The sequence below is a fragment of the Leptodactylus fuscus genome, chromosome 6 (assembly GCF_031893055.1).
Source record: "Leptodactylus fuscus isolate aLepFus1 chromosome 6, aLepFus1.hap2, whole genome shotgun sequence".
NCBI classification, from domain to species: Eukaryota; Metazoa; Chordata; class Amphibia; order Anura; family Leptodactylidae; genus Leptodactylus; species Leptodactylus fuscus.
The window spans coordinates 162,889,626-163,033,804 of NC_134270.1; the positions used below are offsets into that span (position 1 = coordinate 162,889,626).

Consider the following 144,179-nt stretch of genomic DNA (forward strand, 5'->3'; position numbering starts at 1 on the left):
ATAAATAAAGCCCAAGAATACTCCTTTCCTAAATAAAATGAATTATATAAAAAAAAAAACCTAAAAATTAGTAAAAACATATTTGGCACCACCGCGTCTGTATGAGGAAAATGGCGCTGAATTTGGTGTGGAATCCGCGTCAGATTCAGCGCTGGAAAAAAGCCTCCCATGGCAGCAGAAAAAGGAACCCATTGAAGTCAATGGGAGGCTTTTTTTTTCAGTGCTGAATCTGACGCGGATTCCACACCAAATTCAGCACCATTTTCCTCCGTGTGAATGCACCCTAACAACCCATACAATAAAACTGCAACATTATTTAACTTTTACGATGAAAGTGATCAAAAAGTCATATGTATCCCGAGACAACACCAATAAAAAGCACAACCCGTGCAGTTATTAAGCCCTCAATTAACTCTGTCAATTGAAAAATAAAAAAGTCACTCATCTCATAAAATGCAGAAATAATTGATTTATGATTTTTGCAAAACTAGTAACGCATAAAAAACAATATAAATTAGGTATTGACCATAATCGTACCGACTTGCAGAATACATGTAACATGTTACTAATGCTGTATACTGCACAGCAAAAAAATTAGAAAGTAAAAAGCTATGCCAGAAATGTATGGGTTTTTTTTTGCTAATACGTTATAGGCACCCAAAAATGGTGTCATTACAAAATACATCTCATATCGGGAAAAAAACATCCCTCATATGGCTACATCACCAGAAAAATAATTTAAAAAATATAGCTTGAACAATGCCCAGACAAAAAAAAAAAAAAATCGCCAAATTATTAGAAAACAACTGGCTGCGGCAGGAATGGAATGTATAAGCCATGCAATCCTATATTCAAGTACACCCAAAATTTAGAGCCTACAATGGAAAAGACAACAGAAGAGACCTCCAGAGTGACCCCACCAATCATAGGAGCTTCTGGGGAAATAGTAGGAAATTTTTTGTGTACCCAATGTACTCCGTACAGCTTACATAATCAATCAATTTTCACCAACCACTTTGCATTCATGTCTGGGATACTAATGCTCACTACACCTTGATACATTGTTTGAGGGGTTCACCTTTCAAATTGGGGTTACTCCCTTGGAGGTTCAACGTTACGGGTACTTTAGAGGTTCTGCAAACGTGACATGGCGTCTAGATACCAGACATCTAAATTTGTGTTCCAAAAGGCGCATATCACTCCTTCCCTTCTGTGCCCTGCTGTGTGCCCAAACTGTAGTTTATGCCACTTGTATGACACTGGTGCACCCCAGATAAGGTACATAATTCCATATGTAAATATAAACTGCTGTTTCGACACAGTCAGGCACAGAAGGGTAGGAACTATTTGGTTTTTGGAATACAGATTTATATGGTTTGTTTTTGGATGCCGTGACACTTTTGCTGAACCCTGATATGCTGGTAAAGTGTAATCCCCTGAGATGTGAGCCCATTTTGGTAACTACAACCCTGACGGATTGCAATGAGCATGTTTAACACCCAAGTGTTGCATTAAGTAATTTTCAGAAATGAATACGCAGCTGATGGTGAAAAGTGAAAATGGAAATTTTTCCAGGAATACGTAATTTCAGTATGTAATATTGTCTAATATGTGCATGCATAATTAAGGCCCCTTCACACGGAGGATACACTGGCTGATTCTGAACGTGGAAACATTCCAAATCAGCGGCGTTTAAAACAGATCCCATTGCTTTCTATAGCTGGAGTGCCGAATATTGCTGACCCCCTGTCCTAGAGAATAAAGATTTTTTTTTAAAGCAGTTATACTGTATGGGGACTAGGAAAGGGGGCCAAGTCAAAAGTTAGGTATATCCAACCTTATCTGCTATGTTACCATCATACATCTAATGATAATATTGATGATGAATCATTGTGACAGTAGGTGCTGATAGCTGCCGGGAATGCAGGGACCATACAGTGATTTATATCTTAGAAATAGTACCACATGGCATGGTAGACATATGTACTACATGAAGGAGTTAGTGGATACCACTGGTTATGGAAACTATCACAATGAATTATTTCCTACTCCTATCATCCTATCATGCTTAACCTTGCCAAGTAGAGAACATGGTAGTAAGAGGAAGGGTCAGTGAGGCCTGTGATGGATCTAGGAAGTGAGGTAGATTGAGGTCGGATTATAGACTAGGAGATGTGTCCTACTAGGAGACATAGAAAGAGGTTTCCTAATCCAGAGAAGTCCCATAATCCAAAGCTGTAAGAAGATGAAGATGATTTACATAGTCAATTTACCCAAGAATACATTGGACACATCTGTGCAAGAAAGTACGTGTGAACAAGGCACCAATTTTGGTGTACACCAGTTTTTGCACAAAAATTTCTTTAAAAGTTGTTGAGACGTAGGCAGAGCCAGTTGCCTTCATGGCCCAACAAAATAATGAATACTTATGTCAGAAACCTGTTGTACCTAACACTTGAAATCTTCTCCAAATTGTTGCTTGAGTAGACTTCAATTTCTGGTGTACAAAGCACCTGAGATGTGAAAGCGGGCCTCATATGAAGACTATCATGGAAAATCCGGTCGTGAATGTGCCCGTTGTGTTGTTTCCCTGACTCTGGGTAATTTATCACTTATGTAGAATAGAACTGAATCTGACGGATTTGATTTCTCTTCTACAGAACCCAACAAAGAAAAAGAAAGAAACACCAGAAAGGAAAATCACAAAGAAAGCAAAGCAAGGCCTTCTGAAAGTAAGTGTAGAGAAAAGAAATTAGAATAATATTACTACCAATGATAATGATGAATAATATATATGGTGGTCAAGAGCCTGAGCAATGCTATGAGCAAGTAACTGTCAGGGTGCATGCACACTGAGTAACGCCGGGCGTGTATGAGAGCCGTACACGCCGGCATTACAGCAGACTGCCGAACACTTCCCATTCACTTCAATGGGAGCGCTCGTAACAGCGGCGTTTACGAGCGCTCCCATTGAAGTGAATGGGAAGTGTTCGGCAGCCCTGCTGTAACGCCGGCGTGTACGGCTCTCATACACGCCCGGCGTTACGTAGTGTGCATGCACCCTTAGGTTGTTAATAGTGAAACTACCATCGTGTGGGATATGGCAGTACAAACATATGACACTTGGCATTATACGTTACACCACTCCATCTGACACTTGGCTTTGTACTTTACTTCACTCCTTCATAAATCTGGCATTGTGATTTACACAGCTCCTTTTAACACTTTGCATGGTGCTTCATGCCCCTCCATCATATACTTGAAAGTCTGTAAGTGGATTGTACTGTATAAGGCCACTGGGGAGCATTTTATACCATTGGGGGACGGTGTGGAGCATTATACTGGGGGGGGGGCACAGGGGAGTATTATATGTACTGTGTGGTGGTCACAGGGGCATTATACTGTGTGGTGGTCTCAACACAAAAAACTGTAATATATAAGATGTTTTTATATTTTTGTGCTGATGTTAAAACCAGAAGAGGTTTGGGCTCTGCATTTATTGAGTCAGCAGAGTGTTGGTGCACTCTACTCCACAGCACTTGGTGGCGCCCCTGCTCTGTTACTTTACATGGTCTGCACTTCATGGCTGAATTGCTGCTATTTCTTTTAATTTTCATGAATACGCTACAGTTTTTTATAAAGCAAATTTAATCTATTCTCGTGATATGTCAGTAAGATCCCTAACAGGCTACACACAGCATACAGAGTAACTCAGTGTAAGTCATTTTTGCATATGTCCCATTGTGTTATAAAGAAAAGTTTAGTATGTTGTTAGCCTGTGCACAATGTAGCAATGCTATCAATAAGACAAAGATAAGAGCAGTCCTGCAGTTCTGATACCTTGTAATGGATAACTGAAATAAAAGCTGTTACAAGGCGAGATCTGCAGATCGCTCAGGTCTCTTCATCAGCACTTATGTGGAATAGAACAGAATCTTACAGAACTGATTTCTCTTCTACAGGAACCTACAAAGGAAAAGAAAGATACATAAGGAAGGAAAATCACAGACGAAGAAGATCAAGATCTACTGAGAGTAAGTGCAGAGAAAAGTAATGGAGAGGTGGTGAGTTGTTAAGCCATAAACCGGGCCTGCCCTGTATTACCTCAAAAAGCATGCTGCCAGACTGGGTCATAATACGGCAGGATCCCCAGGAGAAAATACCTCACTTTTGACTAGTCCAAGGCATTGATAATAACACATACATTGTACTATACTGATGGCACATCCATAAAAACTATATTCAGTAATGATAGACACATGAACAATATAATTCAGTAATGATGCCTATACAAGTGGCTTTCCTTTTTCACATATGTACTTTATGCTGTTTGCCCTTATGGATGGTATGTAATCTTAAAATAGACCGTGCTATTGTGGCTTGAAAAAGATGGATGGAACACCCCTTTGACTTTGGGACATTTGGGTGGGAGGAGATGCTCAGTTTTTCTTCCTCCTGGGTTAGGAGAGGAATTAGTTACATGATATAGTCATTTAGTACACCCTGGCCTGGTAGCTACAAGTCATTAAAGTTCCTCCAAATGGTTAGGATCAGAGATAAGCTTCAGAGCTCTGCTCACTTTCTTTGGTAGTGAAGAGGACTTCTGACTGGATTCATAGCCATACATAAAACTTATGAACTTTTAGCAAACTTGTTAAAATCTAAGCCCTGCAGTTGGACAATAGTCACAGGTAGTATTTTTGTGATAAACAGAAAGAAATAAAGAGCAAACTTTTGAGAGAGAGGGAGTGCCAGAGGAAAACGCTAGCTGACTTGGGGAAAAACATTTTTAAGCCTGTATTATAACCTAAACTGTTTCTCCATTTTGTGGAAGATTGTTTGTCTGCTGTTTCAGAAAGTGATATAAATTACTATATATTAATCCTGCACCTACACCATCAAGGGCACCCAAACCACCATCGGGCAGTAGACCTAACCACAGGATGTGCCCTAAGAAACCAACAGCACTAACATTTACTGATCATTGCACCACACCCAAAAGTGCCAGAGGTCCTGGTAGAGACTACAGACAACCCTGCTGGAACAAAACCACTTCTCTCATCCTCATTGCACTCCCCCACAGCCTACTGCACATTCATGATGTTGTTCCCCTGCTCTCACATAGACTGCTCTCCATGCTCCTTCCTCACCCACACTGCTCCCTGCCTACAAACAGAATGCTCCTGATGTCTCTCCTATTGCAGACTGCCCCTGATGTCTCTCCTCTTACAGACTGCCCCTGATGTCTCTCCTCTTACAGACTGCCCGATGCCTCTCCTCTTACATACTGCTCCTGATGTCTCTCCTCTTACAGACTGCTCCTGATGTCTCTCCTCTTACAGACTGCCCCTGATGCCTCTCTTCTTACAGACTGCTCCTGATGTCTCTCCTCTTACAGACTGCTCCTGATGTCTCTCCTCTTATAGACTGCTCCTGATGTCTCTCCTCTTACAGACTGCTCCTGATGTCTCTCCTCATACAGACTGCTCCTGATGTCTCTCCTCTTACAGACTGCTCCTGATGTCTCTCCTCTTACAGACTGCCCCTGATGCCTCTCCTCTTACAGACTGCTCCTGATGTCTCTCCTCTCACAGACTGCTCCTGATGCCTCTCCTCTTACAGACTGCTCCTGATGTCTCTCCTCTCACAGACTGCTCCTGATGTCTCTCCTCTTACAGACTGCTCCTGATGTCTCTCCTCTTACAGACTGCTCCTGATGTCTCTCCTCTTACAGACTGCTCCTGATGTCTCTCACCTTACAGACTGCTCCTGATGTCTCTCCTCTCACAGACTGCTCCTGATGTCTCTCCTCTCACAGACTGCTCCTGATGTCTCTCCTCTCACAGACTGCTCCTGATATCTTTCCTCTCACAGACTGCTCCTGATGTCTCTCCTCTCACAGACTGCTCCTGATGGCTCTCCTCTCACAGACTGCTCCTGATGTCTCTCCTCTTACAGACTGCTCCTGATGTCTCTCTCTTACAGACTGCTCCTGATGTCTCTCCTCTTACAGACTGCTCCTGATGTCTCTCCTCTCACAGACTGCTCCTGATGGCTCTCCTCTCACAGACTGCTCCTGATATCTTTCCTCTCACAGACTGCTCCTGATGTCTCTCCTCTTACAGTCTGCTCCTGATGTCTCTCCTCTTACAGACTGCTCCTGATGTCTCTCCTCTTACAGACTGCTCCTGATGTCTCTCCTCTCACAGACTGCTCCTGATGTCTCTCCTCTCACAGACTGCTCCTGATGTCTCTCCTATTACAGACTGCTCCTGATGCCTCTCCTCTTACAGACTGCTCCTGATGTCTCTCCTCTTACAGACTGCTCCTGATGTCTCTCCTCTTACAGACTGCTCCTGATGCCTCTCCTCTTACAGACTGCTCCTGATGTCTCTCCTATTACAGACTGCTCCTGATGTCTCTCTTCTTACAGACTGCTCCTGATGTCTCTCCTCTTACAGACTGCTCCTGATGTCTCTCCTCTTACAGACTGCTCCTGATGTCTCTCCTCTTACAGACTGCTCCTGATGTCTCTCCTCTTACAGACTGCTCCTGATGTCTCTCCTCTTACAGACTGCTCCTGATGTCTCTCCTCTTACAGACTGCTTCTAATGTCTCTGCTCTTACAGACTGCTCCCCACACATATTGTGAGATAACTGATCAGTGGAGAGAGTGTACTCTGTGTTACATAAAGCTGGAGCTGTCCATGTCTGCAGTGTAAAGTTTCAGTTTAAGCCATTGTTGGTTCTTAGTGTATCATATGCTTTATGTAGTTTTTATTATCTTCTAGTTATGTAATTGTTTGTGTCATTTTTTTTTAGTTTTTTACAGTGTAAGAAGTAACAATGTAATAGTTATATGTATTACTGTTTATGTGGTACCTCTAGAATATGAAGAACCGGAAAGCTATGACGATGAAGAAAAGGAATATTCTTCCACTGTTACAACTTACCATGAAGGTAATAGAGCTATGACACCGTGGAGAGTGATGTTCATGGTATTATAAGTAGAGATGAGCGAACACCGTTCGATCAAATAGTTATTCGATTGAATATCAGGCCGTTCGAGGTATTCGATTACAATCGAATACCACAAGGCAAATGCACTAGAAATTTGTATCCCCTCCCACCTTCCCTGACGCTTTTTTTGCACCAATAACTGTGCAGGGGAGGTGGGACAGGAACTACGACAACGGAGGCACTGAAAAAAAATCGGAAAAAGTAATTGGCTGACTAAATCAGGTGACCTCCAATTTATAGGAATGATGTATTTAACATTCGGTTAATTTGAGACTGTGAACTATGTGACTGTAAGACAGGGACAGATGTACAGGCAGGGTGAGCTAGGGATTACCTTTATTTAGGTGGGAATGTCACTCACACTGCTCTTTGGAGCTCTATCTGGTCGGGATCCCTGTCAGCTTGCCATATGCGCGAGCGGACTTTTTCCCATAGGAATGCATTGACCAGCGTTGATTGGCCGAATGCCATACAGAGTACAGCATTCAACCAATCAACGCTGGTTCTGCCGGAGGAGGCGGAGTCTAAGATCGGTCCACAGCAGTTTCCATTGTGGTCCGATCTCATGTAGCATAGCTGACACAGCTTTGCTACACCGGAGAAGCAGCAGAGCTCAGCAAACACACCAGAGATGCAGCAGAGCTGAGTGTGCAGCAGGGTTCAGCTCACACTCAGCTCTGCTACATCTGAGGTGCAGCAGGGTTCAGCGCACACTCAGCTCTGCTACATCTGAGATACAGCAGAGCTGAGTGTGCAGCAGGGTTCAGCGCACACTCAGCTCTGCTACATCTGAGATGCAGCAGAGCTCAGCAAATACACCAGAGATGCAGCAGAGCTGAGTGTGCAGCAGGGTTCAGCTCACACTCAGCTCTGCTACATCTGAGATGCAGCAGAGCTGAGTATGCAGCAGGGTTCAGTGCACACTCAGCTCTGCTGCATCTGAGATACAGCAGAGCTGAGTGTGCAGCAGGGTTCAGCTCACACTCAGCTCTGCTACATCTGAGATGCAGCAGAGCTGAGTATGCAGCAGGGTTCAGTGCACACTCAGCTCTGCTGCATCTGAGATACAGCAGAGCTGAGTGTACAGCAGGGTTCAGCGCACACTCAGCTCTGCTACATCTGAGATGCAGCAGGGTTCAGTACTCACTCAGCTCTGCTACATCTTGGGTGTAGAAGAGCTCAGCGCACACTCAGCTCTGCTACATATCGGGTGTAGCAGAGCTCAGCGCAAGGCCAGCTCTGCTGCATCTCTGGTGTAGTTGAGCTGAGCGCATGGCCAGCTCTGCTTTATCTCCGATGTAGCAGCGCTGGCCATGTGCTGAGCTCGGCTGCATCTCCGGTGTAGGCGAACTGACCGCACGGCCAGCTTTGCTTCATTTCCGATGTAGCAGCGCTGGCCATGCGCTGAGCTCGGCTACATCTCCGGTGTAGTCAAGCTCAGCGCACGGCCAGCTCTGCTACATCTCAGCATAGGAATGCATTGACCAGCGTTGATTGGCCGAATGCCATACAGAGTACAGCATTCGGCCAATCAATTTTGGTTCTGCCAGAGGAGGTGGAGTCTAAGATCGGTCCACAGCAGTCTCCATTCTGGTCCGATATTAGACTCTGCCTCCTCACAGACGAGCCTCCGGCAGAACCAGTGTTGATTGGCCGAATGCTGTACTCTGTATGGCATTCGGCCAATCAACGCTGGTCAATGCATTCTTATGGGAAAAAGTCAGCTCCCGTATATCGCAAACTGACAGGGATCCCGACGTATTACAGTGACTTGGGCATGTTATATGCCCCCAGGCATGCTTCCCCTGCTGTCCCAGTTGCATTCCAGGGTGTTGGCATCATTTCCTGGGGTGTCATAGTGGACTTGGTGACTCTCCTGAGTCGAAGAGTGGAATCTCCTGAAACGAGCATTTTTTCCCCATAAACTATAATGGGGTTTGATATTCATTCAAATAGTCGAATATTGAGGTTCTATTCGAAACAAATATCGAATCTCGAATATTTGCTCATCTCTAATTATAATGGCTGGAATGACATTGGGGATAAGAGGGTTGGATTTCTTCACAGAGGATCCCACCAGTAGTGCTGCCATCATACAACTGATGATAACACTGATGATGGATCATTCTAACATCAAGTACTGATGCCGCAAATGCTAAATAGATATGTCAGGGTTGGTACCATATGGCACAGTAAGAGATGTACTACGTGCATGCGTCATTGGATATCACTGGTTATGGAAACTGTCACAATTCATTTTTCCCTTCTCTTCCTCTACCTAAGTCCAATCATACTCCACCATGCAGCAAATGTCATGACACATCGCCATGCACCTCTGGAAGTCATTGAACAATGGGTATATATCAGAACATGATATATAACAGGGCTCCCCATCCAGTGAGCTATTACATAATTTGTAACCCCAGCTAGGTATTATCTCTTTTCATGTAATAAACACTTATTGTTTTATCATATTTTGGTGTGATTAGAGTATTTCTTTGACCATTTTTGATTTAACTTGTTAAAAGAAAACTTTTTTAAATACACCGGGTAATTTAGCAATTATCTAGAATAGAACTGAATCTCGCAGGTGTGATTTCTCTTCTACAGAACCCAACAATGAAAAAGAAAGAAACACAAAGAAGAAAAATCACAAGGAAAGCAAAGCAAAGTTTCCTGAAAGTAAGTGTAGAGAAAAGAAATATAATAATATTACTACCAATGATCATAAATATGACTTTCAAGAGCCTGAGCAATGCTATGAGCAAGTAACTGTAAGGTTGTCAATATTAGTGAAACTACCATCATGTAGGACATGGCAATGCAAACAGATCAGACCATATCTGAAAATTCTCCTGACATTGTATTCAATGAAAAACCTTGCTTGGTCAAATAAGTTGCGGTTCCAGTTGATCAAATTATCACAATGAAATATGGGAAGAATATGCAAATATGTTTCCCAAGATGTAAATAGGGAAATAGTGCCTCAGTATTCTTCCCTCTATGGGAAGCTTCCTTGAACATCATGCCCAACTTTCCAACAAGCCTTTATTGCAATGATGCAGGATGTTGTCAAGTCACTATCATCACAACTGTGGACGGCTGTTTCGATCTGATTGGGTCTCATCAGCACAGTCTAGGTAGAACTGACTTGGCAGAGGTGAAAGACTTCTAGACCAGATTATAGAGATATTGTCATTCCTTAGGAAGAGACCACCTTGTAGGTGTGTGGAGTCTTACAAAGCCCTTTTCGCTCCACTGTGGGCGATTATGGGAAGATTATGCAAATATGTTTCCCAAGATGTAAGAGGAGGAAACAGTGCCTCTGTATGCTACCCTCTCCCTAAGGAGTGACAATATCCCCATAATCTGGTCTAGAAGTCTCTCACCTCTGCCAAGCCAGTTCTCCCTAGACTGTGCTGATGAGATCCAATCAGATCGAAATGGTGCTGTCCACAGTTGGGATGATACTGACTTGGCAAAATCCCGCATCATTGCAATAAAGGCTTGTTGGAAAGTCGGGCATGATGTTCAAGGGAGCTTCCCATAGAGGGCAGCATACAGAGGCGCCCCCGTTCTGTAACTCTACATGGTTTCCTGAATTTCCTCATTAAGTTACTTTAGTACCTTCCATTTCTCAATAATCCTGCTCACAGGTGATGGTGGAATATCTAGGAGGAGAAATATCCAGCAGTGACTTCTTGCAGTGGTGACTCCTATTACAAGACCTGGCTGGGATTCAGTGAGCTCCAGAGAACCGGCCATTATTACTAATATTTGTAAATCCATGTTCAGGACTAATGGTTTTATTATATACACTGGGGGGTAATGCCAGTGAATGAAACACTTGGATTCAAGGATTAAGAGCTCTGGAACAATATGTCTCTCCATATGCTATATCTTCACCATTACGTTTCTGTGACATTTGTTTAGGACTGCAGTTTCTTATAAAACAATCCTCACAGGCTACAAAGCACATACAAGCTTTGGCTACACACAGCATATAAAGAAACACAAAGTCATTTTCGCTTTTTCGTTGGTCATGTGACCCATTGTGTTCAAAAGAAAATTTTAGTACGGTATTGGCCTGTGAACAATGTAATCTTGTTGTCATTGAGAGAAAGATAAGAGCAGTCCTGCAGTTGTGATACCTTGTAATGGATAACTGAAATAAAAGCTGTTACAAGGCGAAATCTGCAGATCGCTCAGGTCTCTTCATCAGCACTTATGTAGAATAGAACAGAATCTTACAGAAATGATTTCTCTTCTATAGGAACCTACAGAGAAAAAGAAAGATACATAAGGAAGGAAAATCACAGACGAAGATCAAAATCTACTGACAGTAAGTGCAGTAAAAGAAATTATGATATTAAAATAATAATAATATTCTGAGCTTACACAATATGTCCACCATTATTAGAATAGACATATCCTGACCGAGTAATTGGGTAATGTGTGGATAAAGGAATGAGGATCTGAGGAATAATTAGTCAGGCTTAATAAAAGTATATGCAAAGAAGAAAAATTTGTCTCAGCCCGTATTACAAAAATGATAAATGTCTCTTACTGTTTATGTAGGAATAGTAGGTGCTTGTAGTCATCCGGATGCCTGGGACGTCATGTCCGGTACAGACACAATAGAAACAGCAAATTGAAGTAGTCTCAGCATGCCGGATGATTCGTTTTTTTAAAAAAAAATCTAAAATTTTATTGTGGAGACATGCTCCAAGTTATATATATATATATATATATATATATATATATATATATATATATATATATATATATAGTTCTTGGAAAAGCATGTCTGCATAATAAAATTTTGGAATTTATAAAAAAACCAAAAAACGAATTATCCGGCGTGCTGAGACTACTTCAATTTGCTGCTGTTAATAAAAGTATACTTCGGACACTAAACTACCAGCACATAAGAGCCTGTTGTTCATTTAATGCCCCAAATGTAAGTGATAAGATTCCCTGGGGCTACACGGTGGCTCAGTGGTTAGCACTGCAGCCTTGCAGCGCTGGAATCCTGGTGTTCAAATCCCGCCATGGGCAAAAAACCATCTGCAAGGAGTTTGTATGTTCTCCCCGTGTTTGCATGGATTTCCATCCCATATTCCATAAAAAGACATACTGATAGGGAAAAATGTACATTGTGAGCTCTATGTGGGGCTCACAATCTACATTTAAAAAAAAAAAAAAAAAGATTCCCTATAAATAGTAACAGTGTTTTAGAAAGCAAGGCAGCTTTTGCAATAAATCCTGACCTGCCTGCTATTCCCTATGATAATTCTGTACAGGGAGCTGGTGTAGATATCTCTTGATCTTGCTTCTCTCCATTAAAGGCGTATTCCCATGAACATAATCATATCTATATTTGTAAATAATTAAAAGTTAAACATTTCTGCAGTTATAAGTACTTGAAAATTCTGCAAATTTTTAAAGATTTTCTCTGACTTATCTTAGTGATGACAGTCTGTTGTCTTGATCGGTTGCCAATGTTTACGACCACTAATGCAGAAACTTTCTATGATCTGGGACTTGTCAGGAACCAGCTATGATTTTCTTATTGTCGCTGAGTCATCAGGCAGGGACACTACAAGTATGAGAAGATACCCCAGCCACAATAAGGAAATCATGATGGATTTTCTGACCTTAAAAGTTTGTGCATTCACGGTCGTATCCACTGGCAACCGATCAAGACAACAAGACTGTGACCACAAGATATTTAGAGGAAATCTTTAAAACTCTGCAAAATGTGTAATTACTCATATTTGCAAAAATGTTTAACTTTTGGTTATCTACAAATTAAAAAATAGTTATGTACATGGGAATACCCCTTTAAGGCCAGATCCATATGCTCTGTATGGAGGGAGGCGATGTGAGTGTTAACTAAGTGATCTAACTCTCAGTTAGATTATTGTACTTGTGTAGGGTAACAACAGCTATGGTCCTCAATCCAGACATACCACACAATGTGTCCCATGGAATAATAAGCGTGGCAAGCTGTATGCCAAAATGTCCCTAACCTCCTCCTGGTGTGAAATGCTTGATAATGTCCTGACTCATTTCCAGTGTTCCAGGGGAACAAGAAAAGGTTTACTGGTAGTCACTTGTGAATCCTGTAATTTATATGTTTTATGCTGTTTCCCTTTATGGATGGTATGTACCTTAACATGGACTGTAGTAGTGTGGCTAGAAAAAGATAAATGGAACAGCCCGCTGACTTCTGGTGGGAGAAAGAGCTCCTCAGTTTCACCTTTCTCCAGGGTTAGGAGAGGAATTACCGTAGTTAGCTGAAGTACTTCGTGCATGCAGGAAGATAATGTCCATTATGTTGTTTACATTGATGTCAATGGGAACAGACACAGACTCAATCTGTGTTTGTTGCTCTGCCACAGCCAGTATCCATTTCTGTTAGCCTATGACGGATCACCCTTAGGCCTGGTTCACATCTACGTTCGGTAATCCGTTTGGCAAGTCCATATGGTGACCCCCTCCGAATGGACTATCGAACGCATTGGAAAGCGGTATGCAGTGAAAGCACATGGACCCCACAGACTATAATGGGGTCCATTTGCTTTCCGCGCGGTGACAAACAAACCATATGGACAGGAAAGCAGATCGTGAAGTACTTTTTGGATTCCTGAACGCAGATGTGATCTAAGCCTTAGTTAGGCCACCCAAGCCTGGTGGCCTCAATTCAGTTAAGCACCTCCAAGGTGTAAGAAACAAAGAAGAACTTCAGAGCTATGCTGTCTAGCATTCTTGTTGAAATTTAAATCCTGCAGTTGGAATATAGTAGCAGGTAGTTTTTTGGGAAAACATAAAGAGATAAATTACAAACATTGGAGAGAATACCAAAGGATTTGGGGTCTCAATGTAGGGCCCATTGTACGAAAGCTGGGTTGGCATTCTAGGTAATGGGTCATCCAGCAAACATGACCCAAAACATACTTAAAAAAAAAGCACCAAAAATGGTTGGAAACAAAGGGCTGCAGAGTTCTGAAGTGATTAACAATGAGTCCAAATCTAAATCTCGTTGATCACCAGTGTAGAGATCTTAATATTGCTGTTGGGAGAAGAGAAGGCGCCCCCCAAATATGAGAGATCTAGAGCAGTCTGCAAAATAAGAGTAAAGAAGTGAAGAATTTAAGCAGACAGGTGTAAGAAACTTGATGGTTATAGGAACTGATTGATTTAAGTTATTTTTTCCAAAGACTGTGCAAACAAATATTAACCCCTTCCCGACATGCACCGTAATAGTACGGCGCATGTCGGGTCTGTAACTATGGGGACCGCCCGGGAGCCGGGCGGCCGTCATAGCCGCCGGGTGTCTACTGCTTTAAGCAGTAGACAACCGGCTCTAATGCCTCCGATCGGTCCCCGCCGCCATTTTGCCCGGGATCGCCGGCTCCTGGAGCATGCTCCAGGGCCGACGTCATGTTGCCATGACAGCCGGGAGCCTGTACAAGGCTCCCAGGCTTGTCTGCAAATTCTCTCTTTTGCAGGCTGGTCTATGCAGCCTGTAAAAGAGAGGATGATTTTTTGCAATGCATTGCAATGCATTAGCATTGTAATGCATTGCATTAGTGATCAGACCCCCTGGGTTCAACACCCCTAGGGGGTCTAATAAATGCAAAAAAAAAAAAAATAAATAAAAAAATATAAAAAAATATAAAAAGTATTAAAAGTTCAAATCACCCCCCTTTCCCTAGAACACATATAAAAGTAGTTAAAAACTGTGAAACATATACATGTTAGGTATCCCCGCGTCCGAAATCACCCGCTCTACAAATCTATAAAAATATTTTTCCTGTTCGGTAAACGCCGTAGCGGGAAAAATAGTCAAAAGTGCCAAACCGCCGTTTTTTCACTGTTTTGATTCTGATAAAAATTTGAATAAAAAGTGATCAAAGCAATAACATTTCCCGAAAATTGTAGAACTAAAAAGTACACCCGGCCCCGCAAAAAAAAGACGCCCTATGCATCCCCATACACTTACGTATAAAAAAGTTACGGCGACTTTTAGAAAAAAATTTTTTTAACACAGATTTGGATTTTTTTTAAGGGGTCAAAATGTAAATAAAACCATATAAATTTGGTATCCCCGGAATCGTAACAAAACACAGAATACAGGGGACATGTCATTTTGGTTGCACAGTGAACGCCGTAAAACCAAAGCCCGTAAGAAAGTCGCAGAAATGCATTTTTTCTTCAAATCCACCCCATTCTGAATTTTTTTCCTGCTTCCCAGTACATTATATAGAATAATTAATGGTGGCATCATGAAGAAAAATTTGTCCCGCAAAAATTAAGACCTCATATGGCTCTGGGAGCGGAGAAATAAAAAAGTTATGGGGTTTAGAAGGAGGGGAGTCAAAAACGAAAATCAAAAAATGCCATCGGCGGGAAGAGGTTAAGTTGAGAGTGACAGTTAGTTTCTTTGGCCTATTTTTGGAGTTTTGTGTGAAATTATATCATTGTTGGCTTTTTTCTTTTTTTGTTGTTCCAATACACACAAGTGAAATAAATATGTTTATAACAAAACACATGTAATTGCAATAAATTTCTGGAAGAGATACTTTATTTTCTGGAAAAATTTCAGGAGTGCCAACATTTACAGCCATGACTGTAGATTATTGAATCTCCAGTAAAGAACTCTGTGTCATTCGCATTGTTAGTTACTGACTCCTGAATCTTAATCCTGCACCTACACCATCAGGGGTCATTCACACGGAGTAATGAGGCGCTGATTCTGGCACAATAACTCACATAAGAATCAGCGCTGTAAAACAGAATCCCATTTACTTCAATGGGTTCCGTTTAACGTGTGTGACACATTGAAATCAATGGGTTAAAAAGCCTCCCATTGATTTCAATGTGTTACGCGCGTTAAACGGAACCCATTAAAGTCAAGGGGATTCTGTTTTGCAGCGCTGATTCTTATGTGAGTTATCGTGCCAGAATCAGCGCCGTGTTACCCCGTGTGAATGCCCCCTCAAGGGCACCCAAAGCACCATCAAGCTGTAAAAAAATACCATGGGATGTGCCCCGGGAACCAACTGCACTAACATTCACTATGCAGAACCTCTCATTACTGCACCACCCAGGAGAATGCCAGAGGTCCTGGTAGAGACTATAGAATCTGTGAACCCTGCTGGGACAAACTACTAATCCCATCCTCTTTGCACTTTTTCACTGGGTTTCTGCATATTATTATTATTTTTATTATTATTGTTTATTTATTTATATAGCACCATTAATTCCATGGTGCTGTACATTATTATATTAATCCCATGGTGCTTTACATTTGGGGGTTTACATACAATACACAAAATATACAGGTAGATATAATACTAACAATGACTGGCTGGCACAGTGGGGTAGAGGGCCCTGCCCGCGAGGGCTTACAATCTATGGGGGATGGGGGGAGAGACAAAAGGAGAGGGGGAGACTGTACAGATGGCAGTGCGGTGATAGTGTTATTGGGGGGTGTAGGCCTTCCTGAATAGGTGAGTCTTCAGGGCCTTCTTGAATCCTGTGATTGTGGGGATCAGTCTTATGTGTCTTGGTAGGGAGTTCCAGAGTATGGGAGATGCACGGGAGAAATCTTGGAGGCGGTTGTGTGAGAAGCGGATGAGAGCAGAGCGGAGTAGGAGGTCATTGGGGGATCGGAGGTTACGTGTGGGCAGGTAGTGGGAGATTAGGTCCGAGATATATGGAGGGGCCAGGTTGTGGATGGCTTTGTATGTTAGTGTTAGTAGCTTGAACTCAATTCGCTGGGCTATAGGTAGCCAGTGGAGGGACTGGCAGAGGGGAGCAGCTGATGAAGATCGGGGGGAGAGGTGAATTAAACGAGCAGCACAGTTTAAGGTGGACTGGAGGGGGGCGAGGGTGTTAGCTGGGAGTCCATGGAGAAGGGTGTTGCAGTAATCTAATCGGGAGATTATGAGGGATTGGACGAGCATCTTGGTAGTTTCAGCGGTGAGGAATGAGCGGATTCGATGGATGTTCTTGAGCTGGAGGCGGCAGGAGGTGGTGAGGGTTTGAACGTGTGACTTGAAGGATAGGTCAGAGTCCAGGGTTATCCCAAGACATCGGGCGTGTGAGACAGGGATAAATGTGGTTCTGTTAACTTTGATAGATGGGTCAGGTGGAGGGGCCACATTGGGTGGGGTGAAAATGATGAACTCCATTTTCTCCATGTTCAGTTTGAGAAAGCGGGAGGAGAGGAAGGAGGCTACGGCCGCTAAACAATCTGGAACTCTGGCCAGCAGGGAGGTAATGTCTGGTTCAGAGATTTGGGTGTCGTCGGCATAGCAGTGGTACTGAAAACGATGAGATTCTATGAGTTGGCCTAGGCCAAGGGTGTAGATGAACAGGAGGGGTCCTAGGACGGAGCCTTGGGGGACACCTACAGAGAGAGGGCGAGGTGAGGAGGTGGTGTGCGAGTGGGAGACGCTGAATGTGCGGTCAGTGAGGTATGAGGAGATCCAGGAGAGGGCCAGGTCTGAGATACCAAGGGATGAGAGAATTTCTAACAGGAGGGAGTGGTCAACTGTGTCAAAGGCAGAGGAGAGGTCAAGGAGGACAGAGTAATGGCGCTTGGCTTTGGTGGTTAGAAGGTCATTGGTCAGTTTCAGTGGAGTGCCGGGGTCTGAAGCCTGACTGAAGTCTGTCAAAGAGCAGACTTCACATTTATGCTATTGTTTCCCTGCCCCCCATATTCCTCTCTCTTACAGACTGCTCCAGATGTGTTGCCTTTTACAGACTGCTCCTGATGTCTCTTCTCTTACAGACTGCTCCTGATGTTTCTCCTCTTACAGACTGCCCCTGATGCCTCTCCTCTTACAGACTGCTTCTGATGTCTCTCCTATTACAGACTGCTCCTGATATCTCTCCTCTTATAGACTGCTCCTGATGTCTCTCTTACAGACTGCTCCTGATGTCTCTCTTCTTACAGACTGCTCCTGATGCCTCTCCTCTTACAGACTGCTCCTGATGTCTCTCCTCTTACAGACTGCTCCTGATGTCTCTCCTCTTACAGACTGCTCCTGATGTCTCTTCTCTTACAGACTGCTCCTGATGTCTCTCCTCTTACAGACTGCTCCTGATGTCTCTCCTCTTATAGACTGCTCCTAATGTCTCTCTTCTTATAGACTGCTCCTGATGCCTCTTCTCTTACAGACTGCTCCTGATGTCTCTTCTCTTACAGACTGCTCCTGATGTCTCTCCTCTTACAGACTGCTCCTGATGTCTCTCCTCTTATAGACTGCTCCTAATGTCTCTCTTCTTATAGACTGCTCCTGATGCCTCTTCTCTTACAGACTGCTCCTGATGTCTCTCCTCATACAGACTGCTCCTGATGTCTCTCCTCTTACAGACTGCTCCTGATGTCTCTTCTCTTACAGACTGCTCCTGATGTCTCTTCTCTTACAGACTGCTCCTGATGTCTCTCCTCATACAGACTGCTCCTGACGTCTCTTCTCTTACAGACTGCTCCTGATGTCTCTTCTCTTACAGACTGCTCCTGATGTCTCTCCTCTTACAGACTGCTCCTGATGTCTCTTCTCTTACAGACTGCTCCTGATGTCTCTCCTCTTACAGACTGCTCCTGATGTCTCTCCTTTTACAGACTGCTCCTGATGTCTCTCCTCATACAGACTGCTCCTGATGTCTCTTCTCTTACAGACTGCTCCTAATGTCTCTCTTCTTATAGACTGCTCCTGATGTCTCTCCTCTTATAGACTGCTCCTGATGTCTCTCCTCTTACAGACTGCTCCTGATGTCTGTCCTATAACAGACTGTTGCCCCCACATATTGTGAGATAACTGATCAGTGGAGAGTGTGTACTGTGTGTTACATAAAGTTGGAGCCATCCCTGCCTGGAGTGTAAAGTTTATTTTTAAACCATTGTTGATTCTCATTTTCTCGAATGTTTTATGTAGTTTTAATTTAGTTTAAGTTATAATTGTTTGTCTTCTTTTTTAATCTTTTCCTGTGTAAGAGATGACAATGTACTAGTCATATGTATTACTGTTTATGTGAAACCTCTAGGATCTGAAGACGTCACCACAGAAAGCAATGATGATGAAGAAAAGGAATATTCTTCCTCTCCTAGAGCTTCCTATAAAGGTAATTGAGCTATGACACCTGGGAGTGACGGTATTACAATGGAAGGAATACAATTGGGGATAATAGGGTTGGATTATCTCAGAGAGGATCCTACCCAGTTAGTGGATATCATGAGTTATAGAAAATGTCAGTATGAAATATTTTCTACTGTGTCTCTACCTAACATTACACATGGTCTGCTTGAGCTTACCAAGTATACTCAAAAGAGGACATGGTAGTAAGAGGAAGGGTCAGTGAAACAGAGGGTCTTGAGGTGGATCGATGAGGTTAGGTAGACTGAGTCTGATTAGGGACTAGGAGACATGTTTTAGGACACAGCAAGAGGCTCCCTGATCTAGACAAGCCCCATAATGTTCATCTGTAAGAAGATGAAGATGATTTACATTGTCAATTTACCCAAGAATACATTGGACACATCTGTGCAACAAAATACATGTGGACAAGGCACCATTTTTGGCACACACCAGTTTTGCACAAAAATTGCAACAACCCATTTCCATTGCTCATGCTACTCTTAAAATACCTTGGACACACATCTGACACCAGTGAGCCACACATTAGAACCTGCTCATAATAATCCAGTCTTATTGAATACACGAGTTGTGTTGACTCCCTGACTCCGGGTCATTCAGCACTTATGTGGAAAAGAACTGTATCTGACAGATGTGATTTCTCTTCTACAGAACCCAACAAAGAAAAAGAAAGAAACAAAAGGAAGGAAAATCCCAAAGAAAGAAAAGCAATGTCTCCTGAGAGTAAGTGTAGAGAAAATTATTTAGAATAATATTACTACCGATGATAATGGCTTATAATAAAAATGGCGTCAAGGGCATGAGCAATGCTATGAGAACGCCATTTTTAAGTTGTTAATAATTGTGAAAATACAATTGTGTGGGACATGGCAGAGCAAACTGATCATACCGTATCTGAAAATTGACAGTGTTCTATAATAAAATTGATAAACGCTGCTTGGTCATAGATATTGAGGTTCTAGATGTTCAAATTATCACAATGAAATAAGTCAAGACAATCAAATGCAAAGATCTCAAGATGGAAGTGAGCAGAATGTGGAGCACTAAAGTCAGAACTGTGTCTGCAGTGATTGTAGGTCTCATTACCACCAGAAAAGCTTTCAAATAGATTCTTTGAGAGTTTCCCAAGTAAAATTGCCCATGAGGATCACTCTTATGGCAAACGGATATATCCTTAGAAACGTATTGAGTGAATCGAGTCGTTACTAGCTGGGTTTCATTGAAATATTATAAATTGTGTGGATTTTAAAAACAAACAAATGGCGATTTGTCATGGACAAACTAAAATGGACACCTCCACATTGCGCAGAAAAAAATACAGGAGATTCATGTGTTTTGTGAGTCACAGTGACATTCTAGCAGTACCTTATATCACCTGACAATCCCTTAGCCAATAAAAATTGGTAGGTAGACACCTTACAATGCTAATGTCATAGACTATTGTGACAGGACCAGGGGCAAAGTGGTAGAAGGAGTGTACAATTCTCCCAGGGTCCCGTCATATACGTTCTAGATGCAGCTGAGAATGGCTTGTTGTGGCTTAGGAGAGTGTGGGAAGGTAATGGGAGGGGAAACGTGAGTGATGCACTCAAATCTCCCTGCCCTGTACCCGCCCACACTCTCTTAAGCCACAACAAGCCCTGCCTTCTCCCAGCATCAGTAACACTAGCCTAGGGAGGCGGGGGTGCCTACGGCACTCTGCGGCATGTGAATAACAGAGGAGAAGACAGATAACGACCGCTGTTGGCGGAATAGGATTGTTTTTAAAATCGGATTTTTGATCATTAAAAAATCCCATTGACTTGCATTAGGATCAGAATTGGGATCGGATGGAAAATGATCGGAAATCGGATTTTAAAAACGATCCTGAAATCTCAAGATCGGCTCAACCCTAGTCAAAAACCCTCTTTGTTGCTCTGATTCTCTCGTCTTCACTATTGCGATTTTCTTCTACGGTAGTTGGGCTTCCTATTACTAAACACTCCTCACTACAATCTGTCCTGAATGCAGCCGCCAGACTCATCTTTCTGTCAAACCAGTACACAGACGCATCTACCTTGTGTTAGTCGATGTCTCATCACTGTCTACAACCTTAATACATTTAGACTTGCATCCTCTGTTATCCAAACATTCCACTCCCATCTCCAAGACTTTTCTCAAGCTGCACCAGTGCTCTGGAATGCTTTACCCTGCACAATTCAATTAATCCCCAAATACAGCAGCTTCAAAACTGCCCTAAAATCACATCTGTTTGGTCAGGCTTTTCACATGACCTGATCACCGTGTAGTGTGCAGAGATGTAGAGCAATAACACTTTTTATCCCTCCTCCCCTGTTCCTCTATATAGAAGTTACACTGTACTCCTTGCATTTAGTATCTGTATATTCCCAGACCCTGGCTGGTGATGGCTCATACAGCTTCAGATACATAACTTTTTCTATTAAAAGATTGCTGGACCATTGTAGCAAACAAGCCCTCTGACCTCTTGTGTCCCCCTACCTCCTCATAGAATTTAAGCTCTTGTGAGCAGGGCCCTCACTCCTATTGTTCAATATGTTTATTTCTTTGTCACATTGTACGGAATACGTTGGCACTATATAAATAAAGTTTTTTACTATTATTATTATTAGACCAAGAGTAAAAGCCCTCACATGTGTGTGTCTGTTATATCTAATAAGGAAATTGTTTGTTTTTGTACCATGTTAGCCAGTGGGTTGGAAATATAAAAACAAAAAACTTTAGAGTCTTCAGTAGTTGGTACCTTTTTTAATGACTAACTAATAATGATGACAGATTACAACGTTTCGAAGCTCTGGGCTTCTTCTTCAGGTATATCTAAAAACAATTTCTGAAGGCTGCATATTTATGTACAAAAGGACACTTGGGAATGTAATTCTAGGAGGAAGGGTGGAAGAAGGTTATTGGTTATGCAACTAAACAATTCATCAGTATGTAATGTTCTTATCAATTCAGAGAGTGCCTTTTATGGCTGTCTCAGTTCAGTGATTTCTGTAGGATGCCATGAACACATGTGACAGATTCATCCCTTTCTGCAATGTTTGAAGCAGGGTCATAAACTTGTACTCATAAATCCGTCTCTCTTTCCTGGATTTAAAGTTCCCCCTTAAAACCAAAATTTTCATGTCATTGGTGATATTATGATCTTCATTGCTGAAATGTTTTGACACGGGAAGGTCCATTCTTTGTTCTCTAATTGTATGGCGATGTGAATTCATCCGAATTCTAAGCTTTTGACCTGTCTCTCCAACATACATCTTTTCAGTGGAACATTTGGTCCATATTATTAAATACACTACATTAGGTGTGTTACAGGTGAACGTACCTGGGATTTTATATTCCCTGTTAGAGTTTGGTATCTCTATCCTGTCAGTGATCAATATGTGAGGGCAGGTTTTGCACCTTTTCTGTCCGCATGGAAATGTTTCCGTGTTAGTTGGAGATGACAGTGAGCTGCTAATAACCATATTCCAGAGGTTTGGTGACTGTCTATAGCACAGCAGAGGGGGGTCTGGAAATATGGATGTTAGACGGTGGTCTTTTTGCAGTAGTGGATGTAATATGCATGTGATTCCTCTCAGCATCTCCAGGTGTGGGTTATATGTGACGACCAGGGGCAGATTGTTTTCTTGTTTGGTATTGTATTTTAATAACTCTGATCTTGGTATTCTGGTGGCCCTGGTGATTTGGTTTTCAATTGTTCTTGGATGGTAACCCTGCCTCAAGAATGTGTTTTTGAGGCCTCCAAGGTGTTTGTCTCTATCTGCAGGGTCTGAACATATGCGATGATATCGGATGGCCTGACTGTAGGCAATGGAGTTCTTTATGTGTTTAGGATGAAAGCTATCCCATCTTAGGTAGGTAGGGCGGTCAATTGGTTTCCTATACAGTGATGTTTCAATTTTGTTGCTCTGTATCTTGATGACAGTGTGCAGGAAATTTATTTCAGAGAAGGAGTAATTGAGCGTCAGGTTGATGGTGGGATGTAACTGGTTGAATTGTTCATGGAAAGTTTTCAGCTGATGTTCAGACCCAGTCCAAATGATTAGGATATCGTCAATGAAGCGATAGTAGGCCCAGGGCCTAGTGGTGCAAATGGATAAGAAGTCACTCTCAAGCTTGGCCATGAAAAGATTAGCGTACTGTGGCACCATTTTACTCCCCATTGCGGTGCCAGTCTGCTGTAGATAGATGCAGTCACCAAAAGAAAAGTAATTGTGGGTGAGGATGAATTTTGTGAGTTTCACCACCGATTCAGCGTTCATACCTCGCTTTTCCATGAAAAACTAGCAGGCATATACACGTCCTGGTGTGGGATGTTGAAGTACAAGGATTCTACATCCATGGTGGCCAGGATGGTTCCCTCTGGGAGAGGACCTATAGTGGATAGTTTATTTAATAGGTCTGTGGTGTCCTGAAGGTAGCTGGATGTATCCTTCACTAAGGGTTTAAGAGTACCCTCCACCCATCCAGAAATCTGTTCAGTCAGGCGGCCAACACATGAAATGATCGGTCTCCCTGGGTTCCTAGATTTGTGCAGTTTTGGAAGCATATAAAAGGTTCCTGTCCTTGCTAGTATGAGGCCGCTTAGACTTTCTGCTCCATCTCTGAACTGATAAGAACATTACAAACTGATGAATTGTTTATTTGTATGTACCAATAACCTTCTTCCACCCTTCCTCCTAGAATTCTATTCCTGAGTGTCTTTTTGCACATAAATATGCATCCTTCAGAAATTGTTTTCAGATATACCTGAAGAAAAAGCCCAGAGCTTCGAAACGTTGTAATCTATCATCATTATTAGTTAGCCATTAAAAAAGGTATCAACTACTGAAGACTCAAGTTTTTTGTTTTTATGTTATATCTTATAAAACAAGTTTAATACAGTTTTGTGATGTCAATAAGATCCTCTACAGGCTACAAAGCACATCACATTCACTGGCTACACACAGTATACAGAGTAACACAGTCATGTTTGCTTTTTTGTTGGTCATGTGTCCCACTGTGTTATAAAGAATAGTTTAGTACGGTGGTAGCCTGTGTAAAATGTAGTAAATGTTCTCAATAAAAGAAAGATATGAGCAGTCCTGCAGTTCTGATACCTTGTAATGGATAACTGAAATAAAAGCTGTTACAAGGCGAGATCTGCAGATCACTCAGGTCTCTTCATCAGCACTTATGTGGAGTAGAACAGAATCTTACAGAACTGATTTCTCTTCTTCAGAAACCTACAAAGAAAAAGAAAGAAACACAAGGAAGGAAAATCACAGACGAAGATCAAGATCTACTGACAGTAAGTGCAGAGATAATATTACATTACATAATAATAACATTCTGAGCTTCCACAATGTATCCTGTGGAAAGTGAGAATTAATCTGAGTGATTAATGTAGCTCAATCTAGGGAATTGATGCAACTTGAGAAATGTCTTGGAGATGACAGTAGAACAATTAGATAATGAAGAATGTTAGAGTTATTTCTCTGCTAGGATGTAGAACCTACTATAGAGATACTGAGAAAAGCCAAGCTCATGTGTGTACTGTGTTATAATTCGGTTCTTGTTAAGTGACACTGATCATACAGTATGAGGAGGTGAAGATTACGAAGATCTACTGAAAATAAGTGCAGAGAAAGGAAATGATGATAAAATAATAATAAGCTTGTGTGTGTACTGTGTATTATAATGCAGTTCCTATTATGTGAAATTGATCATACAGTGTAGGGAAGTGGAGATAATGATGAATGTGTAGGGAGAGGATAATGATGAATTTGCATTACAAGGGATGCCAATCTGAGTCTCATCATACTACAGAGTTTGCGAAAAAAGACTAGTAGCTATTTCCTCAGGATTTCCAAGTCAACTCATGAAGTTTCTGCAGTTTTCAGGGCTCCTATACAGATCTAATCAACGGCTGAGGAGGGATATTTAGACCCTGTTCCTACTCACCCAGCTGCCTGTTATTAGTTTGTACTTCTGTGTGGCTCCTTTACCCTTTGTGTTGGATAACTGGGTTTCTGATCTTTGGCTTTTTACTGAATATTCACTTGTCTTCTGATTTTGGCCCTGACTTTACCTCTCACATTGAATTTTTGGCTTGTAAATATTCACTCTTCAGCTTCATTCCTCTGCTTTGATCCGCTTTTTGAGTTTGTTGAGCGTTCTAGTTTTACTAGTTTTATTGGTGATAACCAGTGTCCAAATTAAGCACAAGTTCATCTGGCTTTGTGGTTTATGCAGGGCATCTAGTTTTCAGTTCTGTGTGAGATTTAAATACCCTGTTCTACCACTCTCTGTTGTCAGCCAGTTGTTGCAAATTTTTAAATTTGCTCCAGTGACAATATTATAACCCCTGTTTTATTACTGTTTATGTGGTACTTCTAGGATATAAAGATGTCACCATGGAAGGCTATGATGATGAAGAACAGAGATATTCTTCCTCTGCTAAATCTTACAATGAAGGTAATGGAGCTATGACACCCGGGAGTGATATGCCCGGTATTATAATGGATGGAATATCATTGGGGATAAGTGGGTTGGATTTCTTTATAGAGGATCACACCAGTAGTGCTGCCATCATACATCAGATGATAATACTGATGACATATATGACATCAGGTGCTGATGGCTGCCATGACTGAGAGGACAATAGACTGATATATAGTGATAGATACACACCACATACTAGGAGATGTATTACATGAACAATTAGTTATTACCTAATCTGCACCTACCTCAATATTTTTCACCACACATCAAATGTCATGACACATCACCTGCTTAACCTTACCAAGTATAATTATAAGAGGACATGGTAGTAAGAGGCAGGGTCAGTGAGTCAGAGGGTCCTGGGATGGATCGATGAGGTGAGATAGACTGAAGTCTGATTAGGGACTAGGAGACGTGTCCTACTAGGAGACATAGAAAGAGGTTTCCTAATCGAGGCAAGCTCCGTAATACTCAGATGTAAGAAGATGAAGATGATTTGCATTGAAAATTTACCCAAGAATACATTGCATACATCTATGCCACAAAAAAATGTGTCAACAAGGCACCATTTTTGGTATACAGCAGTTTTGCACAAAAATTGCAACAACCAATTTCCATTGTTCACAATGCTATAAAAAATTTTTGGACACACATCTGGCACCAGTGGACCTGAATATAAAAATCCGGAATTGATATCTAGAGTTAATAATACTATTAGGCTGGAGAGGGGCGTATATATACAAAGACAGGCCCAAACTAAATTTGAAAAAATTTGGGGAGCATGGTTGGACACACCTGGCCTTCCCTCCCTGTCTCTGATTAGGAACAGATCTCTCACTTCAACTTTCTCTGTTTCCTTGATCCCCTGAGTGCTATTCTTTACATGGAAATCAAAGGAGGTTCAGGAGATTTAGCGGGGGGTCCTAATGGACTCCCCCCCTCCCTCTTTATATGTCGGATTGTGTCTCCATATTTACTTTGAATTGTTATTGTGTTGCTGTTGTGTTTGATTTTATGTAAAGAAAAATTTGTTAATAAAAATTATCTGATTAAAAAAAAATAAAATCCAGTCTTATTGAATGTAACAGATGTGATTTCTATTCTACAGAATCCAACATAAGAAAAGAAGTAAACACAAGGGAAGAAAATCACAAAAAAAGAAAAGAAAATTCTCCTGGAAGTAAGTGTAGAGAAAAGAAATATAATAATGTTACTACTAATGATAATGGTGTATAATATAGCGGTCAAGAGCCTGAGCAATACTATGAGCATGTCATTGTTAGGTTGTTAATATGAATGAAACTACCCAAGAATACATTGAACACATCTATGAAAGAAAAAATGTGTGGACAAGGCACCATTTTTGGTATACAGCAGTTTTGCACAAACATTGCAACAACCCATTTCCATTGTTCACAATACTCTAAAAATTATTTGGACACACATCTGACACTAGCGGACCTACATATAAATATCCAGTATTATTGAATGTAACAGATGTGATTTCTTTTCTACAGAACCCAACAAAGAAAAAGAAAGAAACACCAGAAAGGAAAATCACAAAGATAGAAAAGCAAATTCTCCTAAAAGTAAGTGGAGAGAAAAGAAATTATAATAATATTACTACCAATGACAATGTTGTCTAATAAATATGGCGGTTAAGATCCTGAGCAATGCTATGAGCATGTCATTGTTAGGTTGTTGAATGAATGAAACTACCATCGTGTGAGATATGGCAGTGCAAACAGATCATATCTGAAAATTATCCTGACATTGTGTTCAGTGATAAAACTGTAAACGTTGCTTGGTCAAAGAAATTGCAAATCTAGATGATCAAATCATCACAATGAAAGAAGCAGAGACAATCAGGTGCAAAGCTCTCAAGATGGAAGTGAGCAGAATGTGGAACACTAAAGTCAGAATTGTGACCGCGGTGGTCGGAGTTCTCATTACTTTCAGAAAAGGTTTTGGAAAGAATCTCTGAGAATTTACCATCCATAAAATTGCCCATGAGGTGCAGAAGATCACTGTTATGGCAACCAGACACATCCTTAGAAAAGTATTGGGCTAAGGTCCTCTGTCTCTGGTCAGGTTAAGGCTCTATATCTCAGAAAGATTTGCATCTATAAGCCACCAGCAGAAGGTAATAATAATATTTCAGTGCTGTACAATTTACACCATATGAGAACAGTATTAAAATCCCTTCATTAAGGAGCTTTTCTAGGTCTAATGGCAAGAATATAAAGTTTCTCCTCCCTTCTTCCGTTCTTATGTAAAGGCTTTTTACAATATTTTGGAAGTGTCTGAAGAAATTTTTCCCCATTCATCCAGAAGAGCATTTGTGATGTTAGATGCTGATGTTAGATATTGAAAGCATCCAACTTAACATCACTGTTGTCAATTGGTGATTAATGGGGGTTGAGGTCAGGGATCTGGGAAGTCACTCATGTTTTTCCTCATCAAACTCCCCCAACCATACCTTTATGCCACTTGCACTAGGGGTACAATCATCCTTGAACAGGAAATAAATGTTACTCAAAGTTCTCATAAAATTGGAAAAATTGGAGGTAATAATTGTCTAAAGAGTCGTGGTCTGTTTAAACATTAAGAGTCCCATTCAATGGAATAAAGGTGCTTGGGTTGAATGCTGAAATACACCCCATAGCATTTCTTCTCCTCCACCAAACTTTACAGCTAGCAGGTAACATTCTCCTAGCATTCACCGAACCCAGGCTGTTCCATCAGACCACCAGATAGTGAATTTTGATTGGTCAATGAACAGAACATGTTTCCACTGCTCCAGAGTCCACTGGTGGCATTGTGCTTTACATGGCTCCATCTGAAACATGGCATTGCACACTACACGGCTCCATCTGACAATGGTGGAATATCTAGGAGTAGACATATCTGGCAGTGACTTTTAGCAGTGGTGACTCCAATTATATGTCTAGACTGGATTCAGTGAGCTCCAGAGAACCGGCCACTAATGTCTGTAAAGGCATCTGCAGGGTGAGGTGCTGGATTATATACACTGGGGGGTAATGGCGTGAATGAAACACACTCTAGAACAATACATCTCTCAATATAGCCATATAGTATATTGCCACCATTACATTTCTGTGACTTTTGCTTAGGACTTCAGTTTCTTATAAAACAAGTTTAATACATTCTCATGATATGTCAGTAAGATCCTCAACAGGCTACAAAGCACTCCACATCCACTGGCTACACACATACATACACAGCATACAAAGTCATTTTTGCTTTTTACGCTAAGGCCCCACGTTGCAGAATGGTTGTGTCTTAGGTTGCAGATTTTGCTGTAATTTTTAGAGCCAAAATCAGGAGAGGCTTGAAAATGAATGGAAAATATAAAGGAAGCTCTTATACTTTTTTGTTCTGTTAAATCCACTATTGACTTTCGCTTAAAAAAACACACCAAAATGTGCAACAAAAACGCTACGTTTCCGCAACATGAGGCCTTACCCTTAGTTGGTAATTTGTGCTATTGTGTTATAAAGAAAAGTTTAGTACAGTGTTGGCCTGTGCACAATGTAATATTGTTGTCATTGAGAGAAAGATAAGAGCAGTCCTGCAGTTCTGATACCTTGTAATGGATAACTGAAATAAAAGCTGCTACAAGGCGAGATCTGCAGATCGCTCAAGTCTCTTCATCAGCACTTATGTAGAATAGAACAGAATCTTACAGAACTGATTTTTCTTCTACAGAAACCTACAATGAAGAAGAAAGATACACAAGCAGGGAAAATCACAGACGAAGAAGATCACCATCTACTGAAAGTAAGTGCAGGGAAAGGAAATAATGATAAAATAATAATAACATTCTGAACAATTTGTCCTGTGGATGTCGGGAATTAATCTGATTGATAAGGGTGGCGCAATCCAGAGAACTGGTGCAGCGTGAGAAATTATTTTGAGATGACAGTGGAACAATTACATAATGAAGAATGTTAGACTTAGTTGACTGCTAGGATTGTTTTTGGTCAAACTCTAGAGCAGAAAAGCTTTGTATAGGGGTATTTGGGGCACTAAACTACTTGTCCCTTAGGGCCTGTTAATAGGTTCCCTATAAATAGTAGCAGTGATGTGAAAAGCAAGGCAGCCTTTCCAATAAATCCTGACTTGCCTGCTATTATCTATGATAGTTCTGTACAGAGAGCTGACCTGGATATCTCTTGATCTTACTTCTCGCTAGTAAAAACCAGATCCATAAGCTCTGTATGGAGGGAGACGATGTGTGTTTGTGTGTTTACTAAACGATCTCCCTTTCAGAAAACTGTATCTGTGTAGGGTAACAGCATTTCTGCTGTGCAGAGGATAATGATGAATGTGCACTACAGGGGACACCAATCTGAGTCTCATCATACTCCATTGCTCCCAAGCTTTTTCCTTTAATCCCTGGCACAGACAGATGTAATATTAAGAAAGATATTTGGGACACTTAACCTGCTGTTAGGAATCCCAGTGTGCTAAAAAAGACTAGCTGCTGTTTCCTTAAGGTTTCCAGGCCAACTCATGAAGATCCTACAGTTTTCAGGGCTCTTCTATGCAGATCCACTCAGCAGTTGTGGAGGGATATTTAAACCCTGTTCCTACTGACCTAGCTGCCTGCTATTAGTTTGTACCTCTGTGTGGCTCCTTTACCGTTTGTGTTGGATAACTGGGTTTCTGACCTTTGGTTATTTCCACCATGCATCAAATGTAATGATACATCGCTTGCTCAGCCTTGTCAAGTATAATCAAAAGAGGACCTGGTAGTAAGAGGAAGGGTCATTGAGTCAGAGAGTCTTGGGATGGATCGAGGAGGTGATGTAGACTGAGGTCTGATTAGGGACCAGGAGACGTGTCCTACTAGGAGACATAGAAGAGGAATCCTAAGGGGGCAACACAGTGGCTCAGTGGTTAGCCTTGCAGCGCTGGAGTCCTGAGCCCTGCCAGGAACAACATCTGCAAGGAGTTTGTATGTTCTCCCCGTGTTTGCATGGATTTCCTCCCATTCTACAAAAAGACATACTGATAGGAGGAAAAAAAAAGGACATTGTGATCCCTATATGGGGCTCAAAATCTACATTTAAAAAAAAAAAGAAAAAAAAAGAAAGAGGATTCCTAAATCCAGACAACCCCAATCATACTCAGCTGTATGAAATAGTGATCATGGGAGACTTCAATTACCCTGACATTCATTGGGAAACCCACACAGCCAAGAGTAAAGGCTCCATCAAATTTTTTATCCTCTCTAGCAGACAACTTCATTGCCCAGCTAGTAGAAGAAAACACGAGAGGAACATCCATTTTGGACCTAGTCCTAACCAACAAAGAGCACATGGTTAAGGGACTACAGGTAGCAGGGACACTGGGATTCAGCGATCATGCTATACTTGAGTTTGGGGTTGCAAGAAGAAGAAGACCTGAGAAGACACAGACTTCAAGGCTCGACTTTAGCAGGGCAGACTTCAAGAGCCTGAAGGCAAGGGTTAGCAGAATTCCATGGTGCAAAATTCTTAAGCACAAAAATGCACATGAAGGGTGGGAAATCTTCCGTAGGGAAATCATTAAAGCACAGGAACTAACAATACCTAGAAGGAAGAGAAATGGGAAGCACCTAAAAATATCAGGATGGATGACCAAAAAATTACATAACCTGCTAAAAAGGAAACATACAAAAAGTGTAAGATGGGAACTATACCTAAGGAAGAGTACACAGCAGTCTGCAGACTCTGCAAGACAAGCATCAAAGGAGCTAAGGCTGAACACCAATTGAAGCTTGCAAAAGAGGCAAAGAGTAAGGTAAAAGGATTTTGGGGATATGTTAAAAGCAAAAGAAAAGTGAAGGAGACCATTGGAGTCCTGAAGAATGACAAAGGAGAAACAGTTAACATGGTGGAACAGCAGGTGGAGCTACTAAATTCATATTTTGTATCCGTCTTCTCCCAAGAAACTAATGGAAATATCGACATTAATGGTGATGAAGATGAGGGGAAGGAGGACTCCAAGCTGACTATAAGCGACGGTCTGGTAAGAGAGCACTTAGCCAAGTTACAGGAAACCAAGTCCCCAGGACAAGATGATTTACACCCTAGAGTCCTGAAAGAGATAGCAGAGGAAATAACAGAACCCCTTGCTATAATCTTCAGTAAGTCATGGGAAACAGGAGTGGTCCCTTTAGATTGGAAAAGGGCAAATGTTGTCCCCATCTACAAAAAGGGGAAAAGGGACGATCCAGGAAATTACAGGCCGGTAAGTCTGACCTCGATAGCAGGAAAAATCTTTGAGCAAATTGTCAAGGAACATTTACTTCGGTACCTGGATGGGAAGGCATTAATTAACCAGAGCCGGCACGGCTTTATGACCAATAAATCTTGTCAGACTAACCTGATTTCCTTCTACAACAAAATCACTGAATGGTTGGACCAAGGGAATGTCGTGGACATAGTATATCTTGACTTCAGTAATGCATTTGATAAAGTATCACATAACCTTCTTATTGAAAAAATGATTAAGTATGGCTTTGACAAAAAATCAGTTAGGTGGATTCACAACTGGCTTAATGATCGGGCACAACGAGTAATACTAAATGGCTACACATCGAACTGGAAGAAAGTCAAAAGCGGGGTGCCGCAGGGCTCTGTTCTGGGCCCAGTACTTTTTAATATCTTTATAAATGATCTGGACGATGGAATTATTGGGGAACTCATAAAATTTGCAGATGATACGAAGATAGGAGGAATAGCCAACACTAGAGAGGAGAGAGAATGTATTCAAAAGGACTTAGACACACTGGAACAATGGGCTGAGGCGAACAAAATGGTATTTAACAGGGACAAATGCAAAGTTCTACATCTGGGTAACAGAAATGTAAAAAACATATATAGTATGGGAGGAATAGAACTAAGCATAGGGGAAAAGGACTTGGGCATAATAGTAGATCACAAAGTCAACATGAGCCAACAGTGTGGTGCTGCTGCAAAAAAGGCTAATAAAATTCTGGGATGTATTAAGACAAGCATTGAATCTAGATCAAGAGAGGTCATTATTCCGCTGTACTCTTCCCTGGTCAGACCACACCTGGAATACTGTGTACAGTTCTGGGCGCCTCAATTCAAGAAAGACATCGATATATTGGAGCAAGTCCAGAGAAGAGCAACCAAAATGGTGGAAGGTCTGCAAACCATGTCCTATGAGGAGCGGCTAAAAGAACTGGGATTGTTTAGTTTGCAGAAGAGAAGGCTGAGGGGAGATTTAATAGCAGTCTACAAATATCTGAAAGGTAGTCACAGTGCAGAGGGATCTACCCTATTCTCATTAGCACAAGGAAGTACAAGAAGCAATGGGATGAAACTAAAGGGAAAGAGATACAGATTAGACATTAGGAAAAACTTTCTGACAGTGAGGGTAGTGAGAGAGTGGAATAGGCTGCCACGGGAGGTGGTGGGCGCTCCATCAATGGAAATCTTCAAGCGGAATCTGGATAAACATATAGCTGGGATGATTTAGGAAAACCTGCACTCGCAGGGGGTTGGACCCGATGGCCCTTGAGGTCCCTTCCAACTCTACCATAAGAAAAAAAAAAAAAGATGGGGATCATTTTCGATTACATTTTACCCAAGAATACATTGGACACATCTATACATCAAAAAATGTGTGAACAAGTCACCATTTTTGATACACACCAGTTTTGCCCAAAATTTGAAACAACCCATTTCCATTGTTCACAATACTCTAAAAATTTGGAAACACATCTGACACTTATGAATGGCACTGACTCTTATTGAATGTAACAGATTTGATTTCTCTTCTACAGAACCCAACAAAGAAAAAGAAAGAAACACAAGGAAGGAAAATCACAAAGATAGAAAAGCAAATTCTACTGAAAGTAAGTGTAGAGAAAAAAATATAATAACATTAATACTAATGGCAATGGTGTATAATAAATATGGTGTTCAAGAGCCTGAGCAATACTATGAGCATGTCATTAGGTTGAAAATGTCCCACTACCATCGTGTGGGACATGGCAGTGCAAACAGATCAGACCATATGTGAAAATTGTCCTGACATTGTGTTCAGTGATAAAGTTGGAAAACGCTGCTTGGTCATAGATGTTGCAGTTCTAGATGATCAAATCATCTCAATGATAGAAAAAGAGATGATCAGATGCAAAGACCTGGTGATGGAAGTGAGTAGAATGTGGAGCACTAAAGTCAGAATTGTGTCTGCAGTGGTCGGAGTTCTCATTACCATTAGAAAACTTTTCAAAAAGAATCTCTGAGATCTTGCCCATGAGGTGCAAAAGATCACTGTTATGGCAAACAAACATATCCTTAGAAAAGTATTGGACTGAGCTCCTCTGTCTTTGGTCAGGCCATGGTCCTATATCTCAATATGATATGTATCTATAAGCCACCAGCAGAAGGTAATAATAATATTTCAGTGCTGTACAGTTTACACCATATGAGAACAGTATTGAAATCCCTTCATTAAGGAGCTTTTCTAAATCTAATGACAAAAATATAAAGGAAGCTCTTATACTTCTGCCTTCTGTTAAATCCATTATTGACTTTTGCTTAAAAAAATGCAGCAAAATGTGCAACAAAAAACGCAGCATTTCCACAACATGCGATTTTAGTTGGTAATGTGTGCTATTGTGTTATAAAGAAAACTTTAGTACGGTGTTGGACTGTACACAATATAATATTGTTGTCATTGAGAGAAAGATAAGAGCAGTCCTGCAGTTCTGATACCTTGTAATGGATAACTGAAATAAAAGCTGCTACAAGGCGAGATCTGCAGATCGCTTCATCAGCACTTATGTGGAATAGAACAGAATCTTACAGAACTGATTTCTCTTCTACAGAAACCTACAGAGAAAAAGAAAGAAACACAAGCAGGGAAAATTACAGACAAAGAGGATCACCATATACTGAAAGTAAGTGCATAGAAAAGAAATTATGATAACATTCTGAACAATATGTCCTGTGGATGGCAGGAATTAATCTGATTGATAAGGGTGGTGCAATCCAGAGAACTGGTGCAGCATGAGAAATGTCTTGGAGATGACAGTGGAACAATTAGATCATGAAGAATGTTAGACTTAGTTCACTGCTAGGATGTAAAACCTACTATAGAGATACAGCAGAACCAAGCTCTGTATGAACGAAGGTGATGTGTCATCTCCCTCTCATTTAGAGGACTGTACCTGTGTAGGGTAACAGCACTTATGCTGTGCAGAGGATAATGATAAATGTGCACTACAAGGAGCATCAATCTGAGTGTCATCGTACTGCATCGCTCCCAAGCTTTTTCTTTTTATTCCTGGCACAGACAGATGTAATATTAAGAAAAATATTTGAGACACTTAACCTGCTGTTAGGAATTCCAGTATGCTAAAAAAGACTAGCTGCTGTTTCCTCGAGGCTTCCAGGCCAACTCATGAAGTTTCTGCAGTTTTCAAGGCTCTCCTATGCAGATCCAATCATCAGCTGAGGAGGGATATTTAGACCCTGTTCCTGCTCACCCAGCTGCCTGCTATTAGTTTGTACTTCTGTGTGGCTCTTTTACCCTTTGTGTTGGATAACTGGTTTTCTCACCTTTGGCTTTTTACTGAATATTCACTTGTCTACTGATTTTGGCTCTGACATCACCACTCAGATTTTGGCTTGTAGACATTCACTCTTCAGATTCATCCCTCTGCTTTGACCTGTCTTGTGAGTTTGTTGAGTAGTCTAGTTTGGTTTAAGTAATTAGAGCATTTATTTCTTATACTAGTTTCATTGGTCATAATTAGTGTCCAAACTCATTACAAGTGCATCTGGATTTGTGTTTGGTGCACGGGATCTATTTTTCAGTTCTGTGTGAGATTTAAATACCTTGTTCTACTACTCTCTGTTGTCAGCCAGTTGTTGCAAATTTTTAAATTTGCTCCAATATTATAATCCCCATTTTATTACTGTTTATGTGGTACTTCTAGGATATGAAGATGGTCCCATGGAAGGCTATGATGATGGGGAACAGGGATATTCTTCCTCTGATAAATCTTACTATGAAGGTAATGGAGCTACGACACTCGGGAGTGATGTGCCCGGTATTCCAATGGATAAAATAACATTACAGAGGATCCCACCAGTAGTGCTGCCATCATACATCAGACGACAATACTGATGACATATATGACATCAGGTGCTGATGGCTGCCAGGACTGGGAGGACAATAGTCTAATATATAGTGGTAGTGCCACACTACATAGTAGGAGATGTACTACATGCACCAGATAGTGGATATGAATGATTATGGAAACTGTAGCAATAAGTTATTTCCTACTTTGCCACTACCTCATTATCATCTTCCACCACACATCACCTGCTCATCCTTGCCAAGTACTACCATGTCCTTTTTTGATTATGAGAGGAGGGGTCAGTGAGTCAGAGAGTCTTGGGATGGATCGATGAGGTGAGATAGACTGAGGTCTAATTAGGGACTAGGAGACGTGTACTACTAGGAGATGTAGAAAAAGGTTTCCTAATCCAGGCAAGCTCCATAATACTCAAATGTAAGAAAATGAAGATGATTTGCATTGAAAATTTACCCAAGAATACATTGCATACATCTATGCAACAAAAATGTGTGGACAAGGCACCATTTTTGGTATACAGCAGTTTTGCATAAAAATTGCAACAACCAAACGGACATATCCTTAGAAAATATTGGGCTAAGTTCCTCACACCATATTTACACCATATGAGAACAGTATTGAAATCCCTTCATTAAGGAGCTTTTCTAAATCTAATGGCAAGAATATAAAGTTTCTCCTCCCTTCTTCCACTGTTATGGGAAAGCTTTTTACAATATTTTGGGGGGTGTCTGAAGACATTTTTCCCCATTCATCCAGAAGGCTATTTGTGATATTAGATGCTGATGTTAGATATCGAGAGGATCCAACTCAACATCTTTGTTCTCATTTGGTGTTGGATGGGGTTGAGGTCAGGAATCTGGGAAGTCACCCATGTTTTTCCTCATCAAACTCCCCCAACCATACTGTAATGGAACTTGCAGGGGTACAATCATCCTGGAACAGAAAACAAATGTTACCCAAGTTGTTCTCATAAAGTTGGAAGTAATAATTGTCTAGAATCTTGGTCTGCTAAAATATTTATTCCCCTTCAATGCAATAAAGATGCTGACGAAGACCCCTGAAATACACCCCCATAACATTTCCTCTTGTCCACCAAACTCTACAGATGGCAGGTAAAGTTCTCCTGTCATTCACCAAACCCAAGCTGGTTCATCAGACTTCCAGATAGATAAGTTTGATTGATCAATGAACATCACATGTTCCCACGGCTAAATAGTTCAGTGGTGGCATTATGCTTCTTATCCCTTCATCTGACACTTAGCATTGTGCTTTACACTGTTCCATATAATACTTGGAATTGTATTTTACACCACTAAAGCTGAAGCTTTACCTGGTGTCCTCCTATATGTATACTTTCCCTATATATCGGGAGGGCACCATGTACCACTTCTGCATCAGCTAATGGGGGCTCCTGTGTGTTGAGGCAAATGCATTGCTCAGGATCCCGTTCGGGCCCCTGAACAATGCATCTGCAGTGGCTAAATGAGGAATTAACAGTCGGGGCCCACCGGGGGATTCACCGGTTCCCTGGTGGGCCAGTCCGACCCTGTGTGTGCTATTATGTTATAAACAAAAGTTTAGTACGGTGTTGGCCTGTGCACAATGTAATATTGTTGTCATTGAGCAAAAGATAAGAGCAGTCCTGCAGTTCTGATACTTTGTAATTGAAATAAAACCCATTACAAGGCGAGATCTGCAGATCACTCAGGTCTCTTCATCAGCACTTATGTGGAATAGAACAGAATCTTACAGAACTGATTTCTCTTCTACAGAAACCTACAGAGAAAAAGAAACAAACAGAAGGAAGAAAAATCACAAACAAATAAGATCACGATCTACTGAAAGTAAGCGCAAAGAAAAGAAATGATAATAACAGTCTGAACAATTTGTCCTGTGGATGGCAGGAATTAATCTGATTGATAAGGGTAGTGCAATCCAGAGAACTGGTGCAGCATGAGAAATGTCTTGGAGATGATAGTGGAACAATTAGATAATGAAGAATTTTAGACTTAGTTCACTGCTAGGATGTAAAACTTACTATAGAGATACTGAGAAAAACCAAGCTCACGTTTGTGTACTGTGTGTTATAATGCCGTTCCTGTTATGTGACACTGATCATACAGGATGGGGAGGTGGAGATTTTGTAATGGTTCCCACAATGTAGCCAACATTATAAACAAGGGATCAGGTCAGAGAATCAGTTAAATAGAGATTCTCTATTCCTTTAATTCTTGCATTAGGACAGAGGTGGAGTACAGATGTTGCACAATTAGAGAGGGGGTGCCGTCAGTAACACATAATGGACTTAACTCAAGAATGGGATACTTGAGGCACTAAACCAATTGTCCTTTAGGCTCCCTGAAAATAGTAGCAGTGATGTAGAAAGCAAGGCAGCTTTTCCAATAAATCCTGACCTGCCTGCTATTCGCTATGATGGCTCTGTACATAGAGCTGGTCTAGATATCTCGTGATCTTGCGCCTTGCTATTTAAACCAGATCCATAAGCTATATATTGAGAGAGTTGATGTGTGCATGTGTTTACTAACCAATCTCCCTCTCAGTTAGATGACTGTACCTGTGTAAGGTAACAACAGCTATGCTGTGCAGAGGATAATGATGAATGTGCACTACAAGGGAAGCCAGTCTGAGTCTCATTGCTTCCAGGGTTTCTTTTATTCCTGGCATACAGATGTAATATTAAGAAAGATATTTGGGACTCTTAACCCACTGTTAGGAATCCCAGGGTGCTAAAAAAGATTAGCTGCTGTTTTCTCAAGGTTTCCAGGTGAACTCATGAAGCTTCTGCAGTTTTCAGGGCTCTCCTATGCAGCTCCAACCAGCAGCTGAGGAAGGATATTCAGACCCTGTTCCTGCTCACCCAGCTGCCTGTTATTAGGTTGTATATCTGGGTGGCTCATTTACTCTTTATGCTGGATAAGTTGGTTTCTCACCTTTGGTTTTTTACTGAATACTCACTTGTCTACTGATTTTGGCTTTGACGTTACCACTCATATTTTGGCTTGTAGATATTCACTCTTCAGATTCATCCTGCTGTTTTGATCTGCCTTGTGAGTTTGTTGAGGGTTCTAGTTTGGTTTACGTAATCAGAGCATTTATTTCTTATACTAGTTTCTGTGGTGATAACCTGGGTTCAAATTCAGCACAAGTTCATCTGGCTTTGTGATTGGTGCTGGTGAGGGTGTTTGGGTGCCTGGGATCTATCTCTAGGTGCTGTGTGAGATTTCAATAGCTTGTTCTACTACTCACTGAAGTCTGTCAGTTTTTAAAGTTTTTAAAATTTGCTCCAGTGACAATAGTATAACCTCGGCTTTTTACACCTTGGACATACAGGATAGCTTAAATCTTGTTTTTAGTCATTTTATTTTATAAGATGTGATCTTACATTGCCCTATGAGTAAGAATTCCACCACAACGATACTAGGGAATAAAATAACTTGCTCCACACTGTGTCTATAAATATCCATATGCCTGACCATGTCTGCTTGAGTAAAAATATAACACAAAATGCACCCACTAATAAAGTACCTTATAGCATGGAACTGAATACAGCCATACCCAACAATGTGACCATGAAGAGTGTTGCAAACTGTATTTCTAAATTTCATAAACCCCCTAACTATGATAAATACCTGTTAATGTACCGATACATTTGCAGTGCTCCAGGGAGCAAGAAAGGGTTAACTGGCCTTTATGGATGTTATGTAACCTGATGGAGTTTACCAGACTGGCTGTAAAAAGGTAGATGGAACATCCCTTCAACTTTGGGATATTGAAGTGGGAGAAGAAGCTGCTCAATTCTATTTCCTCCACGATTAGGAGAGTTAGTTAGATAATGTAATCACTAATAGAGATGAGCGAATAGTATTCGCTCGTGTAGGTATTCGATCGACTAGTTGAATATTGAGGTCTACTCGAATCGAATTTTCAAATATTTCACTATTCGCTCATCTCTACTGTATAGGTTTTTTTTAATGCCTACGTTGTCCTAGTTCCTGTCCCACCTCCCCTGCATAGATATTGGTGTAAAAAAAGCGCCAGGGAAGGTGGAAGGGGAATCAAATTTTTACTGCAATTACTGCGTGTTATTCGACCGAGTACGAGTTACTGTAGTATTCAATCGAATACCTACTCGATCGAATACTACTCATTCATCTCTAGTCAGTAACACTAGTACCCTCCTCTCTGCACTCCTCCAACACATTAATGCTATTGTTGATATACATTGATCTTAGATACATGTTCTTCCTCATACAGACTGCTCCTGATGTATCTCTTCTTACAGACTGCTCCTGATGTCTCTCCTCTTACAGACTGCTCCTGATGTCTCTCCTCTTACAGACTGCTCCTGATGTATCTCCTCTTACAGACTGCTCCTGATGTCTCTCCTCTTACAGACTGCTCCTGATGTCTCTCCTCTTACAGACTGCTCCTGATGTCTCTCCTCTTACAGACTGCTCCTGATGTCTCTTCTCTTACAGACTGCTCCTGATGTCTCTCCTCTTACAGACTGCTCCTGATGTCTCTCCTCTTACAGACTGCTCCTGATGTCTCTCCTCTTACAGACTGCTCCTGATGTCTCTCTTCTTACAGACTGCTCCTGATGTCTCTCTTACAGACTGCTCCTGATGTCTCTCCTCTTACAGACTGCTCCTGATGTCTCTCTTCTTACAGACTGCTCCTGATGTCTCTCTCTTACAGACTGCTCCTGATGTCTCTCCTCTTACAGACTGCTCCTGATGTCTCTCCTTACAGACTGCTCCTGATGTCTCTCTTCTTACAGACTGCTCCTGATGCCTCTCCTCTTACAGACTGCTCCTAATGTATCTCCTCTTACAGACTGCTCCTGATGTCTCTCCTCTTACAGACTGCTCCTGATGTCTCTCCTCTTACAGACTGCTCCTGATGGCTCTCCTCTTACAGACTAATCCTCATGTCTCTCCTCTAACAGACTGCTCCTGATGTCTCTCCTCTTACAGACTGCTCCTGATGTCTCTCCTCTTACAGACTGCTCCTGATGTCTCTCCTCTTACAGACTGCTCCTGATGTATCTCCTCTTACAGACTGCTCCTGATGTCTCTCTCCTCTTACAGACTGCTCCTCATGTCTCTCCTCTAACAGACTGCTCCTGATGTCTCTCCTCTTACAGACTGCTCCTGATGTCTCTCCTCTTACAGACTGCTCCTGATGGCTCTCCTCTTAAAGACTACTCCTCATGTCTCTCCTCTAACAGACTGCTCCTGATGTCTCTCCTCTTACAGACTGCTCCTGATGTCTCTCCTCTAACAGACTGCTCCTGATGTCTCTCCTCTTACAGACTGCTCCTGATGTCTCTCTTCTTACAGACTGCTCCTGATGTCTCTCTTACAGACTGCTCCTGATGTCTCTCCTCTTACAGACTGCTCCTGATGTCTCTCTTCTTACAGACTGCTCCTGATGTCTCTCTCTTACAGACTGCTCCTGATGTCTCTCCTCTTACAGACTGCTCCTGATGTCTCTCCTTACAGACTGCTCCTGATGTCTCTCTTCTTACAGACTGCTCCTGATGCCTCTCCTCTTACAGACTGCTCCTAATGTATCTCCTCTTACAGACTGCTCCTGATGTCTCTCCTCTTACAGACTGCTCCTGATGTCTCTCCTCTTACAGACTGCTCCTGATGGCTCTCCTCTTACAGACTAATCCTCATGTCTCTCCTCTAACAGACTGCTCCTGATGTCTCTCCTCTTACAGACTGCTCCTGATGTCTCTCCTCTTACAGACTGCTCCTGATGTCTCTCCTCTTACAGACTGCTCCTGATGTATCTCCTCTTACAGACTGCTCCTGATGTCTCTCTCCTCTTACAGACTGCTCCTCATGTCTCTCCTCTAACAGACTGCTCCTGATGTCTCTCCTCTTACAGACTGCTCCTGATGTCTCTCCTCTTACAGACTGCTCCTGATGGCTCTCCTCTTAAAGACTACTCCTCATGTCTCTCCTCTAACAGACTGCTCCTGATGTCTCTCCTCTTACAGACTGCTCCTGATGTCTCTCCTCTAACAGACTGCTCCTGATGTCTCTCCTCTTACAGACTGCTCCTGATGTCTCTCCTCTTACAGACTGCCCCTGATGGCTCTCCTCTTAGAGACTGCTCCTGATGTCTCTGCTCTTACAGACTGCTCCTGATGTCTCTCCTCTTACAGACTGCTCCTGATGTCTCTCCTCTAACAGACTGCTCCTGATGTCTCTCCTCTTACAGACTGCTCCTGATGTCTCTCCTCTTACAGACTGCTCCTGATTAGAGATGAGCGAACAGTGTTCTATCGAACTCATGTTCGATCGGATATTAGGCTGTTCGGCATGTTCGAATCGAATCGAACACCGCGTGGTAAAGTGCGCCATTACTCGATTCCCCTCCCACCTTCCCTGGCGCCTTTTTTGCTCCAATAACAGCGCAGGGTAGGTGGGACAGGAACTACGACACCGGTGACGTTGAAAAAAGTAGGCAAAACCCATTGGCTGCCGAAAACATGTGACCTCTAATTTAAAAGAACAGCGACGCCCAGGTTCGCGTCATTCTGAGCTTGCAATTCACCGGGGACGGAGGTTTCCATCCAGTTAGCTAGGGCTTAGATTCTGGGTAGGCAGGGACAGGCTAGGATAGGAAGGAGAAGACAACCACAACAGCTCTTGTAAGAGCTAAATTCCAGGGAGAAGCTTGTCAGTGTAACGTGGCACTGACGGGCTCAATCGCCGCAACCCAGCTTTCCCAGGATCCTGAATGGAATACACTGACAGTGTATTCCCGTATACCCCATATATACACCCCAAATCCCCGTTCCAACGGTGTGCCCCCCCACCTTCACCCCAGAAATACCCTGCAAGTCCCCTAGCAATAGAATTGGGGCTATATACACCCACTATTTTTGCTACTGCCATATAGTGCCATTGTCTGACTAGGAATTCAAAGAATATATTGGGGTTATAAATACCCAAATTTCTTGCTACTGGTATATAGTGCCATTGTCTGACTGGGAATTCAAAGAATATATTGGGGTTATAAATACCCTCATTTCTTGCTACTGGTATATAGTGCCATTGTCTGACTGGGAATTCAAAGAATATATTGGGGTTATAAATACCCTCATTTCTTGCTACTGGTATATAGTGCCATTGTCTGACTGAGAATTCAAAGAATATATTGGGGTTACAAATACCCTCATTTCTTGCTACTGGTATATAGTGCCATTGTCTGACTGGGAATTCAAAGAATATATTGGGGTTACAAATACCCTCATTTCTTGCTACTGGTATATAGTGCCATTGTCTGACTGAGAATTCAAAGAATATATTGGGGTTACAAATACCCTCATTTCTTGCTACTGGTATATAGTGCCATTGTCTGACTGGGAATTCAAAGAATATATTGGGGTTACAAATACCCTCATTTCTTGCTACTGCCATATAGTGCCAGTTTCTGACTGGGAATTCAAAGAATATATTGGGGTTATAAATACCCTCATTTCTTGCTACTGCCATATAGTGCCAGTTTCTGACTGGGAATTCAAAGAATATATTGGGGTTATAAATACCCTCATTTCTTGCTACTGCCATATAGTGCCAGTTTCTGACTGGGAATTCAAAGAATATATTGGGGTTACGTGCACCCAAAATTTTTGCTACTGGTATATAGTGCCATTGTCTGACTGGTAATTCAAAGAATATATTGGGGTTATAAATACCCTCATTTCTTGCTACTGGTATATAGTGCCATTGTCTGACTGGGAATTCAAAGAATATATTGGGGTTATAAATACCCTCATTTCTTGCTACTGGTATATAGTGCCATTGTCTGACTGGGAATTCAAAGAATATATTGGGGTTACAAATACCCTCATTTCTTGCTACTGCCATATAGTGCCAGTTTCTGACTGGTAATTCAAAGAATATATTGGGGTTACGTGCACCCAAAATTTTTGCTACTGGTATATAGTGCCATTGTCTGACTGGGAATTCAAAGAATATATTGGGGTTATAAATACCCTCATTTCTTGCTACTGGTATATAGTGCCATTGTCTGACTGGGAATTCAAAGAATATATTTGGGTTATAAATACCCTCATTTCTTGCTACTGGTATATAGTGCCATTGTCTGACTGGGAATTCAAAGAATATATTGGGGTTACAAATACCCTCATTTCTTGCTACTGCCATATAGTGCCAGTTTCTGACTGGGAATTCAAAGAATATATTGGGGTTATAAATACCCTCATTTCTTGCTACTGCCATATAGTGCCAGTTTCTGACTGGTAATTCAAAGAATATATTGGGGTTACGTGCACCCAAAATTTTTGCTACTGGTATATAGTGCCATTGTCTGACTGGTAATTCAAAGAATATATTGGGGTTACAAATACCCTCATTTCTTGCTACTGCCATATAGTGCCAGTTTCTGACTGGTAATTCAAAGAATATATTGGGGTTACGTGCACCCACAATTTTTGCTACTGGTATATAGTGCCATTGTCTGACTGGTAATTCAAAGAATATATTGGGGTTACAAATACCCTCATTTCTTGCTACTGCCATATAGTGCCAGTTTCTGACTGGTAATTCAAAGAATATATTGGGGTTACGTGCACCCACAATTTTTGCTACTGGTATATAGTGCCAGTTTCTAACTGGGAATTCAAAATGCGCAAGGCTCCCGGAAAGGGACGTGGACGAGGCCGTGGGCGAGGTCGGGGGAATGGTTCTGGGGAGCAAGGTAGCAGTGAAGCCACAGGGCGTCCCGTGCCTACTCCTGTGGGGCAGCAAGCATTGCGCCACTCCACAGTGCCAGGGTTGCTTGCCACATTAACTAAACTGCAGGGTACAAACCTTAGTAGACCCGAGAACCAGGAACAGGTCTTGCAATGGCTGTCAGAGAACGCTTACAGCACATTGTCCAGCAGCCAGTCAGACTCTGCCTCCTCTCCTCCTATTACCCAACAGTCTTGTCCTCCTTCCTCCCAAAATTCCCAAGCTTCACAGAACAATAACCCCAACTGTCCCTGCTCCCCAGAGCTGTTCTCCGCTCCTTTCATTGTCCCTCAACCTGCCTCTCCACGTCACAATTCCACGAACCTAACAGAGGAGCATCTGTGTCCAGATGCTCAAACACTAGAGTCTCCTCCATCTCCGTTCGATTTGGTGGTGGATGACCAGCAACCCACCCTCATCGACGATGATGTGACGCAGTTGCCGTCAGGGCATCCAGTTGACCGGCGCATTGTGCGGGAGGAGGAGATGAGACAGGAGTTGGAAGAGGAAGTGGTGGATGATGAGGACACTGACCCGACCTGGACAGGGGGGATGTCAAGCGGGGAAAGTAGTGTGGATGTTGAGGCAGCACCAAAAAGGGTAGCTAGAGGCAGAGGCAGAGGTCAGCAGCTTAGGCGAAGCCAGGCCACACCCGGAATCTCCCAAGATGTTCCAGTTCGTACCCAGCCCCGAAAAACTCCCACCTCGAGGGCACGTTTCTCGAAGGTGTGGAGTTTTTTCAAGGAATGCGCCGAGGACAGATACAATTTGCCTCTCGAAATTGATTAGGGGCTCTGAGAAGAGCAACCTGTCCACCACTTCAATGCGCCGTCATTTGGAATCCAAGCACTGGAATCAGTGGCAGGCAGCAACGGCAGGACAAAGGCCGCCTGCCGTTCACGCCACTGCCACTGCCTCTGCCACTGCTGACTGTGCTGGCGATGCACTCCAGAGGACGAGCCAGGACACCACTTCATCTGCCTCCGCTACTTTGTTGACTTCTCCCTCATCCTCCCCTGTTGCTGTCTTATCTCCTTCTCCTGCACCATCAAAGGCACCATCAGGCGCTTCTTTACAACAACCCACCATCTCTCAGACATTGGAGCGGCGGCAGAAATACACTGCTAACCACCCACACACGCAAGCCTTGAACGCCAACATCGCTAAACTGCTGGCCCAGGAGATGTTGGCGTTCCGGCTTGTTGAAACTCCCGCCTTCCTGGACCTGATGGCAACTGCGGCACCTCGCTATGCCGTCCCTAGCCGTCACTACTTCTCCCGGTGTGCCGTCCCCGCCTTGCACCAGCACGTGTCACTCAACATCAGGCGGGCCCTTAGTTCCGCGCTTTGCACAAAGGTCCACTTGACCACCGACGCGTGGACAAGTGCATGCGGACAGGGACGCTACATTTCACTGACGGCACACTGGGTGAATGTAGTTGAGGCTGGGACTGCTTCCCAAACTGGCCCGGTGTACCTCGTCTCCCCGCCTAACATTCCTGGCAGGGACACGAGAAGAACACCCCCCTCCTCCTCCTCCTCCACCGCCTCCTCCTCCGCCACCGCCTCCTCCTCCGCTGTTAGATTGACCCCAGCTACGAGTTGGAAACGTTGCAGCACTGGCGTTGGTAGACGTCAGCAGGCTGTGCTGAAGCTGATCAGCTTGGGGGACAGACAGCACACTGCCTCCGAGGTGAGGGATGCCCTCCTCGATGAGACGGCAATATGGTTTGAGCCGCTGCACCTGGGCCCAGGCATGGTCGTTTGTGATAACGGCCGGAACCTGGTAGCAGCTCTGGAGCTTGCCGGACTCCAACATGTTCCATGCCTGGCCCACGTCTTCAACCTAGTGGTGCAACGTTTCCTAAAGAGCTACCCCAATGTTCCAGAGCTACTGGTGAAAGTGCGGCGCATGTGCGCCCACTTTCGCAAGTCGACAGTAGCCGCTGCTAGCTTAAAATCTCTCCAGCAACGCCTGCATGTGCCACAACACCAGCTTTTGTGCGACGTCCCCACACGCTGGAACTCAACGTTTCAGATGTTGAATAGAGTGGTTGAGCAGCAGAGACCTTTGATGGAATACCAGCTACAAAACCCTAGGGTGCCACAAAGTCAGCTGCCTCAGTTTCACATCCATGAGTGGCCATGGATGAGAGACCTTTGTGACATCCTACGGGTCTTTGAGGAGTCCACAAGGAGGGTGAGCTCTGAGGATGCGATGGTGAGCCTTACAATCCCGCTCTTGTGTGTTCTGAGAGAATCCCTGATTGACTTCAGGGATAACTCAGATCACACAGAGGAGTTAGGGATAGCATCCGATCCGTCACAGCTGGAGAGTAGGTCCACACATCTGTCCGCTTCATCGCGTTTAAAGGAGGAGGAGGAGGAGGAGGAGGAGGAAGAAGAGTTGTCCGATGATGTGATGGTGATACAGGAGGCTTCCGGGCAACTTCGAATCGTCCCATTGTTGCAGCGCGGATGGGTAGACATGGAGGATGAGGAGGAAATGGAGATTGAACTTTCCGGTGGGGCCAGAGGAGTCATGCCAACTAACACTGTGGCAGACATGGCTGAGTTCATGTTGGGGTGCTTTACAACCGACAAGCGTATTGTCAAAATCATGGAGGACAACCAGTACTGGATCTTTGCTATCCTTGACCCCCGGTATAAAAACAACATCTCGTCTTTTATTCCGGTAGAGGGGAGGGCCAATCGCATCAATGCTTGCCACAGGCAATTGGTGCAGAATATGATGGAGATGTTTCCAGCATGTGACGTTGGCGGCAGGGAGGGCAGTTCCTCCAGTAGGCAACCAAGTTCTCACCGGTCCACACAAACGAGGGGCACACTGTCTAAGGTCTGGGACACCTTGATGGCACCCCCTCGCCAAAGTGCCGCCACGGAGGGTCCTAGTGTCACCAGGCGTGAGAAGTATAGGCGCATGTTGCGGGAATACCTTTCCGACCACAGCCCTGTCCTCTCTGACCCCTCTGCGCCCTACACGTATTGGGTGTCGAAGTTGGACCTGTGGCTTGAACTTGCCCTATATGCCTTGGAGGTGCTGTCCTGTCCTGCCGCCAGCGTCCTATCTGAGAGGGTGTTCAGTGCAGCCGGTGGCATCATCACTGACAAGCGCACCCGTCTGTCAGCTGAGAGTGCCGACCGGCTCACTTTGATAAAAATGAACCACCACTGGATAGAGCCTTCATTTTTGTGCCCACCTGTGTAAAGCACCCCAACATGAAACTCCATGTCTGTACTCAACCTCTCCAATTCCTCCGCATCCTCATACTCATCCACCATAAGCGTTGCACAATTCTGCTAATACTAGGCTCCCTCCACCCTGATTTCCCCCAACTCTGCTGGTTAGAGGCTCCCTCCACCCTGATTTCCACCAACTCTGCTGGTTAGAGGCTCCCTCCACCCTGCTTTCCCACAACTCTGCTGGTTAGAGGCTCCCTCCACCCTGATTTCCACCAACTCTGCTGGTTAGAGGCTCCCTCCACCCTGTTTTCCCACAACTCTGCTGGTTAGAGGCTCCCTCCACCATGAATTGGTCCAAACTGGGCTGTTTAGAGGCTCCCTCCACCATGAATTGGTCCAAACTGGGGTTTTTAGAGGCTCCCTCCACCATGAATTGGTCCAAACTGGGCTGTTTAGAGGCTCCCTCCACCATGAATTGGTCCAAACTGGGGTTTTTAGAGGCTCCCTCCACCATGAATTTGCCCAAACTGGGCTGTTTAGAGGCTCCCTCCATCATGAATTGGTCCAAACTGGGGTTTTAGAGGCTCCCTCCACCATGAATTGGTCCAAACTGGGGTTTTTAGAGGCTCCCTCCACCATGAATTTGCCCAAACTGGGGTGTTTAGAGGCTCCCTCCACCATGAATTTGCCCAAACTCTGCTGGTTAGAGGCTCAATCCACCCTGATTTTCAAAACAAATGTTGGTGCCAACCTCAACTTACTACAAGGGCCAAATTCACTGCTGGTGACAAGCTCTCCTCACTGCAAGTGCCAAATACACATGTTTCAAGGTGTTTTCCTACTGTCAGAGAGGTGGTATTGAGTGTGTAAAGTGTGTAGTTGTTAGGCTGTGATGTTGGGGTAATAGAGGGTCTTTGGTGTGTTAGATGCCCCCAGACATGCTTCCCCTGCTGTCCCAGTGTCATTCCAGAGGTGTTGGCATCATTTCCTGGGGTGTCATAGTGGACTTGGTGACCCTCCAGACACGGATTTGGGTTTCCCCCTTAACGAGTATCTGTTCCCCATAGACTATAATGGGGTTCGAAACCCGTTCGAACACACGAACATTGAGCGGCTGTTCGAATCGAATTTCGAACCTCGAACATTTTAGTGTTCGCTCATCTCTACTCCTGATGTCTCTGCTCTTACAGACTGCTCCTGATGTCTCTGCTCTTACAGACTGCTCCCCCACATATTGTGAGATAACTGATCAGTGGAGAGTGTACTGTGTGTTACATAAAGCTGGAGTCATCCCTGCCTGCCGTGTAAAGTTTCTCTTTAAGCCATAGTTGGTCTTCAGTGTCTCATATGCTTTATGTAGTTTTCATTATCTTTTAGTTATGTAATTCTTTGAGTCATTTTTTTTAAACTCTTTTCCTGTATAAGAGGTAACAATGTACTAGTTAAATTTATTACTATTTATGTGGTACCTCTAGGATCTGAAGGCGTCACCACAGAAAGCAATGATGATGAAGAACAGGGATATTCTTCCTCTGATACATTTTACTATGAAGGTAATAGAGCTATGACAACCAGGAGTGATGTGCCATTATTACAAAGGATGGAATAACATTGGGATTAAGAGGGTTGAATTTCTTTATAGAGGATGCCACCAGTAGTGCTGCCATCATACATCTGATGACAATACTGATGATGTATCTGACAGCAGGTGTTGATAGCTGCTAGTACATGAGGGGACAATAGACTGATATATAGGAGTAGTGCCACACTACATAGTAGATGTACTACATGCACCAGTTAGTGGATATCAATGATTATGGAAAATATTAGTATGAATTACCGTGTATACTCGAATATAAGCCGAGACCCCTAATTTTACCACAAAAAACTGGGAAAACGTATTGAATCGAGTATAAGCCGAGGGGGGGGGGGGGATCCACCATTGCAAATAAAAAGTCTGGTCATGTGCATTACAGTTTAGTAACTCCATGGGGATCATAGTAATAGCAGTTAACCCCATCATGCCCCTCACATTAACCCCCTGTGTGCCTCACATAATAGTTACTGATATGTGAGACATATGGAGGTAATAATTAGGTAGCTTCATAATTAATGTCCTTCATTAGTACCTTATGTGTCTCACACAGTGGCGTAACTAGGAATGGCGGGGCCCCGTGGCGAACTTTTCACATGCCCCCCCCCACACACACACACACCAACCGACACCGACGTCGAAGACCTCGACCGACCCCCTCCTCCGCACTCTATTATGTCCCTTAGTAAGCCCTGCACACAGTATTATGTCCCTTACTGGCCCATGCACACAGTATTATCCCCCAAAGTGGCCCCTGCACACAGTATTATGTCCCTTAGTGGCCCCTGCTCACAGTATTATCCCCCATAGTGGCCCCTGCACACGGTATTATGTCCATTAGTGTCACCTGCACACAGTATTATGTCCCTTACTGGCCCCTGCACCCAGTATTATGTCCCTTACTGGCCCCTGCACACAGTATTATGTCCCTTACTGGCCCCTGCACACAGTATTATGTCCCTTACTGGCCCCTGCACACAGTATCATCCCCAACAGTGTCCCCTGCACACAGTATTATCCCCATAGTGGACATCCATAAACAATTATTATACTCTGGGGTCTTTTCAGAGACTTTATAATAATCGGAGACCCGGGGGAATAAAAACATAAAAAATTACTGTTTCTTACCTGTCTCTGGCTCCTAGGCTGTCTTCTCCGCCGGTGTCCTTATGAAATGACGTCAGACGTCACATGACCCGGGACGCAGGCCGGGTTCATGTGATGTCAGAGACGTCAGAAAGGAGGCCTGGCAGGATCGTGGAGCGGTAAGTAACACTGTTTGTTATGTTCCCTTACCTCTCCCGATCCGCCGATCATTATACTCAGGGGTCTGCAAAGACCCCTGAGTATAATGATAGCATTTGTGGGGCCCGCAGTGTCACTTACCGATCCCGCCCAGCCAGGATCGGCAAGTGAATAGGGCCCGTAACGGCCTGTTTAAAAAAAAACAAAAAAAAAACGCAGCGGTAGTGGCTGTCACCAGGCCCTCTAATGGCCCAGGCCCTGTGGCAGCCGCCTCCGCTGCCTCTATGGTAGTTACGCCCCTGGTCTCACATATTAGTAACCCTTATATGGGGCACACAGGGGTTAATATGAGGGATGTGATGGGGTTAACTGTTATTAATGTGAGGCACATGAAGTTACTAAAACTAAATTAATAACTCCAAATGCCTGACATTAATAGGCAGAGTAACTAAAGGAAGGTCCCTGTGTGTCACATTACTGGAGCTTCCTCTCCTCCATACAATAGATATCTTCCATAAGACACAATGAATCCTGGCCACTCATCTGCCAGGCAGATGCTAAATCCTAGTGTGCTAAAGGACTTCTGATAACGTCATGACCATGTGATCGGACTCTGGTGTGGGCGGAGCTACTAGGATTTAGACTCAACCTTATCTGCAGATGTTACATACCAGTGGCTACAGGACCTTTGATGACATCACAGCCACGTAACCTCATAACAAGCCAATCACAGAGCAGTAGCACTAAAGGACCTCCCCCTTCCAGGTCCTTCCAGTTTTCTGTGCTCCGTGGACCATGACTCGTGTATAAGCCGAGGGGAGCTTTTTCAGCATGAAAAATGAGCTGAAAAAGTCAGCTTATACTCGAGTATATACGGTATTTCGTAATCTGCCCCAATCTAACTGTGATCATCCTCCATCATGAAGTAGATGTCATGACACATCATCTGCTTCACCTTACCAAGGATAACTATAAGAACGTGGTAGTAAGAGGAAGACAACCCCAATAATACTCAGGTCTCGTTCACATCTGTGCCCGGGTCTCCGTTATGCAGGTTTCCGTGTCCTGCCCGAAACTGAACAGGAAACGGAAACCTGCAGTCATTTTTCAAACCCATTCATTTGAATGGGTTTGAAAAGTATCTGGCCCAGAGCGCCTGTGAGCGTTTTGTGCTCCCTGCAGCAAAACTGTTTTTGTTTTGTTTTTTAACCGGACACAAAGTGTCCGGACTCTGTGTCCGGTTAAAAAAACAAACGGTTTCGCTGTGGAGAGTACAAAACGCTCCCCGGCGCTCACGGTCTGACAGGTTTCAGTCTTCTGTCTGCAGAAGATGGAAACCTGGAAATGGAAATCAGACGCTGGTGAAAACCCAGCGTCAGCTGTAAAATATGATGATTTTCATTGATAACACGACGCAACAAAAAACACTTTTTGTCTGCTACTGGGCAAAAACCACTTGTCCTATACTAAATCAAGTGTGCAGATTCCAAATCCGAAGTCAGAATTGTTGTAACACATCAGGAAATTTTGCTAAGTATAAGAAAATGGATGCCTAAATTAATTAAGCATTTGGAACAATTTTGAACACAATGAGTTTTACGCTAACAATTTTCTGATCTACGTCAACGTTTTCCCAGTGTATGAAAATGTAATGGAATAACAAAATTTCAAAAAGTCTCGTTTTTCAGTTTAAAGTCTTACTTGAGCAAGGCCCAGGACTGTTAAAAGGGCTTCAGGCATCTGCTTTTGGGTTTCTGACTGGTCATATTTTCCCATTGCAAGAACCAGCAGTAGCAGTAGTCCCCCATCATGTTGGGATTCCAGCAGCCTTGATATCTCTTCTCCATTGTAGAAATATCTTTATGGAATCGCTTTCCATGTTTGTCACTAACGTGTCCCAAATTGGGTGGGAAAAAGTCGAGATGTGAATGTAAGAAATGTATTTTCAATTACAGTCGACAGCCAAGTTCTTCATATGCTGTAAGCCTGTCGTCTACTAATTCAGCAGAGTTTTCAGCTACCGTATTTTTCGGACTATAAGACGCACTGGACTATAAGACGCACCCAGGTTTTAGAGGAGGAAAATAGGGAAAAAAAAATTTGAAGCAAAAAATGGTAAAATATTTAATATATGGGAGGTGTAGTTTTGCAACAGCTGCAAGGCCACATTGACAGGTGACCCTGCAGCTGTACGGGGATGCATAGAGTGTTTTTTTTTGCGGGGCCAGAAGTACTTTTTAGTTATACCATTTTGGGGAATATCTATTGCTTAGATCGCCTTGTATTGAAAAAAAAACCCGGTGGTTTATGACATATGATTTTCTACTTTTATATATATTCTAGGGACAGGAGGTGATTTAGAACTTTTATTTATTTCATATTTTTATTATATATTTTTAAAGCTTTTTTTTTTTTAACTATTTTATTCCCCCCCGGGGGCTTGAGCCTGCGGTCACTTGATTGCAAGTCCCATAGACGGCAATACAACTGGGACATTCTGTCTATTAGTATTACGGCTGGTCATAGAGACCAGCCGCAATACTAATATATAGCAGTGACAGGCCCGGGAGCCTCATTAGGCTCCCAGCTGTCACCCGAACAGGTCGGCTCCTGCGATATCGCCGGCGCAGGAGCCGGCCTGCAACTTTACAGGCCGCTGACAGACTGCAGACCCGGCATCCGCTGTACTAGAGAGGCGGATGCCGTTGAGGGATAGACGCCGGGGCCTGAGACATCGCTACGATCCTCTGCCCTGCATGAAGCCAGCGGGGGGGGGGACGGAGGAGCGGAATAGCATCGCCGCTGCCGGCTTCATACAGGGCAGAGGAGCGCAGCGATGTCTCAGGCCCCGGCGTCTATCACTTGCCGGCATTCGCCTCTCTATTACGGCGGGTGCCAGGCCAGGCACATTCAGACTATAAGACGCACCCTTCTTTTCCCCCCAAATTTTGGGGAAAAAAAGTGCGTCTTATAGTCCGAAAAATACGGTAGTCTGTTCCCAGGGAAGTTCTGCACTACTAGCACAAATACATCCCAAGCTTTCAGAGGATTGAGTTTTGTTCAGAATGTGTCATTGCATTAGTTTGTTGATTTTTTTAGGCCAATAAAAATGTTGTCCTTTATTTTAGCCTCACTTTTCAGTGTGCTAAACTTCTCCTTTACAATCAAGTGCAATTGCAACATTTTTTTTATTAAACCAAGTTTAATTTGAAGTGGTGGAAGATAAACTTGTAGTGGATCGACCAGTGATTTGTGTTGTACGTTATACCAACCGTGTGCTTGGCTCTGAGAGCCCACTGTCTCATTTTGTAATGATCGTTGTCATCACGACTGTTCCATAGGCACAAGGAACACATAGGCTTTGTATACCCTAAGTGTAAGCCCAGCAGCAGTGCTACCACTGTCAGGTTAGCAGAAATTGTCCATTCGTTCTGAGTATTTGATCATTTCCAGTTAGCCTCCATTCATCAGGAACATATGCACCATCTAACTCCATCATAAGACCATTTACATCAGCACAGAAACAGACATTGCTTTTCATTGCATAGTATGCAGCTAATTTGGTGTGTCGATGACCAAAGTGTGAAGTTTTGGTGCCGGACAAGTCTGGGTATGTCCATTGGAATAATTCCAATATATAATGCATTCATATTATAACTAAATAAGCTTTACTTGTATAACTTAAAATCTAGACATGTTAGGCAAATTCCGAGTTCATATTTGGAATCCGCTCATTTTACCGTATTTTGCGGACTATAAGGCGCACTGGACTATAAGGCGCATTACCCATGAGCGCCTTATAGTCCTGTCTAGGTTCATATATAAGGCGCACCGGACAATAAGGCGCAGCGCTGTCCGGTGCGCCTTATACGTGATTGAAAGCGGCGGCACGCAGACTTTGCCGGCGGCCGCTTAACCCCCCGCGTGCCAGCCGCTTCTATTCATTTCAATGGCACGCTTCCATTGAAATGAATGGAGGCGCTCGGCACGCGAGGAGTTAAGCGGCGGCCGCCGGCAAAGTCTGCGTGCCACTTCCATACATTGCAATGGAAGCATGCTATTCGAATAGTATTCGCTCATCTCTAACTTCAATTGTAAAAAATTACAATTGAAGTTAGAGATGAGCGAATACTATTCGAATAGCCCGCTCCCATTGCAATGTATGGAAGCGGCACGCAGACTTCGCAGGCGGCCGCTGCTTAACTCCTCGCGTACCGCTGCTTCCAGCAAAATCATTGTTGCGTGGTGTAATTTATCCAAGAATACATTACACACAGCTATGCAACAAAAAATGTGTGGACACGGCACCATTTTTCGTACAACATTTTTTGTGCAAAAATTACAACAACTCATTTGCATTATTCTCGATACCCTAAAAATAATGTGGACACACATCTGACACCAGCGGACCTGCATATAAAAATCCATTCTTATTGAATGTAACAGATGTGATTTCTCTTCTACAGAATCCAACAAAGAAAAAGTAAGGAACACAAGGAAGGAAAATTACAAAGAAAGAAAAGAAAATTCTGAAAGTAAGTGTAGAGAAAAGAAATCTAATAATATTACTACCAAAGATAATTATTAAAATGGCATATAATAAATATGGAAGTCAAGAGCGTGAGCAATGCTATGAGCAAATCATTGTTATGTTGTTAATATTAATGATAATACCATTGTGTTGGACATGGCAGTACAAACAGGTCATACCATACCAAAAATTGTCCTGACATTGTGTTCAATGATAAAACTGAAAATGCTGCTTGGTCCTAGAAGTTGCAGTTCTGGATGATCAGATCATCACAATTAAATAAGCAGAGATGATCAAATACAAAGATCTTGAAAAGGACATGAGCAGCACTATAGTCAGAATTGTGTCTGCAGTGGTCGGAGTTCTAATTACCTTCAAAAAAGGTTTTAAAAAAATCTGATGGTTTTCCAACCATACATTTGCCTGTCAGGTGCAGAACATCACTGTTATGGCAACCAGACACATCCTTAGAAAAGTAATGGGCCTTTGTCCTCTGTCTCTGGTCAGGCTATGCTCTTATATCTCAGAATGCTACACGTCTATAAGCCACCAGCAGAAGGTAATAATAATGTTTCAGTGCTGTACAATCATATGGAGAACAGTATTGAAATCCCTTCATCAAGGAGCTTTTCTAAATCTAATGGCAAGAATATAAATTTTCTCCTCCCTACTTCCACTCTTCTGTAAAGGCTTTTTTACAACATTTTGGAAGTGTCTGTAGAAATTTTTCCCCATTCATCCAGAAGAGAATTTCTGATGTTAGATGCTGTTGTTAGACATTGACAAGAGTGCAGCTCAACATCTCTGTTCTCTGTGTTGGATGGGGTTGAGATCAGGGATCTGTGTGGTCACTGATATTTTCCCTCTTCAAACTCTTCCAACCATATCTTTATGGAACTTGCACTACATGGACAATCATGTTGGAACAGAAATAAGTGCTATCCAAATGTTCTCATAACCTTTACAGTTGGCAGGTAAAGTTCTCCTGGCATTCACCAAATTCCAGAATAGTCCATCAGACCATCAGATAGAAAAGTTAGATTGGTCAAGGGGCCACACGGTGGCTCAGTGGTTAGCACTGCAGCCTTGCAGCGCTAGAGTCCTGGTGTTCAAATCCCGCCAAAGACATAAAACTATCTGCAAGGAGTTTGTATGTTCTCCCCGTGTTTGCATGGATTTCCATCCCATATTCCAAAAAGACATACTGATAGGGAAAAAAATGTACATTGTTAGCTCTATGCGGGGCTCACAATCTACATAAAAAAAAAAAAAGAAAAGTTAGATTGGTCAATGAACATAACATGTTCCCACCGCTCCAGAGTCCTGTGGTGATATTGTGTGTGATGTAAAGCTCACATGCAGTTGCTCAGCTATGATATTCCCAGCAGGCACAGTTTTGTGCTGATGTTAATAACAGAGGAGTTTTGTACTACAAACTGCTCCTGATGTCTCTCCCCTTAGGCCGCTTATGTCTCTCCTCTTACAGACTGCTCCTGATGCCTCTCCTCTTACAGACTGCTCCTGATGGCTCTCCTCTTACAGACAGCTCCTGATGTCTCTCCTCTTACAGACTGCTCCTGATGTCTCTCCTCTTACAGACTGCTCCTGATGCCTCTCCTCTTACAGACTGCTCCTGATGGCTCTCCTCTTACAGACAGCTCCTGATGTCTCTTCTCTTACAGACTGCTCCTGATGTCTCTCCTCTTACAGACTGCTCCTGATGTCTGTCCTCTTACAGACTGCTCCTGATGTCTCTTCTCTTACAGACTGCTCCTGATGTCTCTTCTCTTACAGACTGCTCCTGATGGCTCTCCTCTTACAGACTGCTCCTGATGTCTCTCCTCTTACAGACTGCTCCTGATGTCTCTTCTCTTACAGACTGCTCCTGATGGCTCTCCTCTTACAGACTGCTCCTGATGTCTCTCCTCTTACAGACTGCTCCTGATGTCTCTCCTCTTATAGACTGCTCCTGATGTCTCTCACCTTACAGACTGCTCCTGATGTCTCTCCTCTTATAGACTGCTCCTGATGTCTCTCACCTTACAGACTGCTCCTGATGTCTCTCCTCTTACAGACTGCTCCTGATGTCTCTCCTCTTACAGACTGCTCCTGATGTCTCTCCTCTTACAGACTGCTCCTGATGTCTCTCACGTTACAGACTGCTCCTGATGTCTCTCACCTTACAGACTGCTCCTGATGTCTCTCTCCTCTTACAGATGGCTCCTGATGTCTCTCCTCTTATGCCGCTTATGTCTCTCCTCTTACAGACTGCTCCTGATGTCTCTCTCCTCTTACAGATGGCTCCTAATGTCTCTCCCCTTAGGCCGCTTATGTCTCTCCTCTTACAGACTGCTCCTGATGTCTCTCCTCTTACAGACTGCTCCTGATGTCTCTCCTCTTACAGACTGCTCCTGATGTCTCTCACGTTACAGACTGCTCCTGATGTCTCTCTCCTCTCACATATGGCTCCTGATGTCTCTCTCCTCTTACAGACAGCTCCTGATGTCTCTCCTCTTACAGACTGCTCCTGATGTCTCTCTCCTCTTACAGACTGCTCCTGATGTCTCTCCTCTTACAGACTGCTCCTGATGTCTCTCCTCTTACAGACTGCTCCTGATGTCTCTCCCCTTACAGACTGCTCCTGATGTCTCTCCTCTTACAGACTGCTCCTGATGTCTCTCCTCTTACAGACTGCTCCTGATGTCTCTCCCCTTACAGACTGCTCCTGATGTCTCTCCTCTTACAGACTGCTCCTGATGTCTCTCCTCTTACAGACTGCTCCTGATGTCTCTCCTCTTATAGACTGCTCCTGATTAGAGATGAGCGAGTAGTACTCGATCGAGTAGGTGTTCGATCGAGTACTACTAGCTGTTCGACGTTAAGATTCGATGCAGAACCAGCATTGATTGGCAGAATGCTATACATTGCCAATCAACGCTGGTTCTTCTCTTACCTTTAGAAGTCTTCTCCCTGCGCAGCGTCCCGCGTCCTCTTCCGGCTCTGCACTCACTCTGCCAGGCATCGGGCCTGAGCAGAGCCGACTGCGCATGTCCGCTTGTAGTGCGGGCATGCGCAGTCGGCTCTGCTCAGGCCCGATGCCTAGCAGAGTGAATTCAAGGCCGGAAGAGGACGCGGGACGCTGCGCAGGGAGAAGAATCCAGCCCGACCCTCACTCATGGACTTGGTAAGTAGAATTTGATCGAATGTTGCCTACCCCTGAAACGAGCATTTCCCCCCATAGACTATAACGGGTTTGAAACCCGTTCGAACAGTCGAACAGTGTGCGTCTGTTCGAATCGGATTTCGAACCCCGAACATTTTAGTGTTCGCTCATCTCTACTCCTGATGTGTCTCCTATCACAGACTGTTCCCCCCACATATTGTGAGATAAAAGATCAGTGGAGAGTGTGTACTGTGTGTTACATAAAGCTGGAGCCATCCCTGTCTGCAGTGTAAAGTTTCTTTTTGTTTATGTAAATGTTTTATGCAATTTATTATCTTTAAGTTATATAATTCTTCGGGTCAGTTTCTTACAGTCTTTTACTGTATAAGAGGTAACAATGTACTAGTTATATGCATTACTGTTTATGTGGTACCTCTAGGATCTGAAGACGTCAGCAAAGAAAGCAATGATGATGAAGATGAACAGGGATATTCTTGCTTTCCTACATCTTATCATGAAGGTAATGGAGCTACGATACCCAGAATTGATGTGCACGGTATACTGGATGGAATGATATTGGTGAGGGTTGGATTTCTTCACAAAGAATCCCACCAGTAGTGCTGCTATCATACATGTGATGATAATAATGCTGATGGATCATTCTGACAGCAGGTGCTGATGGCTGCTGGAAATGAGGAGAAAATAGACAGACTTGTATGTCAGGGTTACTACTACATGCACCAGTCATTGGATATCACTGATTAAGGAAACTGTCAGTATGCCCCTACCTAAGACCTGAAGATGATTTGCATTTTGAATTCACCCTAGAATACATTGGACACATCTATGCAACAAAATACATGTGTCAATGCACCATTTTTGGTACACAACAGTTTTGCACAAAAATTGCACATACATCTGATACCAGCGGGCCACACATTAGAACCTGCACATAATCCAATCTTATTGAATGTGACTGTTGTGTTGACTCCCTGACTCCGGGCCATTCAGCAGTTATGTGGAAAAGAACTGTATCTGACAAGTGTGATTTCTCTTCTACAGAATCCAATGAAGAAAAAGAAAGAAACACAAGGAAAGAAAATCACAAAGATAGAAAAGCAAAGTCTCCTGAAAGTAAGTGTAGAGAAACGAAATTATAATAATATTACTACCAATGATAATGGTGAATAATAATTATGGCGGTCAAGAGCCTGAGCCATGCTATGAGAACGTAACTGTTAGGTTGTTATTATTAGTGAAACTACCATCATGTAGGACATGGCAGTGCAAACAGATCAGACAATATATGAAAATTGTCCTGACATTGTGTTCAATGATAAAATTCAAAAACGCTGCTTGGCCACAGATGTGGTTGTGCATGATCAAATCATCACAATGAAAGAAGCATAGACAATCAAATGCAAAGATCTCAAGATGGAAGTGAGCAGAATATGGAGCACTAAAGTCAGAATTGTTTCTGCAGTGATCGTAGATCTCTTTACTATTAGAAAAGGTTTTTTTTAAAAATTTCAAAACCATAAAAATGTCCGTGAGGTGCAGAAAATCACTCTTATGGCAACCAGACATAGCCTTAGAAAAGTATTGGGCTAAGATGTAGAGATGGGCAAACTGATTTGTTATGAGCTGAGTTTGACCCGAGTATACCAAATTGTTTGGGATTTATTGAAATTCGAGTTACATTTCTTGTGAGTCACAGTGACATTCTAACTACCAGGCATCATCTGAAAGCTTCTCAACCAATAGTCAGTGTCCACTTACAGTGCTGTTGTCATATACACTATATAAGTATGAACACAAGGCATTACAGTAATGGTGGAGATAGTAAAGGTTCTATGATTCATATCACTGCATAATACAGAACACTCAGATCTGAAATGTTTGCAGTTACAACAAAGCCAGAGAATCTGAGGAATAGAAGAATTTAATCAGATTTAAGCAATTTCAGGCAGTTTAGTGCTAGAAATCATAGACAGAATGGAGTGAGGGAGAATTAGGGTCCATTCACATGGAGTAAACGCGCGCTCATTTTGGCAAAATTCATGTGTAAAGAATACACGTGTAAAAATAAGACTCCCATTGACTTCAATGACACTTTACATGTGTAGTTTGACGTGTTTTTTGAGGTGCATTTTGACGTGTTTTTTTTTACATGTGTAATAAAAATGTCATTGAAGTCAATGGGAGTCTTATTTTTACACGTGTATTTTGCTAAAATGAGCGCGTGTTTACTCCGTGTGAAGGGACCCTAACTGTGCTAAATTAACCAAAAAACACAAGTACACTAAAAATTAACTTTAGTAGATAATCCCTAAAAATAGCAGTTAAGCTATTAGTACAAGACTGGATCAAATCAATGTTATGGGCACTATTTTTATGCAGAATCAATGAAGGGCCCTCTATAACATACCTCAAAAACTACTACAAGGATGCTATTGTTTTACTTTAATAAATCCAGCATCCCACCAATGAGAATGTCTAGCTCACTGAGTGAATGTTACACATAGCCCCATACAACCATCAGTATCCTAGGTCGAGGCATAGCTAAACAGTGACCAGGTGTAATAACACTTTGTCACTAATACATGCAAGGAGAGTCATACAGCAAGTTCATAATATGGTATCTATACATTTGGAGTTCCCTCGCACATAGCCTCTGCCTAGATAAATGCCCCCTTCATGATAGCACAACTTTACAGAATCAGTCACTATCAAACAATGGAAACCCAGGATAATCTGCTGAAGGTGAGAATATATGGGAGTTGAAAATATTGTGATGCTTGCAACAACCACAAACCAGCACTAACTAGGGTATCTGATGCTGTCCACAATACAAAACAAGGACAAACAGCCCATGAATATGAATGCAGTGCTTGCAATCCAAAATGAGACAAAAAACACTTACATGCCCCGTAGTCTTGAAACGATGAGCGTAACTCAGGAGTCGCTGATGCAAGGGATGTTATCCCCGTAGATAACTTGTCCTCAATGGAAAACTGCAAATGGTGTCTCCCAGCACGAGTACAGACTCCGAAGTTGTTCTTAATAAAACTTAGCTTTTATTATTTTTTAGCATACAGCTGGTGAAAATTACATTAGTGGCGGTGGGGTCGGTAGACCAAAGCCTACGCGTTTCGGAGCATTGGCTCCTTATTCATGGCATAAAAACCATCTACATGCGCACCAATATAAAGGATAAAAACACTGACTGCCCGACCCCTCCCGACTGACAGGAAGGTCATTAAGTTAATGATATGCATACAGGGGGGAAGACAGCAACACCATAATTCAGCGTATTCAGAATCGCTGCAACATAAATAAATAAATATAGACAGTAATCCGAACATGATATGTCAGACCAGAATATGAGATTATATGTATTAAATACCTATCTCCAGTATTTGAAGCTGATAGCTTGGAAAATAAATAGTTAATCAAATCCATAGATAAATAAATAGTGTCTACTAAAAACATTTATCAAACAACTACACAATTATAAAGGCTGACATCCTAGGTCTATACATTTAACATCAATATAAAGAAGGCTTGCTGGGAAAAAAGGGGGTGAGGATATGATATAAAACATTCCGGTGCAATCCATATAGTAAAGCTTAGGGCACTAATTTCCCTCAACAAAGATGGTGTTTGTGGGAATGCACACGTGTGCTGGATACATATCTTTCAGTATGAAGCGCACGCATGCGTACCAATGTGCTTTTAACCCAAGGGAAAAGAGAAAAAAAAAATTATAATAAAAAATAAATAAATAAATAAATAAATAAAAATAAATAAATAAATAAAAATAAAAACTACAAAAAAATATATGAAAAAAAAGAATAGATAAATAAAAATAAAAAATAGTAAATGAAAAATAAAACCTGAAACATGTATAATAAGGTAAGTATATGTAAGTGTGTATATGTGTTAGTAAAGGTAAGATAAGTCGGTTCTGTAGTTGAGACCGTCTGGATGTCGTGTTCCAAGTTTAAATATCCATGATGCTTCCCTTTTAAAAAGTTTACGTTGCCAGTTGCCACCTCGTAAGGGCTTGGCAACTAGTTCAATCCCATAGATTTTAAAGGAAGAAACATTTTCAAGATGTTTAGTCTGGAAATGTTTGGCAGCCCCAGATGTTGGTGTGGTATGGATATTAGTGCTACTCCAAAGATGTTCTGATATTCGAGTTTTTAGTTTTCTCGAAGAACATCCTATGTAACACAATTTGCAGCTCTCACACATTATAGCATAGATGACATGATCCGAGCTGCAATTTATGAAGCTATCAATGTTGTAAGAGTGTTGAATGGTTGCATCAGAAAATATTTTTGTGGATTTGGCATATTCGCAAACACCACACCTTGGCTGACCACATCTGTAAAAGTCCTTGAGATCCAGCCACGTTTGAGACCTCAATGTTGTATTAGAGGTAAAGAAACTCGGTGACAACCAATTTCCCAAGGTTTTGCCCCGCTTAGCGATAAATTTACACCCATTATCAAGTAAAGAATTAAGTATGTCATCTTGATGTAATATCGCTATATTGTTTTTAATAATGCTAATTATCTCCTTATAATTCTGGCTGTAAGTGGTGGAAAAATATATGTTTTTGTGAGTATTAGCCCGTCCTCTGATATGTTGTTTGGATTTGAGAAGATCAGATCTTTTTTTCTCTTGTACTATGTGTTTAGCCCTTTTCAAACTCCACTGTGGGTAGCCACAGGAAGACAATCTTTTACAAGTTACCTCCGCTTGCTTTTCAAAATCATCATCAGAAGAACAGATTCTTTTTAATCTGGTGAGCTCTCCCACCGGTATTGACTTTATTGTACGTTCAGGGTGTGAACTACTCGCATAAAGAATGGTGTTTCCTGCTTGTTCTTTGCGATACATTTTTGTTGTTACATACCCATGTGTATTGTCCCCTGTTAAAAGCACATCCAAAAACGGAGTGGTATCCACATTATAGGATGACGTAAATTGCAAATTAAAGGAATTATCATTAATGTAGTTGTGGAAGGTTTTAGTTTTTTCTTCACCTCCCGCCCATACTATGATGACGTCATCAATGTAACGTCCATAGTATATAATGTCATTGATAAAAGGATTACTGGAAGCAAATATGAACAATTCTTCCCAGTATGACATAGTAAGATTAGCCAAGGAGGGAGAGAATTTTGCCCCCATAGGGACCCCACATGTTTGTATGTAAAACTCCCCATCAAATGCAAAATAATTAAATTTAATTAAATAATCAACCACTATAATAATATATTCATTTAGTTCTTCTGTATATTTAGAATGCTTGTATAAATGGAATGCCAAAGCCTCAAAGGCTACTCTGTGCGGAATCGTGGAATATAATGATTTAACATCGCATGTTAACCAACCATATTCAGGTGCCCATTCAAAATTCTCGAATATTCTGAGGAGGTCCTTGGTATCCTTTATGTATCCAGGGGTCCTCGTTACCAATGGTTGTAATAATGTATCTACCAACCCCACCGCCACTAATGTAATTTTAACCAGCTGTATGCTAAAAAATAATAAAAGCTAAGTTTTATTAAGAACAACTTCGGAGTCTGTACTCGTGCTGGGAGACACCATTTGCAGTTTTTCATATCTGATGCTGTGTTTCCACTAGTATAATCCCTATCTAGCTCATCAGAGGTAGGTATAGAAGTGGGTTGTAATTCCCTAATAAAAAAAAAATGAGGCCCACTGATAAAGGGGCCCCCACCCTGCCTTGATACATAGCCGTGAGGTGCTGTGTGTGGTCCAGCATATATAAAGCTCAAGATCTGCCCCTAAGTGCTGCATCATAGGTGGGTGTGCCCTATCACTGGACGTCTCCAACCCCCCCATCCCCCGTCGTGATGCAGAACAGGCTGAACAGACCAAACTGACGTTACACAGCTGCACCCATCACAGTGACGCTTATCGAGTATCTTAGTTACTGTGGGGAAAGTAGCTCGGTAGCAGCAATGGTGAGGACCCAACCAGTGATAGACACAATGTCTGGTGCAAACAGGTTTATTTGGAAAAGCAGCAAAATAAATAAACCTTTACTTCAGGTACAGAATAAGCAAAATAAAATACAGCCTTAACTTCAGGCAAAAATGTCAAACAAAACCCTGCTGGTCTGAGCATTGACTGAACAATATAAAGCTAACTATACATGTAGTTTACTACCAACCACACGAACAAACAAAACAGCATAGTATGGTCTGACCAGACTTTCAGTATTTCAGGACAGACCCAGGCACCTCCTCTCCTTCCAGAATCTGCCCTGAAGTGTAGGCTCTGCAGCCTTTTATGGCCCAGTAACGAGCCTAGACCTGCACTGGACCACACATATGTCCGAAACCTGGAGAAAATATACCGTGATTCCAGCACTCTGTCTGTCACCTTCTCACCGTATTACATTAAGCCAGTATTATCATTTTGAGCCCAATAGAGCCTCCAAATGAATGTGCAAGGAGAAAAAATATTTTTTTAAGAAATATGCAATTTCAGTGGCCAGTATGTTGTGCCCACATTGTGTCAGTAGAGACATGCACTCCTAAAACTGTATTAAGTGGATTATCCTGGTTACAAAGAAGTTGTATATACAGGCGTAAATTGCTGCTTGGGCACACAGGAGGGCTCAGAAGGGAAGGAGCACTGTGATTTTTAGCTTTTGGTGTATAGATTTAGAGGGACTTTCCAGTAAATTGAAATTCCCCAAGAAGTGACCCCATTTTATAGTGGCAATTTCTAAGTCTTTGCAAACATGACATGGTGTCTATAAAATAATAATCTAAATTGACACTCTAAAAGCAAATAGCGCTCCTTTACATCTGCCCCCTGTTGTGTGCCCAAACTGCAGTTTATTGCCGTATTTAAGACACTGTTGTACACAGGTTAACGTACTTAACAATGCTGTATGTGGGTATATACCATACCACTTTTGCAGAGCCCCTGAATTGTCAGTAAAGTGGAATCTGCAGCCATGTGACCCCATTTTGGAAACTACAACCCTCAGGAGACTTATCAAGTGGGTTAGCGAGCATTTTTAACTATTGAGCGTTGCAATCATTTAATTTCCAGAAATGAATTCTCAGCTGACAATCAAAAGTGAAAATAGCAATATTTCTAGCAATATGCCATTTCAGTGCCCGATCTGTTGCCTAGTTTTTGTCAGCAGAGACTCACACTCCAAAAATTGTTAAGCAAGAATCCCGGGCACAGAAGCATTTGGAGTGTTCATCTCTGATACAAGCTGGTCACAACATATTACCCAATGAAATTATGTATTCCTGGAAAAATTGCAATTTTCTCCTACCACCATCAGCTGCATATTCATCTCTGGAAGATGAATTAACCCTTTCCCGACATCAGCCGTAATAGTACGGCGCATGTTGGGAGTGTAACTAAGGCGGCCGCCGGGTGTCTACTGATTTAAGCAGTAGACAACCGGCTCTAATGTCTCCGACCGATCGGAGGCATTAACCCCTCTGGCACCATGGTTAAAGGCGCCGAGGGCGCCATTTTCCCGGCGGCACATGGGCGCCACCTTTTTGCCGGTGATCGCCGGCTCCTGGAGCATGCTCTAGGGCCGACGTCACGTTGCCATGACAGCCGGGAGCCCTGTTAAAGGCTCCCGGCCGGTCTGCAGCCTCTTTCTTTTGCAGGCTGGTCTATGCAGCCTGCAAAAGAAAGGATGATTTTTTGCAATGCATTGCAATGCATTAGCATTGTAATGCATTGCATTAGTGATCAGACCCCTCGGGTTCAACACCCCTAGGGGGTCTAATAAATGAAAAAAATTTTTTAAAAAAAGTGAAAAAATAAAAAAAAATATATAAAAAGTATAAAAAATTCAAATCACCCCCCTTTTCCTAGAACACATATAAAATTAGTTAAAAACTGTAAAACACATACATGTTAGGTATCCCCGTGTCCGAAATCGCTCGCTCTACAAATCTATAAAAATATTTTTCCTGTTTGGTAAACGCCGTAGCGGGAAAAATAGTCAAAAGTGCCAAACCGCTGTTTTTTCACTGTTTTGATTCTGATAAAAATTTGAATAAAAAGTGATCAAAGCAATAGCATTTCCCAAAAATGGTAGAACTAAAAGGTACACTTGGCCCCGCAAAAAAAGACGCCCTATGCATCCCCATACACGGACGTTTAAAAAGTTACGGCTGTCAGAATATGGCGACTTTTAGAAAAAAACATTTTTTAACACAGTTTTGGATTTTTTTTAAGGGGTCAAAATGTAAGTAAAACCATAGAAATTTGGTATCCCTGGAATCATAACGAAACACAGAATACAGGGGACATGTCATTTTGGCTGCACAGTGAACGCCGTAAAACCAAAGCCCGTAAGAAAGTTGTAGAAATGCATTTTTTCTTCAAATCCACCCCATTCTGAATTTTTTTTCCAGCTTCGCAGTACATTGTACAGAATAATTAATGGTGGCATCATGAAGAATACCGTAATTTGTCCCAAAAAAATTAAGACCTCATATGGCTCTGGGAGCGGAGAAATAAAAAAAGTTATGGGGTTTAGAAGGAGGGGAGTCAAAAACGAAAAATGAAAATAAAAAAATTCCATCGGCAGGAAGGGGTTAATGCAACAGTTGAGGGTTAAAAATGCTCACTGTACTCCTGGATAAATTCCTTCAGGGGTGTAGTTTCCAAAATGGGGTAACATGTCAGGGGATTTTTAGTGGCATTTCAGGGGCTCTGCAAAATTGCCATGGCATCCAAAAACCAAAATAGCGCTCTCTCTCTTCTGTGCCCGGCTCTGCACAAATAGCAGTTTATACCCACATATGATATTAAGTACATTACCTGGGTACAACAGTGTCATACATGTGGGTATAAACTTCTGTTTGGGCACACAGCAGGGTGCCATGTTATGTTTGCAAGATCTCTAAAGTTTTAGTAAAGTGGTGTACCCTAGAGAGTGACCCCATTTTGAAAACTGCATCCATCAAACAATTTATCAAGGGGTGTTGTGAGCATTAGCATCACAGAAATGAATGCAGAATGGATGCAGAAAAGTGACGATGTAAGCTGTGCAGAGCATATTGAGAAAACTAACTAAACTCCCTACAATTTCCCCAGTAGTTATGATTGGTGGAGGGGGGTCTCTCTGGGGGTCACTTCTGGTTTCTTTTACATTATAAGCTTTAAATTTGGGGTGTCCCCTTATATAGCCTCACATAGCTTTTTTATTCTCTTCCTGGCGCAGACAGTTTTGTCTGCAATTTTTTTTTTTTTTTTGACACATTGTAGAAGCTATAATTTTTTTTTTCTGGCGATGTAGCCATATATGGGTTTATTTTTTGCGAGATGAGATGTATCTTCTAATGACACCATTTTAGGTTGCCTATTGGGAGGCCTTTTTGGAGGCTGATTTTGAAGCGGATTCCTGACCAAAAACTCATTGTAAATTCAGCCTAACACACACCACCTAATCCTTCTGCAAGTCCTCAATTTCACTCACACATGCGACATATTTGCCTCTCAGTTCCCACTCAAAGCAGAAAGCACAGATTTTGAAAAACTTATACTAACTCCACTACCAAATCTGAGGAAGATATCGAACCCTGCAGCAGGAATTCAAAGCAGCCAGACTACCTCACATCTTGGGAACAGGAATAAGCCATCTCGTTGTCTGAGAAGTCCTTTCTGCTTCCCATGGCTTCTCTACATGTATTTGATTACAAGAGAACCACTACAAATAAGGTACTAAGTGGTATAAAATCTCTGAACTATTACCATATTTTTCATACTATAAGACGCCCCTTAGGTTTTAGAGAAGGAAAATAGGGGAAAAAATTTTTGAAGTAAAAATTGGTAAAATATTTAATGTATGGGAGTTGTAGTTTTTCAGCAGCTGCAAGGCCACATTGACAAGTGACCCTGCAGCTGTACGGGTATGCATAGAGCGTTTCTTGCGAGGCCAATCGTACTTTTTAGTTCTACCATTTTAGGAAATGTCTATTGCTTAGATCACCTTTTATTTGAATCAGTGACAAAACGGTGGAAAAATCCCGGCAGTTTGGTACTTTTGATTTTGACGTTCACCATAGTAAAATATTAGTAGACCAGGCATTTTGGGACACAGGGATTCCTAATGTGTATGTGTTTCACAATAATTTTCTACTTTTATATGTTGTGACGTGGAGAGAGGTATAATGTGGGAGAACCGCTATTTTTCCCCAAGTCTGTTGCAGTATGCACAGGCATTTAGCTTGTAGGTCCCGGACTGGAGTAAAGTTCGAGCCAGACCTGCAGGGCAATCCACTCCAGGCTCGGGGCCAGGCCAGCAGGGCTTTGTAAGTAGCACAGGTGTGCTGGTTAGTAAGAGACAGAGGAGAGAGACTGAAACATACACACTCAACCAGTCTGAGGAAGCTCTGCCAAAAAGGATGTTGTTAAAGTGCCAGGTATGTGTACCCCTTGTTGACCTGTAAACCCTGTTTGTTAGGAGGCCAACGATAGGCTGACCCCCTGGTTAGTGAGGGAATAACTCATTTTGTAAGTGGCCAGAAAGGGGTAGGTCTTTATTTTCATTTGTTTGTTTTGACATGCTGAGCTGCTGAGCAGCACTACCTGTACTTTGTCTGCTGCAATAAAGACTGCTTTTTGGAAAGAAACCAGAGCTTATGAATTCTCCATACATCACAATGTATTCTAGGTAAAGGAGGTGATTTACAAGTGTATTGCCATCTATGGGAGATTCTGTATATTACTATTGTGGCTGGTTAATACTAATATTGCTATGACAGGCCTGGGAGCCTTCAGTAGGCTCCCGGCTGTGATAGAAACAGGCCAGCACCTGCGACCTTGCCATGCAGAAGCCGACCTGCAACTCTAAAAAGGTATGGGGCTGGTGGGGACCAGCCCCGGGGCTATTTTTTAATTTGGCGGGGGGGTGGGAGGTCTTTGATGAAAAATACGGTATATGCAGATAAGCTGGCATCAATAAATGTTTGCTGGTGCTGTAGTCAGCAAGTGTGCTCTCTCTCCCACCTTTGGAGGGATTGCCCAATATAGACCCCCTTCTGAGCACTAGTAGAGTCAGTGGTTGGAGATGTTACCCTAACAAAATTTAAACTCACTTGCTCTAGCCCTGCCAGATCAGCATTTTAAACCATCCAGAGATTATCTCATGACCTGTTATGTACCAGAAAAATGTTAATTCCTCTGAAATGGCTGTGAACAAACCCTCCTTCCAAGTCTGAATAGTTTGTCAAGAGTCATGAAATTTGTAGGTTCGAAAAACTCGCAAACTGGGAGTTGAGCAGAAGAGATACATTTTTCCAAACCTGGTCCCCTTGGTTGCTCTTTACAGGCGTTCCCACAATACCCTGATGTGAGATCAGGACCTGAGGTCTGAAGCTCCTGCTATGTACTCTGGTTGTATATTTGTACCACTGTCGTAACTTGCGCACTGTTTGCTCTACCCCTTCCTGATGGTCTCGACCTACCGCATACGCTGTCATAGCCTGTATTATTTATTCTCATATTTTTACCTCCTCCCACCTTTACTTTTTTATTGCACCATTACATATATGATTTGAAAATGTAAGAAAAACCTATGTTAAGATGAAACTGATATCTGCTCCTCCCTTAGTGGTATTCATTCAACATCTATACCTGTTTATATAATCTTGTTTTTCTTGTTATAAATAAAGAATTGCTAAAAAAAAAAAGAGAAAATAAACACATACTTTGTATGTTGTAGACACATTCTCTTAGGCTAAGGCCCCACGTTACGGTAACGCAGCTTTTTAGTTGCAGATTTTGTTGCAGGTTTTTCAACCAAAGTCAGGAGTGGATTGAGCAGAAGGGAGACGTATAATCACTTTTTAAAGAGTTCCCATTCCATTTGTAGCCATTCTTGGCTTTGACTCAGAAAACCGCAACAAAATCTGCAACAAAAAAACAGCGTTTCTGCAACGTGGGGCCTCAGCCTAAATGTACATACGAACGCAGAAGGAGAGTCCAGCAAACTTTCTTACAAATAAAAATATTTTCTTTTCTTTATTTAGCTCATCATGTTATAAAAGCATATACACTCCAATGGGATGATTCAAAAGTAACATAGTTGTCCAGGACTGACGCGTTTCGAACGATGTCGTTCTTAGTCGCAGTCTGGTGTTGTTAAAGATTCGTACGAATCCTTTATCAATAACTTTTGCTCTTAGAATAGAAGATTATTTTTGAACATTGGTGCACTTCGTTGTGTTACCGGGCCATGGATGTATGTGAATATCCATCTACAAATTATACATGTAAATCTTTGAAAGTTGTTTCATTTCTTCTCATCCCTTGTTCTAAAGTTCTCCTTAAAGGTATATTTATACTAATTATTATGCTCCATTTATATTATATAATATAGCATGTCCTATTTGTTTTTAAAGGTGTTTTTGTACTACGTATATTTGTTGGTAAAGGTCTTTGTAATTATTCTGATTATCTACACATGATTCTTGAGCTATATACATAGCGATTCACTTTAACAACACCAGACTACGACTAAGAATGACATAGTTCGAAACGCGTCAGTCCTGGACAACTATGTTACTTTTTGAATCATCCCATTGGAGTGTATATGCTTTTATAACATGATGATCTAACTGAAGAAAAGAAAATATTTTTATTGGGAAGAAAGTTTGCTGGACTCTCCTTCTGCGTTCGTGTTGAATTTCCCTCAAGGGCTGTTTCCTGGCTCGGAGGAAACTTTGGAGATCCGGGCAAACGTCTTTTTCCAATGGGACCGTGAGTGTGTTTTTTCATGTTATTTACACAATTTTGTGCTTGGGCTGTGTTTCCCTTCCCTCTCCCTTTTTTCCTGACTTTTTACTAAATGTACATATACTTACTACAGAATAATACACATTTATCTTTTATCTTTGTAGACAAAGCCAACATTTTTAAGGACCTCTTGTGTGAACTGGGAATGGAGAAATACAGAAATACAAAGTTGACTCTGAGGAATGTTTTGAGCATCGGTCTGGAAAATCTAAACCATTTTAAGTCAAACACCATAGCAGATCTCCCTCAACACTTCTTATTAAACATTATAGCATTGGACAGAAATGCAAGAAAAACTGAACTTGACGATGATCTCTCATACCCAGGATCAAGTGTAGATGATGATCCATTTGATTTCTTTGACAGTAAAACAACAGAAGATCATAGGTCAAAAACAATTCACCCCTTAGATGTTCTGTGCGCTGTCCTGAACTGTTCAGATAAATGTCTTCAGCAAGAGATTGTATCAAAAATGTCCACATGCCAGTTTGCTGTTCCTCTCCTGCTTCCTGCTGGTCATGGTTCAGGCTGTACCTTCATGCTTTGGGCGATGAGAGACATTGTAAAAAAATGGAGACCTCAGTCATTAGCAGACAGTAAAGGGTTCAGGGAAGACAATGTGGTGAATATTGAAATGCCGATCTTCTCTTTCGTCAAGCTGGGCCCAAATAAATTATCTAAATCTAAACTGATAAACCAGGTTCTCAACCCCGCTCAACAACATCATGACTTCTTCATACATGACAACATGGAAGGAGGGAACATTGGTAGGAAAATATCTGATGGGCTCGTGGAGATGTCCTGGTACTTTCCTTGTGGGAAATTTGATGTTTTCTCAGAGCCTATTGCTGTAGCCAACCTACGTGGAGACCTGGAGTCCAACTGGGAACAGTTCACATTTCTCACCAGAATCTCATCAGTCACTTTTATATTTATTGAAAGTATGTGTGAGAGCCAATTTAGATTATTATTAGAGATGAGCGAACACTAAAATGTTCGAGGTTCGAAATTCGATTCGAACAGCCGCTCACTGTTCGAGTGTTCGAATGGGTTTCGAACCCCATTATAGTCTATGGGGAACATAAACTCGTTAAGGGGGAAACCCAAATTCGTGTCTGGAGGGTCACCAAGTCCACTATGACACCCCAGGAAATGATACCAACACCTCTGGAATGACACTGGGACAGCAGGGGAAGCATGTCTGGGGGCATAAAAGTCACTTTATTTCATGGAAATCCCTGTCAGTTTGCGATTTTCGCAAGCTAACTTTTCCCCATAGAAATGCATTGGCCAGTGCTGATTGGCCAGAGTACGGAACTCGACCAATCAGCGCTGGCTCTGCTGGAGGAGGCGGAGTCTAAGATAGCTCCACACCAGTCTCCATTCAGGTCCGACCTTAGACTCCGCCTCCTCCGGCAGAGCCAGCGCTGATTGGCCGAAGGCTGGCCAATGCATTCCTATGCGAATGCAGACTTAGCAGTGCTGAGTCAGTTTTGCTCAACTACACATCTGATGCACACTCGGCACTGCTACATCAGATGTAGCAATCTGATGTAGCAGAGCCGAGGGTGCACTAGAACCCCTGTGCAAACTCAGTTCACGCTAATAGAATGCATTGGCCAGCGCTGATTGGCCAATGCATTCTATTAGCCCGATGAAGTAGAGCTGAATGTGTGTGCTAAGCACACACATTCAGCACTGCTTCATCAAGCCAATACAATGCATTAGCCAGTGCTGATTGGCCAGAGTACGGAATTCGGCCAATCAGCGCTGGCCAATGCATTCTATTAGCCCGATGAAGTAGAGCTGAATGTGTGTGCTAAGCACACACATTCAGCACTGCTTCATCAAGCCAATACAATGCATTAGCCAGTGCTGATTGGCCAGAGTACGGAATTCGGCCAATCAGCGCTGGCTCTGCTGGAGGAGGCGGAGTCTAAGGTCGCTCCACACCAGTCTCCATTCAGGTCCGACCTTAGACTCCGCCTCCTCCGGCAGAGCCAGCGCTGATTGGCCGAAGGCTGGCCAATGCATTCCTATGCGAATGCAGACTTAGCAGTGCTGAGTCAGTTTTGCTCAACTACACATCTGATGCACACTCGGCACTGCTACATCAGATGTAGCAATCTGATGTAGCAGAGCCGAGGGTGCACTAGAACCCCTGTGCAAACTCAGTTCACGCTAATAGAATGCATTGGCCAGCGCTGATTGGCCAATGCATTCTATTAGCCCGATGAAGTAGAGCTGAATGTGTGTGCTAAGCACACACATTCAGCACTGCTTCATCAAGCCAATACAATGCATTAGCCAGTGCTGATTGGCCAGAGTACGGAATTCGGCCAATCAGCGCTGGCCAATGCATTCTATTAGCCCGATGAAGTAGAGCTGAATGTGTGTGCTAAGCACACACATTCAGCACTGCTTCATCAAGCCAATACAATGCATTAGCCAGTGCTGATTGGCCAGAGTACGGAATTCGGCCAATCAGCGCTGGCTCTGCTGGAGGAGGCGGAGTCTAAGGTCGCTCCACACCAGTCTCCATTCAGGTCCGACCTTAGACTCCGCCTCCTCCGGCAGAGCCAGCGCTGATTGGCCGAAGGCTGGCCAATGCATTCCTATGCGAATGCAGACTTAGCAGTGCTGAGTCAGTTTTGCTCAACTACACATCTGATGCACACTCGGCACTGCTACATCAGATGTAGCAATCTGATGTAGCAGAGCCGAGGGTGCACTAGAACCCCTGTGCAAACTCAGTTCACGCTAATAGAATGCATTGGCCAGCGCTGATTGGCCAATGCATTCTATTAGCCCGATGAAGTAGAGCTGAATGTGTGTGCTAAGCACACACATTCAGCACTGCTTCATCAAGCCAATACAATGCATTAGCCAGTGCTGATTGGCCAGAGTACGGAATTCGGCCAATCAGCGCTGGCCAATGCATTCTATTAGCCCGATGAAGTAGAGCTGAATGTGTGTGCTAAGCACACACATTCAGCTCTACTTCATCGGGCTAATAGAATGCATTGGCCAGCGCTGATTGGCCAGAGTACGGAACTCGACCAATCAGCGCTGGCTCTGCTGGAGGAGGCGGAGTCTAAGGTCGGACCTGAATGGAGACTGGTGTGGAGCGATCTTAGACTCCGCCTCCTCCAGCAGAGCCAGCGCTGATTGGCCGAATTCCGTACTCTGGCCAATCAGCACTGGCTAATGCATTGTATTGGCGTGATGAAGCAGTGCTGAATGTGTGTGCTTAGCACACACATTCAGCTCTACTTCATCGGGCTAATAGAATGCATTGGCCAGCGCTGATTGGCCGAATTCCGTACTCTGGCCAATCAGTGCTGGCCAATGCATTCTATTAGCTTGATGAAGCAGAGTGTGCACAAGGGTTCAAGCGCACCCTCGGCTCTGATGTAGGAGAGCCGAGGGTGCACTTGAACCCTTGTGCACCCTCAGCTCTGCTACATCAGAGCCGAGGGTGCGCTTGAACCCTTGTGCACACTCTGCTTCATCAAGCTAATAGAATGCATTGGCCAGCGCTGATTGGCCAATGTATTCTATTAGCCTGATGAAGTAGAGCTGAATGTGTGTGCTAAGCACACACATTCAGCTCTACTTCATCGGGCTAATAGAATGCATTGGCCAGCGCTGATTGGCCAGAGTACGGAACTCGACCAATCAGCGCTGGCTCTGCTGGAGGAGGCGGAGTCTAAGATCGCTCCACACCAGTCTCCATTCAGGTCCGACCTTAGACTCCGCCTCCTCCAGCAGAGCCAGCGCTGATTGGCCGAATTCCGTACTCTGGCCAATCAGCACTGGCTAATGCATTGTATTGGCTTGATGAAGCAGTGCTGAATGTGTGTGCTTAGCACACACATTCAGCTCTACTTCATCGGGCTAATAGAATGCATTGGCCAATCAGCGCTGGCCAATGCATTCTATTAGCGTGAACTGAGTTTGCACAGGGGTTCTAGTGCACCCTCGGCTCTGCTACATCAGATTGCTACATCTGATGTAGCAGTGCCGAGTGTGCATCAGATGTGTAGTTGAGCAAAACTGACTCAGCACTGCTAAGTATGCATTCGCATAGGAATGCATTGGCCAGCCTTCGGCCAATCAGCGCTGGCTCTGCCGGAGGAGGCGGAGTCTAAGGTCGGACCTGAATGGAGACTGGTGTGGAGCGACCTTAGACTCCGCCTCCTCCAGCAGAGCCAGCGCTGATTGGCCGAATTCCGTACTCTGGCCAATCAGCACTGGCTAATGCATTGTATTGGCTTGATGAAGCAGTGCTGAATGTGTGTGCTTAGCACACACATTCAGCTCTACTTCATCGGGCTAATAGAATGCATTGGCCAATCAGCGCTGGCCAATGCATTCTATTAGCGTGAACTGAGTTTGCACAGGGGTTCTAGTGCACCCTCGGCTCTGCTACATCAGATTGCTACATCTGATGTAGCAGTGCCGAGTGTGCATCAGATGTGTAGTTGAGCAAAACTGACTCAGCACTGCTAAGTCTCTGCATTCGCATAGGAATGCATTGGCCAGCCTTCGGCCAATCAGCGCTGGCTCTGCCGGAGGAGGCGGAGTCTAAGGTCGGACCTGAATGGAGACTGGTGTGGAGCGATCTTAGACTCCGCCTCCTCCAGCAGAGCCAGCGCTGATTGGTCGAGTTCCGTACTCTAGCCAAACAGCGCTGGCCAATGCATTCTATTAGCCCGATGAAGTAGAGCTGAATGTGTGTGCTTAGCACACACATTCAGCTCTACTTCATCAGGCTAATAGAATACATTGGCCAATCAGCGCTGGCCAATGCATTCTATTAGCTTGATGAAGCAGAGTGTGCACAAGGGTTCAAGCGCACCCTCGGCTCTGATGTAGCAGAGCTGAGGGTGCACAAGGGTTCAAGTGCACCCTCGGCTCTCCTACATCAGAGCCGAGGGTGCGCTTGAACCCTTGTGCAGCCTCGGCTCTGCTACATCAGAGCCGAGGGTGCGCTTGAACCCTTGTGCACACTCTGCTTCATCAAGCTAATAGAATGCATTGGCCAGCACTGATTGGCCAGAGTACGGAATTCGGCCAATCAGCGCTGGCCAATGCATCCCTATGGGAAAAAGTTTATCTCACAAAAATCACAATTACACACCCGATAGAGCCCCAAAAAGTTATTTTTAATAACATTCCCCCCTAAATAAAGGTTATCCCTAGCTATCCCTGCCTGTACAGCTATCCCTGTCTCATAGTCACAAAGTTCACATTCTCATATGACCCGGATTTGAAATCCACTATTCGTCTAAAATGGAGGTCACCTGATTTCGGCAGCCAATGACTTTTTCCAATTTTTTTCAATGCCCCCAGTGTCGTAGTTCCTGTCCCACCTCCCCTGCGCTGTTATTGGTGCAAAAAAGGCGCCAGGGAAGGTGGGAGGGGAATCGAATTTTGGCGCACTTTACCACGTGGTGTTCGATTCGATTCGAACATGGCGAACACCCTGATATCCGATCGAACATGTGTTCGATAGAACACTGTTCGCTCATCTCTAATTATTATCATCCTGCAGTCCATCTGATACCCAGTTTTATTTCATTGTCACTCCAATTAAAGACCAGCCTATTGACTCTAAGACAAAGAAATACATGCAAGATCTAATGCCAATTCTAAAGATTGAGAAAGCAAATGTTGTAGTAAAATCATCTACAATGAATGATGCTGAGTTTACGAACAAGATACAAAAAATTATAGATGGTCAAGTAAAAAATAATCCTAACATGATAAAGCTGAAGGATATTACTAAACAAAGTTCTAATCTTAACATTAATATAGATGAAGCTTCTGCTGAGTTGCAGAAGACAAGAGACTGTGCACTGGGCATCACCTCAATGATAAAAAATATAGAAACATTTAAGAAACAGAGTCTGACATTACAAGGAGCTCTGTGGGGACAATTGTCTAAAATAGAAAAGGAATTATGCAGAATGACAAAACAAGGTGGAGAAAATCAAGAAATGTATGTGTGTAAGCTACAAAAGGAACGTAAACAACTCCTCATAAAACAAAATTCCCATAATCTTCCAGAAGCTATGGTGTTATTTATTGATGCAATTACACATTTATCTAAAGAGGAGAAACAACATTTTCTGAAGTGGATGAAATTTGAACTTGATTCTATTGCAAGAAAAGATTTATCCAAATTACAGACTGAATACAAGGAGAAGTGTAACAAACGTGATGGATCAACCAACACCCAAGAACTTAAGCAGCTTGACAAGAGAATTTCTGAGAGTTCATTAGGAATTGAGCATTTCCTCCGTGAGTTAGGACAGTTCTATGAAGCCGAATATTCTACAGTAAAAAACCCAGTAGATAAACAGTTCCGTCACCTCCCAGGCACTGCTGCCGATCTCCTGCTGGATGGTCTGCCATTGGAGCTTATTGACGGAGATGCTTCCAACATTCCCTTACAATGGTTAACTGATGTCCTGACTGAGCTGGATAAGAAGACCGGCAGACGATGTAGGATGAGAGTGATAACTGTTTTGGGAGTGCAGAGTACGGGGAAGTCCACTCTTCTGAACACCATGTTTGGTCTACAGTTCCCTGTGGCCAGTGGACGGTGCACACGAGGAGCCTTCATGACTCTTATTAGAGTGAAGGAGAACCTCCAGAAGGAGCTTGGTTGTGAATTTATTCTGGTCATTGACACTGAAGGGTTAAAAGCTCCTGAATTGTCTTCTCTTGATGATAGTTATGAACATGACAATGAATTGGCCACATTAGTTGTTGGGTTGAGTGACATCACCATAGTCAACATGGCGATGGAGAATACCACAGAGATGAAAGATATTTTACAGATAGTGGTCCATGCATTTCTAAGGATGAAACAGATTGGAAAAAAACCCAACTGTCAGTTTGTCCATCAGAATGTGAGTGATGTGTCTGCCCATGACAAGAATATGAGAGACAGGAAGAAACTTCTAGAACAACTGAATGAAATGACAAAAGTGGCTGCAAAAATGGAAAAGAAAAGAAACTATAACAAATTCAGTGATGTCATGGACTATGACATTGAAAAACACAACTGGTACATTCCGGGACTGTGGCAGGGGGTCCCACCAATGGCTCCTGTAAACTCAGGATATAGTGAGCATGTTTCTGAGCTTAAAAAATATCTATTACAGTTCCTAATAAACCAGAAACTTCAAGCAAGAGCTTCAACAATACCTGAGTTTTGTGAATGGGTGAGAAGTTTGTGGACGGCCGTCAAACATGAGAAATTCATCTTCAGCTTTAGGAACAGTCTGGTGGCGGAAGCTTATAATAAGTTGTCAGTGCAGTTTTCCCGGTGGGAATGGAATTTTACCAAAGAGATTCATCAATGGATAGTAAGGAAAGAAACTAACATTAGGAATCAGCAAACTCATAATTTTGAAGAAAATAGAGACAAGACATACAGAGATCTTGATCGTCTTCTACATGATGAAGAGATGAAGATGATCGACCTGATAAGGAAATATTTTGAAAGTGAATCAGAAAACATTAACCTGATAGAAAGATATCGTGAAGATTTTATAAAGAGCGTTACAAGTCTAAGAAAAGATCTCAGGAGAAATGCGATTGACAAGTACGAAAAAGCACTTTCCATACAAAAAGGGAACCTAAAAATTCAGGACATCAAGAAAAAATACCAAATGTTAATTGAAGAGAAAATCGAGGATCTCTTGAAAACCTGTAGAGAGAAGAACAACAAGCTAAGTGATAGAGAAGTAGAAGGTGAATTTAATGCCATGTGGGAGAAGACCCTGTCGGAGTTACAGATTGAGAAATTGGAGAGGCGTAATGTGAGAGATGCAATTCTCAGGCAACTTAGACAAGACATGTGTAGTAAAGGATCTGATATAAATCAAACGTTATTGGCTGTGAATGTGTTAAGAGATCCCAAAACTGACTTTAAGGTTGATGATAAAAACCATATGGGTCTGAATTGGGTAACAAAAATGTGTAAGCAAATAAAAAGAACACTTACTGGTTCATTTGATACGCTCGAAGACTTTGCTATTTTACTGATAGAGATGTGTAACAGGTACGTTGCTGAGAAGGAGAACACCACTGAGGACTATGATGACACTTACTGCCAGGAAATTCTGCAGATGATCAAAAAAAGTCTTTTGGATGCTCAGTCTAAATCGCTTCACTTCACTCCACACTTTGAGTTGGACATCAAACTTTATATTTTTGGAAAAGTATCTCGAAGGTTTCAGCAGATGCATGACAGATTTATTACAAGAAATGACCCAAGGACCTGCCTGGACAACCTGAAGTCTGATTATTTGAGTGTATTTCTTGATGTTTTTAGAGCAAAAGATGAATCTCAAAACAGAGGTAAACAGTACTGTGAGAAGTGCCTGACCCCAGCAATAACTGATTATGTGTATGACCATCTGGGGAGAACGATGGTTGATGATATTTTGCATGGCTCAAACAACCAGATGTTTAATAGTCGAAGCTTCTTCCAGTACAAACTCCTGAAGATCTTACTTGATGAAATGTCTTTTGAGAAATTCGTTCAGTATATTAATTGTTATGAAAAGTTTTCAAAAGACTGGATCAGAAATAAAATATCAGAAATCTATCAGAAGCCGAAAGCTCTAGAACCATTACAGGAAGGTCTCATCCGCTCTATCATCAAAGACGTGAAAGGCGTTCTTAGAGAAGAGACGATTCTGAAGAGTAAAGACATTCCCAAGTTCTTAGAAAATATTCAGAAGAGGTTAAATGAAAAGTTAGTTATTTCCCAGTCAGCAATGAAAATCATCGCTTTCAACAACAAAGTGAATGTTCGTCAGTTTTCATCTGATATTCAGCTTTTTCTTGACCTGACAGAACAGCAGGTCCGCTCAGAGCTGACGTCTATGAGTTTTACATTTCTTATTTCCAAAATCAAACTGAAGCCTGAGGATGAGTTGTTCAGACAAGTGATTGGATGTGGACATCAGTGTCCATTCTGTAAAGTCCCCTGTGAGGCCGGAGGTGGTGACCACAAGGAGCACTTTGCATCTTTACACAGATCTGGAGGTTTAGGACAATGCAGATGGGTACAACATGAAATGTTAGTCACAGATATCTGTACCACAGCTGTTGTGTCTAACTGTACATTTCGAAATTCAGTCACAGATGGGAAATATCATCCATATAAAGAGTATCGCACTTACTATCCAGACTGGGCCATTCAACCTGACCCCAGTATTGAGTCTTCAGATTACTGGAAATACATTTTTGTCCAGTTTAACAAAGACTTTGCTGAAGAATATAACGCTAAACCAGCTGAACTGCCTGAAGACTGGAAGAAAATAACAAAAGAAAGCGCCCTCCTCAGCTTAAAGAAAACATTCAATGTGGGCTAATATCTGAGCAGGAACAGAAGGGCTGTGATAAATGTTCGGACCAAAAAAAAAATAAAAAATCGCTGCATATATACCGTGACAACTTCACACTATTGTGATTAATCTGGTTAAGGGTGATTTCACACAAGCTTTTTTTCTTTAATTTTTGTCATTTTAGGCTGTATTCACACTGAGTAACGCTGGCGGTTTTTGTGCTTATTTTTGCACATAGTGCCACGTGTACGCCGCGCTATTTTACAGTGGCGTTGCCCGGCGTTAACGCGGCGCTATGTGCAAAAATAAGCACAGAAAAAGCCAGCGTTACTCAGTGTGAATACAGCCTTAAACTGTATTTTTCATTTCATATTTTACTGTGAATAACAAGATAAATGCTGTGGCCCGATGTTATAGCTTATTCAATGTAATAAAAAATTATGAATAATCTCACATACATAAAGGTTTTTTTTTCATGGCATTTTTAAAAAATATTTCTAGCCATTTTTGTCACCTTTGCCCCTTTTATCAAAACCCAGTATTCTCTGACACCTTAAGGCTCCGTTCCCACGGAGTAACGCGCCACTCATTCTGACATGTAAACACGTGTCAGAGTGAGTGCTGTAAAACAGAATCCTATTGACTTCAATGGGTGCCGTCGTACGCGTGCTACACATTGAAATCAATGGGTTAAAAAGCCTCCCACTGATTTCAATGTGTAGAGCGCATAAGACGCCACCCATTGAAGTCAATAGGAGTCCGTTTTACAGCACTCACTCTGACACATGTCAGAATGAGCGGCGCGTTACTCCGTGGGAACGGAGCCTAATATTATAAGCACTTTGTTTTCTTTACTATTTACAGGTAATTTATTAAATTGCTACAATTAGCAGACCCCATAGTAATCTAGATAGACTTGAAAATTCTGTATTTAAAGGGAGCCTGTCAGCAGTAAATTGGTTGTAAACTTACAAACTTTACAAATATACCTCTGATATTCCGCTTTAGAGCCTCATTTTCCTATAAGTCGAAATTTTATTTGCAAATTAGTGGAAAAGTGCATTGGAGTGTGTCTAAAGTAACCTGGATTGTGGTGTCCGCTCTAGATTCCCAAGCAAAACTTTTCACTGCTTAAAAAGAAGAGTTACATGAAAATGTGACTCCAAAGCTGAGTAACAGGCAAATTTGGAAATTATAGAATCATCTATACAAGTACTGAGTTTAAGTCTATAACCAATTTACTGCTGACAGACTCCCTTTACGTTTCACAGATCTCATTGAAAGTATGTTTTGGTCAAGGTGATACATAGTCCAACACATGAATTTATGGGCTTTATTAGACTGTGTTCACATTTGAGACATGACTTGTATTTCTAACAGATATTAGTGACTAAAACTGGTGTTCACTGGGTTCACTAAGCTGTTTGTCATTCTGATAGGAAAAATAGTGTTGCACGCTGTATTATTTTTTTTGCAATGGAGTTCTTTTCTGGTTTTCTTTGTTATACTTTGAAAATTTTAACAAAACTTTTTTTGATGGTAAATTTACAATGGAGGCTTCAAATGGAATATGTGATGGAGATATTAGAAGAGAATTATACACATGCTTCAAAATTGTTCTGAAAATTGTCTGAAAATAAATCTATCCAAGGTCAATCTGTAAGTGTCTTTTCATGAAATCTCAGATTATTTGGCATTATTTTTGTTTGGCTATGGCAGTCCCAGTGGTGACTCAAAGACCAGATGAAGTCATAGAAACACTGATCTCTTATCTTTTCTTTTTTTTTTTTTTAAATGTAGATTGTGAGCTCCATATAGGGCTCACAATGTACATTTTTCCCTATCAGTATGTCTCTGAGGTATGGGAGGAAATCCTGTCTTGGTGTAAATTCTACAGTGCCTTTTTCTACATTGCCTCTAATGAACCCAAACTTTTGCAACTTGTCTCAGATAAACCTGTATCATGGGCGCAGAGCACATAGGAGCAAATGTTACGGGCACCTACCCCTATGGTCCATGCCCATCTATTCTCCTTACACCCTTTACCCCTCTGTGCATGCACACTACTACACATCTTCGCCAGTGTGTCACAATCGCTCCGTAGAGCCAAATGAAACTTTCACTCTGCATATCATAAGACTTTTTATGAATAGCAATCCATCCAACAAGCATGTTCCTACTGCTAGAATATAACACATATCATTTACCAATCCAATAGCACCACTCTTTTACTAAATAGCGACTACAGGTTCTCTCATCACGCGTGTGCCATACTTAAACTGTATCAGTACCTTATCACAGCCAATAATTTGCCATAAATACTATAGTATCTCATAAGCAACTAGTGAAAATCTTACCTATTTTATTATATTTCTAATGTTAAGTGTCCAGCATGAATATCTTACATTATTTGAATAATTATTATACAACTAGGTAGATAATAATAATAATAATTAATAATAATAAGACACTAGGGGATTCACTAATCAAATTTTTCCATAAACAATTCAGAATAAATAAGTGATGCCTCGAGGGCTCACACTTTGTAGTTTATAAATACAATTTTAGAAGCCTTTTATCTATATTTCCACTTCTTGGAAATTTAATAAACCAAATATTATTTGTCTGGTGTCCTTTTGATAATTCATGTTCATATACATGGATTACTAGGTAAGGCCCAGCACAACAAAACTGCATAACCTCCTTACAATACAGACTAATGAAAAGTTACAATACTGACAATAAATTGGAACTGTTAGTTGTTTCACTTTTTCTTACTACAGTGTAGTAGGAGGTTTCAAGAATATTATTGTAATTTACTTCATTAGCTTTAGATATAGATGCACCTCTAAAGATTCGTTTCAGGCTCAGATGGCTCGGGAACAAGATTAATTTCAGGCTGAAACTGTTTAGTATGAACCACATCTAAAATTTGCCTCAAACATACGGTAGTATAGAACAATCTTAGGGCCCATAGAAACCCATCTATACAACATAGCGTATGATCCTGTTATGTTCTACATCTATAAAATATAGTGTATGACATTGTCAGGGCTCCTAGGAACCTGTATTTATAAAACAATATATGACACTGACAGGGCTCCTAGGACTCTATAAAACATACATCTCTGTTCTCAGGATAAATCATCAATAAGAGACCAGTGTAGTTACGACAGTTTGACCTCCATCGATCAGCTAGTTGAAGCAGTGGTTATGACGTTCTAGATAGTAAGACTGGAAACGTGATCGATTAGTCATCACCTGTTAGTCACAAAATTTTTCCTGTACTGTATTAACCTAAATTGTCTGTACTTATCACTCTACAGAAATGACCGCACCTAGCTGCTGCCGCCAAAGCCAGAAACATGTCTGCCAGTGCCACCACCACCCAAGCTTGTTTTAGATCTACCCTAGGATGTCTTTTGGATGTTGGGCCTGCACTTTTGGGTGTAACTATTGCAGTTGCCACCACTCTTTTTCCTGTGTCACCTTGTCACCGTGACATGGTTGTCAGGTCTTATCTATAATAGAATGATAATTGGATTTTGTATACAGCATGGCAATGGAATTCCTCTATACCCTCACAATTTCATCTTTTCCCTAGTGCCCTTTCCAAAACAAATACCAATAGCACACCCCTTGCCACTACTACCTCCACCAACAATCATGTCTTCCACGTCTATCTTCTCTATTAAAAAAAACAAAACGGCAAAAAAAACCCCCCAAAAAACAAAAAAAACAATGGCAGTTCTCATCCAACTCCTGAGAAAGAAAGGAAGGAAATAGTTTTGGGCAATGATGAATATCTCTTAACAGATGTCACAGGACTGTCGCTCAGGGGCTCAAACCTTATTTGAGGCTCCATGTAGTAAGCAGCACATTGATAAGTCATATCATAGTTATTTGATTTCTAACATCCCCTTTCCACGCTTTAGTATATATCATTCAACCTGTGATATGTGAATACTCAATACTGAAACCAAATTTAGATAAAAGACAGGTTATAAGCCATAGTTAAATCTATCCAGTGCTGGGAGTAATATTTAGGAGCATTTTCTTAAATCTGGACATCAAGTCATGTTCTTTGCCTAATTGGTGTTAAAAATGACACTATTGACAGAAATACACTTTACGCATATCCTTATGTATAAAAAATGGCTATTGAAGGCCCCAAATTTTAGTCATTGTGAATCATATGGCGTGGTATGGACATGTATTAAGATTGCATCTTGATGGGGCAAGGATCTCTAAATTATATGGCTTATCCTAATAGTGACAATGTTATTTTACACCTCAATGTCCAAGCAAATAGTCATTTGAGGTCTTGACTAGAGATGAGCGAACAGTAAAATATTCGATGTTCGTTATTCGTTACGAATAGCATCTCAATATTCGACTATTCGAACGAATATCGAACCCTATTATGGTCTATGGGAGAAAATGCTTCGTTTCAGAGGATACCACCATTTGACTCAGGAGGGTCACCAAGTCCACTATGACACCTCAGCGAATGATGCCAACACCTCTGCAATGCAACTGGGACAGCAGGGGAAGCATGTCTGGGGACATCTAACACACCAAAGTCCCTCTATTACCCCACTATCACAGACTAACAACTACACACTTTCCACACTCCAAAAAACCTCTATGAAAGTGGTGAAATACCTGGAAACCTTCTTTCTTCCCCAAATGGATGGACACAAACCCCAATTTAAGCTCAACAAACATTAACAAGCACCCCTTTAAATCACGTTCCCCATGACAACCACAGATGGAATAGGCAATGGGAAATACTTCAGTCCCCACCCTGAACTGTCATTGCGGGTGTGTGTGTGTGTGTGTGTGTGTGTGATGTGGTAAGACCTTCCAAAATTCACTTTTCTAGCCCTTAACATGAGCTCTTCCAAATTAAGTTACAGGCCCTTAAGCTGAGCTAACAGCAGAAATTGAGGAACTTCAGGTGACCTCAGCCTTCTACTTGCAGAGTTTTAGGCCCTTTAACTTAGTTCAGCCTTGCACCAGCAGAGATATGTTGGCCCTTTGGGTGAGTTGAGCCTTTAAAAAGCAGTGTTTTTGGCCCTTAGCATGAGTAGAGCTTTTAAAAAGCAGTGTTTTGGGCCCTTGGAGTGAGTAGAGACTTTAAAATACAGTGCTTTTGGGCCCTTGAAGTGAGTAGAGGCTTTAAAAAGCATAGTTTTTGGCCTTTGGCATGAGTAGAGCCTTGCACCAGCAGTGTTTTTAGCCCTAGGAGTGACTAGAGCCTTTAAAATACAGTGTTTTTGGCTGTTGGAGTGAGTAGAGCTTTTAAAACACATTGCTTTTGGCCCCTGGGGTGACTAGAGCCTTGTAGCAGCAGTGTTTTATTTTTTGGCCCTTGGGGTGACCCCCTAAAAAATTAGATTTCAGGCCCTTGGGGGTGAGCCCTAAAACATTCATTTTCAGGCCCCTGTGGGTGAGCCCTAAAAAATTAGATTTCAGGCCCCTGTGGGGGAGCCCTAAAACATTAATTTGCAGGCCCTTGGGGGAGCCCTAAAACATTGATTTTCAGGTCCCTGTGGGGGGAGCCCTAACACATTAATTTCAGGCCCTTGGGGGAGCCCTAAAACATTGATTTTCAGGCCCCTGTGGGGGGAGCCCTAAAACATTAATTTCAGGCCCTTGGGGGATCCCTAAAACATTGATTTTCATGCCCCTGTGGGGGGAGACCTAAAACATTAATTTCAGGCCCTTGGGGGAGCCCTTAAAAATTGTTTTGCACGCCCCTGTGGGGGTATGCATGGAAAAAATTATTTTAATTAAAAAAAAAAAAAAAGTATTACTACAGTCAGTGGTAGGGGCTGGGGTTGTAGGAGGAGGAGGAGAAGGATGAGGAAGAGTAAATTGTTTGCTGTTTGAATCTCTCCAGTACCTGGGCCATGGAGTGGATACCCAGCTGGATATCCACGTCCTCACCCATGTCCCCTGCTGCTGCTGGCAACCTCTCTCCAGTGCCTGGACTCTGGAGTGGATACACAGCTGGGTATCCACTTCCACGTCCCCTGCTCATACTGTCGAGGGGCACTGCTGGCAGCCCCTCTCCAGCACCTGGACTGTGGAGTGGATACACAGCTGGATATCCACTTCCACGTCCTAGCCCACGTAGCCTGGTGCTGGCTATGGGCACTGCTGAAAGCCTCTCTCCAGTACCTGGACTGTGGAGTGGATACACAGCTGGATATCCACTTCCACGTCCTAGCCCACGTCCCCTGCTCATACTGTCGAGGGGCACTGCTGACAGCCTCTCTCCAGTACCTGGACTGTGGAGTGGATATACAGCTGGGTATCCACTTCCACGTCCTAGCCCACGTAGCCTGGTGCTGGCTAGGGGCACTGCTGACAGCCTCTCTCCAGTACATGGAATGTGGAGTGGATACCCAGCTTGATATCCACGTCCACGAGCTTGTCCACGTACCCTGGTGCTGGTGAGGGGCACTGCTGGCAGCCCCTCTCCAGTACCTGCACTGTGGAGTGGATATCTAGCGGGGTATCCACTTCCACGTCCTCGCCCACATAGCCTGGTGCTGGCTAGGGGCACTGCTGACAGCCTCTCTCCAGTACCTCCACTGTGGAGTGGATAGCCAGCTTGGTATCCACTTCCTCGCCCCCTTCTCCTACGCTGCATTATTTTTTAGATAGCTAGCTGAAATTGAGCTCTGAAAAGAGCTGCTACTGACAATTCCTGCCTAACCAAAGCACTGTATCGCACTGACAGTCTGACGCCACACTCTCTCTATCACTCCAACACAAGAAAGAGACGAAGATGGCCGACACTATTCTTTTTTTTTTTTTAATGTAGATTGTGAGCCCCATACAGAGCTCACAATGTACTTTTTTTTTTCCCCTATCAGTATGTCTTTGGAATATTGGATGGATATCCATGCAAACACGGGGAGAACATACAAACTCCTTGCAGATGGTTTTTTGCCCTTGGCGGGATTTGAACACCAGGACTCCAGCGCTGCAAGGCTGCAGTGCTAACCACTGAGCCACCGTGTGGCCCCTAGGCCGGCACTATTCTTATGAATTAGGAGGTCACATGTTTTCGGCAGCCAATGGTTTTTTTCCATTTTTTTCACTGCCTCCGTTGTCGTAGTTCCTGTCCCACCTGCCCTGCACAGTTATTGGTGCAAAAAACGTGCCAGGGAAGGTGGAAGGGGAATCGAATTTTTACTGCGTATGCGGCCTTGTATTCGATTGTGAACGAATACATCGAACGGCATGATATTCGATTGAATACCTATTCGATCGAACGGCGTTCGCTCATCTCTAGTCTTGACCCCAGGACGATGCAGGATATCTATAGAGAAGTACTGACTTATACTGATGTAAATAAAGCACTTGGAAAGTTTCAATCTGGGCCCAGAGCTGATATCTATTTTTGTTTGCATGCTCCTCCCATTGTTTCTGCTCACTCCTCCACCCCCCCTTCATACACTAAGTCATGTGACCTGCAGTCTGACTTAAAGTTTTGAGTAATAAAAAAGAAAATAATATAAAAATGCCAATTACCAGCTTTCCCCAGATCACATATAAAAATAAACAAAAAAATTAAACATATTAGATATTACCACATCTGAAAATGCCCTATCAAAATATAAAAGTATTTACCCCTTATGGTGAACCATGTGTAATGAAAAAAAACAAACAAAATGCTCCATTTCTCCATGACCTCCTTCAAAATTTAAATGACTAAGGATCAAAAAGTTGCATGTCACCCATAATCGTCCCAATAAAAACTACTCCAGCTCAACCTGAAACAAAACATGTTTTCTACAGCCCTGTAGACGGAGATATAATGGTTAGAAATATGCAAAGAAAATTTGGTATTAAAAAAAGTTTTATATTTTTACAGGTAGTAAATCAAAAACTAAATCAATTACGTATGACAGAGGTTGTACGGATCAAAGGTAATTTTTTTTCACAAGCGAATTCTGCAAAGAGAAAACCTCTCACAAAATGAAGGGTTTTTTTTTCCAGTCCTACCTTCTTTAGAATCCTTACTTGGTTCCCATTAGGTTGTATGGAATATTAAACACACTTAGGAAATGTGTTTAAAAAATTACACTCACAAAATGTCAAACAAGCACATCTTGTACTGCAGACATGTAGATCTGGTTTATCTGGATTGTTTTGTATTCATTGGCAACAACCAGAAAATACTTCACGTGATAAATAAAGTGAAAATAAGACAATTACAGAACCTGTCCCCAATATGGTGCCATACAGAGACATCTCATGTTTCCAGTTAGTAGCTATAAAAGAAATTGTGCCATCAGCAGGACACAAAATACTAAAATGTGTAAATTTCGACAGCCCCTCAAAGAAAGTAAAAAAAATGCAACTGTTTATATTTGTGGCCAAAAGTTTTGAGACTAACACAAATTTTGATTTTCACAGTGTTTGCAGCTTCATTGATTTTGGATCTTTCAGTCGGATGTTTCAATGGCTACTCAAGTGCAACTATAAGAAATGTTTAATCTTTTATTGACAAATTTGGTTTTCTTCACTTCTTCAACCTCCTTAGGCTGGGTTCACACTACCGTAGGTGTCCGCTCAGCAGTGTCCGTAGCTAATGTCCGTGCAAGATTTTAACAATGGACACTAGCTGGTCCGTTTTCAATTTCCATTAATTTAACCCCTTAGAGATACAGCCCAAAAGTGCGTTAAGGACCAGGCCTCTTTTTTCAAATCTGACATGTCACTTTAAATGGCAATAACTTTGAGACGCTTTAACTTACACAAGTTATTTTGAGATTGTTTTTTTTCGTAACACATTATACTTCATGTTAGTGGTAAACACTAATCAATATTTTTGTATTTAATTATAAAAAAATAGGAAATTTGATGGAAATTTGAAAAAAATTGCAATTTCAAAATGTTAAATTCTCTGCTTTTCAGATACCACCCAAATACATGAATAAATATTATCTCCCATATCTCTGCTCTATATTAGCATCATCTTTTGACTGTCTTTTAATTTATTTTGGACGTTACAAGGCTTACAAGTGTAACAGCGATTTTCCAGATTTACAAGAAAATTCTCCAAATTAATTTTTAGGGACGACTTCAGTTCTGAAAGGAATTATAAAGGCCTATATAATAGAAACCCCCATAAATCACCCCATTTTCAAAACTGCACCCCTCAAATAATGCAAAACAGCATTTGGGATGTTTGTTAACCCTTTAAGCATTTCATAAGAATAAAAATAATATGGAGGTGAAATTTAGACATTTAACTTTTTTTCACTAATACATTCATTTAAACCTAAAATTAACACATTTACAAAGGGTTAAAGGTGAAAATGCATCTGGCAGTTTATTGTGCAATTTCTCCCGTGCACAAAATTACCCCACATGTGGGTGTAAACTGATTTTTGGGCAGACAGCAGTGCACAAAAGGGAAGGAGCCACACTGGGGGTATAAAAAGCAGATTGAGCTGGAATAGTTTTAATGTGCCATGCCTCATTTGCAGAGCCCCTAAAGTACCAAAACAATGGAAGCCCCCCAAAAGTGAATCCATTTTAGAAACCACACCCCTCACAGAATTCATCAAGGGGTATAGTGAGCATTTTGATCCCACAGATGTTTCACAGATTTTACTAACATTGGAATGTGTAAATGAAAAATGACTAAAATGTCCCTTTATCCCCAAAGTTTTCATTATCACAAGGGGTTAAAGGAGAAAAAGCCCCCCACAGTTTGTTAAACAATTTCTCCTGAACACGACAATACCCGATATGTGGTCATAATCTGCTGTATGGGTACATGGTGGGGCTCAGAATGGAAAGAGAGCCATTTGGCTTTTTGGAGGGCAGATGTTGCTGGAATATTTTTCAGGTCCCATGTCACATTTGCAGAGCCCCTAGAGTACCAATACAGTGGAAACCCCCTAAAAGTGAATACAAAAAAAGAGCAAAAAATATGTTGAGACTCACTCTATAAGTTGCATATGTCCCAGGTGGTTCCACTACGAGGTGCATGGTAACTCCCGTACTAAAAGGAGCGATGAACAATGAAGAAAAAAACGGAAACTGACAGGTTAAATCTCTGAGACAACTTTTTGAATCCTTCCCCTGAACAACTATGTTGAACAATCTTTGTTTTCAGATCATTTGAAAGTTGTTTGTGGGATGATTTGAAGCGGGCTGTCCATGCTCGGCCACCATCAAACTTAACTGAACTTGAATTGTTTTGTAAAGAGGAATGGTCCAAAATCCCTTCATCCAGGATCCAGGAACTGATTAAAAGCTACAGGAAGCGACTAGAGGCAAAAGGAGGATCTACTAAATATTAATGTCACTTTTCTGTTCAGGTGCCCAGACTTTTGCACCGGTCAAATTTTGGTTTAATGCATATTGCACATTTTCTGTTAGTACAATAAACCTCATTTCAATCCTGAAATATTACTGTGTTCATCAGTTATTATATATATCAAACTGAAATGGCTGCTGCAAACACCAAAATATTTAGAACTAAAAATGATTAAGATTAACAGGGGGGCACAAACTTTTTCATAGGACTGTACTTTTCTGTTTCATTTCCTCACAGTTTTCTAGATCTCTGCTTGCTGTCATTCATTCTGTTACATCTAGAGGATAAAACTCTGACCATGGTCATGTGATATACTGGCCATGGTCATGTGATGTACACACAGGTGCACAGCTCATTACCAGGCAGATGTCTGATTATTGTACTGTGACGATAACGAGCAGCATCTGTGTACTCCTCACATGACCATGGACCGTAAATCATAGATTTGCATATTTTTTACCCATAATCCCTAGCGGAGCAGGAATGACTTGTAAGTCTCCGTACTGCCTATGTAGGCACACACTCTCCCTGATGTGGACAAGTGTCCCCTGACCCACTATTCTAGTGAAAATAAGATGAAAATAATGTTTAAATATCAAATTAAATTCATTGTCATTATTACAATTGATAAATGTTAGTATGGTAGACATGGCACCACATTGAGTCATAAAGGTCTGATTCTCACTGTCTGCTCTGAGCAGTTCATGGTGACGTGTCTGGCACTTAATATCTATGAAACATTTATAGGGGCTCGAGTTTGAGGTGCAAGTAATTTTCCATTTCTGAGGATGAAAACTCAGAAAACTTTACTTCTCCTCTGCAGCAGAGGTAACTCTTGGTCTTCTTTTCCTAGGGTGGACCTCACGAGAGCCAGTTTCGTCATAGCATTGAATGGTTTTCAAGACTGCTCTTGAGGATATCTTTAAAGTTCTTGATATTTTCTGGACTGACTGACCTTCATGTCTTAAAGTATGAATTACTGTAATTTCTTGAGTGATTCTTGCCATAATGTGGATTACAATAGTTATTGAATAGAGCTAAACACATTTTGGAAGTATACCCCAATCCTACCTCTACACAACACAACACATAATGAAGGCAATGAACTCCACAAATAAACTCTTAACAAGGCATACCTGTGAAATGAAAACCATTGCGGGTGACTTCCTCACGAAGCTGACTGAAAGAATGCCAAGAGGGTGAAAAGCAGAAGAGGTTGACACTGAAAAATATAACATAGAAAACAGATTTGTTTAACACTTTTCTGTCTACTACTTAATTGCATATACGTGTCATTCATAATTTCCATGTTGTCAAAATTAAACAAAAAAATTAAACAAAAAAAAAAACAGGAAAAACCATGAAACGTTACATCCATATTTTTGAATGGTATTGTACATAATTACAATTATACAGTTCATTTTATTATAACCTTTGGCTTGGGTTTCCACCAGTTTGTTGTTTGTGAATGGGCGGTGAGAAATCCAGCTGGACCAAAATATCAAAATATACTTGAGTATAAGCCGAATTTTTTCAGCACAGTTTTTGGGCTGAAGAAGCCCCCCTCGGCTTATACTGGAGTCAGCAAAAAAAAAAAAAAAAAAAAAAAAATAATAATTTTTTTTTTTTAGGAGGGGGGGGGGGTCTATGACCAGCTGCAATATCAATGTATACAATCTTCCATAAAATAGTGGGGGGAAAAAGAAGCTTTTAAAAAAATAAAAGTTCTAAATCACTCCTTTCCCTAGAATGCATACAAAAGTAAAAATGACTGCGAAACACATGCACATTAGGTATCCCTAATGCCCGGTCTACTGAATACCCTATAGTCAGCCAGGCTGAATTCCAAGTGGGGGGAAAAACCCCAGTCCTCAAGCTCAGGGAAGGGGCAGACAGACAACCAAAACACCCCCCCCCCCTTCCCCAGCACCCAGCAACTACTGCACCCAAAAACTCTGACCATTTTAATTTTTGAAATTTTCCAGTAGCTTCTGCTTATCCCTCCCTCGGCTTATACTCGAGTCAATAAGTTTTCCAAGTTTTTTGTGGTAAAATTAGGGGCCTCGGCTTATATTTGGGTCGGCTTATACTCGAGTATATATGGTAATTGTCCCCTTATAAATTCTTTAGTCCATGGAAGGATGTCCATTTGCCTATTTTTGATGGGTTTTTTTACCCCGAGTCATATCAGGGCTATAATCCATCTTCACGAACACCCAAGTTTACAATTAATATTCTAAAAGAATTAAAAGGATTTTATTTTCATACATAAAAACGTAATCCTACAACATTCTGGTTACATTTTCATCACCAAAGGGAAGACTAGTAACTGCATAAAGATATTTCAAAAATAATGGAGGAGCTCGAGCAACATAGAAGAAGATTTTCATCAGAACTGTGGCTGCTGTTGAAGCAAGAATAGAATTAACACTAGAAGTCCCAGAAATTTCAAGCTCTCTGGGTTCCAAAGGTAGAAATGTTAAATGACCCCTCTCTGGGACTTCTAGTGTTAAGACAATAGGATGACATTATTACAATTAGATAACTAGCTGACTTTTTATAAATCTGTAGAATTTTTTTTTTTGTAGATGATCACATTTTTGTGATTATTTTTCCAATATCTCTAACTCTGTCACATCTGGAGACACCGTGGAGAGCGATCTGCTGCCTGCAACATCCTTCAGCATGACTAGTTTGGCAGTGGGTCAGTAATGGTGTGGCGTGGCATTTCTTCGGAGGGCCGCACAGCCCTCCATGTGCTCGCCAGAGATAGCCTGACTGCCATTAGGTACCAAGATGAGATCCTCAGACCCCTTGTGAGACCATATGCTGGTGTGGTTGGCCCTGGGTTCCTCCTAATGCAGGACAATGCCAGACCTCATGTGGCTGGAGTGTGTCAGCAGTTCCTGCAAGATGAAGGCATTGACGCTATAGACTGGCCCGCCCGTTCCCCAGACCTGAATCTGATTGAGCACATCTGGGGCATCATGTCTCGCTCCATCCACCGTCACGTTGCACCACAGACTGTCCAGGAGTTGGCAGATGCTTTAGTCCAGGTCTGGGAGGAGATCCCTCAGGAGACCATCCACAACCTCATCAGGAGCTGCCCAGGTGTTGTAGGGAGGTCATACAGGCACGTGGAGGCAACACACACTACTACAGTACATCAAAGTTGGATCAGCCTGCAGTGTGTTTTTCCACTTTGATTTTGGGGGTGACTCCAAATCCAGGCCTCCATTGGTTACACACACACACATATATATATATATCCTATTAATATTATAAATGTGAAAGTTTGTGAGTTTGTGGGTTTGTGTGTTTGGATGTTTGCATGTTCGGATGTTTGTTCCTCAATCACGGAAAAACCGCTCCACCGATTTGGCTGAAATTTTCCACAAACATAGTTAATACACCCGATTAAACAATAGGCTACTTTTTGTCACAATAGCGCACATACGTTTTTCCCAGGACCCCCACAAAACCCAAACTCACACCACTATCTCTGCAATCTCACACACTTTGGACCCCGATTTGGCTGAAATTTTCCACAAACATAGTCCCTACACTCGATTGCGCAATAGGCTACTTTTCGTCACAATAGCTCACATATGTTTTTCCCAGGACCCTTTGGATGTTCGGATGTTTGGCGGTCAATCACGCAAAAACCGCTCCACCAATTTGGCTGAAATTTTCCACAAACATAGTCCCTACACTCGATTGCGCAATAGGCTACTTTTCATCACAATAGCGCACATACGTTTTTCCCAGGACCCTTTGGATGTTCGGATGTTTGGCGGTCAATCATGCAAAAACCGCTCCACCGATTTGGCTGAAATTTTCCACAAACATAGTTATTACACTCGATTAAACAATAGGCTACTTTTCATCACAATAGTGCACATACGATATGCCAGGACCCCCACAAAACCCAAACTCACACCACCATCTCTGCAATCTCACACACTTTGGACCATAGCAAGCCACAAAATTCATATTGCCCTCTACAGCCTCGCCCCTAACCCCACACAATCACATATACATACAGTCCTATGAAAAAGTTTGGGCACCCCTATTAATCTTAATCATTTTTAGTTCTAAATATTTTGGTATTTGCAACAGCCATTTCAGTTTGATATATCTAATAACTGATGGAAACAGTAATATTTCAGGATTGAAATGAGGTTTATTGTACTAACAGAAAATGTGCAATATGCATTAAACCAAAATTTGACCGGTGCAAAAGTATGGGCACCTCAACAGAAAAGTGACATTAATATTTAGTAGATCCTCCTTTTGCAAAGATAACAGCCTCTAGTCGCTTCCTGTAGCTTTTAATCAGTTCCTGGATCCTGGATAAAGGTATTTTGGACAAACAATTCAAGTTCAGTTAAGTTAGATGGTCGCCGAGCATGGACAGCCCGCTTCAAATCATCCCACAGATGTTCAATGATATTCAGGTCTGGGGACTGGGATGGCCATTCCAGAACATTGTAATTGTTCCTCTGCATGAATGCCTGAGGATTTGGAGCGGTGTTTTGGATCATTGTCTTGCTGAAATATCCATCCCCGGCGTAACTTCAACTTCGTCACTGATTCTTGAACATTATTCTCAAGAATCTGCTGATACTGAGTGGAATCCATGCGACCCTCAACTTTAACAAGATTCCCGATGCCGGCATTGGCCACACAGCCCCAAAGCATGATGGAACCTCCACCAAATTTTACAGTGGGTAGCATGTGTTTTTCTTGGAATGCTGTTTCTTTTTGGACGCCATGCATAACACCTTTTTTTTATAACCAAACAACTCAATTTTTGTTTCCAAAATGAAGCTGCCTTGTCCAAATGTGCTTTTTCATACCTCAGGCAACTCTATTTGTGGCGTACGTGCAGAAACGGCTTCTTTCTCATCACTCTCCCATACAGCTTCTATTTGTGCAAAGTGCGCTGTATAGTTGACCGATGCACAGTGACACCATCTGCAGCAAGATGATGCTGCAGCTCTTTGGAGGTGGTCTGTGGATTGTCCTTGACTCTTCTCACCATTCTTCTTCTCTGCCTTTCTGATATTTTTCTTGGCCTGCCACTTCTGGGCTTAACAAGAACTGTCCCTGTGGTCTTCCATTTCCTTACTATGTTCCTCACAGTGGAAACTGACAGGTTAAATCTCTGAGACAACGTTTTGTATCCTTCCCCTGAACAACTATGTTGAACAATCTTTGTTTTCAGATCATTTGAGAGCGGGCTGTCCATGTTCGGCAACCATCAAACTTAACTGAACTTGAATTGTTTTGTAGAAAGAAATGGTCCAAAATACCTTCATCCAGGATCCAGGAACTGATTAAAAGCTACAGGAAGCGACTAGAGGCTGTTATCTTTGCAAAAGGAGGATGTACTAAATATTAATGTCACTTTTCTGTTGAGGTGCCCATATTTTTGCACCGGTCAAATTTTGGTTTAATGCATATTGCGCATTTTCTGTTAGTACAATAAACCTCATTTCAATCCTGAAATATTACTGTGTCCATCAGTTATTAGATATATCAAACTGAAATGGCTGTTGCAAACACCAAAATATTTAGAACTAAAAATGATTAAGATTAATAGGGGTGCCCAAACTTTTTCATAGGACTGTATACTTTACCACTTTGCCCCTCACCTTAACGATTCTCTAGGAGGCGCTCTTTAACGCTCCGGAGCAGCCATGTTTGCCCCCACCACTCTGACAATCTGCGACACCGCCCACCCATGTCAATACCCCTAGGCGGTCTAATAAATGCAAAAAAAAAAGTTTAAAAAAAGTAAAAAAAAATATAAAAAAAATAAATAAAAAGGATTAAAAATTCAAATCACCCCCCTTTCCCTAGAACACATATATAAGTAGTTAAAAACTGTGAAATACATACATGTTAGGTATCCGCGCGTCCTAAATCGCCCGCTCTACAAAGTTATACAAATATTTTTCCTGTTCGGTAAACGCCGTAGCGGGAAAAATGGTCAAAAGTGCCAAACTGCCATTTTTTCACTGTTTTGATTCTGCTAAAAATTTGAATAAAAAGTGATCAAAGCAATAACATTTCCCAAAAATGGTAGAACTACAAAGTACACCCGTTCCCGCAAAAAAAGACGCCCTATACATCCCCGTACACGCACGTATAAAAAAGTTACGGCTGTCGGAATATGGCGACTTTTCAAAAAATAATTTTTTAACATAGTTTTGGATTTTTTTTAAAGGGGTCAAAATGTAAATAAAACCATATAAATTTAGTATCCCTGGCATCGTAACGAAACACAGAATACGGGGGACATGTCATTTTGGTTGCACAGTAAACGCCGTAAAACCAAAGCCCGTAAGAAAGTCGCAGAAATGCATTTTTTCTTCAAATCCACCCCATTCTGAATTTTTTCCCTGCTTCCCAGTACATTATATAGAATAATTAATGGCGGCATCATGAAGAAAAATTTGCCCCAGGAAAAATTAAGACCTCATATGGCTCTGGGAGCGGAGAAATAAAAAAGTTATGGGGTTTAGAAGGAGGGGAGTCAAAAACGAAAAACAAAAAATGCCATCGGCGGGAAAGGGTTAACTTCAAATACTTCTGTCCCAAAGTCACTATGTAAAGTTTCTCACAACACCGTATATATAGCAGCTCTAATACAAATTAACTTCAACACAAAAGTCTCACGTATTCTCAGAATTACAGCAATCACAAGATACAAACTTACATTTCATATCCCATACCTTATACACAGTACGAAAACCTTACCCGCACCTGTATATACCCACTTCTACAATCACCGCAGACGAAGTCGCGGGTATCAGCTAGTATTTTTTTTTTTTTTTTTTTTCTTTTGTTGGGAAGTTAACTTGGTAGAAGCAGTGGTGTAGACCCAAACAGTCAAGATAGGGACACAAAATATGCAGGAACAGGAAAATAAATAAACCTCGACTTCAGGCACAAAAATGAGAAAAACAAAATACAGCCTTAAAGGGATATTCCCAAGAACATGACTATATATAAATTTATAGACAATGAAAAGTTAAATATTTTTACAAATATAATAAATCAAACATTATACAGAGTTTCAAAGATTTTCTCTAATAATTTTAGTGGTGACATCTGTTTTCTTGATCGGTTGTCAATGGACACTACTGCGAATGCAGGAACTTTCTATGGTCTGGTACTTATCAGAGACCCGGCCATGATGTCCTTATTGTAGCCAGGTTATCAAGGAGAGACACTAGATGCACAAGAAGGTAATTCAGCTACAGTAAGGAAATCATGGCTGGATTTCAGACCATCAAAAGTTCCTCTATTCATGGTCGTATCCATTGGCAACCGAAGAAAAATCTCACCGCTCAGATGGTTAGAGAAAATCTATGAAATCTGCAAAATTTTAATTACTTGCAAAAATGTTTAACTTTTCATGATTTTCAAATTTAAATATGGTCAAGTCCATGAGAACACCCCTTTAACGTCAGGCAAAAAAACATGTTTTAAAAAAACCTTCTCTTTTGAGCAACTAACTAAACAAAACTGATAACCTAATTATACATGTGGTTTACTTCCAGCCACACAAACAAAATGAGCGCAATATTGTCTCACCAGACTCAGGGTTACAGGGTCGAACCATACACCTCCTTTCACCTCATGGAACTGCCCACAATGCAGGATCTGCAGCCTTTTTCTGGCCCAGTAATGTGCCCAAGATCTACACCTGGGCTGAGGCCTAATCCAGATCTGCTCTGGACCACACATGTCAGAAACCTGGGGCTGATATACTTGGACTCCAGCATTTTGCCTGTCAATTTCTCACAAAATATATATAGACACACACATTTTAATATAGCAAATTATAATGCACAACAATTCCCTGTTTCCCTGAAAATAAGACAGTGTCTTATACTAATTTTTGCTCCCAAAGATGCGCTATGTCTTATTTTCAGGGGATGTCTTATTTTTTTCAATAAAGAAGAATTCACATTTATTGCTGAACAAAAAAAATTGAACATTTATTATATACTGTACAGCAGTTGTCATCACAAACCAGCATAACCAGACAAACTGTGAATCCTATCAAGAATTTCTTACTACTACAGTACCATTACTCCCGTGTAACCCATTAACAAAAATCCAAAATTCTGCCAATTTTTTTCTAAAAGTCGCCATATTCTGACACCCATAACTGTTTTATACTTCTGTGTACGGGGATGCATAGGGCAAGCCGACTGCGCATGCCCGCCGGCCACGAGAAAATGGCCGCTTTCAATACTGAGGAAGCGGCCATTTTTCTTGTGGCCGTGGGCATGCGCAGTCGGCTTGCCCTAGGCCCCAGGCCTAGAAGTAAGAAGACGCCACCGGAAAAAGATGCGGTGAAGACCTCGTCGCAGTAGAAGATCTAGGTGGCATTGGAGAGCTCTCTGGCAGCATTGGGGACGCCCCCAGTGCTGCGAGAGAGCTAATTTGCATACTGAGAAAAACCGGGATTGCAGGCGAATGGCAGCATAGAGAAGAATAGGAAAGGTAGGAGACCAATAGTCTTTCTTAAGGCTATTCCGACATGTTAGGGAGAAAAAATTGTGTTTAAAAGATAGGATCCCTTTAAACAAAAAAAGGGCCTATGCACACGGAGTTTAAGTGTGTGCATTTTATCATAATACACATGTATAGAATACCCGTGTAAAAATAGCAGTCCCATTGTCTTCAATGGAGTTTTTTACACGTGCAAAAAAATGAGTCAAAAAACGCGCTATAAAACGTGACATGTAAAAATTCCATTGGGACTGCTATTTTTACATGTGCATTCTATACACGTGTATTATGATAAAATGCTCGGACGTGTGCATGGGCCGAAAGATGCCCTAGATATCCCTGTACTCAGAAGTGTAAAAAAGTTACGGGTGTCAGAATTAAAATAAAAATGTGGGCTCGATTTTGGATTTTTGTTAAGGGGTTAAAATGTAAATAAAACCATACAAATTAGGTATCCCCGGAATCGTACCCAAACATAGAATACAGATGACATGTCACTTTGGCTGCACAGTGAACGCTGTAAAAACGAAGCCAATAAGAAAGTCACACAAATGCACTTTTTCTTCAAATCCACCCAATTCTGAATTTTTTCCAGCTCCCCAGTATATAGTACAGAATAATTAATGGTAACAAGAAGAAAAATTTGTCCTGCAAACATTAAGACCTCATATGGCCCTGAGAGCGGAAAAATAAAAAAGTTATGGGCTTTTGGAAGGGGAAGGGTGGGGGGAGTAAAAAATGAACACCGAAAAATGCTCGCGGCAGGAAGGGGGTTGAGCATGTTAAATCAAGAAATTGCAAAAACAGGTTGAGTGACCATTAAATAATAATAATCCATAATCCTATGTCCTTCATAAGGGAAGTCTGCCAGGGTCCACTGAAGCAGTACCAAACAAATAATCTAACATAACATAAAACACCATAAACATCAGGGGAACCATTCCTTGGATTAAAGGTACTCTGTCAGAAATAATAATACCTTATATGGCTCATCCTAAATATGGTATACACAATAATACTAAATTATACTATCTCTAGAATACTCCAGAGCCATGTAGGTAAATAAAGAAAGCCTCAGCATCTGTCAGTGTGCACACGATGATATTATTATAGCAGGCATGTCAAACTCAGGGTATCCCGAGGGCCACATGAGTAACAAGAGGTTGTTGCGAGGGCCGCACACAGCAGCTAATGGCTAGGGCCTAGAGGACTGATCACTAATACCATGCATCGCAAAAATCCGGCATTTCTATTGCAGGCTACATAGAGTAGCCTACAATAGAAATTATAGAATGACAGGCTGGAGCCTCACAAGGCTCCCGGCTGCCATAAAAATGCACGCAGGCCCCGAATCTTGCTCCGGGTGCCTGCAATTGCCGGTAAAATGGCACCTCAGTTAAAGCTGGCAGACACCATTATTGTGTTGGAGTGCTGGGGAAGGGTTGGAGTGCTGGGGGGGTGCTGGGGAAGGGGGGGCTGGGGGAGGGGGGCTTCTGGATGTCTGGCCCTTCCTTGGGCCTGAGGACTGTTTTTTCCCACCCACTTGCAATTCTTGCACTTGGGGGTTAATAGGAGCACTACAGACTGTAATGCTCCAAATAACCTGCAAGTGAAAGAATTACAAGGTGGGTGGGGAAAAAAAACAGTCCTTAAGCCCAAGGAAGGGCCAGAGAGACATCAAAAAGCCCCCCTCCCCCAGCACCCCAACCCTTCCCCAGCACTCCAACCCCCCCATCATCATAAATCTAGTATTTATCCCCTATCCGTAGGATAGGGGTTAAATACTTGAAAAATCACAATTTCTTCTGCAGAAGCTTACCTGCTTCTGCTCTTCAGCCTGCGCAGTGGTCTTGTGAGACCGTGTAGGACGCAGGCACACGTCGGGTGCGGGCCTGATTACGTGGCCACGTCACCCGGCGTGTGGGGAGGAGGGGGCGGAGCGGAGCAGGCAGAGAGCAGGCAGGGAGACCTGCTCTCTGCGAACGGTGAGGGGCGGCCGCTGGAGCAGCGCTGCGTCCAGCAGGATTGCCCCAATTCACCGCTCACTTTCCCTGTTGAGACGGTGACACTAAGCCAGTCCAGGACAGTTTGTCCTGGACTGGCTTAGGTCAAAAAAAAGCCGTCCCCCCTGGGGCCCCGGCATAGCACCGCCTGAAGCGGTCGCTTCATGAGAGGTGCGGCGCTGCATATCCCTGCATATGACCTGCTTACGTGAACAGCAGCCGCTGATCACGTAAGCAGGTCATATGCAGGGATATGGGCCAATGAATGAAGAGCCGGAAGTGCTGATTGTGAGTTTTGTACATCCGTGGCCCGCACAAAAGTCTCAAATTTTGTCTCTAAAGTTTAGAGACAAAGTTTGAGACTTTTGTGAGGGCCGCAGATATGCCTGTAAAGGGCCGCATGTGGCCCTCGGGCCGCATGTTTGACATGCCTGATTATAGGACCCCACTGAAAAAAAAACATCATACAGTATACGTCATAGTAATGGGAGCTGCTGCATTATATGATGTCATAGTAACATATAATATTAGTAATACATATACGTATCCAACTACAGAATGTAAATGCACCTAAATCACCGACTACACTTATATAGAATAAGAAATGCAATAATCCGGTGTAGTATTTGTCTGGTTTTGCTATTGCAGAGGTCAGAATACAACATGGCGGTAACTATATTAATATACACATGGATATAAGACCATACAAAACTGTGTATCCTACAGAGCAAGGTGCACCTGGGACACCCACATCCCCGCCATGTACTGCTCTACATGAACAAAAAGTTATACATAGAATAATAGATTTTTCCAGAAGACTGTGGAAACACATCTAGATAAGGCTCCATGTAATCCACACAGTTTTATACCTTCCGCCATTTTAGGTAATAGAAGAATTTCCAAATGGAAGATGAAATAGTTATATGAGGTAAGGGCGGACGTTTTATAGGCAGCAGCATCAGGACATGTATAAAGTGACTGAAGGCTGCCATATACTGTATCTAACACAGTATACAGCCCTGATATGCAGGTCATATATATATGTATACATCATTAAATACCATATATAGGGAGGGGAAATAATAACACCAGCAGTAAGATGGAGGACCTATAGAGACCAATGAACTCTATACTGTGATGGACCTGTATACAGTAGGGCCAATATTCACAGACTGTCCAGTACATGAAACTAGGATGGAGGGAGTATACAGATTACTAGACTCCATATACTGTATAGGGAGGGGTCAGTAATAACTTGTATACAGTACAGTATGTACATTATGACCTGTATATACAGTATCTCCACCATAGAGAGTCCCTCAGTGTATTATACAGCAGTAATCTATGATATATCAGTCTGTGAGGTAAATATATGAGAGGCCTCTGTGACTGTATATATTCTGAGGTAATACTGCAGTATATATATGATAGATCAGCCCATTTGTCTGCAGTGTGAGGTGAATACATTAGGGGACACTGTGACTGTATATATCCTGAGGTAATACTGCCGTATATATGATATATCAGCCATGTGTGAGGTAAATACATGAGGGGATACTGTGACTATATATCCTGAGGTAATACTGCCGTATATATGATATATCAACCATGTGTGAGGTGAATATATGAGGGGACTATGTGTATATATCCTGAGGTAATACTGCAGTATATATGATATATCAGCCATGTGTGAGGTAAATACATGAGGGGATACTGTGACTGTATATATCCTGAGGTAATACTGCAGTATATATGATATATCAGCCATGTGTGAGGTAAATACATGAGGGGACTATGTGACTGTATATATCCTGAGGTAATACTGCAGTATATATATCAGCCATGTGTGAGGTAAATACATGAGGGGATACTGTGACTGTATATATCCTGAGGTAATACTGCAGTATATATGATGTGGAGTGCTGATACTAAAATAGTAGAGCTGTGTAATGTGAATGTGGTCACAGCAGTGAGGTGATATACTACTGTATTATACCTGAGCCTGCAGCCATGTTTCCTCCAGTCCTTGTAGTGACAGAAGATGAGGAGATGGAGACAGGAAGTGACATCTATTCCTCCTCACTCCCTGCAGTAACTATATACTCCTAAAGCTGAGCCAGTCTATATACAGCTACACAACCAGTTGTAAAATGGTCAGGGTTAGTGACAATAACTTACCTTCACAGTTGATGGTGCAGGGTCAGTGGGTCTTAAACAGGCTTACTGGCACTCTCTATATATACACTGTGTATGTCAGTGGCCGCTGCCCTCTCCATCTCCTCTCCATTACACTTATGCTGTACTGGAGTGTCTGTGGGAGCGAGCAGCAGTGGCACCTGGCATCTGGTCATGTAGGTAGCCATGCCCACAGAATAGTAGCTGCCGGGAGGTGGGACTCTGGAGTGGGTGAGTACAGGGCCAGTTTTAGACATAGTGTGGCCCTAAGCAAAATTAAAAGCAGGGCCCCAAGTGCTGACATACTAACAACACCATCATAGCCTCTCACTTCTGTAGTCAACGCTGCACTTCCAGTGGCAGTGGCAGTGGCAGTCTTAAAGATCAGGAGAATACACAAAAATGTGAAAAGAGAGAGAGTGATACATTACACTGGGGAGACTTATTATCACTACACAGACAATTACCAAACAAAATACACAATATACAGACCTCTAATACCAATAATACCTCAATACTACTACCAAACTGTGACTACCTCCATTACACTACATAGTGATGCAAAGACAATAGCTAGGTCATGTATGAGCCAGATTTACAAGTTGAACTGAAATGACAAAATGGGGCACATTTTATCAATAATGATGACCTTTACACTCTAAAGATGAATCCTTTTTGTAGTTTTAGGCATATTTATAAATATTTCGTATGGACCTTCATAAATATAGAGTTTTTCTAGGATCTTCAAAATTCTGACTCACCATATTTGGCTGGGAGATGCAATTTAAAGGGATCCTATCATTCAGATGGAATTTTCTGTTTTGAGCGTGCACACTCTGACACGTGTATATGTGCCAGAATGCACGTGCGTTAACCTCATGTGAACTAGCCCTAACACGTCAGAATAGCCTTAAGAAAGGCTATTCGTCTTGTACCTTATAAGGGTACATTCACACGGAGTAAACGCGTGCTCATTTTGGCAAAAAAAAAACGTGTAAAAAATACACGTGTAAAAATAAGAATCCCATTGACTTCAATAACAATTTTTACACGTGTAAAAAAAAAACGTCAAAATACACGTGTAAAATGTCATTGAAGTCAATGGGAGTCTTATTTTTACACGCGTTTACTCCGTGTGAATGTACCCTTAACTTTGTTCTTCCAACTGGATAAAACAATGTACCTTGACAGCACTGAAAATTGCTGATATGGTCTGTTATTGCTTCTTTGTTTTAAGCCTAGTTTTTGCAGTATTCTCCTTAACCCCTTCCCGACATCCGCCGTAATAGTACGGCGCTGCCAGGAAGGACCTCCCGCAAACCACCGTAGTACTACGGCGGCTGCATGGTGCGCACACATAAACTGTGTGCGCACCATGCCCTGCAGGTGTCCGCCGTAACATACGCCTGAAAATGCCCTGTAACACCCGCGGTCGGAACCGGGTGCGATTGCGGGTGTTAATTCCTGAGACCACCGACATCTTCGGGGATCGGAACATAATGGTGCTGATTTGCCCCCTCCGTGACGGTTTTGGGGGGTGCCGGTGTTGGTAGTGGGCAGCCCGGGGTCTGATCAGTGACCCCGGGTCTGCCCCATGCCGTCCCCTCCACGTACCTGGTTGATCCTGCTGGGAATGGAGGCTGTCAGCCCTGTGCGTGTGCACGGGGCTGAGAGCTTCCTGTGCTCTGCAATACACATGTAACACGTGTATTGCAGCTACATCTAGTGAAGCAGTGATCAGCATGGGGATAGAAAAAAAAGTTATAAAAAAGTAAAAATAAAAAAGTTTAAAATAAATTAGAAATAAATAAAGCCCTAAAATTCCCTTTTTCCCATATAAAATGTTTTATTATGTTAAATAAAGAAAAATAGAAAAAAACCATTACATATTTGTTATCACCGCGTACGTAATAACCTGAACAATAAAAATAAAACATTATTTAACCCGAACGGCGAACATCATTAAAAAAAAACGTAGAAAACCGCACAAAATAATGATTATTCACCACCTTTCCCTTACAAACTGTTCAATTAAAAGTAATCAAATGGTCAGATGAAAACCAAAATGGTACCAATAAAAAGCAGAGGTCATCCCGCAAAAAATAAGCCCTCAACCAGCTCTGTCTATCAAAAATAAAAATGTTATGCCTTTCAGAAGATGGCGATGCAAAAATAATTGATGTTTTCCCCTGAATTGAATTTTATTCTGCACAAATAGCAACGCATTTAAAAATAATATAAATGAGGTATCGCCGTAACTGTACCGACCCGCAGAATAAAGGTAACATGTTACTTATGCTCAGTGGCGTAACTAGGAATGGCGGGGCCCCGTGGCGAACTTTTGACATGGGCCCCCCCCCCCCCCCCCCGACACCGAAGATCTCTGTTATGACCAATAGTGTCCCCTGCACACAGTATTATGTCCCTTAGAGGCCCCAGCACACAGTATTATACCCAATAGTGGCCACTGCACACAGTATTATGTCCCATAGTGGCCCCTACACACAGTATTATGTCCCATAGTGGCCCCTGCACACAGTATTATGCCCCATAGTGGCCCCTGCACACAGTATTATGCCCTATAGTGTCCCCTGCACACAGTATTATGTCCCTTAGAGGCCCCTGCACACAGTATTATGTCCCATAGTGGCCCCTGCACACAGTATTATGCCCCATAGTGGCCCCTGCACACAGTATTATGTCCCATAGTGTCCCCTGCACACAGTATTATGTCCCTTAGAGGCCCCTGCACACAGTATTATGTCCCATAGTGGCCCCTGCACACAGTATTATGCCCCATAGTGGCCCCTGCACACAGTATTATGCCCTATAGTGTCCCCTGCACACAGTATTATGTCCCTTAGAGGCCCCTGCACACAGTATTATACCCAATTGTGGCCACTGCACACAGTATTATGTCCCATAGTGGCCCCTACACACAGTATCATGTCTCATAGTGGCCCCTACAGGACTAAATACTGTCACGTCACCCGCTGACCGCTATACCAGGACAATTGTGGATAAAAAAATCTGGTCATGTGCATTACAATTTAGTAACTCCATGTGCCTCATATTGATAGAAGTTAACCCCATCATGTCCCTCACATTAACCCTTGTGTACCTCACATAAGGGCTAAATGAAAATATTAGTAAAATAAAATCAAATGTGTAAATTTCACCTCCATTTTGTCTTAATTCCTGTTAAGCACTTATAGGGCTGAATTACTAGGTATATGTTGTTTTGGGTTATTTAAGGGGTGCAGTTTTGAAAATGGGGTGATTTATGGGGGGGTTTAATACAAGGGTCTTTCAAAACCCCTTCATAACTGGATTAGTCCCTTAAAAAATGGGTTTTGGAAATTTCTTGAAAATTTTTAATATTGTTGTTTCACTTGAAAATCTTATAATGTCCGTAAAAATAAAAGGGTGACTAAAGTTTGATGGTGACATAAAGCAGAGATCTGGGACATGAGATTTAGGATATAATTTTGGCGGTCTGACTATCTGTATGCAATGCACATCATTTCAAACTTTATAAAATGCATATTTTTCAAAATTTTCACCAAATTTCCTATTTTTTCATAATTAAACACAAAACATATCAACCAAAATTTACTACTAACATGAAGTACAATGTGTTACGAGAAAACAATCTCAAAATCACTTTGGTAAGTTAAAGCGGTCCAAAGTTATTGCCACATAAAGTGACATGTCAGTTTTGAAAAATCGAGCCTGGTCAGGAAGTCAAAAAGTGCCATAGGCGGGAAGGGGTTAAAATAGATAAACTTTTATTTCATCTTCCTAAAAATACAGCATTAGTGCACGGGAATAGAGTTCGATGAAATGACATAAAAATGAAGTGACAATCGTTTCATGCGGGTTGCATTTCATCAGGCTTACCTGGTAAGGGCAGCCCTACTTCATTATGGTATTTAGTCAAGGATCAGAGCATATGACACAGAGTCAACATGGTTATCAGGTAGGGGTCAGGACAGATGGAACAGGTTCAGAGTTGGGTAAACAGGCAGTGGGCAGCACTGCAGGATGCAGCAGAGATAATACTTTCACAGGTACACTGCACACTGGGAACTTTCTTGCTTATGCTCTTTATTGTGGGAGAAGGTGCCTTATATAACCATAAACAGAGGAGAATAACCAGGGACATTGTGGGGGCTAATAATATCTTATGAAAAATTATGTATAGAGGTAGAGGCAGCGATTATTCTATCTGTCCATCTCTCTCCCAGAGAGATGCAGTTTGGATCTTGCCAGACTGGTTATGTAAATACTATGCTCTGTGTATTGGGTGATGCTATCTTACAAGGGATGGGGACAGAGCGTCTGGAACCAGGGGCATTGTTAGGAAAGGATCAAAGACCAAAGACCCTTTTTAAGATAAAGGGACAGGAGAAGGGTAATTAAGCTAATTGTCTCCAACAGGATGCCTATTGTCTTTAGAATACCATGAGATAGACATCTAGGGTGTGTATTTGAGACATGTGCTGATGGCTGCCATTTTGTGTGACTATGCGGTCACCAGACCATGTGCTCACAAGACTCCATTTTAGAGTAAAGCCAGCCTTCAGGGGGGGGTGTCCTCTCTCCAGTTTCTTATCCAATAGATATGCATCAGGGCTATTGTTACAAACTTCTCCACCAATAGATGTTAGGCTAACTATACTAGCCAATCCTGTTCTGTCTATGCCATGTGATATATACTTTGTTCTAGCCAACATTAAAGCAGAATCCATTTTGATACACTACCACCATGTGTCTTGTGGTTCTCCAGGCCAAGATGGCGGAGGCCGATCTTGGCCTGTTAATTAATTTTTCCTTTACAGACAGCATATCTCTGGGGTATTATGATTTTCCCCCGACAGACATTTAATTAGGTATGCATGAAGGTTTTTTACCACCAACCAGCCAGAAAGTGTATGCACCCTAACAGAGTATGCAGAAGATGGAGGCTGGTTGTGGCTAGAGATGAGTGAAGTTTTCAAAAATTTATTTGGCCACTTTGCAGGATTTCCCAAAAAGATTTGATTCTATCCGAATTAATTTACAGCAAATGCCTTGCAGTAACACCCATAGGGAGTCTGCTGTGGTAGTGAAACAATACAGTGAGTATATTGTTTTACAGTCTCTTTACGCACACGACAGGCTTCACTCTTAGAAGCACTGAAGACTTCACTTATTTGGCAGTTATGGAGCCAAAAATGACCAACTAACTCAAGTGTGAACTCAGCCTTACACGTGGATGTTACATAATAGGGAGGTAGCAGCAGCCTTAGAGGCCATACAGTGTCCGGTGACAGAACATGGAGGTGACAGCAGCATATAGAGGCCACAGAGTGGCATGGTGACATAATGTGGAGGTAGCAGCTGCAAATAGTGGCTATAGAGTGCCCGATGACGTAAAGTGGAAGTGACAGCAGCCTTAGGAGGTTATAGAGTAACTCAGTGGCAGAATGTGGAGGTGGCAGCAGTGTGAGGAGACCACAAAGTGGCATGGTGACATAATGTGATGTGGAGGTGGCAGCAGCCTTAGGAGGCCACAGAGTGACCTAGAGACAAAGTGGGTAAGTGGGTGGGACAAAAAGTTCCCGCTGATGATGGTGGCTGTGAGAAGGAACACTTGGCATCAGGTGTGTGGCATCAGGCAGGTGGCAGCATCAGAATAGCAGCTGAGGCAGAAGAAACCAGTCTCTTTTGCCAAGGTTTGGATGAGGCAGCATGGATAATTTAATCTGATGCATCAGGCATTGGTGCGTGGAAATCCTGGATGATCCACACCTGATTCATCTTGATAAAGGTCAGTCTCTCTACATTTTGGGTGGACAGGTGATTTCTCTTTGGGGTAACTATTGCCCCTGCCTCACTAAACAGTCGCTCTGATGCCACACGACTGGCTGGGTAGGACAGATTTTCCATGGCAAACTCGGCCAATTGTGGCCACAAATTCAGTTTGACTTACCAGTACTGCAACGGATCTCTCATGACGGGTGGCAGCGTGCACTCAAAGTATGCCACCACTTGCTGGTTCAGGTTCTGTTCTGTGTCTAACTGCTGGCAGTGCATGTCACCATGGCAGTGAAAGGTGAGCACTCAGGGCCCTCAGATCTGTGAGAGGATTGACGATGGTGCAGATAGGCAGTGGCTAACTGACTACATAAGATGTCTCTATAGTGCAGTTTGTTCTCCCTCTAAGTGGGTGTAAAAAAAGGCCCCCAATTTTGACTGGTAGTGCGGGTCTAACATGGTGGAGAGCCAGTAGTTATCCTTCTGCCGAATGGTGACAATTTAGCTGTCGCTACATAGGCAAGTGAGCATACATCAGCTATTTGCGCAAGTGACTCGTAGGGACTCCCTGCATCCACCTCCACTGCATACTGCCACGGTGTATCTGGGTCATCTGCCTCATCTTTCTCATCTCCCTCTCGCTCTTCCGGTAGACCAGCGTAGAAAAACCACCCATTTTGTTACACATTACTTGTGCTCCAATGTCCTTTTCACCCTCCTCCTCCTCCACTTCAGCCATCACAGGGCTCATGTGGCTGTGAGATGTTGGAGCCACATCTCCAGTCCCTAACCAACAAGATTGAGAGCATCTTTTCTAGGATGTTGAGAGAAGTTTAAAAAGGGTGACCTGGCGCCCGTCTGGTGGAAATAGTAGACTCCAGTCAGGAGCCCACCGGGCCAATTGCCCAACAGGTCTACCACTTTACCACCTTACTTAGCAACTTTAAGTTTGCGTATCACCATCTTACTAGGATGTTGGTCTAGGTTTTGGGGACCCCCAACTTTCCATATGTCCAAAGTTTTTGATTTAGCCTATGTAGAACTGCACATGACTGTACTTTTTTTTTTTCCTTTATTCAGAGCTTGCTGGGACAAGCATGCTCCCCTATACTTGATATTTGATATCTATCATATGACTTTTTATTATGACCATTACCACCTTTCCATCTATTTGTTTACTCATGTATGTATCTAGTTATCTGTCATCCAAATCTTACCATGGTTCTCTGTTTCTTTTTCTAAAAACTTTTGCTTAGAGCTGCTGAGACAATCATATCTCCTATACCTGATATTTTATATGTACTATGTTACTTTTTATTATGATTACTACCACTGTTTTTTTCTATCTATTTATCTATGTTTTTATTCATTTATTTATGATTACGTTTCATCATGTTTTGATTATTGATTTTAATTCTAGTATTTGTCTGTTACTGTATATTTTAGTGGCCTGAAGAAGACACCCGCCCGGTGTCGAAACGCGTAGCCGTTTTAAGCTGTTGTTCATGTCCTTCGAGCAATAAAACAGAACCAATTCATCTTAATCTTGCATATCGTCATTTTTATTTTTCAAGTCTATTACGGATTTTGCTGCCTTTAGCGCTCTGCCAGTTCCCGGTTTTTCTATATATCTTTTCTAGGATGTGAATTAGTGGAATAACTTTGATCATCCCGTAGACCTGGCGACTGACTAATAAAGTGGTGTCCTCAAAGGGCACGAGCAAATGGCAGGTGTCACACATGAGCTGCCACTGGCTAACTTTGAAGTTACACAGGAGAGTACCTCTGTCCGCTCGGATCATCAAGAAATTGTTTATGGCCTTTCTGTGTTCATACAGTCAGTCCAACATTTGGAGGGTTGATTTCAAATGGGTGGAAACGTTGCATATCAGCATATATCGGGGGGAGGCCGTTCTGCCGTTGAAACTCAAAGAGGGTGTGCTTGGCTTTGTACCAGTGGCTGAAGTGCGTGCAAATTTTCCTTGCCATTTTTAGGATGTCTTGCAGATGGGTGGAAAACTTAAGGAAATGCTTGACAACCAGATTGAACACATGCGCCATGCAGGGTGCATGGCTCAATCCTCCTCGACACAGCACCGACACCATGTTCTTCCCGTTGTTGGTCACCATGGTTCTGATTTTGGGTTGTCATGGAGAAAGCCAGGATTCATTTTCTTGATTCAGGACACAGAGCAGTTCCTCCCCTGTATGACTCCGTTTGCCTAGGCAAAAAAGGTATAGAATACCCTGGTACCGCTGTGCCTTGCACATTTGGTATGCTGGAGGAGCACTGTGAATTGTCCCTGCAAGGAAGTCTGAGAACACAGTGGAGGATGAGGCAGACATTGTTGCGGGACCAACGGTGTGAGAAGTGGAGATGGAAGCTGCGTCACCTGGCCAAGTTGCTGGTGTGTCTGGGCAGGAACCACATTCACCCAGTGGGCAGTGAAGGACATTGTGCACTTTGCCAGACACTGACAGGCTCAAAGAGTGGCCCACCTTATGTTCTACATATTTTTGCAGGGATGGTACTGTCTTTTTGGCAAAGAAATTATGTTTTGGGACTCTCCACCTCAGCTCGACATAAGCCATCAGTTTTGTGAAAGGTGCAGATTCCAACAATTGGAAAGGGAGTAACTGCAGAACCAGCAACTTGGACAAGAGCACATTCAGCTTCTGCACCGTTGGATGAGTACACGCATTGTTGTCTCTTCGAAATCGCTTTGGTGATCAATTGCTGACGCAATCATTGACTAGGTTGAGGAGGAGAAGCAGGAGGATCACAACCTGCAGATGATGGGACAGACACACAGCTTCTTTCAGCTGAGGTAGTGGAACCTTGATTTCCTGAAATGGGGAGTGTGCCACTGGGTGATGCAGCAGTTCCTACAGCAGGCTGGACCACCACATTAGAGCCACTGTTCTCGCATTCACCCTGGCCACACTTCACCTTCTGCCGACAGATTCCACATATGGCCATGTTCAACTTCCCCGGCGGCTTCACAAAAAACTGCCACACTGCTGAGTAGGTGACTTTACCCCTAACACTCCACACTAACTGACTGCTACTGCCACTGTCTCCGTGAACTCCTGCACCACTGCTTTCCGGGCAGGTAGGCTCCTGCGAAGTGGGTGGTCTACCCTGGGCAGCTTTGGCTCCCTACTTCCCACCCTGCTGACTGCACCACTGCCTCATGCGCAAACTGCCACCCTCTTCTTCCAATAATGATGAAGCCCCTTCGTCACGCGGCTCCCAAATACGATCAGCTACATTGTCATCCACTTCTGACTGCAGGCCACTGATGTCTTCCTCAATGGTCTCTGAGCCAGGATCCTAACCGCTTGCAACACCAGCTCCCACACCACTCTCCTCATCACTACTTGCCTGCCTACCGAAGGAAGCGGTGAATGTCTCCTCCAGATCTTGGCTGAGCAGTAGCTGCAGACAGATCTTCCACTATACTTTATGCTGCAAACCTACACTTGATACACAGTTAAACCTACACTAGATCACACTAGTTAGACAACTGTCCAGAGCTATGGGCCATTGGGAAATATTTTCCTTCGGTTGAGCAACTGCTCTACTTTTTATGGCAGCCATCTTCAACAATAGGTTGACTACACTCATAGCAGATCAGTGACATTTGGTTTCAACTATTGCTCTCTTTTGCAGATCTGCAAAGCAAGTGTTCACAAACATTTGGCTAAACATTCTGTTCTGTATTGTGTAAAAACATTCAGTTGTAAGCAGGTTTTAGTTCTCGAAAATGATAACAATTTCTGAGAATTGTACAATAAAGCCTGAACTGAATACGGTAAATTCATAAACTAGAGATACACTGATGAACAAAAGGGTAACAATTTTTTGAACTTGTGATGCTTGGCTTAAATGCTTCCATCTGCCATGTTTTGTCTTTCCATCTGCTATATTGGAATGTTTGTCCTTCCATCTGTCATGTTTGGATGCCTGTCCTTCTGTCTGCCATGTTTGAATGCTTGTCCTTCCTATTGCCTTTAGTTTTGCCACATATATGATATATATATATATATATATATATATATATATATATATATATATATATATATATATGCTAGTTGTGGCCTACAGGCCTTCCGCTATGAATGTCTGGCTTACAGGCTTCTGATATATCTCTTTTACCTGTATGTTTTGGTCCTTAATTATGATAGTACCTGTGCTATCTGTGGCTTTCAGGACACTGTACCACAGTCCCCACCTACCTGGCCAGCTGCAACAAACACTGAGGCCACCTCAGGACGTAGCGGCCTAGCAGACTCCCTGTACTGAAGTCCAGATCTACATATCAGGGTTAAAGGGTCAAACCTCGCCAAACGAGACTATTTCACCGCCCTCATCTCTTCTCTCTCCAGCAACCCTAAAAGGCTTTTTGAAACTTTTCACTCCATACTCAAACCCAAGGTGCAGACGCCATTCACAGACCTTAGTGCTGATGACCTGGCTACGTATTTCCATGCTAAAATTGATAAGATCCGTCAGGAAATTACTGCCCAAGCCCCAGGTGGCTTTGATCCCACCACCTACCCTAGCAATGATCCCCTCACCAACCGCACTTCAGACTGTCCATTCTCATCTTTTGAACCTGTTACAGAAGAGGAAGTCTCCCAACTACTTTCTTCATCTCGCCCTACAACCTGCAGCAGTGACCCCTTCCCCTCACACCTTCTCCAATCTCTGTCGCCTGCTGTCACTACTTACCTTACTAAAATATTTAACCTCTCTCTCTCTTCTGGAATCTTCCCATCCTCCTTCAAGCATGCTGTTATAACCCAGCTATTGAAAAAACCCTCCCTGGACCCATCCTGTGCTGCTAACTATCGACCTGTCTCTAACCTCCCCTTCATCTCTAAACTCTTGGAACGCCTGGTCTATTCTCATTTAATCCGCTATCTCTCTGCTTGCCCCTTACAATCTGGCTTCCTGCGCTCTGCACTCTACTGAAACGGCTCTCACATAAGTCTCCAATGATCTCCTAATGGCTAAATCCAATGGCGACTTCTCTCTTCTTATTCTTCTGGACCTCTCTGCAGCTTTTGACACTGTTGACCATAAACTCCTCCTCACTATGCTCCGCTCAGTTGGCCTCAATGACACTGCGCTTTCCTGGTTCTCATCTTATCTCTCAGACCGCACCTTCAGTGTATCATTTGCGGGCTCTGTTTCCTCCCCTCTTTCCCTTGCTGTTGGGGTTCCTCAGGGCTCGGTCCTGGGCCCCCTCCTCTTTTCTCTCTACACAGCCCCCATTGGACAAACCATTGCCAGATTTGGCTTCAGGTACCATCTTTATGCTGATGACACCCAATTATACACATCTTCCCTTGACATCACCCCTGCACTCATACAGAACACCAGCAACTGTCTCTCTGCTGTCTCAAATATCATGTCCTCACTCTATCTGAAACTAAATCTCTCCAAGACTGAACTACTACTGTTTCCACCATCTAATAGATCTGTCCCTGATATATCCATTGCAGTCTCAGGCCTTACTATAACTCCTAGGCAGCAGGCCCGCTGCCTCGGGGTCATGTTTGACGCAGACCTTTCCTTCACCCCGCATGTTGAATCACTCGCACGTTCATGTCACCTCCACCTCAAAAACATCTCCAGAATACACCCTTTCCTTACCAGAGATACACTAAAGACACTTATTGTCTCTCTGATTCATTCTCGCCTTGACTACTGTAACTCCTTACTAATCGGTCTTCCCCTCACTAAACTCTCCCCTCTACAATCCATTCTGAATGCAGCGGCCAGGCTCATCTATCAGTCTAGACGCTACAGTGATGCCTCTGGTCTGTGCCAGTCACTACACTGGCTGCCTATTCAATATAGAATAAAATATAAAGTTAACACTCTCATCCACAAGGCTCTCCATAATGCCGCACCTCCATACATTTCCTCCCTCATCTCTGTCTACTCCCAACCCGTGCTCTCCGCTCACTCAATGACCTAACACTTACATCCTCTATTATCAGAACCTCTTGTATACAAGACTTCTCCCGAGCTGCACCACTTCTCTGGAATGCTCTACTCCGGACAATCAGATTAACTCCCAATTTCTACAGCTTCAAACGCAAACTAAAGACGCATCTTTTCAGACAAGCCTATCACAATTTCTAACGTAAACCCTTAACCTTCCTCTGTCCCCGCTCCCACATTTCTCCACATGATATGATGTCATCTCAGGATAACTTTATCTGTCCAAGCTCCATCCACATGTTAAAGGACATGACTGTTGACAGCTCATAAAGTTTTGTTTGTGTAATGACAGTCACCTCTATTACAAAAGTGTCTGACCTCTGTATAAGCAATGCCGCCCCTGCTACCTCTTGTGTCACCCCCTCTACCTCATAGATTGTAAGCTCTTGCGAGCAGGGCCCTCAGTCCCATTGTGTGAAATGACTTTCTTTGTAATGTATCTTTCTGTCTGTATTTGAACCCTACAAATTGCACAGCGCTGCGGAATATGTTGGCGCTATAGAAATAAAATGTATTATTATTATTATTATTATTATTATTATTATTAAAGGGTGGAAACTACAGTGGGGCAAAAAAGTATTTAGTCAGTCACCAATAGTGCAAGTTCCACCACTTAAAAAGATGAGAGGCATCTGTAATTTACATCATAGGTAGACCTCAACTATGAGAGACAAAATGAGAAAACAAATCCAGAAAATCACATTGCCTGATTTTGTAAGAATTTATTTGCAAATTATGGTGGAAAATAAGTATTTGGTCAGTAACAAAATTTCATCTCAATACTTTGTTCTATATCCTTTGTTGGCAATGACAGAGGTCAAACGTTTTCTGTAAGTCTTCACTAGGTTGGCACATACTGTTGTTGGTATGTTGGCCCATTCCTCCATGCAGATCTCCTCTAGAGCAGTGATGTTTTGGGGCTGTCGCTTGGCAACAAGGACTTTCAACTCCCTCCAAAGGTTTTCTATAGGGTTGAGATCTGGAGACTGGCTAGGCCACTCCAGGACCTTGAAATGCTTCTTACAAAGCCACTCCTTCGTTGCCCTGGCGGTGTGCTTTGGATCATTGTCATGTTGAAAGACCCAGCCACGTTTCATCTTCAATGCCCTTGCTGATGGAAGGAGGTTTGCACTCAAAATCTCACGATACATAGCCCCATTCATTCTTTCATGTACCCGGATCAGTCGTCCTGGCCCCTTTGCAGAGAAACAGCCCCAAAGCATGATGTTTCCACCACCATGCTTTACAGTAGGTATGGTGTTTGATGGATGCAACTCAGTATTCTTTTCCCTCCAAACACGAAAAGTTGTGTTTCTACCAAACAGTTCCAGTTTCGTTTCATCAGACCATAGGACATTCTCGCAATACTCTTCTGGATCATCCAAATGCTCTCTAGCAAACTTCAGATGGTCCCGGACATGTACTGGCTTAAGCAGTGGGACACGTCTGGCACTGCAGGATCTGAGTCCCTGGCGGCGTAGTGTGTTACTGATGGTAGGCTTTGTTACATTGGTCCCAGCTCTCTGCAGTTCATTCACTAGGTCCCCCCGCGTGGTTCTGGGATTTTTGCTCACCGTTCTTGTGATCATTTTGACCCCACGGGGTGAGATTTTGCGTGGAGCCCCAGATCGAGGGAGATTATCAGTGGTCTTGTATGTCTTCCATTTTCTAATTATTGCTCCCACAGTTGATTTCTTCAATCCAAGCTGGTTGCCTATTGCAGATTCAGTCTTCCCAGCCTGGTGCAGGGCTACAATTTTGTTTCTGGTGTCCTTTGACAGCTCTTTGGTCTTCACCATAGTGGAGTTTGGAGTCTGACTGTTTGAGGGTGTGTACAGGTGTCTTATTATACTGATAACAAGTTTAAACAGGTGCCATTACTACAGGTAATGAGTGGAGGAAAGAGGAAACTCTTAAAGAAGAAGTTACAGGTCTGTGAGAGCCAGAAATCTTGATTGTTTGTAGGTGACCAAATACTTATTTTCCACCATAATTTGCAAATAAATTCTTACAAAATCAGGCAATGTGATTTTCTGGATTTGTTTTCTCATTTTGTCTCTCATAGTTGAGGTCTACCTATGATGTAAATTACAGACGCCTCTCATCTTTTTAAGTGGTGGAACTTGCACTATTGGTGACTGACTAAATACTTTTTTGCCCCACTGTAGGTAGAGGTGGCCCCAAGCCAAATTGGTTTGGTAGCACAATGGCTCCACGATCTGCTGCCAATTACAGCAGATACAGTAAAGGGGAGTCTGAACTTGCATCAATATAATTCTATAAACTATAACCTGAACTGACAGGACTGAACACACATTCACTTTGATGTTTATGTCCCTATCAGATCTGAATGCTCATTTACGACAATGTCTACTCCCTTCTACACATTGAGCAATGAGCACATTCTTATCTTCAAGCATGAAATATGGAAACTAAAGGGAGGCTCCCCTCAAAACTAAAGTTTCTAATGTGTTTCATTGCGTCATTGAATATGGCAGTCTCTAACTTGTTCTTTTTCTTGCTGCCTCTATTCCTGTATATCACACTGGGAAGGTTGTATACTAGTAATGTGGCTTCGGTGATACACTTTCTCTACTTGAGCCAATGGAAATCCATATGTCACCGTATCAGGATGTGTATCTTGGCCCCGTCATTCTTTCCTGCCACTACTGCATACATAAAATACATGTATATGTACATCAGACTCTGTTCACATGGGAGTCTCCAGTGCAGATTCTATCATAAATGCCTTATAAATTGTGCGGCATGCTGCTCAATTTTTTTCAAATAAGAATACAGACAATATCATGGAGACCATGGATTTCCTCTGGGTCCTCCGGGTTCTTCTTAGACTCCGAATACATATTTGTGATCCTGGGCCCTACTTGGGGCAGTGAGTGCAATTTACTAACACATATATGAACACAGCCCTACTGATCTATATACATATTACACACATAAACAAATGATATACAGTACAGACCAAAAGTTTGGAAACACCTTCTCATTCAAAGAGTTTTCTGTATTTTCATGACTATGAGAATTGTAGATTCACACTGAAGGCATCAAAACTATGAATTAACACGTGGGATTATAGACTTAACCAAAAAGTGTGAAACAACTGAAAATATGTGTTATATTTTCAGTTCAAAGTAGCCACCTTTTGCTTTGATTACTGCTTTGCAAACTTGGCATTCTCTTGTTGAGCTTCAAGAGGTAGTCACCGGAAATGGTTTTCCAACAGTCTTGAAGGAGTTCCCAGAGATGCTTAGCACTTCTTGGCCCTTTTGCCTTCATTCTGTGGTCCAGTTCACCCCAAACCATCTCGATTGGGTTCAGGTCTGGTGACTGTGGAGGCCAGGTCATCTGGCGTAGCACCCCATTACTCTTCATGGTCAAATAACCCTTACACAGCCTGGAGGTGTTTGGGGTCATTGTCTTGTTGAAAAATAAATGATGGTCTAACTAAACGCAAACCGGATGGAATAGCATGCTGCTGCAAGATGCTGTGGTAGCCATGCTGGTTCAGTATGTCTTCAATTTTGAATAAATCCCCAACAGTGTCACCAGCAAAGCACCCCCACACCATCACACCTCCTCCTCCTCCATGCTTCACAGTGGCAACAAGGCATGTAGAGTCCATCCGTTCACCTTTTCTGCGTTGCACAAAGACACAATGGTTGGAACCAAAGATCTCAAATTTGGACTCATCAGACCAAAGCACAGATTTGGGGATACGTTCAAAGTTTTCCCAATTTTTCGGACTGACTGACCTTCATTTCTTACAGTAATGATGGCCACTCGTTTTTCTTTACTTAGCTGCTTTTTTATTGCCATAATACAAATTCTAACAGTCTATTCAGTAGGACCATCAGCTATATATCCACCTGACTTCTGCACAACACAACTGATGGTCCCAACCCCATTTACAGTGGGGCAAAAAAGTATTTAGTCAGTCACCAATAGTGCAAGTTCCACCACTTAAAAAGATGAGAGGCGTCTGTAATTTACATCATAGGTAAACCTCAACTATGAGAGACAAAATGAGAAAACAAATCCAGAAAATCACATTGTCTGATTTTGTAAGAATTTATTTGCAAATTATGGTGGAAAATAAGTATTTGGTCAGTAACAAAATTTCATCTCAATACTTTGTTATATATCCTTTGTTGGCAATGACAGAGGTCAAACGTTTTCTGTAAGTCTTCACAAGGTTGGCACACACTGTTGTTGGTATGTTGGCCCATTCCTCCATGCAGATCTCCTCTAGAGCAGTGATGTTTTGGGGCTGTCGCTTGGCAACACGGACTTTCAACTCCCTCTAAAGGTTTTCTATAGGGTTGAGATCTGGAGACTGGCTAGGCCACTCCAGGACCTTGAAATGCTTCTTACAAAGCCACTCCTTCGTTGCCCTGGTGGTGTGCTTTGGATCATTGTCATGTTGAAAGACCCAGCCACGTTTCATCTTCAATGCCCTTGCTGATGGAAGGAGGTTTGCACTCAAAATCTCATGATACATGTCCCCATTCATGCTTTCATGTACCAGTGTATCAGTCGTCCTGGCCCCTTTGCAGAGAAACAGCCCCAAAGCATGATGTTTCCACCCCCATGCTTTACAGTAGGTATGGTGTTTGATGGATGCAACTCAGTATTCTTTTCCCTCCAAACACGAAAAGTTGTGTTTCTACCAAACAGTTCCAGTTTGGTTTCATCAGACCATAGGACATTCTCCCAATACTCTTCTGGATCATCCAAATGCTCTCTAGCAAACTTCAGATGGTCCCGGACATGTACTGGCTTAAGCAGTGGGACACGTCTGGCACTGCAGGATCTGAGTCCCTGGCGGCGTAGTGTGTTACTGATGGTAGGCTTTGTTACATTGGTCCCAGCTCTCTGCAGTTCATTCACTAGGTCCCCCCGCGTGGTTCTGGGATTTTTGCTCACCGTTCTTGTGATCATTTTGACCCCACGGGGTGAGATTTTGTGTGGAGCCCCAGATCGAGGGAGATTATCAGTGGTCTTGTATGTCTTCCATTTTCTAATTATTGCTCCCACAGTTGATTTCTTCAATCCAAGCTGGTTGCCTATTGCAGATTCAGTCTTCCCAGCCTGGTGCAGGGCTACAATTTTGTTTCTGGTGTCCTTTGACAGCTCTTTGGTCTTCACCATAGTGGAGTTGGGAGTCTGACTGTTTGAGGGTGTGCACAGGTGTCTTTTTATACTGATAACAAGTTTAAACAGGTGCCATTACTACAGGTAATGAGTGGATGAAAGAGGAGACTCTTAAAGAAGAAGTTACAGGTCTGTGAGAGCCAGAAATCTTGATTGTTTGTAGGTGACCAAATACTTATTTTCACCATAATTTGCAAATAAATTCTTACAAAATCAGACAATGTGATTTTCTGGATTTGTTTTCTCATTTTGTCTCTCATAGTTGAGGTCTACCTATGATGTAAATTACAGATGCCTCTCATCTTTTTAAGTGGTGGAACTTGCACTATTGGTGACTGACTAAATACTTTTTTTGCCCCACTGTATAAGGCAAGAAATCCCACTTAATAAACCTGACAGGGCACACCTGTGAAGTGAAAACCATTTCTGGTGACTACTTCCTGAAGCTCATCAAGAGAATGCCAAGAGTGTGCAAAGCAGGAATCAAAGCAAAAGGTGGCTACTTTGAAGAAGCGAGAATATAAGACAGATTTTCAGTTGTTTCACACTTTTTTGTTAAGTCTATAATTCCACATATGTTAATTCATAGTTTCGATGCCTTCATTGTGAATCTACAATGTTCATAGTCATGAAACTACAGAAAACTCTTTGAATGAGAAGGGGTGTCCAAACTTTTGGTTTGTACTGTATATAGAAAATACAAACATACAGATTACTCACTCACACACAGAAGATATACATACATGGTACACATAAGCATATACTGTAGATAACAGACAGATAGGCTGGGTCTTTCATAGAGGCACAAAACAGGACGTCAGGACATGTAATAGAAGCACAGGTCTGCATAACAAAACCAAGTGAGACAAGGCTATAGCAGGAGCAGTAGTACTAAGACATACACATATACACTAAATGCAAATTAAAGTGTATGTGGCTCATCAAATAGGTCCAACTCCAGGCTTGAAGAAAAGATACCTAGCTCAGATTCAAAGGATGGTATACAAGTCCAAGACTCAGAGCAAGCCCTCATATACAGTGCTCTGGCATACAGACAGAATTACATGTCAGAGAAAACAAAAGATAATATGTCCAATTACACATTGGAATTACATACATAGTGGAAGGAGGCAAGACAGATAGCAGAAGTAATTGTATGGAACAAAGCATGGAGACGAAACATACATTGCAGAAGGACATACACACCCACATAATAATACATGGCAGAAGGACATATATCCACACAGGATTACATGGCAGAAGGACATATACATCCATATACTCAGCAGAAATTATAGCATTGCACAAACACACAGACAGAAACATAGAACACCACATTTAGGGCCACAATGATGAAAAGGTAGTCTGTCCAAACATGAATACAATAATACAGACAAACTAGAATATTGGTGAAACATACAGACAGAATGACAGCATGTATCCAATAACAGGAATGCATACAAATTTTGAAGCATTGCTCAGGCAGGGCATGGAAAGAGAATTTTGAATATACATCCTAATCCTTAAATAAGCAGGTGAGAACTAGAGGGTAGGTGTGCTGGGAAAGACAGTATGCTGACAACCACAGAGATCAGCGATGGACGAACCTTGCAAGATTTGTGACGTTAATTTTTGAGAGTTTTACCCGCCACTTTTATTTCCTGGTCTGAATTGGAAGTGCTATTGTGGTATTGCAGGATCTCTTCAGATCCCAGAGTATGATAAGAGCAGGTTCGGGTGAGATGTGGAAAAATGATAAAGACTGATACTTGACTCTCCTCCCCTCTCTTGGGCTCCCTTGCATTGCCTGATACTTCATTGTAGTCTTCTACGGTTATCTTTTGGCCTCCTCGGTAAAGTCAAGGGACCACTGAGGTCTGTGATTGGGTCTCAGTGGTCAAGTCTGGTGAGGTTTTTGGGAAAATCCAAATGATTATAACCTGGATTGTTGCAACTGTATCAGAGTTGCGTTTTAGGGTATTTAGGTTAGTTAATACAAAATTGCTGGATGTAAGAAAATATTAATTATCTTTAATATTTTTTGCCTTTTTTTCCCCCAGAAACAGTGGTGCTCCTGTCATATTCATCTTAAATGGGGCTGAGCTGCTGTATAGCCATGGGCAGGAGGGGGCGCAGTTTCTGAACTTCCAATCTCTCATAGGATGTACTGATAGGATGTGACATGAAATGTAGACTCTATTGTCTTATATTAAATGGGCATCTGTGCAGAATACAAGATCTGTAACATCACATGACCACTATAGAAACCACATCCTTTTTATTTAGCTGCTCATCTCAGAATAATTCTTCATCAAATCTTCTGATCAAGAATAACAACAAGACTGTAAGCAGGTGAGAGCAAGAAGATAGAAAGTTACACAGCCGTGAATCTACTGTATATACTGTAAGTGAATGTGTGCATACCGTAGGTATCTGTGTATAGTGTATGTATTAATCTGTGTGTGTATACTGTATGTATGTATGTAAGGGGTTGTCCATGAACAAAATGTAACCACTACCTCACAACTTTTGGGGTCGCCATCAATGAAAATTAGGTTCTATGGTCCCCTATCAGAATGGAGTGGTGATCGTGCATGCCCACTGACATCCTAGTGAACTTGGCATGACTAAGGTGCTATAGCACCGAAACGCGTTGGTGTAGCAGCAACGACCTCTGCACATGGACTATACACACATTGAGATGTCCGAATTTTAAAGAATTTCAATAAAAACGAAGTTTTAAAACCAGCCATTATACTGGAATCCTGGGTGCCGGATTTTCCTCTTTTTCATTTGCATAATACTGTGTGCAGGGGACACTATAGGGCATAATACTGTGTGCAGGGGCAACTATGGGGTATAATACTGTGTGCAGGGGCAATTATGGGGTATAATACTGTGTGCAGGGGCCACTATGGGGTATTATAGTGTGCGCAGAAATGTGTGTGGGGGGTAGGGGTCAGTTGGTCGAGGTCTTTGGCATCGTTCGGGGGGGGGGGGGGGGGGGAGCCATGTCAAAAGTTCGCCACGGGGCCCCGCCATTCCTAGTTACGCCACTGCACTGCGCTTTTTAGCTTTTGGAGTATAAATTTTGAGGGACTTTCTGGATGCCATGTTGTTTTTGCAGGTTAGCAGAAAATGGAATTCCCCAAGAAGTGACCGCATTTTGCAGGGGCAATTTTAGTTTCACTCTACTGTGTGCTCAAATAGCAGTTTATGCACATATGCACGTCACTGTTGTACACAGGATAACATACATAACAATGCCATGTGTTTCAGCACAGATGGGCACAGAAGGTAAATTGCATTTTTTAATTTTCATTATCTGCTGCGCAATATTTTTTTTTGGTAATGAAATTTAATGCAACACTCAAGGGTTAAAAATGCTGTTGTGCCACTTGTTAAATCCCTTGAGGGGTTTAATTTCAATGGGGTCAATGGGGTCACATGTTTGCAGATTCTGATATCCGCAGACATGTGACCCCATTTTTTAAATTAAACCCCTCAAGGGATTTAACAAATGGTGCAACAAGCATTTTTAACCCTTGATTGTTGCATTAATTTCATTTCCAAAAAATTATTGCGCAGCAGATAATGAAAAGTAAAAAAATGCAATTTTTCCAGATATATGTCAGTTCAGTGTCCAATATGTTATGCTCAACTTTGTGTCCACAAACTGGTAAGTGGGTATCCCAGGCACAACAGCTTTTGGAGCTCTTTTCATCTCTGATAAAAGCTGGTCACAACATACTGTGCACTGAAGCTACATATTCCTGGAAAATTTGTTCTTTCATCATCAGCTGCACATTTATGTCTGGAAAATAAATGAATTGAACACTTAGGCAGCATTCACACTGAGTAACGCTGGCGTTTTTTGGGCTTATTTGGGCACATAGCGCCGTGTAGACGCCGCGTTTGCGCCGCACTATTTAGCGGTAGCATTGTACGGCGCAAACGCGGCGCAAATGCGGCGTAAACGCGGCGCTACGTGCCCAAATAAGCACAAAAAACACCAGCGTTACTCAGTGTGAATGCTGCCTTAGGGGTTAAAAATGTTGACTGCACCCCTGGATAAATTCCTTTACGGGCACAGTCTCCAAAATGGGGCCATATGTCAGGGGATCTACTCTACTACTCTACTCTACTATTGTTCCAGTAGCTCTTATGATTGGGGAGGTCACTTTGGGGGTCACTAAAGTTTTTTTTTACCTTCTAAGCTGTAAATCTGGGGCATACCTATATATAAACTCACACAGCCTACACATTTCCTTCCAGCTGCAGCCAGTTTTGTTCTAATGATTTGGTGATTTTTATGCTTTTTTAGCATCAGGTTTTACAATATGTATATATAGTGGGGCATAACAAGTTTAAACAGGTGCCATTACTACAGGTAATGAGTGGAGGAAAGAGGAGACTCTTAAAGAAGAAGTTACAGGTCTGTGAGAGCCAGAAATTTTGATTGATTGTAGGTGACCAAATACTTATTTTCCACCATAATTTGCAAATAAATTCTTACAAAATCAGACAATGTGATTTTCTGGATTTGTTTTCTCATTTTGTCTCTCATAGTTGAGGTCTACCTATGATGTAAATTACAGACGCCTCATCTTTTTAAGTGGTGGAACTTGCACTATTGGTGACTGACTAAATACTTTTTTGCCCCACTGTGTGTGTGTATATATATATATATATATATATATATATATATATATATATATATATATAGTGTAAAAGCGGGTGCTTGGGGCTGGTTGTCAGGCAAGTAAAATACACGTGAGGCTTGGTCTTCAGGTTCAACGGATGTTCGGTTTATTAGGAGCAAATTCACAACGTTCAACATAAACAGCTTTCTTCAGCAACAAAGGAAAAGAAAAGGCTTACTTCAGCTACAAGGCAATGCAGTCCATAAACTTAGCAGGCTGGCCCTTCTGGTTCTCCTCAGCTATACTGGGTTTGGGTCCTCAGCTCTCAACAGCAGCAGCAATAATGAAAGACAGAGACACACCCAACTGTTGGACAGGGTTTAAGGCTCCCACTGCTGCTATTACCAAACCCTGGGATAGAGCATCGGGCCCGGGTCTACCAACAAACCCCAAAACCTGGACATGGATTCGTCCCTCACCAGGTGGAGAGGAGCCATCTCAGTGGGATATATCTCCCCTCCACAACCATTCCCACTGCCTGCCTACATATCCTCCCCCTCTGCCCAAAGCCGTAGGGTTGGGCACCTTTGGAAAACAAACAATGGGTCCTAGACAAGGCATCCGCATTTGTGTGAGCTCTCCCAGGTCTATGTTCAACTATAAAGTCGAAGTCCTGTAACAATAAAAACCAACGTGTCACTCTCGCATTATTCCCCTTATTCCTACTCATCCATTTTAGTGGAGCATGATCTGAGATGAGTCTGAATCTCCTGCCTAAGAGGTAATACCTCAGTGAGTCCAGGGCCCATTTGACTGCTAGGCACTCTTTTTCCACAATGGAATAGTTCCTCTCTGCAGAATTTAATTTCCGGCTTAAATACATTACCGGGTGTTCCTCTCCATTGACCTCTTGCGACAATACGGCTCCTAAGCCGACCTCTGAGGCATCAGTTTGCACTATAAACTCTTTAGCAAAGTCTGGTGCTATTAATACTGGTTGTCTACACAGGGCTGTTTTAAGACTCTGAAAAGCCCTCTCTGCCTCGGGTGACCATTGTACCATCACTGACTTTCTTCCCTTAGTGAGGTCAGGGTAAGGGTGCTGCCATGCTAGCGAAATTGGGTACAAACCGCCGGTAATACCCCACAATTCCTAAAAAAGCTCTCACCTGTTTTTTTGTGAGTGGGCGAGGCCAGCTTTGTATGGCATCTACTTTATTGTTTTGGGGTTTAATCAAGCCCCTCCCTACAACATAGCCCAAATACCTCGCCTGCTCCATGCCTATGGCACATTTTTCTGGGTTGGCTGTAAACCCTGCTTTCTTAAGAGAATCCAAAACAGCCTGAACCTTGTTCAAATGGCTGTTCCAATCCAGACTAAAAATAACTATATCGTCTAGATAGGCTGCCGCATATTCTGTGTGTGGGGCAAGGATGGTATCCATTGCCCTTTGGAAGGTGGCAGGAGCTCCCTTCAGACCAAATGGCATCCTGACATATTGGATGAAACAACCGTCAGGGGTGGAAAACGCCGTTTTTTCCCTGGCATCTTTAGCCAGTGATATCTGCCAATACCCCTTTGTCAGATCTAGGGTAGTTATGTATCTGGCTGGGCCCAACCTTTCAATGAGCTCATCTACCCGTGGCATAGGGTAAGCATCCATTTTTGAAATGTCATTAAGCTTTCTGAAATCATTACAAAACCGCCAAGTCCCATTAGGTTTAGGAACCAGTACAATGGGACTAGACCAGTCACTCTTGGACACTTCAATTACTCCCAGAGATAACATCCTCTGCACCTCTTCTGACACAATCTTCCTACGGGCCTCGGGTATCCTATAGGGTTTTACTTTTACTTTTACTTTTACGTGGGGTTCTGTAATTATCTCATGCTCAATCACAGTGGTACACCCTGGTAAACCAGAAAACATCTCCTGGTTGTGTTGCAGGAATTCTTTTGTTTCTTGTTTTTGTGAGGTTGACAGAGTCTCTGCTATGCCTACTTTATGGTGTCCTGACTCAACATCTGGGGATGGGCAGGTTACCATGGCCAAGGACTCCCTTTCTCTCCAGGGTTTGATCAGGTTTACATGGTAAAGCTGGATGGGTTTTCTTTTCCCTGGTTGGTGCACCTTATAATTTACCTCTCCAACCCTTTCCATGATTTCAAAAGGGCCCTGCCACTTCGCCAGAAATTTGCTTTCTACAGTGGGCACAAGTATTAGGACCCGGTCCCCAGGACTAAACTCTCTAACTCTTGCAGAGCGATTATATACACACTTTTGCATTTCCTGTGCTTTCTGCAAATGCTCCTTTACTATGGGCATTATCTTGGAGATTCTCTCCTGCATGTTTGCCACATGTTCTATAACACTGCGGTATGGCGTGGCCTCAGATTCCCATGTCTCTTTAGCAAGGTCTAAGAGACCACGGGGATGTCTACCGTATAATAACTCAAACGGGGAGAACCCTGTAGAGGCCTGAGGAACTTCCCTAATGGAAAATAGCAAGTACGGTAACAGGCAATCCCAATCTTTCCCATCTTTTTCGACAGCCTTTTTTAACATTGCTTTTAGGGTTTTATTAAATCTCTCTACCAGACCGTCAGTTTGGGGATGGTACACAGAGGTTCTCAGCTGTCTGATTTTAAAAACCTTACAGAGTTCCTTCATGACCTTAGACATAAAAGGTGTACCCTGGTCTGTCAAGATCTCCTTGGGAATCCCCACCCTAGTGCACATATGAAACAGCTCCTTGGCTATGCACTTGGCTGTGGGTTTCCTTAAAGGGACCGCCTCTGGATACCTGGTGGCATAGTCCAGTATAACCAAAATATATTGATGCCCTCTGCCTGACTTCACCAAGGGCCCTACAATATCCAAAGCAATCCGTTCAAACGGAACCTCAATGACAGGCAAGGGTATCAAGGGACTCCTGAAATGTGCAACAGGAGCATTTATCTGGCAGGTTGGGCAAGACTTGCAATAGTTTTCTATCTCTTTATAGCACCCTGGCCAGTAAAACCTTTGCAAAATTCGTTCCCTGGTCTTGTCAGACGCTAAGTGACCCCCTAATATATGAGAGTGGGCCATATCCAACACCATTTTCCTGTATGGTTTAGGAACCAGTAGCTGTTCTACAGTTTCATCATTAACCCTTGTCACACGGTATAACAAGTTGTTGTGCATCTCAAAATAAGGATATCGCAGTTCAGCCCCTGGCTCCTGTGGTACACCATTTAGGACTGTCACATTTTCAAAGGCGGTTTTTAGGGTGGGATCTTGTAGTTGTGCAGTACCAAAGTTAACCCTTGATACTTCAAGGTCTGGGAGTACGGACTCCGTATCTGTGGACTCATCCTCATCCCCTAATAACACCGCCAAAGGAAAATTATCTGTCCCTTGAGCGGTTGCTTCATACCCTGAAGACACCCTGTTATCTGAAACAGACACTTTTACATCAGAAAGTGACAATTTATCCCATAATTCCCAAAATAACGGAAAATCCTGCCCTAATATTGTTTCATAGAGCAAGTTTTTAACCACGCCCACTTTATGGGTGACACTCCCACACACAGTCTCTATGTGTACTTGGGTTACTGGATAGTTCTTTGTGTCCCCATGTATGCACACAACCCCCATGACTTGTCCTGGGTCACACAACACAGGAAACAGTTCATCTCTGACCAGAGTTACCAGACTCCCTGAGTCAAGTAGTGCAATGACTTTGGTGCCATTAATTGTAAGCTGACACCTTTGGGGTCTGTCCAGGTCAGCGGTTATGGCGCTGCATACTGGGTGGGCAAACATGGAGCAGCGTCGCGCCATATTACAATCCATAGGTTCTGATTTCTCAGGACAATGTGCGGCAATATGTCCAGGAGCATGACACCTCCAGCATACTATTGGGCGAGGCTGTGCTTTGGCACTTGCTCCTACCTCTTCCAGCTTCTGGTATGCAGGGAATGGCCTCTGTTCCTCGGCCGACTGATTCCATCTTTTACTGGCCCCGGGGTTCCTCAAGGAAGTTTTTTCCCTAGTGGGGTGTACAACAAAGTTTTCAGCAGTAGTATACCTCTCAACCAACTCCACTAGGCTGTCTGCGTTGTCTGGACTTCCCCGGATAACCCAGCGCTGTAATGGAGCAGGGAGAGCCCTTACATAGCGATCCATTGCGACTCTCTCCACCATCTGTTCTGAGGTAAGTGTCTCAGGAAGTAGCCACTTTCGGATCAGGTGGAACAGGTCATACATCTGGGACCGCGGCGGTTTTTCCAGAGAGAAGGACCACTGCTGCACCCGCTGCGCTTGGACTGCCACACTGACTCTTAAACGGGCAAGTATCTCGGCTTTCAACTTGCTGTAGTCCTTAGAGTCTTGTACAGACAAATCAAAATATGCCTTTTGCGGCTCACCAGTCAGGTAGGGAGCCAGTACCTCCGCCCACTGCTCCTTAGGTAGCTTTTCTCTGTCTGCAGTGCGTTCAAAAATAGTCAGATAGGCCTCCACATTGTCCTCAGCAGTCATTTTTTTGTAATGAGGCATGTACCTTTTCCCGGACATCACTCACAGGAGCAGCTACAGGTACATTTGTCTGCGCTGCCACCATTTTTAGGAGAGTTGCCATTTGCTCCATCAGCAAGCGATTGGTCTCCTGCTGTTGCACAGTAGAGCACACCAACTGCTGGACCAGCTCCTCCATAGCTCTGGTATAGTCCTTTGGGCAATGTGGCGGTCTCCACCCAAGACATACACAGTTGAAACTGCCAATTTCAATGGTTTGTTGCGCCAAACAACGACACTTGCCTGCCCGCGTCCTCCACCATATGTAAAAGCGGGTGCTTGGGGCTGGTTGTCAGGCAAGTAAAATACACGTGAGGCTTGGTCTTCAGGTTCAACGGATGTTCGGTTTATTAGGAGCAAATTCACAACGTTCAACATAAACAGCTTTCTTCAGCAACAAAGGAAAAGAAAAGGCTTACTTCAGCTACAAGGCAATGCAGTCCATAAACTTAGCAGGCTGGCCCTTCTGGTTCTCCTCAGCTATACTGGGTTTGGGTCCTCAGCTCTCAACAGCAGCAGCAATAATGAAAGACAGAGACACACCCAACTGTTGGACAGGGTTTAAGGCTCCCACTGCTGCTATTACCAAACCCTGGGATAGAGCATCGGGCCCGGGTCTACCAACAAACCCCAAAACCTGGACATGGATTCGTCCCTCACCAGGTGGAGAGAAGCCATCTCAGTGGGATATATCTCCCCTCCACAACCATTCCCACTGCCTGCCTACAATATATATATATATATATATATATATATATATATATATATATATATTATTTTTCTTCTTGTGATGTTGCCATATAAGGGCTTGTTTTTTGTTGGATGAGATACATGTGATAGTGACTAGAGATGAGCGAACGCCGTTCGATCGAATAGGTGTTCGATCGAATATCATGGCGTTCGATGTATTCGTTCACAATCGAATTCAAGGCCGCATACGCAGTAAAAATTCATGTCCCCTCCCACCTTCCCTGGCGCGTTTTTTGCACCAATAACTGTGCTGGGGAGGTGGGACAGGAACTGCGACAATGGACGCAGTGAAAAAAATTGAAAAAATCCATTGGCTGCCAAAAACATGTGACCTCCCATTTATAAGAATAGTGTCGGACATCTTCGTCTCATTCTCGTTTAAGAGTGATAGAGAGAGTGTGGTGCCAGACTGTCAGTGCGATACAGTGCTTTGTTAGGCAGGAATTGGGAATAATAACAGCTCTTTTCAGAGCTTAATACATGATGCAGCGTAGCAGCAGAGGACGTGGGCAAGGACGTGGAAGTGGATACCCAATTGGATATCCACTCCAGAGTCCATGTACTGGAGAGGGGCTGTCAGCAATGCCCCTCGCCGATAGCAGCAGGGTACATGGACGAGGACGTGGAAGTGGATACCCAGCTGTATATCCACTCCAGAGTCCATGTACTGGAGAGAGGGTGTCAGCAGTGCCCATCGCCAGCACCAGGGGACATGTGCGAGGACGTGGATACCCAGCTGTATATCCACTCCAGAGTCCAGGTACTGGAGAGGGGCTGCCAACAGTGCCCCTCGCCAGCACCAGGGTACGTGGGCGAGCACGTGGACGTGGGTATCCACTCCAGAGTCCAGGTACTGGAGAGAGGCTGCCAGCAGTGCCCCTGGTTGGTAGCAGCAGGGGACGTGGACGTGGATATCCAGCTGTATATCCACTCCAGAGTCCAGGTACTGGAGAGGGGCTGCCAGCAGCAGCAGGGGACATGGGCGCGGACGTGGATATCCAGCTGGGTATCCACTCCAGAGCCAAGGTACTGGAGAGATTCAGTCAGCAACCAATTTACTCTTCCTCATCCTTCTCATCCTCCTCCTCCTACAACCCCAGCCCCTACTACTGAATGTAGTAATAATTTTTTTTCATGCATATCCCCCACAGGGGCGTGCAAAACAATTTTTTAGGGCTCCCCCCAAGGGCCTGCAAATTAAAGTTTAGGGCTCACCCCCAAGAGTCTGAAATCTAATTTTTTAGGGCTCCCCCAAGGGCCTGAAAATAAATGTTTTAGGGCTCCCACAAGGGCCTGAAAATTAATGTTTTAGGGCTCCCCCTAAGGACCTGACAATTAATGGTTTAGGGCTCCCCCAAGGGCCTGAAAATTAATGTTTAGAGCTCTCCCCAAGGGCCTGCTGCTACAAGGCCAATGCTGCTACAAGGCTCTAGTCACCCCAAGGGCCAAAAAATGAAAAACTGCTGCTACAGGGCTCTAGTCACCCCAAGGGCCAAAAAATGAAAAACTGCTGCTACAGGGCTCTAGTCACCCCAAGGGCCAAAAAATAATACACTGCTGCTGCATGGCTCTAGTCACCCCAAGGACCAAAAAAAATGAAATACTGCTGCTGTATGGCTCTAGTCACCCCAAGGACCAAAAAAAATGAAATCCTGCTGCTGTATGGCTCTAGTCACCCCAAGGGTCAAAAAAATGAAATACTGCTGCTGCATGGCTCTAGTCACCCCAAGGGTCAAAAAATAAAACACTGCTGCTGCATGGCTCTAGTCACCCCAAGGGCCAAAAAATGAAAAACTGCTGCTACAGGGCTCTAGTCACCCCAAGGGCCAAAAAATAATACACTGCTGCTGCATGGCTCTAGTCACCCCAAGGACCAAAAAAAATGAAATACTGCTGCTGTATGGCTCTAGTCACCCCAAGGACCAAAAAAAATGAAATCCTGCTGCTGTATGGCTCTAGTCACCCCAAGGGTCAAAAAAATGAAATACTGCTGCTGCATGGCTCTAGTCACCCCAAGGGTCAAAAAATAAAACACTGCTGCTGCATGGCTCTAGTCACCCCAAGGGCCAAAAAATGAAACACTGCTGCTGCATGGCTCTAGTCACCCCAAGGGCCAAAAGCACTGTATTTTAACGGCTCTACTCACGCCAAGGGACAAAAACACAGCTTTTTAAAGGCTCTACTCACTGCAAGGGCCAAAAACACTGCTTTTTAAAGTCTCTACTCTCTCCAAGGGCCCAAAGCACTACTTTTTAAAGGCTCTACTCACCCAAAGGGCCAACAAATCTCTGCTGGTACAAGGCTGAACTAAGTTAAAGGGCCTAAAACTCTGCAGGTAAAAGGCTGAAGTCACCTGAAGGGCCTCAATCTCTGCTGTTAGCTCAGCTTAAAGGGGTATTCCCACGTTGCATACTTACCCGTCTTCGTTCCTCTAAAATCTTCTGTCTTCCGGCTTTGTCTCGTCATTGGTGGGCGGGGTCACATATGCAAAGCCAAGCGGCGAGATGCCGCCGGCCCTGCGTGCGCGATCATACACCAGTCTACCCTTCACAATGCGAATACAGTCCCGACACCCTACGGGTCTGTATTAGCATTGTGAAAGCTAGACTGGTGTATGAGCTTGCACGCAGGGCCGGCGGCATCTCGCCGCTTGGCTTTGCATATGTGACCCCGGAGCGGAACAGCATTGCTTCTGCCGCTGCTGTCTTCATGCAGGGCAGAAGCATAGCGATGTGCCTGTGCCGGCGTCTAACAGTCCCCAGCATCCGCCTATTACAGCGGATGCCGGGGAGTTAGATGCCGGCACAGGTGAAGCCAGCAACATCGCTACGTGCCTGCCCTGCATGAAGCTAGCAGCGGCAGAAGCGATGCAGTTATTCCGCTCCTCCGCCCCCCCCTGGAATAGCAGCATCGCTTCTGCCGCTGCTGTCTTCATGCAGGGCAGAAGCATAGCGATGTTGCTGGCTTCACCTGTCCCCCAAAGGGTAAACTACCCCCCCCCCTTCCAGGCTCGCTCCCGTGTACTTAGCCCCTCCTCCCTCCCCCCTGAGAGCAGACTGATACATCACTTGACTCAGGAGCAGCTAGGTCAGGGCTGTGGCCACAAAAAAATGAATAAAGTGAGATAGTGGCCAAACAAAGCAGTTTTGCTGAAGCAATGTATTTAGGAAAAGTCTTACATTCACATTTACAATCATTATAGATAGGAGCCTTGTGACGGGACAACCTTTAAGGGCCTGTAACTTTGTTTGGAAGGGCTCACGTTAAGAGCCATAAAAGTGAATTTTGGAAGGTCTTACCACATCACACACACACACACACACACACACACACATCCACAATGACAGTTGAGGGTGGGGACTGAAGGATTTCCCATTGCCTATTCCATCTGTAGTTGTCATGGGGAACGTGATTTAAAGGGTGCTTGTTAATGTTTGTTGAGCTTAAATTGGAGTTTGTGTCCATCCATTTGGGGAAGAAAGAAGGTTTCCAGGTATTTTCCCACTTTGATAGAGGTTTTTTGGAGTGTGGAAAGTGTGTAGTTGTTAGGCTGTGATAGTGGGGTAATAGAGGGTCTTTGGTGTGTTAGATGCCCCCAGACATGCTTCCCCTGCTGTCCCAGTTGCATTTTAGAGGTGTTGGCATCATTTCCTGGGGTGTCATAGTGGACTTGGTGACCCTCCTGAGTAGGTAGGATCCCCTGAAACGAAGCATTTTCTCCCATAGACTATAATGGGGTTCAATATTTGTTCGATTAGTCGAATATTGAGGGGCTATTCGAAACGAATAACGAACATCGAATATTTCACTGTTTGCTCATCTCTAATAGTGACACAATTTTAGAGTATCTATAACTGTTGCTAGATGGGTTAAAATAAAAGTAATTCTGGTATTGTATTCTGACATAATATGTTACGGTTATTCTATGGGTCGGTACAGCGTTATGCAGTTTTTTATGCATTACTAATTGTGAAGAATAAAAATCCATTTGGGGAAAAAAGGTCAATTAATTTGGCGTAACATTTTTATTTTTCTATTGATGGAGCTGGTTGAGGGCTTATTTTTTGCTAGAAAAGCTGTATTTTTTATTAGTCCCATGATTTTTCTAAAAACACTCTTTATTCCATATTTTCTAAGGCAAGATGAAAAAATGATTGCTTCTAGTGTTTTATTCCTTGACATTTACCATGTGGGTTAACAAATGGTTTACTTTTATTATACAGTTTGCGGACAAGTCGATACCAAATATGTAGTGTTTTATACTGTATTTTTATTCTGTGTAAGGGAAGTGAGGCATTTTATTGCGGGGTTTTATTTTTTTTTATAGATATATTTTAGTTGCTCCAATGGGGACATGAACCTGTTGTCTTCTGAATGAATCTTGAAGCAGGTTCAGAAGACTAGAAATGATAATAGCAAACCCAGGGCCACAGAACAGACCCCTGGCTGCCGAATAAGAATCACAGTCCCTCTGGAAAAAGTGCAAGGGGGCTGGGGGCTGTTGAGGTACTGGTTTGCTAGGGCAACCACTTAGATGGCGTGGGTGTTACAGCTGATACCTGCTCTCAATGTCATCTGCTCAGCTTCTGTTCCTCATGATGCACTATGTTCTGTCATTTTGCATGAAGGGGTTAAATTTCATTGGATATGTGTCTCCTTATAAGTTCTATCAGGTTAAAAGAGGTGACAGACTACTGTCATGGTTGTAAGTGTTGGCACCCCTGAATTTTTTCCAGAAAATGAAGTATTTGTCACAGAAAATTATTGCAGTTATATATGTTTTTTTGTGTGTGTATTGGAGCACACAAAAAAGGGAAAAAAAGCCCAAAATGATATAATTTCATTCAAAACTTTTAAAATGGGGTGGACAAAATTACTGGCACCCTCAACTTAATATTTGGGTACACACCCTTTGGAAAAAAATAATTGAAATCAATCGCTTCCTATAACCATCAAGAAGCTTCTTACACCTCTCAACTGGAGTTTTGGACCCCTATTTTGCAGACTGCTCCAGGTCTCTCATATTTGGGGGGCACCTTCTCTTCTCCCAACAGCAATTTTATTAGCTCTCTACAGGTGATCAATGGGATTTAGATCCGGACTCATTGCTGCCACTTCAGAATTCTCCAGCACTTTGTTTCAATGCATTTCTGGGGGCTTTTTGAAGTGTTTTTGCGTTCGTTGTCCTGCTGGAAGACACATGACCTAGGATGCAAACCCAGATTTCTGACAATGAGCCCTATATTGCGACCCAAAATTATTTTGTAATTTTCAGATTTCATGATGCCTTGCACAAAGTCAGAGGCAGCAAAACAACCCTAAAACATCTTTGCCCCTCCAGCATATATGAATGCTGGTACCAGTGGCGTAACTAGGAATGGCTAGGCCCAAAGGCGAACATATGACATGGGTCCCTCCAGTGGCGTAACTAGGAATTAGCTAATAACGCTACATCTATCCCACCCAACTATACCACCATGTGTCTGTGACTGTCATGTTTTTTAAAGTATTGTGAATCAGTAAAAGAAGTTATTTTATTTCAAGAGGACGCGCTGGATGTCAGTTTTTACCGCACATGGTAACTAGGAATGGTGGGGCCCCATGGCGAACCTTTGACATGCCCCCCTCTCTCACCCGACCGACGCTGAAGACCCCGACCGACCCCCCCGCCCGCATTCCTGCACGCTCTATTATGCCCCATAGTTACCCCCGCACACATTATTATACCCCATAGTGGCCCCTGCACCAAGTATTATGCCAAATTGTGGCCCCTTCATTCAGTATTATGTCCCATAGTGGCCCCTGCACACAGTATTATGCCCAATTGTGGCCCCTGCACACAGTATTATACCCCATAGTGACCCCTGCACACAGTATTATCCCCCATAGTGGCCCCTGCACACAGTATTATGCCCATTTGTGGCCCCTGCACACAGTATTATCCCCCATAGTGGCCCCTGCACACACAGTATTATACCCCATAGTGACCCTTACACACAGTATTAGGCTCCATAGTGACCCCTGCACACAGTATTATGCACCATTGTGGACACCCATTAACAATTATTATACTCTGGGGTCTTTTCAGACCCCAGAGGATAATAATCAGAAACCCAGGGGGAATACAAACATAAAAAACACTTACTTACCTATCCGTGCGCTCCCCGCTGTTGGCTATCTTCAATGACGTCCGGGACGTCATTTGACCCGGGGGCCTGCGTCTCGACGCATAAGGACGCAGGCCCCAGTCATGTGATGTCTGAGACATCACACAAGTAGGCCCGAAGCCTGCGCGGAGCGTGAAGAAGTAAGCAAACACTGTTTGTTATGTTCGCTTACCTTTCCCGGTCCTCCGATCATTATACTCGGGGGTCTGAAAAGATTCCCGAGTATAATAATGATGTTTGCGGGGCCCGAGGTGTCACTTAATGATCCCAACCCCTGCCAGGATCGGTAAGTAAATAGGGTCCGTTACCGGCTGGAGTAACTCCAGCCAGTAACGGCCTATTAAAAGAAAAACAACAACGCAGTAGTAGCGGTGGTCGATGGGCCCCCTAATGTCACGGGCCCTGTGGCAGCTGCTACCCGGTAGTTATGCCCCTGGGCCCCTCCCCTGACCGACCCCCCTTCCCTCGCACAAACTGCATTCCTGCACACACTATTATGCCCCATAGTAGCCCCTACACACAGTATTATGCACCATAGTGCCACACTGCCCGCTACCTTCGGCCATCTTCAATGTTGGACCAGATGCATAATGACGCAGGCCCGGCCCACGTGACATCTGGGACGTCACCAAATAGGCCCGCAGACTGCTGGAGTGAAGGAGCGGTAAGTCACTGTGTTTTTTATGTTCCCTCACCTCCCCTGGCCCTCAGATCATTATACTCCGGGGCCTGAAAAGATCCCAGAGTATAATGATAGTAGTGCTTGTGGGGTTTGGGGGCCCGCGACCTTACTTACCAATCCCCCTCCTGTTCACAGCCACATCCACAGAAGGGGAAGTGCAGATGGCCATGAGCAGTAGCGGGGATCAGTAAGTAAATAGGGCCCGTTACCTGCTGAGCTAGACAAAAACTGAGCTTCCCCAAATCTGCAGCCGTACAGCAAATGGAGGGTTTTGTAGCCATACTACAAACTGATGGACTGCTGAGCCTTATGTCAGTGTGTGTTGTGTTTCTATAGATAAGTATCATTCCCTTTATGTCGCACTCTGTAATTTCAGATCATTGTGATTTCTACCTGTTAGATTCGCAGGAGGCACAACATTATAGTATACATAAGAAGTGACCAGAACAGAATCAGATATGGCATCTCCATCTCCAGAGGAGGTCACCGCTCTGACCACAGGTGAGTCACTAATAGAAGTCTGTCATTCAGCACATCAGATTATATCCATTTGTACTAAAACCTCTGACCATACGTTATCAGGAAGCTGTATACAGTGCCTGGCATCCAGCTGACATGGACATCTGGGCGGAGAATTCTTTTCATCGGCTGCTCTCAGCCAACCAGCTCTGCCAGGAGTCTTCTCGGCAAAATATGGAAATATCCCTCATTACAATGCTCATCCCAAGTCTCATTTTCAGTTGGAAGCAAGGCACAGAATAAAGCATGTGATGCTGGGAGTTGTAGTACTCTCAACACTTTACACTTTATGAGTATTTTAACAAAAAAAAATATCAATGTTTTTAGATCTGGTTTTCTTGTTGAATCAGATCTCTTGTTACCCTTTATCCAGTATAGCATTACAAATCTATTAACAGACCTATTGTAGTATCCTGATATGCCTCTCCTGCTTCACATCACCTTAACCCCTTTTCATTTGTGCATTGTCATTTTTGAAGAAATTGTTATCTACTAAGTCATATAGATTGACCAGTCTGTGACTACAGAGTGAACCTCATATGGATATACAACAAATAAATATAGATTGATCAGTAAGACATTAAAGGGATCCTATCATTAGAATCCCCTTTTTTCTAACTAACACGTAGGAAAAGCCTTAAGTAAGGCTATTCTTCCGTCTTTATGCAAATGAGTTTTCTCGCAGCACTGGGGGCGGGCCCCAGCACTCAAACAGCACTAGGGGCGTCCCCAGTGCTGCAAGAGAACTCTACAGTGCCGCCTCCATCATCTTCAGGAACCGGCCTCTATGTGTTGTCTATGTGTTGGCTTTCAATCTTCTATGCATGCGCAATCGGCTCTGCCAGCGGGCCCTCGGGCAGAGCCGACTGTACCTGTGCGCGGCCATTTTTTTGTTGCCTCTTAATACAAGAGCTCGCGCAAGCGGCCGCAAAAAAATGGCCATGCACAGATGCAGTCGGCTCTGCCCACTGGTGGAGCCAATTGCGCATGCGTAGAAGATTGAAAGCCAGGCCGGAAGACGATGTGTAGAGGCCAGTTCTTGAAGAAGATGGAGGCAGCGCTGAGAGTTCTCTGGCAGCATTAGGGACGCCCCCAATGCTGTTTGAGGGTTGGGGGCCCGCATCCAGTGCTCGAAGAGAACTCATTTGCATAAAGACGGAAAACAGAATATCTATTGAATGGCGACGCAGAGAAGACATCTAAAGTTAAGAGAAGAATAGCCTTTCTGAAGGCTATTCCTACGTGTTAGTTAGAAAAAAAGGGATTCTAATGATAGGATTCCTTTAACTCTGTAGTATCACACCAATATGACACTATAATTTCATGAAAAAACATATCCCATTGTAATTGGTGTGATCAGAGCGATACCGAATTTGTATCAGTTTTTTTTTCAATACCTTTACAAAAAAACAAAACTTTGACAAATAAGAACATTTTTGAGTTGCCATATTCTGACACCCATAATATTTCTTACGGTTTTCATTTACGGGACATGGTAGCTATTAAAGATGAGCGAGTAGTGAAATATTTGATATTCGTTTCGAGTAGACCCTCAATATTCGACTATCAAATCCCATTATAGTCTATGGGGAAAAAAATGCTGGTTTCAGGGGAACCACAATTCGACTAAGAAGAGTCACCAAGTCCACAATGACACCCCAGGAAATGATGCCAACACCTCTGGAATGCAACTGGACAGCAAGGGAAGCATGCCTGGGTGCATCTAACATGCCCAAGTCCCAGTATTACCCCACTATCACAGCCTATCAACTAAGTTAAGGCCTCTTGGAAGGTCGGGCATGATGCTAAAGGGAGCAACCTTTATTGGGTTATTTCACTGGAATTCTGACATCCTAACTACATCAGGGAAGACAGACTTGCACATTCCAGTGAGCACCCTCTATTGGTTTGCAACAATGAGGCAGCTTCTGACTTCCTAATTACATCATGGAAGACAGATTTGCATAATCTTCCCATGGAGCCTATCAACTAGACACTTTCCACACTCAATAGAACCTCTATGGAAAGTAGAAAAACACTTGGAAACCTTCTTTCCTTTACATTAATATGGAGAGAAACACAAATTTAAACCTAAAGAAACATTAGCATGCACTCATCACAATTCCTGACTTGACAGCTGCGTTAAGCAGGGTGCAGGGTACAACGCAGACCAGGCCTGAGCACCAGGAACAGGTGTTACAATGGCTAGCGGATGATGCTTCCAGCTGCTTTTCCACCAGCCAGTCGTGTTCATACCAAAGAGTCTGCCCCTCCTTCTTCCCAACATGCCTAATCTTCCCAGCAGAGTCATCCCAACCTTGCCCCCTCCCAGGAGCTACCAGAATAATTTCTTTGTCCTGATGCCCAGGAAATCCAGCTGGGGGCCCAGGCCTCGGTCAAGCTACTGCGGATCCAATGCCTACTGGCGAGGGGCAGCCAGCACTGTGCTTATCCACAAACCCTGGCTTGATGGCATAGTTAAGCAGTGTGCAGGGTACAACGCAGACCAGGCCTGAGCACCAGGAACAGGTGTTACAAGGGCTAGCGGATAATGCTTCCAGCAGCTTTTCCACCAACCAGTCAGCCACTACCTCCAGTCGTGTTAATACCCAAGAGTCTGCCCCTCCTTCCTCCCAACATGCCCAATCTTCCCAGCAGAGTCATCCCACCCTTGCCCCCTCCCAGGAGTTGTTTTTGGGTCCTTTTCCACTCTTCAACTCAGTTCAACCACTACACGAATCCAAGGAGCTAACAGACGAATTTCTCTGTCCTGATGCCCAAACACTGGAGCATCCGCCATCTCCTGCTGATTTTGTGGTTGTGGACCCACAACCAGTGTTTCTCGGCCTCAGTGATGATGACGAGACACAGTTGCCATCAGGGCAGGCTGTGGTTATGTGCGGTTTGCAGTAAGAGGAGAGTGAGGCCATCGACCCAACCTGGACAGGGGTGACATGTAGCGTGGAAAGCAGTGTAGATGTGGAGACAAGCACAGCACAAAAAAAGGTGGCTAGAGGCGAGGCCTGTCCAGAGGCACAGGACAGCTGCTTCACAGAAGCCAGGCCAGAGCCAGCAAGGTCCAAGATGTTCCCTGTACTAGCCACTTGCCCAAAAGTCACCCATCGAGGCCACGTCTCTTGATGGTGTGTAGATTTTTCAACATATGTGCAGAGGACAAACTGAGTGCAATTTGCACACTGTGCAACTCAAAACTGAATAGGGTCTCTGAGAAAAGCAACCTTAGCACCTCAGCCATGCGCCGTCATTTGTAAGGCAAGCACTAGGCTTAGTGGGAGAGAGCAAATGCAGGACAATCGTCGACCGGCGTTGCCAACACTGATTCTTCCACTGTTTCCAGTGCTGGTGCTGCAGTCCAGACCACCAGCCTGGACACCTCCACATCTGCCTCTAACACTTTGGGGAGTTCACCCTCAACTGCCCCTTTTCCTGCCTCTGCTCCTTTTGCCTGCAGCATCATGTGCCTCTTCACAGCAACTCCCCATCTCCCAGGCGTTTCATTGCAGGCAGAAGTACAGCGCAACCCACCCACATGCCCAAGTCTTCAACGGCCTCATCTCAAAACTGCTGACCCTGGAGATGTTGGCGTTTATGCTAGTGGAGACTCAGGCCCTCCGTGACCTGATGGCAGCTGCGGCACCTCGCTGTTCTGCCCCTAGCCGTCACTACGTCTCTTGGTGTGCTGTCCCAGCCTTGCGTCAGTACGTGTCCCATAATCAGTCGGGCCCTTTGCTCTAAGGTCCACTTGACCACCGACGCATGGACAAGCGCATGCGGTCAGGGATGCTGCTTCTCTATAATGACAGGCAGGGTGAATGTAGTGGAGGCTGGGCCCGGCTTGCAAACTGGCGTGGCCTATCTCCTCTCCCAGCCCAAAATTCATGCCAGGGATTCTCAGAAAGCCTGCTGCTCCACTGCAACCTCGATCACACCTGCGAGCTGTAAACGCTGCAGCACTGGCGTGTGGAGACGTCAGCAGGTCGTGCTGAAGCTCAGCTTGGCCGACAGAAAACACACTGCCCCCGAGGTGAGGGATGCCATCCTAGATGAAACGGCAATGTCTTTCTCGCCTATGCACCTGGGCCCAGACATGGTCATGTGTGATAATGGCAAAAACCTGGTAGCGGCTCTGGACCTTGCCAGACTCAAACACGATCCACACATGGCCCACATTTTCAACTTGTTGGTGCTAAGGTTTTTAAAAAACTACCCCATTGTGCCTGATATACTGGTGAAAGTGCAGCCATTTTCGTAAGTCTAAAGTAGCCGCAGCTAGCCAGAAAACATTCATAGCACACTCCTGTCATCTTCTCACCATTGGATTTTTGCAATCCTCGACCCCTGGTATAAAAATAACATCTCGTCTTTTGTTCTGGTAGGGGAGAGGGACAATTGCATAAATGATTGCCACAAGCACCTGGTGCATAATATGATGGAAATGTTTCCGTCAACCATCGCTGGCGTCAGAGAGGAGAGTTCCTCCAAGAGGCTAAAAACTGCCATCCGGTCCACAACCACCAGGGGAACACTTTCCAAGGTGCAAGACACGTTAATGTCTCCTCCCCCCCCCCACCCCGCCACTGAGGGGCTTAGTGTCACGAGGAGGGAAAAGTATAGGTGCATGTTGTGTGAGTACCTGGCCAACCACAGCCCTGTCCTCTCCGATCCCTCTGCGCCTTACACATATTGGGTGTAGAAGATGGACCTGTGGCCCTTGGGGTGAGTGGAGGCTTCCCCCAGCTGAGGTTTGGGTGAGTTTGGCGAGGAGATGCAAGTAGGCCCCTTTTAGCCATTTTGGTGGCATAGAGTGTACACAATGAACCCCAACTGTCACTTGCTGAGCCACTCTTCTACTTGTAACTTCATGATAGAACCTGCGTGTCTATGCTTTCTTTTCAGTTCTACTTAGATTTGTGTACCTGCATTTCAAGTTTATGCCCCATTATGTGACTTCAGCCCTTAAGCAGTGTTCTTTTTTGTGCCCCTCTGTGCCAATTCAGCTCTACCACCCCCAGTAAGCATTCTTTCTTCCCTATATTTGAATTGTGACTTGCTCCAGCAGCGTTTACCGTCTCAGCCCCATTCTTTTGCATTAGGTCACAAGCAGAGATTTTTGTCTTGTGCCCCTCTGTCCCAATTCAGCCCTTCCAGCCCCAGTAGTCATTCTTTCACCCCTCTTTTCACTTGCGACTTGCCACAGCAGCGTTTACAGTCTCAGCCCCATTCTGTTGCTTCAGCCCAGGTATATACTGTATACCAGCGCTACAGAATTTCAGCCCTAAAACGTGATTTTGAGAAATTTCTGCAGGATGAGCCTATAAGCTGATTGTGTTTATTGACTCATCAAGCAGTGTTGCTCTTTTCAGACTCTTTCCTGCCTAGCAGAAGCTAAAATTTCTCTCTGACCTTCAGCACGATGTCTCTCCCTATCTATGCCAGCCGCAAAAGACACAAACATGGCTGCCACTATTCATATAGATCCGAGGTCAGCTGATTTCGCCAGCCAATGAATTTTTCCTTTTTTTTTTTTTCCGATGCCTACGTTTTCCTCTTTCCTGTCCCACCTCCCCTGCACAATTATTGGTGCAAAAAAAAAAGCCAGGGAAGGTGGGAGGGGATACAAATTTTTACTGCGTTTACCACGTGGTTTTCATTCTATATCGAATATGTTGAATAGCTTGATATTCGATCGAATACCTACTCATCTCTAGTAGCTATGTATATATTTTATTGTAGTTTTTATTTATACCATTTTGGAGTCTGTCCATTTTGATTGCTTTTGATCCATTTTTAAAAAAAATCTAACTTTTAAAAGAATTTTTACTTTGATTTTGAGGCCCCTTTCAGGATTTGATCCCAATACAATATACAGCAATACTAATGTATCACGCTATATTGTAAAATCCACTGACTTCTATTGCATACCTATGACAGCCTGTAATAGAAGCTCAGTAATAACAGGACAGGGGGCCTTCAATAGGATCACAACTGATTTAGTAACAGATTAACATTCCCAGAACTCACTATGGAACACAATAAACCCATAATTCCAACCATTACATTGGAAGCAGTCATGAGTTCATTAGATTAGTGTTGGGATAATTTCAGATTTTCTGTTTTACTTTTTCAGAAAGGAGAGAAACATTTGAGAAGATGTTAATGGATCTGAACCTGTCAGACTACTACAAGTCTAAACTGACTTTGGAAGA

General features: G+C 42.9%; 3 protein-coding genes across 3 annotated transcripts in view; all 3 read left to right on the plus strand.

The window, feature by feature from the left end:
- Nucleotides 1-13,509: 13,509 nt before the first annotated feature.
- LOC142209152 (uncharacterized) lies at nt 13,510-29,672 on the plus strand. Its single transcript, XM_075278088.1, has 9 exons — nt 13,510-13,553; nt 19,034-19,161; nt 19,845-19,916; nt 24,436-24,504; nt 25,593-25,670; nt 26,806-26,877; nt 27,215-27,286; nt 29,427-29,498; nt 29,605-29,672. The coding sequence occupies exons 1-9, from the start codon at nt 13,510-13,512 to the stop codon at nt 29,670-29,672; spliced, it is 675 nt and encodes a 224-aa protein (XP_075134189.1).
- A 29,808-nt stretch (nt 29,673-59,480) lies between these two features.
- On the plus strand, nt 59,481-80,774 carry LOC142208969 (up-regulator of cell proliferation-like). The gene is made up of 3 exons (XM_075277882.1): nt 59,481-59,513; nt 71,315-72,172; nt 76,749-80,774. Exons 2-3 carry the CDS (start codon nt 71,356-71,358, stop codon nt 80,606-80,608), a joined length of 4,677 nt encoding a protein of 1,558 aa, XP_075133983.1. The 5' UTR covers nt 59,481-59,513; nt 71,315-71,355; the 3' UTR covers nt 80,609-80,774.
- Nucleotides 80,775-137,871: 57,097 nt separating this feature from the next.
- The window catches only part of LOC142209153 (up-regulator of cell proliferation-like), a 10,836-nt gene continuing 4,528 nt past the window's right edge, over nt 137,872-144,179 (plus strand). Inside the window, exons 1-2 of the mRNA XM_075278089.1 lie at nt 137,872-137,934; nt 144,101-144,179. The exon at nt 144,101-144,179 is cut by the window's right edge and continues 4,528 nt beyond it. Of these exons, the coding sequence (XP_075134190.1) occupies nt 137,892-137,934; nt 144,101-144,179 (122 nt within the window). The 5' untranslated portion in view covers nt 137,872-137,891. The remainder of the gene's footprint in view (nt 137,935-144,100) is intronic.

Excerpts from the sequence above, each read along its gene's own strand:
- LOC142209152 (XM_075278088.1), top strand. The coding sequence starts at position 13,510 with ATGGTGACCCCCTCCGAATGGACTATCGAACGCATTGGAAAGCG. Across the intron at positions 13,554-19,033 it reads ATCGAACGCATTGGAAAGCG|AGATGACAATGTACTAGTCA; the intron begins GTATGCAGTGAA and ends TTCCTGTGTAAG. Across the intron at positions 19,162-19,844 it reads TCCTAGAGCTTCCTATAAAG|AACCCAACAAAGAAAAAGAA; the intron begins GTAATTGAGCTA and ends TCTCTTCTACAG.
- LOC142208969 (XM_075277882.1), top strand. The coding sequence starts at position 71,356 with ATGGAGAAATACAGAAATACAAAGTTGACTCTGAGGAATGTTTTGAGC. Across the intron at positions 72,173-76,748 it reads TATGTGTGAGAGCCAATTTA|AATTATTATCATCCTGCAGT; the intron begins GATTATTATTAG and ends TCGCTCATCTCT.